Source organism: Lottia gigantea (assembly GCF_000327385.1).
Source record: "Lottia gigantea unplaced genomic scaffold LOTGIsca_3, whole genome shotgun sequence".
NCBI lineage: Eukaryota > Metazoa > Mollusca > Gastropoda > Lottiidae > Lottia > Lottia gigantea.
Window position 1 is genome coordinate 2,764,226 of NW_008708986.1, and position 103,106 is coordinate 2,867,331.

Sequence of the window (103,106 nt, forward strand, 5' to 3'; positions counted from 1 at the left end):
AACCAGGTGCAATAATTATATAGTAGTGGACTTCCCATACGAAAAGTACCATCAAGAGTTTCGAAAAGAGTAAGCATGGTCTGCTTCGCGACACCCGCCACTACTATAAAGGTCAAAATCATGTGGTGCAAAGAGATCAATTTATGTCTGACTTAACAAATCTGCCAAGATGCAAGCAGATTTGTCGTATTTGACAAGGAGTTCTCGGTATCATGTATCGTTATTCCTAACACAGGAATAATCCCCGACTTATTGTCCAAATAAACTGATGATAGTGTAAATTTATGGTATTGAGTTCCGTTACGTATATTCTGTAATGACCAGAATAATAATTAATTAGACACGTAATAAGTTCAATAACGGCCCTAAGTCTTTTATCTAAAATGTGTATCGAAACATTGTAACAATTTGAAAATTTCTTCGTCGGTAAATTCAAAGAGTAATATCAGTTAGGTATATGAATTCCTTTGATGTCGCGCTGTTGTCAAACAATACCCGTCTTTGAGACACCAATCACATTGTCACTGACTCATTGGTCAGATTTGTGTAGAGTTTTCATTTCATATTATATTGTGTAGTTGGTAAGTCGGGTTTTAAGGATGTTTTGGAATTCCGATTCTGTTACCGTTAAGTCAAACATTATATTATCTGATTTTTAGCGACATCAATATCTTCAGTTAGTTTCTACTCTGCGAATATATTATATGTCATTCCAATTTGAACTAACGACAAACCCACGTAGCTTAAGTTATCCGCGATATACCTGTTTTCTGAACCAAATTTCACATCTTTCAATATTGTCACATCAGATTGTTTTAAATAGTATAAATATGCAAATGACACATCACCTTTTTGTAGAATTATAGGTAAACATGGAAAACTTTTTGAAAAGTAGAAATGTTAATTCTGAGTTAATAAACAAAATGAAAGATGACGGGGTAAGTGTAAGACATTTTTTAAAACATCTTATACACTTACGTGGAATTGTGGACGTTTATTGCCGTCACCCCTGTCGGTCCGTCCACATCTATATTGATGAGATCTTAGTTAAGTTCGAATTTCACGATTTTTCGATGAAGGGTATTTGATTTCGGGGAAGGGAGGGTTTGAATCTCCCAAATATACAGGCCTAGGATTGAACAAATACTTTATTGAGAATTGGTATTAAGGGTCTGCATTCTGGTTTTCTTCTGTTCTGATCTAAAATTAGAAAAAAAAGGAACTTGTCCATTGGGCGAGTGGTATAGTTCCTGTTTATGTATTGATTGGTTTTTAGTTTGCTATGAACCAGATTGTCATTTAAGTTCTGATTTTTTGAGTATGCAACTATCTTGTAGTGGGCATGAACTATCTTGCTTGCTCGATAACGGGCCAACAAATGGGGGTTGTGCCTGCATATTTATGAATGTTGAGTCCTGTAGATCTTGCTGTATTCAATGTCTCATTCCAGTAGGCTTCTCTAGATTGTCGGAATTTTGTAGTTTTATCTTCCGGTAAATTAATTTCTATGCGTTCATTTGGGGTTTGGGTGAGGTCGTTTAATGAAATGGTCATCGAGGTTGAAAAGATTAGAAACGGGCTTGTCTTTCTTTAATTTTTATATCTGATCTGTGAGCATTAAAACGGATGCGTAAATTATTCTTAGTTTCGAATTTGGTTATTTTTCGATGAAGGATATTTGAGTTATTGTCCTTGACTTATTAAAAATGTTTCAATACATGTTTGTGAACACACTAGACTCTACTGTTTTTAATCTGCATGAAATGTTACATTTATCACCTATCAAATTAATAAGTTTCAGTTTATTTCTGGGTGACACACCAAACACATCACCTTTAAATACATGATGATCCACAGATCTCCTGGAAAGTATCAATTGTTTCTTTGATAGCAGCTTTTACATTTTGGATATTCGGGTCACCCGAACAATCGTTGACTCTGTGTCGTTTCCCGGAGTGACTTTGGTATGATGGAACGAACGTAAATTGTCGAAAGTACGACACTGCCAATATTTAAGATGATTTTAATCATATCTCTGTCCTGCGGCGGAGGTTGTTTCCTTTTAAGTTCAGTTAATGCGACAACCTAGCTCTTTTCACAAAGATTCAATTTCTGATGTTTGAGATGCATTAACTTCTTAAGACTTTTCTTATTGCATTTTTTTAACTTTCGTTCATTATGTTTTTGAGAAACACGTTTAAGTTCTTGAATAAGAAGCTGATTTGGAGTGTCACTTTCTAATAAAGTCATAAGGCGTATGACATAGTGCATGGCTATATTTGGACTTGGGCTCATTAATATTCATGAAAAGCAAGAGGATTTGCAGCGAAAATGGCTTATACATATTAATGAGGGAAGTAACCCAAGCGTCATACAAATATACTAAATTCTATCAAGACCGAATACCACCAGTACCGTACCACTCATATCATCGCCTAACCGATTCTCTCTCCCGCACCCTCATCGCCGCCAAATACCAGTCCACGATCCAATCCAGAAGCCCCACAATCCAAAACCAATACAACCTCTCGTCGTCGTTTGAGTCTGATTCGCCACCACAATGTAAACCAAGACGCCACGAAAACCAAAAAGATATAACCAAATGGTCAATGCCTAATATAATAAAGTCAACTCTCATAATTGGTTCTTCGAACGTGAGCAACATTCCCACTATTGATCCTGATATGTAAGCTGAACCCTTTCCCGGTGCGCGTGTTCATCACATAATCCATTTACTATCCAAAATATCACCATCTACAGTTCAGAAGAAGGTCTTATTTCACATTGGTTTGAACAACAGAGACGAATCTGGTGAATCAATCCATAGACGAATGATGGAATTGGTAAAATTAGCTAAAGTAAAATTTCCCACAGCAGCTATATTTGTTACTCAGATACCATTTTCCAAAGGTCTTTAACTTTCAGATCCCCAGTCAGCTACCAACCCAAGAAGATTCAACGACCTGTTATACCACAAGCCTTCATTCGACGCGAAAACTAGTCCCCGCTTCAATGGAATGATTGGTGTCTTTTCGGATCACATCCACTGGATGGCCCCCACTGCTAAAGCTATTTATTCACAATTGGTCTCCCATTTAAACTAAAAGCAGGGGGAAACATCGTAAAACTAGGCCAGACCGTCGTGAATCTGAGCTCGCTTAAACTTTTCTCCCCTTGAAGAAAGAACTTTTATCCCTACATCTAAACCTCTTTCACGTGTACCAATTTTGTCGTCGGTTAAGCACGTCAATAGGACTTTTAAACTAAATTATTTTTTTTCGAGAAAGATTAGGTCGAGGAAAGCGAAACCCGTTCGTAGAAAAGTCTGGCTGGAATCCACCAGACAATGCGATTGACCATAATATTTTGAGTAAGTGCGACAGTCTATACGAAGAAGTCTCTCGTTTACCACTGGTAAACGAAAAGAACAACCTTATCAATTTTGAGCGCTATATTTTGAACACCTTGAAAGAAGATCCGACCATTATTATTAGAAAGAGTGACAGGGGTAATTGCTGTGTCATTCAAAATCGCGAAGACTATATTTTTGAAAGAGATAATCAGTTAAATAATGCCAATCACTACCGCGAATTAGATCTACCAATTTTTATGGAAACTGCTACGAAAATTAACGATATTTTGAAAATTTTGGTACAGAAAGGTTTTTTTCGGAAACTCAATATGACTATCTTTGCGCAAAACCGGAAGTCCGTCAACGTCACATTTATACTTTACCGAAAATTCACAAAAATCCTGGATCCGAATGGCGTGTGGCAAATAGCATACCTAAGGGTAGGCCGATTATTTCTGACTGTTCTAGCGAATCTTACCAAGTTTCCGAATACATTGACCACTTTCTGCTACCATTGGCTTGTAAACATCCGTCTTACTTGAAAGATACTACTGACTTTATTGAAAAAAATAAAAAATTGGATATACCAGACAATGCGCTATTTATTTTATGTCTCTTTATGTCTCATTAATTCTCGTTTAATCTCCTACGAGGCATTATTATTCTGTCTTCAAAATATGTCTGACAATGTCGAGGTCAATTCAAGAGTAGAGGTCAAGGACGCGGGAAACCCCACTTGAGAGTTACTTCCCCTTGTGATTAACTAGACTTACACTATTTTCGTGTACAATGTTTGGTCTATAAATAAGTCTAGAAAAACACGTTGTATGGATACCGGGTATCCTTGTAATTTCTCCAGAAGTAATAATCTATGAATAATCTTCAGTAAAACATATTCTGTTTGAATTGAAATAGTTTTCATGTTGAAATCCATAGTCTCTACTTGTGACCTAGGCCAGTGCTTCTATAGGAGAGTGTCTTCTATAACACCTATAACAATAAATTAACTAAGTTCTCAAATAATTAACGCTGCCAATACTTATTCTTATTCTAAACATAAACATGGATGACTTATGTAATGCCCATTTTGTTACATAATTAATAGAAATAAAAGTTAGGCCTATCCTTTTTCACAGCTTAAAATACGAAATGAATCTTCAAAGCAGAAGATTATCATCTCCCTTTTGGAGTTACCACATGCTTCAGACCACAGCAGTATTCAGAAATTTAAGTATCCCCCTAACCGATACACGGTAACACAAACAACGTAACAAAAATTCCACCGGTTCTTTTTGAAAGGCTGAACTCAAAGTTATCTTTTATAAGGCTTAAAAGCACCGGATTTGAAAGCTAACGGGCAGTGGCGGGGCCAGGTTTAGGTCCGTTTGGTGGGGAGGGGGGGGGGGATATCACCTAGTTATGAGGCTGAAACCAAATACGGCTTGTTGCAATTGTTGCAAGCGTCCCCCAAAGAAAATTTTCCAAAAATTAAATTGATTTGGTTCATTCAGACACACATTTGGGGGCTCTAAATCATATTTTTGGATTTGGTAAAAATAAAGTGGGGGTTCAATTGGGGGTGCAAACCATTTTTCTATTGACTCTCAAGTAGGATTATTCCAAATGTTTCCAAGTCTTCTGAATTAGTGCATATAACTACATTAAATAGTGCTTAGTCAGTCTAGGAATATCTTGTTTAATGCGAAAGGACGATTTGGCTTCGGGGCGATCTACCTACTTCCGTTTCTCAAAAGGACAAATTACCTCCCTTTAATCTCATGAACATCCTTGCCGATCTTGGTTGGATGATATAAACCTTTCTTCGGTTGTTTAAAAGACTGCAAATCTAGGCTTGAACAGTGAGATAGCATTTGTAAGCTAGTTCTTATTGCTGGTATTATTATGTATGAATTTTTTTTCTCAAATGTACCATTTATCTTAGAATTTCTTCAGGTCCATTTTAATATGAGGTTCAGTATTTTCCTTTTTGTGTTCATAAATATATAAACATGAGCACAGTCACTTGAGTGCAATTTGTAATTGTGTTTTGACTCATTGTTATTAACAAAAATGTAGGCCATATATTCATCAAGGCAAAGTCACTCAAAGTCTTAAATTATCACTGTTCTGAAGCTTTAATTATTCTATATACAAATAAACTTGCCAGTACATTAGTAGTAGCCACATGATTGCAAACCTTGGCCTGGGCAGGTGCTTTGATGTGCAGAACTGTCTCACCTTGACTGAGCAGCCTATCAAAGTTCTTCGGCCTTTCGTTTCAATTGGTAATTAGAATACTAATAATATAGGAAACTTAATGAATAATATTTTCCTTTACAGTAATGAGTAAGAAAATGTTAACTTTACAGTTGCATGTTAAAGGGAGAGCACATATCGAGTTTTTCAGTCGTTCGCTCTGTATCGTTAAAAATTATAAACTGCAAACGTGTAGAAACTGTCACATCAAGTCAGCAGTGGGTTTATATTCTAATGAGGTGAAGAAAAAACTTATTTTCCACCCAACTTCAAGGCTATTGTGCCATAACAAGTTATTTCATAGCAGCCATTATTTAGCCGATAATAAGGACAGTTTACACAGTAAATCTGATTATAATGAAGACCCTGCATTAAATAAAGTGAAGGTAGATCCAAGTAGAACTAGCATTGATGGGTATGAAACAGTGTTTTCATTTGGATCTATAGTGTTATATCAGCTTTTTTCAAGATTAAAAATATATCAATCTGTGGGTACTATTGGACTATTGCTTGTTTCAGCGTATAGTAGTAATAATGAAAACCTGTTTGATGCAACTCTGTTAGGATTTACAGTTTCCAGTTCAGTGGTGTTATTAGCTTTATTTACAGCTAGTTTTTACATCAAAAAGATTGTTGGAATAATAGGTGTAAATAACATGGGTGATCAAATTAAACTAGCACATGTATCATATTGGGGAAGACGTGAAAATATGTTAATCCCAATAGACAATTTAGTTCTTCCTCTTCCATTTGATGGGAATAAATATGTGATACGTTTAAAAAACAGTCCAGATGTATTTTATCTAATTCCATCGAAAGCAAACTATTACAACTCTTATCTAATGGATAAAGTGTTTGGAAAACTGGATTGAAAATAAATGCAAGGTTTTCTGTGGATTACGGAAGGATTGATTTAAATGAAATGGGAGTCTTGCTTCATCCTCTCTGATCTGAAAATGGACATTGAAGGTACCCTGCTCTTAAAGTTGTATTAAAAAAAAAAGATAAATTTAGGCTGCACAGATTTCTGTTCGATTTCCATGGACTTTCTTGTTGAGCTTGAAACGAAATGAACAATAAAACAAAAGATTTTGCAATAAAAACAAAGATTTTTTTATTTTTATTTAAAATGGATTTTTAACCATCCACAGCAGAAGTTATGAATATCAGCACTTAGAAAACAGACCAATAAAAGACATACAGAATAATAATAATAACAAACAAGTTTGGTAGTACTATACCTTACTTGTTTTATGAAATCTTTTCTCGTAATCAAGATAGTTGTTTTGACAGAAGTAATCATGAAAGATACATGGTCATATAACACTTCCAATCTTTTCATAACATTCTGTCAAAAAAAACATTAATCAATCCAGTAGCCAGTAACACAACTAATATCATTCAGAATCTTATTGATGACTGGATTGATCAGGACAAATTCAAGGACAATTATAACTCACAGACAATTTTGGGGTACAAATAGTATGTTTCTCTCTCCACGTAGTAACAAAAATCCTGATCCTAAAACTTTGTGATCACTTCACAACAAATCTTATCCAATTTCATCTAACAAATATAGCTTAAACCTTTAAAAAATAATGGCTTACTGCCAATCAAATAACTAACAAAACAAGCTTTTCTATGCTTCCAAAATTATGACAATATTACTGATCCACAGTCAATAGTTTAAATTATTTTAAACAGAATTGACATTAACAGTAAACAAATATTTTTAATGCAGATCTGGGCTCAATTAATTTTTCTTTTTTATGTTTGCAAAGATCTCCAGATGAGCAAAAATATGATTTTCAAGTTTAAATTCTGGATTATACCAACTTTATCATAACAAAATATAATCAAATTATTCAGAAAATGTCTTTTTTTCCATTTTTTTTTTTAAATATTCGTTTCAAAATTTACCTTAATAATTTGTATCTTTCAATGGCTTAAAATAATTTCAACTGTAAAAACTAAAAATACTAATTGCGATAACTAAACAAAAGAAACTAAAGACTTTTTCTAAGAAATATTCAAACATTTGCCACTAAACGTAATTCAGACTATAGACAAGTGGAATTTTTATCCAAACCTCACTTAATCTTTAACATGTAAGTTCAATTCTCTTCAATTCATTCTAATCTGAACATTTTTTGCTTAAATTTACACCTCATATGATGCATTCATTACTGATTTTTCCAATGTTCTGACAGACCATTGATGACGGTCATATTCACGGCCAGACCTTTGTCTGGTCTCACAGGATTTACTATTTAGATGTCACTCGTACAGGTAAAAGGCTTAGCTGTAGTCGTGAGAAAAATGTCTTCTTCTTATCACTGACTATTACTAGATGCCTGTTATCTTCACACATTAAAGTGGTGTCATAATCAGTTCAAGGATGACAATTCCACAGGATTGACAGCAACAGTGGCTAACATTGTTGACATCTAACTGCATGGGCTGCCATCCTGATCGAAGTATTCGATATTTTTCTTAAATCAAAGGAGTCTATAATTTCAATGGTGTTCCGTACAACATTGAAATATGTCTCAACTAAGAATTGTTAATAATAGTACCTGGGGTCAATTACTTGGTAATTAAGAACCTTTATTACAATAACAGATCATGTCATTGAAATATGATGTTATAGTTGTAATTGATAACAGCTGATGACAATTACTATTACCCCAGGTACAGTAGAATGTCAGGGTGAATGTCATACTTAATATATAATAAATATAACAACAATTACTATACTACTCTTGTCAAAATTTTTCATAACAATTGAAACAATTATAAAATCCTTTAATACATGTGCAGAGTTATCTTGATTAGTGTCCTTTTGCATTTCACCAGAAAATGAAATCAATGTTTTAGTAAGCTGGTTCCATATAAGACTGATATTTATTTTGAACTTTGTCGTGAATTAAAGAACATAAAGACCTTAAGAAGTTATTTTTTGTTTCTGCCAATTGTGGTTGGAACTAAATTCAAAATACTATTTTTTTGTTAAACTTACATGAAAAATAATTTTATGGCAGATATAAAGATATTATAACCGAAAATAATTGGTTACATCCTGCAGATTGTTCAAATTGTTATCATAAATTTTGACTAAAGAATATATTATTCTAACAAATAGATATCAAAATTACAAACAAGGTTAAAATCACACAATTCTGACAAGACTTTTTTTCATTAAGATTAAAAACACATGTAACCATTGTTATTGTAGCTGTATAGCTTTACATAAATTCTCCAATTGATCAATATTTGAAAAGAAGTTAAGACATGCCAGAAAAAAGTAAAATTCTTGTGAAAACAGAGTGATTTTAAAAAAGTAATCATGATAATATCTAATAGAATAAAACTCAATAGTTGTCACATTTCAGGTCAGTAACAGGGCAGATAACTCTACTGTTTCTGCTCCTCTTCTTCAGGATTAGCTGCAAACTGTCCCCAGTTACTAGTGCCTGTCTGAGTTGATCCAGGAGCCCAGATAGCTTGAACTGGTCCAAATGGATTGAAACTTCCAGAAGATGTAATCTGAAATAAAAAATTGCAAATTCAAGAACAAAATCTTACATACTTCTTTCTGAATGATTCTTGATTCTTTTCCCTCATCAAAATAAGATACAATAAAGGACAAAGACAAGCAATAGCACAAATGAACAAAAGTCAAAGCAGCACTACAAAAAGGCCTTTCTATTTCATAATTGTCCTGGAAAAAGTAGTCAACAAAAAATAATATTTACTGGAACAGAAGGAGAGTTTGGATTGGTTCCATCATTGACAATACTGTCAGTTGGTATGGTTGGTGCAGCACTTGTACTTGGTGTGTTACCCCAAATACTAGCAAACGAATTCCATCCACTACTAGCAGAGTTACTTATGGTGTTCCAGAAACCACCAGGCTATATAAAAAAAATAAGTATTAAATGGTCGAATTACTACAATGAAATGAATTGACATTTGCCAGTCCATGACCTTTATAATACTATTTTTTATTTTTTTGGCAGAGTTCATGTCTAAGTTTCTCTCCCAGTGTTAATTAGATTTAAATCCAGCAAGACAATCACCAATTGAAAATGACAGTCCTAAATTTTGAAGAGTTGAAGTTAAAATACTAAGGATGACAGTAAAGATATATATATATATATATAGTCAAATGAAACAGATATTAGACCCAAGATCTGATCAAACTTACATTACTATTAGGTGGACTATCCGTGTTGGATGACCAAGCTGTAGCATCTAAAGGTGAATCCCATAAACTGTCACTTCTTACTGGTGGTGCATCAAATCCTGGCCAGCCAACTCCTAAAATATTAATAAGATCTACTAAGACTCACTGGCCAAGAAAAAGGGATTTTTGGAAAATAAATTTAAAGGGAGAAGGTATGCCATTTTGGGGGGTTGGTTTAAGTCTTGAATATATGTAAATAATTTTCGGAAATACTAGAAGCGTTAAAATATCGCGTAATTCCTTATAAAACACTTCAAAATAGGAATTTTACTCACTAGTTTTATATATGTCTTTTCAATATCACAGAGTATCTTAAAATGACAAGTCATTTTAACATTCAGTCACGGATAATTCTAGATACATCTGGATTTGAAAGCTCAAATTCGACGGTGAGCTGTGAACACTATAATTGATTAGTTTAGCTAGAAAATTCCCATTTATGAGACTAAAGTATGATTGGTCAAATAAAATAGCGCATCTGTTCCTTTAATATAAAATTGTTCAAATTTCAAAATTTTTTTACTGTTAGACTTCTATTTGACTTTTATTAAGACTGTGACATGAAATTCCAAATATCTAGTAAAGTGGCATACATTGCTTCATTAAGTGATGTCATGAGTAATGTTTGACTAGTTTTAAAAAATCCCCACAGAAAAAACAAACCTTGATGAAGCATCCTCATTTGATGTTCTTGTGTACGACGTCTCCTTTCCACTTGTAACTGTTGCATCATAGTCAGTTGTTGTGATTGTGGAAGGGACTCAATATTAGCTGAACTATAATTAGAGTAGATTCCACCAATACCTATAAACATCATAATCGGATTATTCATATAAGATGATTAGTCTAACTCTTGATTCCAAACCTTGGAGTACTACCACCCCAAATGGAAACAAGCAAAATCCTACTGGGGAAGGACTGTATTATGAAAACCTACGCGACAATTCTAAATGGATTGGTTAAACACAGCTTAAACTCGTACAAATTCTACATCTGGTCTTAACAATGACCACCTGCCTTTCAAGTATAAGTCATCACAGTAATCATAGTGGACAGTGGACATCCAATTCAAATGGATATTTAGACAGCTTAGACTCGTACAAATTCTACATCTGGTCTTAACAATGACCACCTGCCTTTCAAGTATAAGTCATCACAGTAATCATAGTGGACAGTGGACTATATTTAGACAGCTTAGACTCCTACAAATTCTACATCAGGTCTTAACAATGACCACCTGCCTTTCAAGTATAAGTCATCACAGTAATCATAGTGGACAGTGGACATCCAATTCAAATGGATATTTGAAACATACACCTACCATTAGGAGCAGTATAACCATATTCAGAAGTTGGTTGAGTTCCAACTGGAACATTATTTGCCATGAAGTTAGACTGGATATTCTCATCTATAGTATGTAAACCAAAACTATTCACTCCACTAAAAAAATACAATCATAAGTATCTAATGTAACAGATTTTTATCATGTACATTAAAAAAAAAATTGTGACTCTTTGCTGAGTTCAATTGAAAGGGTCAGAGGCTAGATAAGACAAAGCATAGCAGACAACACTTAGATAGTATTTGTAGATCCTGTTACCATTTGTACATACATTGATTCTGGTATTGGTATGGGACTACTGGTAGAATTAGTCCATGGATTATTACCCTTGTCTGTTGGTGAAAGTAGTGGTGGTTTGGACAATAAATCTGGAATATAAAGAAGATTAACTAAACTGAAATTGAATGTAATGTATAAAAAACAATTGTACAGTGGTGTAACCTATTTTCGTGGATATAAGGATTCAACACCGAATTTCATCAAAGTTAAAAAAAAATTTTTTTTTTTATGTCTTAGATGTTTCCTCAGATATTCTACAAAATAATTAAAATTAGTTTATTTCGATTTTCTTTATGAATCCTTCACTTTGACCCATATTTCATGAGCAACCAACTCGGCAATGGCAGCAGAATGCGTCACCTATTTTCATGTACAATGTTTGTTCTATAAATAAGTCTAGAAAAACATGTTGTATGGATACCGGGTGATATAATTAACTTCTCTTAGTATTTATCTTTAATATCAATTCATTATAACTAGTGACAGTTCCTTAAAAGAACCACAATTTAAAAAACAAATAGTGACTGACAAAATAAGATACGTAGCGTGATTTATTGCTAAAAGTCACTGAAACAACATACTTTGTCCACTTTGTGTTCCTTAAAATTTTCTGCTGACACGGAATCCGCTAGTTGATCACGTGATTTCATTCATTGGACTAATCCTTTCCGAAAATCCACAAATAATAGGTTTCCACGAAATTAGGTTACTTGACTGTATATGTATGACAAAATCACATACTTCCAGTACTTTCCAGAAGAATGTATAATGTTAGATAGAACAGAAATGTGTCTGTAAACTTATGTTTATACTTATGTAACAACAGCTAACTTACTTGGAAGACCATTTTCAGCAAAAGGGTTGAAAAAGCGTTTGTCATTGGAGCCACGTTTAGTTTTATTGTCATTACCATTACTGCTATTACTAACAATACTACTGTAAGAACTGGAACGACTGGAACTAGACAGACTATCAGGAGAAAAGCCATTAACAGTTCCATTACTGTTCATAGATTTGATGTGTTTAGAGGCAAAATCTTGAGTCTGAATAGATAAATCACTGAGATCGCCTGCAATAAACATTTCAAATTTTTCTAAATGTTTATGAGATATGAGTAGAATAGAAATCAGTCAAATCTATATTCTTGTCAAACATGATCGGCAATTTTTTCATTAATCATTTTAGTCTTTGATCAAATGTTCAAACTGAAAATAGAGTCTTCAAAAGTCTATGAATTGGCAAAATTTTAAGGCAGACAGTTAATCATTTTTAACAATCACAGCAATATAGTTTTAACACTGATACAATATAAGAATCCATCAATAATATTCTGTAATATTCAAACAAAATGTCAAGATTGTTCCAAATCTTCTGACATTGATTTGGCTCATATCAGGCATAATTAAAAGAATTTAGGATTAGAATTAGTCAAGAACTAACTATCACGCCAAAAAAAAAAAAAGATAATAAAAACAGTGCTGATAATATAGATGAAAGTGAAAATAATATAAGATGAGATTAAAGGGAGGTAATCATGCAAACACAGAATAAAGTTATCATGCAGACGAACAATCACCAAACCTAGTAACAGTATACTATATAGACTGATTCCAATGAAATCGAGATAGTTCTACAGTCTATATAATTCATGCAATATTTATTTTCATTTAAGCTAGATCAGGATTTTAGGCATTTCATCAATTGCCAGAACAGGGAATAAATATAATTATTGGCATTAACAAGAACATTTACCAAATAGTTTAAAGCACAAAATGCCATATTATTAGGAAATGATTTTGTTATCCATATCCCACAAATTATGTAAAATGAATGATATACATGTTTGAAAATATATCAAGAATGCTAACCAGGAGTGAGGTTTGATAAATCCCAATTCGGCGGTGGTGAATCTTTACCATGGTCCTCACTATCTGTTAAATCTGTATGAATATAAACAGCACCTAGCAAACAACACATCAACCAATCAAACAACATGCAGTATACAATAGATACAATATTAAATACTGTATATAAATTCTGAAAATCAAATACTTTTACTCTAAATTTGAACAGAAAACGTTATATTTCTATGCATTGTTTTCAAAAGGAAATTTAAGTTTGGAAATAGTACATGTAGTTAATCTATTTGTTGATATCATGATATATATTATGTTATTAAAGTATTTATGTAAATAGTCAACAAGATGACAAATAAATAAACATCAGCCAACAGTCTACATATACAGGGAAATTTCAAAATATTACCGTTGTTGATTTATGGCAAATTCAATATCTCTACTAAAGCAATAGGCCTAAAAATATGGCCCTTCCCATTCCTTGGAGTGGTGTACAGATGGATATCAGCACATTTTCGGCCAGACATAAAATTTTCTTTTCTTTGGAGTTGCCCTGATGCATTTTTGGAATTTTGATAATTTAACTAACCGAGTTGTACATAGAAAGGGAAAGCCTACCCCTCAACTGTATTTTGATACCATGTAGGGCACAGGGACATTGAAGAATATCCAGTAATATCTCGGTAGACTCTTTAATGGTTTAGCTTTGTATATATACCAAAAGTTATACCAAATTTGGTGAAAATTCTCAAAAACTAACGATCTAAAAATGAATCTGAGCAACTCCCATAAAAATGACATTTTATGTTTTATATGTTTGGGTATAAGCTATGAAATGTCCCTGTATATGTATAACTATTGTTGACTAACTATAATGTTATCTACACAAACAACAGTAGTATTCTAGTCTAACTAATAATAAGTGAGTGACATTCTACAGTTTTTAATATACTAACATTACACATAAACACAGAATATTCAATTCTTACTGCTGAAACATATTATCATTATGTTTCAATAGAATGTGTCCAGAATTGACATGGATTTCTAGCCAATTGTTTGGGGCCAAAGAAATAATTAAAGAATACAATAGTCAAGCCAAATAAAACTTGGTGTTGAAACGAAAAATAATTTTTTTATGAGGAACACACAACATTGATTAAGTATTTGTTAAAGTTAAAAGCTAAATACTGACCTTTCTTCTTAGAGGCTTTTGAGGATTTTTTTGATTTATTTTCTTCGGATTTCTCTTCTTTTTGTGGTTTACTTTCCATTGAGTAGGGTAATTCTAATGAACTGTTATAAAAAGTAATCATGTTATCAATATTTAAGACTGCCTTGTTGACTGCTAACAACATGAAATGCTGCAGATTTCAATAGTAAATAGAGGCATGCTCACTCTTTCCTTAACCTGATGCCACTCTGCAATTGTGCTTGTCATCTAGGAATTATATAACAGTGTACAAAGCTGATAAGTTAATGTGTATAAATTTTCTTTAAAAATTCAAAATTCCTGGAAACTGTGAAACAAACGTGTTTGAACATCAAATATAATTTGTAATGAGCAGAGATTTGTGATAGTAATTTTTCCAGAAGATGCAGAAGATATTGGCATGGCCATTTCATTTCTTTTTGACTGGCAAAGCGTGATTTATTCATGCTTCATAATTCGTAAAAGTTTCAATACTAACCTAGGTCGGAGGATGTTTCCTCCAAATGTCTCGTTTGGGTTAACTCTAATCTTACGATGAGCTTTTGATCTTGACGTGAGTAAGAATTCACCTTCACCACTGAAATCATCTAAGACATCAACAGAAGTTGCAACTTTGACTTTTAATCGTTTAGATTTTGACGATGTTATAACAGGTGGTTCTGGTGTAGAATCTCTAGCACTGTACGTCTATAAAATATAATAACTTGTTAAACAAATCTTCATATCTGAACAAAATCATTATTCTAGACTAAGATATAAGCCTTCATTAAAATCAAAGAATAGTAAGGCAACAAACAAGAAGTTTATAAAACAGATTAATATTAAAGTAGATTAATGAAGATGGGCAGTGCCATACAGTATACAATGAGGGAAGTTTTCTTCAACTGCCGTGGGATCATAAATATGATATCTGTATCCCACAGGGCCTCGATTTATTGTCATATTCACATGAATAGATGCTTTTTCTGTATCAGTGTCTCTGACCTGCATCACTGATTAGGGGTAAACAAGTTGAAAAATAACAAAGTATCATCTTGACAAACAATATTTCAGAGAGAATTGATCCTTGAATTTACCTTTTCATCATTATCACCATTAGAAGAATCTGTTGTGGTAGATGATATTTCATCTCTATCATCTGATATAACTGATGAGATATCTTTTAATCCTACAGTACGTAATATATCATTATTCTTACCACGTTTCTTCTTACTACGAGATTTCACTGTAAAAATATCACAAGTTTTACCTGTTAACATATGTATGTGAATACTCATAATTCTTTGCTATCATCTTATTTTTCATAAATAATCAATAACTGGAAACAAGCTCATTAAAATCATTTCAGCATCATTTTTTTTGCAAGTAAGTATTTTCTGTCTAGAGCACTACAACTGCCAATTTTAGTTCCTTATAATAAGACAAAAAACAAAGCAATGAAACAACTTTCTTACCATTTGATCGATTAGGTATAAATTCTTCTTTATCCATCATATCTGTAATATAATCTTCTATAGGGTCATTATAATAGTCACTTCGAATTTTCTTCTCATTATTGTCCTCTTGTTTCTTGTTATATTTTGATTTTCGTAGTTTGTTTTTATCTGTATTGTCATTACTATTATTATTATTACTTGATTTGTCTTTTTCATTGGTCTGTTGTTTTGCCCCACTCTGTGAGCTTGTAGATTTAACTTCTTTTTCTTTTGATGCTTGTCTATCAACTTTCCGACTTGATCGTCGGAAAATCTTTCTTGGAATGAGATTTTTGAGAATACTAAATATACTGGAGAAGAGAGGTTCACGTTGTGCTCTGCGATATTCAACATGGCCGTTTGGTTCTAATATTCTAGCAGGTAGAGGCTGTTTGATTTCAACTGTTTGAGGTTGTGGTATTGGTTTGGGATGTAAGGCTGATAATCCAGCAATACTGTTTAGGTCAAACACTTTTCCTTTATCAAATATCTGTGCAGCGCTGTTAATTTTAAGTTTACGTCTGAGTATATCGGCTACTATTACCCGGTCTGCCTCAAAGTATGCTGCTACTAAGATACAGAAGAAGAAAAAGCCCATAACACAGAGTACAGAATAGTATAAAACTGGTTCCCAATTAGGTCGTGGTAAAGCTGCTGAACATTTAGGTAGTAAATGTGGTGGAACTGTAGCTTGTAATGTATAATTTGCTGGTGGACCTAAACTTGTATAAACTGTTAAACTTCTTCTGATTCTAGACATAGTAAAATCTGGAGTAAAACTGAAAAAAAAAAAAAGATTCGTATTAGATAAATAGAATATTTTTATATTTACATATTATGACAGTAATAAAGTTTGAGCCATAATGATACTATAATGTGATAGTTTATAAAAAATGTCTGTAATGCTAATAGTAGTAGGATGGGTTTGGTGAGAATTGTTATCTATTCTGTTTTGAATGTTGTTTGCTTTTAAAATTTCTAAAAATCCAGAATATGCCATAATCACATATTTGAATTAAAGGAGGCATATTTCTCTACAATTTGGTTTTATGTTGCTAAAGATTGTTCATTAGTTTCCAACAGCATAGCTTATTACAAACATATTCAGATCACAGACTTTTTAAGCATTGGTTCTTCATGACAGCCTTCATCCCTTCACAAAGTGACGTCTAAAGGTAAATAATAATAGATTACTTACGCTATATCTATTTTTCTACTCATATTAGGTAACATTTCAAAACCATCACAGTCTAAAACTTTAAAACCAAATCCTTCACAAGGTGAATCATTAATACTAAATTTATGCACATAAAATGGTAGTTCACCAGTATTTTTTAATGTAAATGTTCTGCGAACTGTAAAATGGGGAACCAATTTACTGGACTTTTTCTCAGAAACTGAAATAAAAATATAGAAAGTCAGTTAAAATTTTATTTCTTTTAAAAATGCATATTCTTAGGGGAAGCAATAGAAACATACATAAAGTTGTCAGGCCTTAGTAGTGAACAAAGATAAAAATTAAGCACATACCAACCCTCTTTTATGACTTAAGTTTTCACCATCGTAGTATCTATATAGAATAACCCAACTTACTATCACAGTTTTTAAGATGCTTTTCTGTCATTTCAAATAATAAAGGTGTAACACTGCCAGGTCTTCTGGTGCTAAATCTTAAATCACCACGCCGACCTTGACCCTGTACAACCACAGCATCAATAATAGTTAAGTTATTCCTGGAAGAAAAAGGACAATGTATAATGAATGAACATAAAACAACCCTCCTTGATATCAAACATTAATATAGCTCAGACAGTTACATGAGTAAATATACGTTTACTATGAACTTTGTTTGCCTTGTCATATGACCCCTTATTATCATTCAGTTGATGCCTACCAGACACCTAAAATGTAGATGAGTTTTTACCCTGGCTTTTTAAACCTGAAATGAAATCTATAAAAATAACATTACCTGATAACTATTAAAGATGTTCTTAGAACATCATCTCGTGGTTGAAAACCTATTTTAACTTTTAATTTTTCTCCTGTTTTTAACAGTGCTGCTAGAGTATCAGGATGTGGTGTTGGACCTAATAAATTCTCTACTGTTTTTCTATGATTTATCATTGGATTATTATCAGCTTTCTGTAAAACCAACAAATGAGCTTTATTTAGAATTAGTATTTAACACTATCATGTTCTTTAAAAGCTTTTTTTTCAATTTCCCTTTTTTTCAAAAATATTACCATTGGTCTATTATTGATCCATGACAATCACAACCTTGGTTAGTAGTCAAATAGTCAAATCATGGAAATTAAATGGAAGACCAATTACAAAATACATGAACATGATGATACAAAGAATATGATAGCTTTAAGTGGATCTATTACAGGGTATTGTTGGAGTAGAAAGATGTTTGCCTGATATTTTTTAATTCATGTTAAATGTTATTATTTATGATACTTGTATGACAATGCTATACATTCAAATTCAAGTTTTAAACATCCTTATAGAAAACTCTTTAAAGAGCAAATGAGAAATGAGAGGAAACTGTATTTTACAGAAAATTCTGAGGAAGGGATAAAATAGCTTCAACATTATAAGTATGTTAATATTATCAAAGACAGACATATTAATCACAGTACAGGTGAAAGAAAGAAAGCTTACTTACATTAATATGTTCTAGATCACGTAGAGTAAATGTATCTATATCATCTGTTTCAATATAGTCGGAGATATCTGTTGATAACCTGTTAAATAGAAAAAATAATCTAAAATGGTCCTTGAACCACCACCTAAATATCTACTAACATAAGACAATTAAGGAATGACCTGAACATTTTTTCAGTTTATCGATGTATAAACAGAGAAAACCTGTATTTCTATATATAAACCACTATATCAAGGGCAGTCACCTATCTGTGTCAAATCATACCAAAAATCTAATTTGTGCAAGATATTGTTGATTTAAACAAACACACATTATTTAATAAAATTCTGATGTAAACTGTAACTTCTATCACTAACAAATTTTGATGCGTTTTACTAAGTCATGGGCAATAACTCAAATTACATTGATCGAAAAATTGTCAAATTTAATCTTGACTAAGATCTCATCATTATAAATGATCATACCAAATTTCATTTAAATTGGATGAAAACTGTACTCTCTATTGTGTTCACAAACAAATTTTGACACGTTTTTCATAAGTCATTTTATATTTACATAATGTATAAATATGTTCATTTATTTAAAGATATATAAATACAATTTAAAATATTTGTAACAATATTCCTGATTCAATTCATAAGTAAAATGAATGTTTTCCCACTTGAGATCTCAAGAGTTTATAAGTTTTATGGTTTTGATGTTCATTACTTCCTTAATAAAGAGGATGCTCGTTATAAAAGGGATATAGTTATTTATATATTACACTGTCAGCATATAAATATACAGCTCAATTCAGCTCTTTTATAGCGCTTTCCAGAATCTTACCTATTTGTTAATAGATCTAGTATTGTATGTGGACTGGGATATAAGGATAAAGGTAAAACTTGTAACAGTTATTACAGACTTACCTATTTGTTAATAGATCTAGTATTGTATGTGGACTGGGATATAAGGATAAAGGTAAAACATGAAACAGTTATTACAGACTTACCTATTTGTTAATAAATCTAGTATTGTATGTGGACTGGGATATAATGATAAAGGTAAAACTTGTATAACTACAGGGTAATCTCCAGTATTTTCCACTATAACATCAGATATCTACAAAATATTTTTAACACTTATGTTATGTGAAGCTTTAAATATTTGCCACATAAAGTAAAACAGGAAACAAATTCAATTATTTTGGTAAAAATTTGTGTTTTGGTGATGACTGCCTTGATAAAGGTTGAGATTTCTAAACTATAAAAAGACCTAACAACAGCACTGTCTGAGGTATAAAGATCTATGTGGACTATTCCATTGACCAATGAGAACGCTCCAAATCATATAATTGACATATGATATATATATGACATATATATGTGACTTAAACTTAAAAATTATATAAATCATACTTACTGATATATTGCCTATTTGTGTTAAAGGAAATTTTATATGTGTTTTTCGTACTAAAGATGGCCAATGTAAATAGGCTTGAGCTGAGAATAAAAAACCTCGAACTTCATTTGTATCTAATTCTATTGTTACATTGGCTCTGAAATATATTCAATTATAATATCTATGGCTAAATTTGGTTCTATTGGGGTGTTTTTTTCTTTTGAAACAAGACATCAAATACATAGCTCTGCATGGACTACATTACTTTTATAAGATGTAGATCATGCAGGGTAGGGTAGGGATTTTATTATCTTCCTTAAGCAGCTTCCTTCAGTAATTGGAAGATAAAGAACTGAAAAGAATTGTATGTATAACAATCAGGCTTTTATTACGTGTTTTCAAAAAATTCTTATAAAATGACAATAGAACTTACATATTAAATTCTGAATTCTCTATTTTTTCCCATTTTTGTTGTAACCATGTAAAGAGATATTGGTCTGTATTTGCAACTTCTTTTTCTAGAGTTAAACCAACTAGCCACTGGTTTCCTCCTAAAATGACATTTCAAAATTATGAAATATAATCATGTTCTATAACACCCAGTTAGTTGCTTCTCAAACAGATATGTTTTATTAAATGACATGTGATAAACTGAAACTTTATGATCAAAGGGAAAAAAATCGCAATACAGTATATAAATAATTATTAATTCAGACATTATTGACCATGAATTTTATAGTTTAATTATTGTTAAGTGTTTAACAGAAATTAAAGAAAATAGTTACCAGGAGTAAAAGTTGGTAAACCAACATAACAATCTTCTAAACATTCTCTTTTACTATCGAAATATATCTTTCCCACCTTCAATAACATCATATATATCTATTATTTATTAATCATATATATATTTTATAATATCTTTATAATACAACATTCAAATTAACTTGTTCCTTCTGTTTGAACAAAATTCAGAGAATCATTCCTTTCAATGATATTCTCTATAAATAAATTAAATGAAGCTTTGTGTCCTCATCTTCAGCTCAAGATGGACAATGACAAAATCCTTGTTTTCCATCTATCCAAGGTGCAAAGACAGTAATACATATAACTTAGATTTACAGTCCTAGTAGACACTTATCAAAGCTGAAAAAGGCTGCAAATCTAAGGGTATCTAATCTGACCTATGCTGGGATCGAGCTCTAAACTTGTGATTCAAAGAAGCACCTTAATGAATAAAGACAGAAATAATGACCTACCACATTAGGTTCTCCAGGTTTCAGTAATACTACATTATCATTTTGTGGTATAAAATAAAATCTAGTATCTGCTGGATTAAATGTAACTTGTGTAACTTCCATATAATTTTTAAAAGTGCTGTTTATTTGTAAAACTTTAAATGGTGTTTTACCCTGAAATACAAACATAATAAACATCATCCTATATTACTCTACATAGTTATTTAGGATTGTATCAATTCCTAAATTCTTTCATTATTGTATACCATTTTTAATATTTGGGGATAATAGTTAGTATTCTTAAAAAAGCCTTTAAGTTCAAATATGAACTTGAGAGAAGTATTGAATCTAAAAAAAGCACACATAATAAAGTGAATCAAAGAAAATTTTATGTTATAATTTATTCTTACAGGATAGACTCTATCAAATATAAATTTTTCTGGAATGGCATAGAGACTACCTTCTGCTGTACGTAATGTCATAGGTATAAATAAATCCTGAAAGAGAGTTATAAAAATAAATAAATAACAAATAAAATAGAGAATTCTGGTAGAATGCAGGAAATAATTTGCTGGATTAGTTTTTCCTGCAATTCACTGAATTATTCATTATAACTGGGAAGTAATAAATTTGAAAATAGAAACATGAAATCATATAATTCATTACTCATATGTCACTTGTGCTATACAACTTACAAGGTCATTATATATTACTATTGAAAACAATTTCCCAAGTGGAGATAACATTAAGTTTTGTCATAAAGGTTTGAACTTACTTGAAATTGGGTGACAATCATAACTTCTGCTGCATACGCCCCTTCCTCGTAAGGTGCTATAACATCAACACTAAATACTGCGTAATGATATGGTTTGATTATTAACTGAAATATACATATAACATGATACCTAATTTATTATTTTGGTTAACTCTACCATTTTAAAAAATGTACCCTTGAAGAGACAAGTGGTTACAGTATGCTCACCTTCCTGATACATTTTCACTATATCAAGGGCAGTCACCTATCTGTGTCAAATCATACCAAAAATATAATTTGTGCAAGATATTGTTGATTTAATCAAACACAAAATTTAGCAAAATTCTGACATAAACTGTAACCTCTATTGCATTCACAAGCCAACAAATTTTGATACATTTTTACTAAGTCAATATCATTGATCAAAAATCATCAAATTCAAACTTGACTAAGATTTCACAATTATAAATGACCACACCAAATTTCATTTAAATCGGATGAAAACTGTATTCTCTATTATGTTCACAAGAAATGTTGACAGACAGACGGGGCGACGAGAATATACCAACACAATTCAAATTTTCAGTTGAATAAAAATGACCCCCCCGCCCCCATTTTGAAAAAATAATAATAACTAAAACTTACAGGGTCAGTGTCTATATCAGATTGATTATGTAATCTGGTTAGCGTTGTACCATTACCTTTTTCTATACCTAATATTCTTACTATGGTTTGATTCATATTAGAGGTGTATTCACCTAGTATCACCTATAATAATCAATAATTAATCAAATATCTGCTTATAGTAATATACTTATGTTACTTCATGTCATGCATCACAAAGCATAAGCAAAACCAAAATTGTGGCATCACCATTAGTGTAGGTGAAGGCAAGATTTTATTGGTTTAAGTTTGCAGTGTTTGTTCAGTAGGTATTCTCTTTTGTCAAGATATTTATCCAAAGTTTACTGATACGTCACAATTATTTCCTCACAAGTGAAGCCATTATTCACAAATCTATGAAGAAGTTTCCTTTCTTTCACATATTATCAGAAACTGAAACTAGCCCAAAAACGGAACAATATTGAAGAAGTGATTGAGAATAAGACTTACATTGACAGGATTATCATTTCTAACCGTAAATGTCATACTACGACTTTCACCCACTCCCATAGTACCAAAATCTAACTGACCCTTAAATTTCTCTGGTCTATGGTGTATAACCTGGAATAAGCAAAATCAAAAATATCATTCTAAAGGTCAAACGTCATATATGATACAATCAACAAGAATTACAAAGTGGTAACCATGTCTAACTTCATGTACATTAATAATTGACTTGTCTGATTGGCTAGGTACTAACATTCTCACATTCAATTTAATAAGCATGACTACTCTATTCTCTTCAATCTATCAGTTTTTTTCACTGTTGGTGTTGATTTAGCTGTATTTGCCAGTCAAGTCAAATAAAAGCTTAAAACTGCTCAGCCCATGAATTCCTACAATTCAAGGAGCTTGTTTTATGGACGCATACTTTCATCATGGACAAAATTTTAAGCTGAAACAATTGATAAATTTCAAAGAAACAAGAAAGCCATTGATAATACAAAATCTACTTACTTTAAATAAGCCATTATAAACTATTATAGGTATAGAAAACGTAGATGTATTGGTATGAAGTGTTAACATTGTAGTAAAATGTAACTGTGTAGCATTAGGGTGATACATTAAATCAAATGCTTTTAAAGTCTGCTGTGGTAAAATTATCATAGGACGAACAAAGTTTAAAATCTGAAAAAAGAAATCTATATATCATTTCTGATCGTGGAAGTTCTAACTGAATTATTTGAAAAAACAAACAAATTGACAATGGTTTCTAATTGTGTAAAGTGATATAGAGAGCTAAAATCAAACTCTATCAGATGGTAAAGCAAATATATAGACAACTAACTTCCCTTCAGATATACAAAAAAAATGAAAGCAATGGAGTTTATGAATAGGTTATACTTACAGTGAAATATGGAGCTACATTAGAAGATAAGCTGACATTATATATAACAAGTGAAAAGTTAAAAGTATTGGTAAAAGCTAAAGGCCTAGTTATATTCCGTAGAGCTTTAGCACTAAAAAAATATGTCATGTTAATATTATAGACCATAGACCTGAAATTATAGAGAAATTAAATTCAGTAATGTTAATGATACATGAATAAAGACATGAAATGATCATATGATATACATACAATGCTAGGTAGGAACACTGTATAATAGATATTGTTATTTTGTCACTTTACATAACAATTGATCTTGATCTATTCCTACAATTCAATTTTAAATAAGACAAGATAACCTGACACTGAACAAATAATTACGTACAATCACTATCCCTTTTCCCACTAACCATCATAAAAACAATATTGCACATTTTACAAAAATACAAATATAGATACAGCAAATCTCTGGAAATTATTTAAGACAATTTTAATGTATGAGTGCACAAATGAAAACCTGACTTTTTCTCAGTTAATTTACAAAAACACTTTGATCATAAAGAAATATAATATAATCTTACCCATGTAAAACATTGGCTTGGTATGGCAAGATTAATTTCTCTTGATTATTTTTAGAACGTATTATTATTTTACCAGACCATTGTCTGGGGTGTAATGCTTTTACAGCTGAAAGACAAAACTATATCTATGAGAAAAGGAGAACCTATACATGCAATTGACATGACATCAATTGCTTGGTTACATAGAACATTATTGGTCATGGTTCTGAATCTCAGTCGGTGTGTGAAAGTCTAATGTCCTTTAAAAAGTCACAGTTACTCATTTATTTACCTCCAAATGGATCAAATATCACACAAGGCATCTATAACAAATTGGTAGTAATAGAGAATGATATTATCAGTAATGTCATATTGATATCATTACTTCATATTGTGGTCTTAAAAATCATTGTTAAGTAAGAGTTATCTCCCATATTTTCCTTCTCAGTAAAACAGAGTTGTCTGCTCTTAAGGTAGTTGTTTGTCATGTGACAGGATATGTACTTTTGTGAGTTGAAGGCATGATGTAAGAGCTTAGAGATTGAATAAAGCATGGCTGAAACTTAGATTCTAGTTTTGATTATAAGAACAATCCAAATCCATCTAGGATGGAAACCCCAACAAAACTGTAACATTACCTTTATATGTGATATGAGCTATTGTTGTTATTTTCTGATTATTAGCTGGTAATTTACTTGGTCTAAAATCTATACTTATTGCATCATTTGGTGGTGATACTGTTATGCTCTAAAATAAAATTATATAACACATAAACTTACAAGATATACTTTCAGTTTCATTAACTAATATCAATCAGAACTTTTTTGACTAGTCCATTATCAATCTCATAAGTGAAAACAAGTCCAGGTTATGTTTTAATATAATTTGTAACCTTATATTACAAGTCAGTACAGTACAGTATCGGTGTGACACTACAAAGATCAAATTTCATAGAGCTGATGTCTATTTTCCATTACAAGAATTTTTATCTTTGTAACTGCATTTCATATACAATGGATTTAAAACTAGAAGTAGTAGTATAAATGTTGCGCTCTAAATGCAATCAATTTAATCTTTCGAAAAAATCTGAACTATAATCAAAATAACAAATAAACTTACACTGATATGTATTGGTTTTGTACCAGTATTTATTAAACCTATTTTCATGGATTTCGGCTCATCAAACGTTCGTAAAATACCAAAATCTATCATTTCAACAGGAGAATATAAACCTGGTTCTGAAAATAAAAGATGGCGGTTAGGAATAAGCAAAACATTCCATCATGGATGATCAATTTCACATCGAAGATACCTTATCTCTTGGAATAAAAAAAAAAAAATCATTCTTGAAAGTGATGTATTGACATATTTACTGATTTTCAAGGTATCTCTAGAAATATCTATATCAAAGATTGCATAGTAAAAAAATTACATTGCCAACAAAAAATGATATTTGAGTGTATTTCTCAACAGAGCCATTTTAGTCATTTCCCTCGAAAAGTAAATTGAGAACCATTTGGAGATATTCCAGGATCAATAAATATAATAAAACAGAATACCTGCTGATACTTCTACTTCTACTGGTAATATTAATAATTTATTTTCACTTTCTTTACTGGTTTTAATACGTATAAAAGCTGTATGATTATTTTCTACTCTAGCGATAAAATTAGCTCTCATTACCGACTTGGTTTCAAAGGGCTGGATTTCCTACAAAATTCATAATAAAACATTAATTAATGATTTTAAATCCAATTAACATTCAATATCTTGCAGCAGAGCAAATTGCACATTGAACGTGTGGGAAAGCTGAGTTTGTAACTAGTAGGATTGTCGTCTGCTAGGCCAGGTAGTAATCTTAAGCTTATTAACTTACCCATGCAGATTTACCAGCTTCTTTTTCACCAGTGGGTAATTCTAAATGTAAATCACCCTCACTAGAAAACATTTCTAATACCTACAAAATAAGAATCTAATAGTTAGTTTTCTTAGCTCATATTGGAAAAGAAATGCAAATGACATTAAATGGTATGGAGTTAATTGATTACAATATCAACTGCCAGCCTAAAAAGATCATTTAGCAATCAGCAATTACATGTTAATGATAGTAATGTTCAGAGAAGGCTTTTTAAAACTAATTAAACTAAAGATATTGAGAAAATATAACTTACTTGTAATTTAGTACTATATGGATTATGCATTTCTATCATAGGTGAAAAACTACAATTTACTGGCACCCGCGCACCTAAATAAGGTCTCAAGCGATATGGGTTTGGAACCCCCACCCCAAAAACCTGAAAGAGACAACACAATATCAAGTTAGTAGTTCTCATTAATGGATCATTTTCTACTGTTTTTTTCTGCATGTTGAAGGCAGATTTGAAAGTAAACTTAATTAAAGCTGTAGAAAGATGACTGATTCTACAGTAGGAAATGATAAGACATGATACTTGGAGATTAGAGATTCATAGAAAACATGATTACATACCTGATAATTTAAATATCCTAAGGATGTACGAATATAAAGTGTATTTTCTACATTGCCCACCTGACGAGCTAAAAACACAACATCAAATGTTGTATTGCCACCAGGGGGCACTGCCTGAAAAAGAGAGAATTTAAAATTTAACAGAATAGTTCACAGTATACCTTGATTCATGAAAGACAAAATAGAAGAAAAAAAAACAATAATATTTTAGGATGGATGACAACTTAAATGCTCTTAAAGAATCTGTCTGTCTGTCTGCTCGTAGTCAAATCTCCTGTTATTGATCTTTCATTCAACCTCAAAATATAATAGAAGGCTTCAGTTCAAGTTTTGATGTATGTACACTTGTTTAACCATAACCATGCAGAAATAAATAAAACTTCTTGACTTACCTTATCTTGAAAAAATGAGCAATGAAAATGAACAGTACTGCCCGATATTGATATTAAATGTAAAGTATTTTTAGTATCTGAATTTACAACTGTAACTTTTTCCATACGGGGCATCCCCACTGGTCTGAAATACACAAAAATAATTCATATAAAAGAATGGTTTCATATCAAAGTTTACACAATTATTTAAAACAGTTCTAGTAAGCTTTCCTAAAGTTATATATTCTAGATCTAAAGGCTCATACTGCTATTCGACGCAGACAACAAAAGCTATCTTGGCACAAGAAATTTTTAGACTTAGTGATTGTTGTTTATCACTTTCTGTTATTCTTGTGAGCTTGTATGCTTGTCAATATATTTATCTGTCTTAAATGTAGAAAAAGTAAGGATAGACGATAGGACAAAATCACTGAAAATTTGGTGCGTCAAAATCTACATGAAAACAGTGTTGTCAATAATGATCAAAACTAGGTGTTTGAGGCTAGAAGTCAGCCAATCACACTTCAGAAATCTAGTTCCAATGGTATCCTGTATTTAGCTCTATGCTTGTTGATCACCTACATCAATTTCCTTAGAGGTGGTTGAGACATCAACCTAAATAAATTTCTACACACTGTCACATTCATAGCATCCACATCATTATTACAGAATATTAACAACTTGATAAGAATTTCACACAATAGAGTCATTTTATACAATACAATTTGCTCCAGAAAATAAAATTAGCTTTTTTCAGACAAAAATGTGAGCAGATTCAAAATTAAAAGCATTGAGTACAGTAAATGTAACAGCAACATAAGTACAAATCAAATAAATCCATATATAAGACAGGGTTTTAACATGTTTCAGTTGAAATTCACAGTCAACTATAATCTACTATTGGTTATGTCTATAAACTAATAAAACTCTAATAAAGGATTACAACTAGAAATAGACAATATTATCAACCATCACGAAGACTCTAATCAGTATATATAGTTCATTAACCTCAGGGTGTGAATCTCATTTCAACCTAGATTTTGGACATAAAAAGCCACTTGGCCTGTGCTTATTTTAAACAAATAAAATAAGCGATCATTATAACGGAGAAGTGATAGAAAATATATATTCATAGCATACGTCCACTACCAGCTGTCAGAAATGATAACAAAATCCTTGGTGGCTTAATAATGAATTTTCAAATAATATTAAAAACATCTATAAGTCAAGGCAAAAACATGAACCAGTTCATCAAATAATTATCAAATTCAAACAATGTCTCATCGATGTACACACAAGGACAACAACTCTGAAACTGTTCATCTGATTATTACCAATTCATCCGATAATACCAATTTTGAACTTCATCCCACCAATACATACATACATACCAAGTTTCATCAAGATCAGATAAAACCTGAAGTAACTATTGTGCCTACAAGCCATATTTGACACGTTTTTAATAAGTCAAGGGCAATAACTCTGAAACCATTCATCTGAGTATTACCAATTTCGACCTTGACTGAGATCCCATTAAATATATGCATGCATACCAAGTTTCATCAAGATCAGATACAAACTGTAGTCTTTATCATGCCTACAAGGCAAATTTGACACGTTTTACCAAGTCAAGGGCAATAACTCTCAAACCGTTCCTCCGATTATTACCAATTTCGAACTTGACTGAAATCTCATCAATATATAGATGCATACAAAGTTTAATTTAGATTGGATAAAAACTGAAGATTCTATCATGTCTACAAGGCAAATTTGACACGTTTTTAATAAGTCAAGGGCAATAACTCTGAAACCATTCAACTGATTATTACCAATTTCAAACCTGACTGAGATCCCATCAATATATACATGCATACCAAGTTTCATCAAGATCAGATAAAAACTGTAGTCTCTATCGTGCCTACAAGCCAAATTTGACACGTTTTTATTAAGCCAAGGTCAATAACTCAGTCACCGTTCATTTGAGTATTATCAATTTCGAACTTGACCGAGGTCTCATGAATATATAGATGCATACCAAGTTTCATCAAAAACTGTAGCCTCTTTCGCGCCTACAAGGCGGACCGCCTGACAGGGGCGACGGCAATATACGTCCACATTTTCATGTGGTCGTATAAAAAACAAATATTAAACCATCATTTCAAACTCGATGACTCACCATTCTGGTCCAGTCTAAACAGGGCTGTGTAAACGTTACTGGCCAGCCGGGTTGAGTCCAAACCAAGCACGGTTCAATTCAAGCGGGCCAATTTTTATGGCAGTGTAAACACAGCTATTGTCGTCGTCAAAAAATCACTTTATAGATGTTTTTGTAAGTTATTGGTTATCAATGCACATCTCAAATGATTTTGTTTGAAAACAGTCACACCCTAAACCAACATACTAAATGAAAGAATATATGATGCAGTAGACAGGTCTACTAAACAATTTCCAGACATTGTATCATATCAACACATACATGACTAATTATGTTATTTGTTGAGCAATGTTCCTGTTTCATTAATAATCAGTAATTGTGTTGCAATAAATGTTGTTCAAAGGAGATGGCTTCATGAAACAGAAAGTATTACAAAAATTTTAAAATATTGTTATTTTAACTCTATGTACTTACTGTTGGTTAAAATCCAGAAGGGGAGGATCCAACCTAATCGTAGAGAAAAAATTATCATCTTGTTGGCTGCAATAGAAAGAAAACATAATTAGTTTGTTAAAAGAATAATTGTAGCTCATTCACTTATATGAACAGTTTATTGTATCAGCTTTGGTTAGCATTCCTTTTTTTCAATAATTCAAACAAAGTCAAGGGCAGTAATTCAGCAAACCCAAGATAAAACTAACGGGAACACATTTATCCAAAAACTTCACCACCATGAAAAACTATAGTTTTTTATCATTTTTGCAAGCTTATATTGACAATGTCATGAAATAACTTGGCTAGCCCTTGAAATATAGAATACACATACATTGTTATACCTATCTATAATATCATCAACATAATATACTTCTTTAATCTATTAGTTAATCAAAATTTCAGATAAGTTTATAGAACCCTCTTTGCAGCAAAAAATGAATGGACAAAAACTCATCTTTTATTGCATTTGTATGTGTTACCCCTATAAGAACAACCTGTTTAGTAGAAAAAGCGGTTAACATTCCAATATTAGAAGATGAGGCATAGTAGCAAAGTAAGAGAGATCACTGAGAAATTTAATAACCTTAATATTCACTTATGCATCTATGCAAATATGGATTGATATATATTCAAATTAAATGCAAAGATCTATCATATTTCAAATGATTGTATTACAATAAGAGCTCTACACTGAAAAGAAAAACCCTGTGCTACAAACTATTCAAAGAGGAAAAGATCATTAGTGGTTTATTGCATCTTTTCATTGTAAGTATTTAATGGATGACTGCTCAACTAATTCAGAACATGCTAACATACAATTTTAACTCTGAATCTTAAATGTATGCTTGTGAACTAAGAACTTAAAATTTCCAAGAAATGTAAGAAATCTGATACCAAAATAAGCATTTGTAAAGTTTTTTTGGGGAAGGTTTGTTCACATGGTTTAACAACACTGATTTTACAGGGAAATCTTTGGGCCAAAAGTATACAATGGTGACCCATCGGTATATAAGCTTATTGCTACAAGTTTATATGACCTATGGTGTTTAATCAACATCTCTAAAATAGCATGTCAAGCAAATATAAACTTTGATCTCTGAGTCTATCTAAAATCAACGCAGCACTAGTTTGTTCACACTCTTAGTCTAAATGAGACAGACTTAATACATATTTCAACGGAAAGTTATCAACGAATTTTTACATCTTTTTTCAAAACAAATTAAGTGAAATGAAGTTTAACATCCTATGTTTCAGCAGCTTTTTGGATAAGGGCAAATATCACTAGGTAGTGTGCAATGAAGAAGTTTGCGTGTACAACAGTATTTCAATATATAGCCAGGTCTGCTTATAAATTATAATGACAGATGATGTACATTAGTTACAATTAAAATACAATGCAGCAGCCTTGAGGCAAGATGATAACGCTTTGATAAATATACTGATATGAAATTCAAGTGTCAGTTTCTGTTGATCATATGCACAGATACATGTTTATGTTAAATATTATTATAAAGTTAAGGTCAAAGGTTAAACTTATATAACATGTTATAAATTTGTAATAACATTTCTTATTACATAGCATTAGCAAATATAAACCAAGTTGGTTGCCTAGGATAAATAACATTTGGAATCAATGGTCTATATATATACCAATATAATCATATCCAAATAAACAGTTCCTGCTCCAACCATCTTCACTATGTCAAGCTATTGCACACTCTGTCTTATACCTTGCCTGCAATAGTCACCTCATATTAAGGAAGTTTGTAAATGCAGCCATGAAATACAGCCCATCATAGCCAGCATTGTGTCAAAACCACATCCTATTCGCCATACTTCCTTGAGGCCGTGGTAACACAAGAGAGAAAAATTACTTTTTCATAGCTAAATATTGTCCAATCAAAATTTGCCCAACTGAATTGTTAGCAAATTTCAGCCAATCAAAACAAATAACTCTTTATGACGCTTGTTGTGAACATAAACAAAACGAAAGCAGGGTGCCATTACATATTTTGCTAAATATGAACCATATAGAATTGAGTAAGATTTTCGTTAAAAAATTGAAGCCGAGAGAAAATCAAACCTTACTTTGAAATATTTAGTTGGAAAGAATGTATTCTTATATCTTCAAACAGGCGGCGGCAAAGCGGTGTTGTTTTGTTCACATGACCTCATTTCTGTTCTACCGATCTGATTGGTCAGATTTAAATGCTACAAATCTCATTTCCACACCCCGAAATGAAGTGTAGTGGGCTCAGTTTAATACGGGTTAATAAGACCATGTCAAAACCCGATGTATAGCCAGTAGCATATTATAGAACTTATTTAAAGGGAAATTCAACTTTTTTCGCAGGTCGTAAATTTTTTTAGCCCAAATTTGTAAAAACTATATCAAAATCAAGAGAAATGTGCCCTTTTACATATTTGAAAATGTTAACTAAAAGATAGCTTGCCAGGCAGCGTAATATACGCCCACTGGCAGCTGTGATTTTGAAAAAAAATATTTAGCAGCACAGTAAAAATTACCAGTATGAAATATTCAACCTTCAGTCATACACTTCTTTTTAACTCTTTAGGGCGATACTGAATAATATTGAGTATGAATTATTGCCCTTATTCTTGAAAACGTGTTCAATTTTTAGCGTGTGAAAACTTTAGAAGGCAAATATTCGGGACTGAATAATAAAACCAAGTTTTGTCAAAATCCAGCAAGAATCATGCCTTTTAGTGTTTAAGATCTTCATAATGACATTGACAAACAAAATCAAAATCACGAGTTGCACAATATAGCTAATACCTAATAGAGTGAAACGTCAAATCAGACACGATATTTCGGTGAAAAATTATCCGATCATCACGAAAATTGATAGGGATCATCTTCATAATGACATTGACACACAAAATCAAAATCAAAAGAATCTGTAAAGAATTGTAACCTGTAGAGTGAGCACGAACCAAATGTGAATGGACGGACGGTACGGTACAATACAGTACAATAAGATGGGCGTATAAAAAATCCAGCCGTTAATATTTGAAAGCCAAAAATATTTAAAAATATTATGCAAGGTTTTAAAGTTTGTTATGCTTTTAAAGAAGCTGTTAGAAAACTACTGTACGGATTTGATTTGAGTAAAAAAATGCCTAATTGTAGAGAAATAATTATGTCACCTATGTATTATTAAGGTTTCAACTAATAATATCAAGCCAGTATGAAGCCACCTCCTCAGATACACCCCTATCATAGCCCTTGATTATATGTGAACCCAATTGTTTTCATTCTTTCTGTAGTGTGTTGCATTTATTTGCGTACAATCCAATCAATCTGATTTTATTGTTTCCTTTCAGACTAACACCTCAATATTCCTAAATATTAAATGGACAGAAAGCAACCCATCATTTAGCAACAAATACAAGTAGATGATGTTTTAAAACATGGCAATTCAAAACACAAACAATCAATTATGAAACCTAACAGTCTTCTAATTGAAGATGTACCACACCTTTCAACTACTCTCAATAATCAATTAAATAAACTCCTTTTTCTCTTTAATAACAGTTACTATAGAAAATATTTTATGCTTTATTGCCTTTGGTATTGATCAGTGAGTAACTTGGTTGCCAACTTGTTGTTAGAGGTTAGAAACAGGTAGTCTAGTCAGTCTCAACCTGACAAGAATATAGTAGGTGTAGGTGTATACAAACAAACACAATCACTTTTTCTTACATTCATGTGTTCAGTGAGGCAAGTAGAGAAGAGCTCTATTTCTAAATGATTGTTATGATAATTATATGTAAAAAGCATAAAAGAAAAGATATAAGCATTAACGTTGATGATCTATTTTAAAGGAAAATCCTCTTTGATTTTTTTCTCTACCCTTTATCTTAAAATTCATTTAAACAATAATGGCAATGCTTTGAAATATAACTAGAAATAGAGGAAAATTAGTTGCAAATTTAAGTAATTAGGGCTAATGAAATCTTCAAAATAACATTATATCACGTGAAAATCATTTATAAACCATCTTGGTGATACATATTTTGGGATACAAACTAAATCACACTTGGTGAACTTGACTCATTTTAACATCAGAAAGATCCTTGGAATACCACTTTCTAGCACTGACTGTACCAGAGCAGAGATAGAGTCAAATTCTCAGAGGCTACATATCTCTTTTATTACTTTTAATACTTTTTCTCTAAAATAGTTATTTACATAACACTTTGATTCCAGTATATTGATAACATGAAAATTGAGACACAACATCATTTAGGCATCTTGTTCATTTAACTGGACAGGAAATTTTTATCATGAAATTAATTGAATTTACCATCAATTTCAGCCTCTTCTGGAGAAATTAGCTCTGGTTTCATCTATCTTCAAGACCTAATGTATCAAATTGATGAGATAGAAAATGCTGACTATTGTTTTCAGCATCATATATCCTGATACCTATTACTGGTGTTAATCAATACTGCCTTTATTAATTATTACAACAAAAAGGTTACACATCAGAAATCACTGTTAGACCACCATCCTGTATTGAATACAACTCATCTCATGCTGCTGACACCTGTTTCCGAAACAAAATCCTCATCTGGATAGCTAGCTTTGGAAATGAGGATACACTTTCTAATAAAGGACTTTAACAGTAACAGTCAATATTCAGACCCTCAACAAGAACTCATCTCAGGCTGCTGACTTGTTTCTGATACAAAATCTTCATCTATCAATATTCAACGTCAATCATCAACAATAAGTTGTTGGAAATTAGATTCCACTATCTAATATTGAATAAAGTAAGCATACTTATTCAACAGAGCAAGAGGTCAATGAGCCTATTCAAGAGTTCAAAAGTTTCAGAAGTTTGAGACAAATAAGCGAATTCACTGAACATAAAAATATATCAAACAGTACAAAGATCTTCAACTCTTTATCTAATTGACTAGAACTCATCTCATGCTGGATCTGATTCACAATATTCTTATCTGGATAGCTGGTTTCAGTGAATGAACTTTGCATTAAGAAACTTCATGCATTTGAGTAACATAAGCCTTACTCTGAAGTAAGCTTGTTTTTTTAACGACATATCAAACCCTCAAAATTATACTGAGAAGTTAACCTTATACAAGAGTTAAACCTTTTAAAAACTTGATAAAATTCAACACAGTTTGATTCAGGAAACATTTTCAGAGAAAAAGTTAAAAAAGGTAATTCTTAATATTTACCGGTTTCCTTCTAGCATTATTTCAGATCGAGTAGGTATAACAAATAGATAGAGATACAAATCATGAAACAAGAATACAAACTTTTTAGATGATTTCTCAACGGTTCTAACAGAAAATGAGAAAAATAGAATTTACATAAAAACAATCAACTTAACTCACCTAAAATCTTGATTTGAATGACCAGGTTTTATCTGAAATAGAAAATAAAATAATTTATATCAAGAAACAAAAGAGCTGCAACCTGTTAGTTTGAATTAGTTGTAAAAAATCTTGAATTATCTTAGATTATTTGAAAACTTAAGTTGAAAAATATCATCACTTTTGTCAATAATTTCTGGATACCATGGAACTGCATTTATCCCTGTTACCGGATTGTCAAAATGTATATATACCTAAATGACGTTAATTTGCTTGTTGTAATGATTTGTTGTGGTATGGGTGGTCAACTGTACCCAAATACCCCCTGTTTAATTCCTTCAAAAAATATCTCAAACTAGGAATTTCTTATCCTATTTCTATAGTATGTCTTTTCTATATGGCCAAGTCTCAAGAAAAGACAACTAAAACACGGATAATTCTGGACACACATAGATTTGAAGGCTCAGATTTCGACAGTGAGCTGTGAACACTATTAATGATTGGTTTAGCTAAAAAATTCGCAAACAACAGTGGCTCAACCTCAGCAGTATATATATCTTAAATACAATTTGAAATATCTTTGAGAATATGTCTCGTAGAATGTAAATACATATTATAATATAGTCAGTATCAAAATTAACTTTGAAATAATGGTATATTGAAAGTTATAATATCATTCATATACTGTTCAATAAGAGAATTCATTATCTATCAATAACTAAACTAGTAAATAGGCTTTAGTTAAAAATAACTTGTACAATAGTAATTGAAATGACATGTATTCAAGAAAGATCTTGGCAATAATTGTTATGAAATGTTTTTTTCAAAATGAAAATAAATATAAATACATGGTGAAAGGAATTATTATGTATTTATTAGATGCAACAGAATCAATTTGCTCTTAAAATCAATTAACACAATTAACACAGTGCTAATGTCCTCTAATCTAATTATGCTTTGTTCAATGTACAATGTTGAAAGTTAAAGGACATTGCACGTATCATTTTAGGTATTGTGTCGGTGGTTTTATGTAATTCAACATTTGCATTATGAATTAGATGTACTAAGTAAAAGAGGTATTTTGTCTTTGAACATTGTACAGATGTATCGTGTCGTATGTATTAAAGATAAGTACATATCATCTAATTCTGAAAACGATTGACCTCCTTACAGAACTACCAGAATTGCACAAAATCGTCTAATCCGTTCGCCTTCAATTATACCTCATTCTAGAAATTTCAGAGGTACTAGACATTTCACACTCTAATTTACATCTTTTTCATATGTATCGTTTTGACTTTCAAACACAGATAATTCTGGACACACATGGATTTGAAGGCTCAAATTTCAATGGTGTACTGTGAACACTATTACTAATTAGCTTAGCTAAAACAAATTCCTGTTTCTGAGACTAAGGTATGACTAAGGTATGGCAAAGCTGGCCCTTTAAGTTTCAATTCTTAATGTTCTAAATAGATTTATACTCATTATTTAACTATTAATACAATAAGGGATTGATTATGATCATTCAGATCGTTAAATAGTGATAACCAACAATAAATATTATCATCATTTAATCATCAAGAGAAATTCTCTAAAAGGTATACGTTAAATAATCATTCTGCTATCAGTATTGATAGGTCAAGATTTTGCACATGGACTGGATTAACAGTTATATTTATATACACTATTCAAGCTGAACCAAATATTATCACACTATTCTTTCCTAATTATCATCATTCTAGGCACATTCAGATTTATTTTAGGGAGTAAAAATCATTACTCAACTATGATAAAGGCCTAAGGGTGACTTGTTGATCAAGCCATAGATGGAAGAAATTTTTCTATGAAAGACAGACACCATCAAGGACTTAACACCAAGTTTAATGAAAATCGATTGAAAAATAAAGGAATTAAAGCATTTTCAATATTGGAGATCACAGGGATTAACTGTTTAACTTTTGAAATTTCTCCCTTGATCTTCATATTGTGATCATCCACAAAGACTGTCTTATGGAGCTATAGCAGTTTCATTTCTATGGTACTGGATCATAATGGTTTACACAGGGTTCAGAATCAGCTATTGTCCATAACTGCAGTCCTCATTTCATCATCATATTGTATCACAAGTATTACCAAACATCATGCATGATTCTAAGTACCAGTAGTCATGATAAACAAGATTTTAAACAACACCACCATGATAAAAATAGATGTTCTTCCTATGTAACAATGATTGATAATTTTTAAATAATGGAACTGATGAAAAATGAGATAATTTGATCTAAATCAATACTAAGTGTCAGATTGATATCATTTTGTTCTGTAAATAACAGTGGTTAAAAGAGATGAAATTAGAAGTTAAAACTAGTGAAGTAAGTAAAGTGACCGTTTTAACATGGAATAATTAAGACTTGGAGGGTAATGTAGAGGATATTGATTGAAATCTTTCTATATATTGATTTCAACAGTCAGTTCATCACCATAATATTACTCTCTCTATATCTTATATTATTTATATTCACTGATTCACTTATTTATTACCATACCATCTTTAACCATCTTAGCCTAACTACTACATGCTTAGAAATATCAACATATTAACCAACACTATCTTATCCCTATCATCAAAAACTAACAACTGAATTATCAACCTAGCTTAGCTTAGATATCCTGTAGGATAACAACTTGACATAGCTTATTTTTATAACTGATAACTGAATAATCCAATATTTCACCTTGCCTAGCTAAGCTTATTTTTACTGTAGAATTATTAACAACATAGTTTAGCTTGCCTTTATCACTGAATAATCCATTTATCTTAACCTAGCTTAAATTATTAGTCTTATAGATCACTTTTTAACATGACAGTTTAGTTCCTGCCTTTATCACCAATTTATCCAAATTTTACTTTATCTACCTTTGCTTATCTTTGTTGTAGAATTATTAACATCATGGCTTAGCTTACCTTTATTACTGAATAATCCATTTATCTTAACCTAGATAAGCTTATTTTTATTGTAGATTTATTAAGGCCCATAACACTGGAAAGAAATTCTTACTGCGCTGCTACTGCAATGGAAAATTGGCCATTGTCGCCACTATTCTCTAATATGGTGAGTAAGATTTCATTAAAATAGGTGATCTTATTTGATAAAAGAAAGTTATCAGAAATAATTACCAACGTCTACAAAGTATAAGTTTTAGTACCAAATGTATTCATTGGACAAAAAAGGATAATTATAGAAGTAACCTTACATAAAGCTCAATTCATTTTAATCATTTTAACAAGTCTTCATTTTTATGATTATTTAAAAGAAATTCTTTGATAAATGGGGTGAGGTAGAGATAATTGTAAATGTTATTTTGGTAACAGACGTAATTCTCAGGATACTATAACAATTAAAAAGTTCTGTAATTGGACAAAAAAATTTTTTATTTGAATAGGTAAGCTTACCCTAGATTCATTTAAAGGGACAGTTTCAACATCTTTTTGACCAATTGTACCCAAGTTGTATCTAAGTCTTAGTGTCAGAAACAGGAATGTTTACAGCTCTCAGTCGAAATTTGAGCCTTCAAATCCGTGTGTGTCCAGAATTATGTGTTTGAAAAATAAAATAATGACTCATCTTTTCTTGGGACTGTTACTTTCTATTTCTATATTACCGTATATCTTTTCTATATACAGTCTTGTTATTTCAACTTTCGAATGCCAATAATTCTGGACAATGTCATGCACGTGGAGGCTCAAATTAAGCTAAATAATACCTGTTTCTGAGACAAGGGTACGATTGGTCAAACTTATAACAAACCTGTCCCTTTAACTTATTTTCATCAGTAAGTTTATGCCATTTATGTACAATTGATGTTGAGTTTTTGAAACAGTGTTTACTCTGGCACAGAATTGCTGATTTAAATATAACTAAATTGATTTACTAATGAATGCAAAACTATCTTTGTTGACAAGAATTCTTTGAAAATATTTCACAACCTGCTGAAACAAGTAGGCCTACATCTAATTTTATTGCTTAAGAATATGCATATATGACCTTGCAATATTCAAGGAAAAGGAGTCCAGCTTTGTTAAGGAATGCCATAGTATTACATTATAAAAAAAAGGAGCAACCATTTTTAGAACCTCTCTAAAAGTATTGATCTATCCTGAATTATTTCAGTACCCTTTACAGCTGGGTTGACTTGAATATTGAGGAAAAGTTAGTTGAATATTGAGGAAAAGTTAGTTGAATATTGAGGAAAAGTTAGTTGAATATTGAGGAAAAGTTAGTTGAATATTGAGGAAAAGTTAGTTGAATATTGAGGAAAAGTTAGTTGAATATTGAGGAAAAGTAACTTGAATATTGAGGAAAAGTGACTTGAATATTGAGGAAAAGTTAGTTGAATATTGAGGAAAAGTGACTTGAATATTGAGGAAAAGTTACATGAATATTGAGGAAAAGTAACTTGAATATTGAGGAAAAGTGACTTTCACATGCTGACTGATTAACAATGACAACCACTTCAAATTCTAATGCTCTAACTGACTGTGCTTCAATCCTCTATAAAGAAAAGGATAGTATAACTTAGGTATTGTATTGCATTCAAAGTTACTCGAGTATTTTTAATTGTTGACTATATATATGCTGAATAAATTGAAACATAAAATGTCATACATTATACAGTAATCATTTTCTTACTAACTACTAATACATATCTAGCCAATAAACCTTATTCTACAAATGAAACAATTCAGTTTTCTTAAATAAATGGGATATAATAGTTTAAACCTTTGATAATTCAGCTGATCATAAAACTCAATTTCAGCCATCACTTTTTAGAATCAAAATCTGACTGCCCGTTCCTACAAAATTATCAGAATCTTACCATGACAGCTTAGTTAGTCATCACTTCTAGATGACATAATTAAAAGTCTTGTGAACAGAGTTATTATTTATAGCATGATGTGAATTGATCTTGACCAGTTGTTTAAAATGAAAGAGAATGAGTTGAAACTAAATTGGTGATTTGCAGGAGAACCTGACATCAGTTTTTAATTCTGAGAAGTGCTGTAGATATGGTTAATAGAAATGGACCTCTATCAGATGGTTATGAAAGTATTTAGACAATTATTTATCCCCTTAAGTTCCATACATCAGCTGATGAATGCATTCTAACTTAATCATAATAAAATTGGTATTTTCCTGATTAATAATACCTAATACAGAATGAAGACAGTGTTCAGATATACAGAGAGATATCATCTGAATTTTGATGTTATGACGTGTGTTTTTCTCTGAAGATAACTCCACAAATTGCCATTTATGAACTGATGAAACTTTTATGCATCTTCTGTACTGGTTCATTTAATATCAAATCAATCAAATGCTCAGTTTAATAAAAGATTTTCTTACTATGTGTGTAGAATTCAGAGATATTCCTTGTTAAACATTGATATGTATTGTATTTTAACATATTTTTAATTGGTTAGGACAAACTAAGTCAACATATGCTATTCAGCCAAAATTCCACAGAAATAGGATTTGAAAGAATCTTGTCTGATCATATTCAATAAGTAAACTGCAGAAAAAAAGCACATTGCCTCAGATGTGAATCTTATTCAACACATCTATCTGGGCAAAAGACATTATAAAATTCCAATTGATGATTCTAAGTCAACCAGGTTTTTCTCTATTTCTTTTAGGTCTATCAATAGAGTAATTGAATTAATACTTACTTCTAAAGGAATACCATTACTATAATCACCTACTATGTATGTTAAATGTTTATCTGTTTGTATGAATGCTGAAAAAAAGAAAGGAAATAAAAAAGAATATATCAAATTCAATTGCAATTCCAGAAACATTCAGGATTTGTGCAATACACTGTAAATTTAATAAACAATGGGCTAGAAATATAAATATATTGTTTTTTGAACAATAATGGGTTAAAAATAGCTAAATAATTAGGCAGCAATATCCACAATTTTTCTGGATGGATTTTTGGTACCCCCGTACCCAGAAACAATTTGAAAAGATTTTTTTACCTACTAACTTGAAAATAAAAAATACAAAATTGTTCAAATCATTGCAGACTATTACTATCCATAAGCTAATGCTCAGCTCAAACAAAATCCTTAAATTAAGACATCTACTGCTTCAAAATGTATACAAACAAAAGCAGTCGACTTAGTTCTTAGGCCTCCTGTTTTAAACCACACACACTTGTAAATCAGTTGAAGGGACCATGGTTTGCTCTTAATATGAAAATAGTTTCTTATACATGTATATGTACAAACTTCAATCAAAGAGAGATTTGAGAATTATAAAACATATTTTAGAGTCGGCTGACTGTTAGATAGAAATATAGCCATCATCATCGATCAATAATCAAATCAGACCAAAGATAAGTTTAACATTTCATTTGGAGGATAAGCTTAAATATATCAGTATTATTTTCCAAAAATAATAACTTTTAAGGCCATGGCTAAGAAGATTTTATTCTTTTCATAACAACATTTTCCTACAGCATGATTTTCATTTACATAGCAAACTTATATAGTGGAGTCTTTTTTTAGGAACAAAATACCATTTGTCCCACAGGCATGAGGTATGCTTAGTATTTGTGAGGACGTGTATTTTTTGATAATTTTTTATTTTTTTTAACAAATAAATTAACCTGAATGACACCAATAGCAGCTTTAATCAAATTTGTGTAGAAATTTGTGGTTGTATACTGACAGGAAGAGATAAATAAAATTGCCAAATATTAGAGGCATACAGTTCCGGGATAATATCATCATATCTTATTTTATTAAATATGTCATTTTTATCTCTGTGATCTTAGTATTAGTATGTTCTTTCATATAGACAGAAGTCTGACCTCAGCTCAGTTAATAGTCCGATTTTATCATATATCAGTTAATAATGCTGACATTTTTTAACCATTCTTTCAAGGGTTCAATACACAAGAAAAATCTGCATTCAATGATAAGCTTAAAAGGTTTTGTTTTTTTGAATTATTTTTTACCCTGGTCAAGTAACACAATCTATTGTTTCTTATTGTTCATTATATAGCTTTATATAAAATCTATTAATCTTCTACAATTGTTCAAGTTTACTTTATTGATCTTGTGTAAACATGAATAATATCATAAGAATTGAAAGTCTTAATTGTGAATTATTGATTTTATAGTAAGGTTCCTGTCCTTAGTGAGTAAATAGTTGACATTCTTATCTCTTTCAAGTCTTTTACATGACTATTTATTGTACATTCATTTTCTAGACATGGTGCTATATACTAATTGTAGACAAATAATTCAGATCACAATAATGATTTTTTTATTTCTCTCATTTCAAACCTGATTTTGTAAAATCAAAAGAACAAAATATTTGAAAAGTTTATATTCTAGGATGCACTATTTAAATCCAAAGGTCATACATATTTTTTGGACCACCAAATGACAATCATAATTTGGCTTCAAGCCATACCATGATACCCAGCAATAATATTATGGCTTATTGTCATATAGTAACTGGTTTGGCAAAAATTACAAACCAACACCATCAAATATAAGAAACATCTGAAATATATTTAAATCTATATTCAGTATTGAGATCTGATAGTCACAACATTTATTTATGTTATTCAAATTCCTTGACATGGGGGAGAAATTGGCTGAAACTTTTTTACATGAAGAATGGTTGATAAATTTATCATGATGTGAAACCTATTTGAATAAAAAGTAATAGCATCCGCTGCAAAACCAGGGCTAATTCCCAATTTTTTCAGGTCAAAGAAATTGTTTTATCTTAAAATTTGCAAGAAAGACTTATAGCAAATTAAGAATCCTTTTGTCTGGATCAGATGAAAAGGCTAGAATAATCAAGACTCGACCCAAATTCAATTGCCTTTTAGATTTCATTCATTGTTTAAAGCCTAAAGGACCAAAAATATGACCAATATTGCATTCTGTAGGGTAGGCCTTAAACCAAATTTCAAAATGGGCTTAATTTTATTTCAAGAACATTTTTATTGTCATTCAGAGATTATCAATATCGTTAATGTTTTGAAGCTGATATTCTAATTAAAATAAAAATAATTGATTAAATTTGATTTATCTATGGCCGTATGAGGTCAAAGACAATAATCAGTATGAAACTTGTCTAGTTACTAGTAGATATACAATAATAGACATTATTTTGATTAGACGATGTTATAAAAAATGACAAGCTATCTTTCTACTAATTCAGAAAAAGTTAGTTTATATTATTTCCTACTTAATTCATCACTTTCAAACAAAAGATAATGTTTATTGTTGGTAATAAAGCCCTGAACAACAATTCATTTACCAAATTACAATTTGACCTACACTAGCTACGAAACTGGGCCAACATAATAATCATACGATAGCATTAACAACAACCAACACTAATATTTCCTTTACCAATGAGGAAGTTATCCCCACTGACCCAGACCAAACATAAAAATGATGCAAATGAATAATTCAATTTGAAGCAGATATACTGCTATCAAAATCTGGAACTGTCAAGGAATTGGCATAGATTCCGAGATGTGACAGTAGAATTAGTCAAGCGATACATTTTTTTCTGATTTGTAAACATAGACAAGACCTGTTTTTCTCTGATAAATTTGGGATATTCCCCGTTCAGTGAGGGGAATTAAACAAATTTCCTACCTTGACTGTGACTGTCTACTCCATGAACATTTAATGTATTTGGGTGTAATGTTTGAAAAACTATAAGAACACGTAAAAAATCTATCACTTTGTCTTTCGTGTGAATCTCTGACACCCGCGCCATGCTTGCTTTCTCACTGCCTGTCAATATGACAATATAAAGTATACAGCTTTAGTCATTAATATAGCTGAATTAAAATTATAAAAAATTGATTCTCGACGATGGTACCTCTTATTTTAGTGCAAAATTACAAATACAATTCAAATATTAGCAGACGAGCCTAAAATAATAAATACGAAACTTTGTGGTAATTTAGTGTTTAGCTCTGTATGTTAATATGTGAATGGTAATGTAACAAATAATTTGATTGGTTGTTTCTCTAGGCAACATTATTTTACTCACTTCCTACTTTGGTATGTCGTGTATTATTTCCATTTGTAAATTTATCCAAATCATCATAAACTTGATGTAGTCAACTGAAATTGAATCGATAATAATTTTTCTTAGAACCTACTGTATTTCATTTGTATTATTGTAAAAAACCCATTTTTGGGGATTTTTTGGAAAATATGTTATCAATGAATGACAGGTGCTTCTGGAATCTTTGGATCTTTGACTCTGAGTTTGTGATGATACTAGGCCTATTCTATGACTATTGTCACTGCATTGAATAGGCTACTGTTACTCATTACTGTCACTGAGGTTGTTTGTTTTAATTTAGATCAATGCATCTAGTCTATTAAAAGTATTTACAGCTTATTAATTGGCATTATATTATAGTATATACTGATAAATTCTATTTGGCTTATCCTATTTTATCTTTTTGACTAGCCTTTTAGGCCTAGTTGTAGTAATAAATTCATGGCATAGTAAACAAATATTAATGGCAATTGGCATATTTGTTTATTGATTTCTTCAGCCTTTCTTATTCTTATTAACTGGCTTAAATTAATTGAGTTGAAGCAAAAAAGGGGATAGGATAATCACGGTATGCTTAATGGTATTGACCACTTTCATTATTATCAACTGTCTTTAAGAATATTTCATTGGTCACCTACTATCTGTCAGTGGTGTAACCTATATTCATGCATATAAGGAACAACAAATTTTGAACAAAAATTAAAAAAAGAAAATTTTTTTTTTATATGATTTAGATGTTTCTTCAGATATTCTATGAAATATTTAAAATTAGTTTGTTTTAATTTTCTCTATATATATATGAATCCCTCACCTTTCTTAATATTTATCTTTAATATCAATTCATTATAACTAATGACAATTCTTTCAAAGAACAAGAAATTGTGACTGTCAAAGTAAGATAAGTAAAACGTAAAAGTAATTTATTGCTAAAATTCATTAGAATTTTTCTGCTGACATGGAATCCACGTCTGGTTAACGCGACTTTGTTCTTTGGAATATATTCTAGCAGACGCCACTTGGAATTCCGATTACATAAGGGGATTATAAGGAAGTTTGGCCGATAAAAAATTGTGAAATTTGGTAATACTTGAAAACCGCCATTTTGTATACCGGTATGTAAAGAAATAGATAATGAATTTAGCATTGCTTTGAAACAATAGGAAAATTTCTACAGTTGACGTTGTAGAGATAACCCATGTTTATCAAAAAACACAAATGCAGAGGTCATACAAGGTTGCATATATATGTAAATTATTTATCATTTCAAGAGATACACGATATTAGGTTGGCACGAAATTAGGTTACTTGACTGTATAATGTATAAGCTTAAGCTTATTCTTTGTTATTCTTGATAGGTGTTTTTTTTTAGGTTGAAATAGAGATACTATCAACTTAACTTGTGATGTGGAGTGAATTATGGGCAAATCTATGGAGTTCAATATTTTTTACGTTATTTAGACCGATGTTAAAGTGGATTTTGAGACTGGTTACAGGCAAATGTGAACTGTTAAGAATAACATATGAAGAGAATGCTGGCTCACAAAGAACAAAACGAATTGGTAAGAGGAGTCAAATAATCCTTCTGTTGGAAATTGTTTTCCTTTCAAAATTTTAGAGTCCGGTATGACCCTAGTAATAGAATAAAATGACATCTGTTAAACAACGATTGAAGGAAATATATGCTAAATGCAGCTAATTCTTGCAAGTAATACAATTAATAATTATGCTATGTAACACAAGAATATTTAAGTGTAGTATCAATTTGAAATAAAATAAAACATCCATCTGTTAATTATCCCTGTTCTAAAAGTACACTGGTATTCAGAATCTTCTTAGATAAGCAAATCATGTACAATCTTTAATTTACAAAAAAAAGTTACACCATATATCTAAAATACCTACAACAGTACATCTGCATAATGTTTAGTAAGAATAATAAAGATTTAAAAATATTCCATGAGGCATTTTGATATCCCTTTATGATGAGAATAAGTTTAAAAGTAACTAAAGGGAAGTAACATGTGATATTATTTGTTTCAGAAAAATCCTTGAAATTGTCAAAGAATCCATTTCTGAAGTGTTTGGTGGTATCGTATGATGACATTGAAGTAGATGAAGCAACAAATGAAGTATTGAAAATTAAAGATATCATAATAGAAGTTCACTCACAGTAAGTTGTTTTTGTCTGTGTTGTTATAAGAAATATTATTGGTGATATCTATGTGAAATATCCACAAAAACTGGCATTGTAAATCAAAAAGAAATTACAAACCTATCAGGCTGTTATCATAGAAACCACACAACCTATCAAAATGTGCAATGTGAAACCCTTACTCCTATTTTATTCTTGAGTTCGTCTCATTGTGTACCAATTGACTAATCAAAAATTTACTTTAGAGTCATTAGTTTGCCCTTTTTGATATCTTTAGAAGAGTTACCAAATATGACTACATGGGAGTATGTTAATATATCTGGTTAGAAAATGATGTGACATAATGACTTGTCATTACCTTTGGACATGTTTAAGACAATGTGCATTCAGGCATGATAAGGAAACATACATAAAGAAATCTTTTATTTTAAATCTTAAAATTAAAACAAATGGTATTTATTTTAGGTTTTCAAGATGCTTTCAAAATTGTTTAAATCAAATTATAAGCTATAAAAGACTGCTTGATGAAGTTGAAAGTATAAGAACCACTCCATATGACAGTAAAAATCAAGAACATGAAGAAAAACTTCTCAAGGTTAGTAATAATTTAACTAGAACTTATAATCTAAAATTGATCTTTTGTTTGTTTATTTGTTCAGATAAATTCCTTTTTTCCCATCCTCAAGATTTATTTTATATTCCTACAATTGGGGAATTTCCATGATTTGATGTGAATTTGGCAAAGATCCAAAAAAGGACAAACTTTGTAAGACTATATGCAGTGTCTACAAATTGATCAGGATTGTGCAATTCAGCTAATTTCAATATTTGAAAAGTTAAAATGTTAATTTACATCTATTTTCTAGTTGTGGACAATTTTGATGCCAGACACTAAATTAAAAAGCAGAATAAGTAAACAATGGACTGATATTGGTTTTCAAGGTGAAGATCCAAGAACAGATTTCCGTGGAATGGGAATACTTGGTTTAAATCAGTTGTTGTAAGTCAGAAAAAAAAGATTTTTTTACGCCCACATGAAATGGGTAGCGTATATTGTCGTCAACCATGTCCGTCCGTCCACAATTGCTCGTAAACACTCTAGAGGGCACAATTCTTGACTGATTTTGATGAAACTTAGTATGATTGTTTGTAATCACCCAAGGAAGAACCTTATTGAAAATAAGACAAATCGAAATACAATTAGTGAGTTATTCCCCTTGTTCTTGAAATGCCCATAAACACTGTAGAAGGTTCAATTCTTGAAGGATTTTGATGAGTGTTTGCTATCACCCAAGGATGAACACTATTGGAAATCAGAAAAATTGAAAAATATTCAGTATGGGTTACTGCCCTTGTCTTGATGGATTTTGACAAAGTTTGGTGTGAGTGTTTGTTATCAATCGAAAATCACAAGAACTGAAAAATATTTAGTTTCAGCTATTGCCTTTGTTCTTGTAAACGCTTTCAATTTTTAGCTCGTAAACAATAAAAGGCACGATTCTTTCTGGATTTTGACAAAACTTGGTAATATTCAGTATCACCCCAAAAAGTGTGTGACTGAAGGTTGAATATTCCACACTGCTAATTGTTACTATACAATATTCAATATTTTTTGTGGTAAAAAAAATATAAGTAAAGTTATTATTATTTTGTAGATATTTTGGTGAAAAATATACAACAGAAGCTCGTCATGTTTTATCTCAATCACATCATCCTCAATATGGGTATGTTTTATATATTGATAATTATCTGACTGGTTTGGACACAGAGCATTGTCAGGCTTCTCAAAATCCATAATATTCTTGCATTGATCTTTTTGTTACAATTAGACACAATTAAGTTAATTGCACTTTTCCAGTTTTCATTAGATAATCTCCAAAATTATGTTTTATTAATTATGATAAAATGAAAGCTTCTAGATTTACTACCCACATGCATAGAGATATTTGTTGGTCATGAACCCCTAAAATACTATCATCTTAAACAATTGTCTGTTTTTTAGATATTCCTGTGCTATAGTTGGTATTAATCTTACTAGTATGATATATAATCAGTTAAAATCTAGAAAATTACGAACTCATTTTTACAATAAACCTAGTTCAGCCTGTATAGATGATTTCCATGAAATTTATTGTAAGTATAGATGAAGTGTCCAATTACTGGGGTTTGTGCATCAAATTTTGTTCATTTTATTTCATAAATAATATGATAAAATATGATATAGTACTGAGTTTATTTCTTTTTATATGCCTACATGAAATTGGGGGTGTATATTGGCATCACCCATGTCAGTTGGTCCATCCACAATTGCTTGTTACCACTTTAGAAGGCACAATTCTTGATTGATTTTGACAAAACTTGGTGAAATTGTTTATTTTCACCCATGGATGAAACCTATTAAAAAATTAAAAAACCATTTATATGAGTTATTAGCTCGTGAACACTGAAAGGCACGATTCTTGCTGGATGTTGACAAAACTTGAAAAAAGTGTTCAGTATCCCCCCAAAATATTTAAGACAGTGTTTGACTTTGAATCTTGAATATTTTATACTTGTGATTGTTAATGTACTGCCAAATAGCTTTATTCAAATGAACCAAAGCTGCCAGGGGACGTATATTAGCTTGCCTGGCAAGCTATCTTTTATTTTTGTATAAACCCAAAGACAAACCTATCATACGATTACTTCAATATGTTTCAGACTAAACGAGTATTAATTTTCTTTCAGGTTATTTATTTCAAGAGTTTAATAAATTTTGGTTTAATGAAAAACCTAAAGACATTATGGAGTTTAGTAGATTAAGAGACAAGTTTAATAGGAAAATTTTAAATCAATTAAAAAACCCACAGACTGTTTTACAAAATGTTACAAGTAATGGAGGCTAGTCAAAAACTAGTTGCTAGGAAACAAGAAGAAGCTGATTACAATTAAGACTATTTTAACTTTTAAATTTGTATAATATGTTCTCCAGTGATTTGTGATTTAAAGTACACACAGGGAGTCTGTAATATGAAATCAAGCTAATCCTTACCAATCATGGAATAATATTCTGCTAAATGATTACAACCTAACTTCACACTAACTGATACTACTTATGACATTCACTAAATATTATTAAGCAATAATTTGTGTCCTATACTTGATGTCCGACAGAGGTTAATTGCAGTCAGACATTTTGGCAGGACAGTCGGTCATGTCTGGTATATATGGGCAAATCATGATCCGTGGTCCGATTTATTTTGATTTATGTAGATAGACTGAAAGGGTAAAATAGTTAGATTAACATCAGTTGTTATTTTTGCTCAGTATTGAATGATATTGTTTTTGAATGCTAGTTTATTGTTTTGGATATATATTAAACAAAATATTTGTATATACTATGGTCTTGGAATCACACTCAACTTGTCACCCATAATCTGACAAAATTGTTGCTCTATGTTATTAAATATTAACAGTGGTGGCTCAGTGAGTTAGACGCTTGCTCGCTAACCTGAAGGTCCAGGGTTCAATCCCCGCATAGGTCGAGATAATACCTTCGGATTTTTCAACCCAGTTTCCCCCTGTCAGTGATGCAGGTACGAGGGGCTGTCATGGAAAAGCCTCTAGTCATTCGGATGGGACAAGGCTGTGCACGTTAAAGATCCCTCGACAGTTGGAAATCGAAAAAGAGCAGGCTAATGCCGCTGTCCTGGCAAAATTTCCCTCATCGCACCCTGCATGGCATTACCCGTCTTCATTAGCCCACATGGTGCAGAAAAGTAGGACGTAAAACTCCATTCATTTCATTTCATTTGTTCAATAAAACATTGATGTCCCAAATTCTGGGAAATTCTTCGTTAAACATTTTGCTAGAATTGTAAGCCTTTGACACTATTTGTCCAAAATTTTGCAGAATATTGTTGAAAATAAGTCCAGCGAGTCATGGAAGGTATTAACTTTCAGAAGAAACTGTCCCAAACATTAAGAGTTACATTTTGATAAGATTCGACAAATTATTTTCCAACGTCCCTAAATGTGGATCATTTTCATGTATGATATGTTGTATGGAAGTGTTATTATTGTTACTTATTAAACATATTTCAATGCTTTCAAAGCTATTCTTAGTCAAAATAAAACTCAGTAAATTATGATGCAAAAGATAATTCAATTTAGAAACTGCAATGGCCAAGGAAAAGTATAGTATCTAAACAAGCTTACATTTATCTTATAAAATTTCTTATGTACTTTGATCAACCCCTTACATGTTGTTATATAAACTTTATGCTTATGTAATGAAATGACACTGGTATCAAATCTTAATAATTCAACTCTTTACCTTAGATCCTCTACATATAACTGAATAAACTATACATCCAGCTGAAGCATTTATATAAAAAAATAAGTTGTTTTGTCTAAAGAGCAAGCATGGTAGTATTTTTCTGTGGAAAAGAATGACATTTGTAGCCCACTTTCGAGTTTAATAACCCGATTTTATATATTAGATCCCATTAGAATTGGTCACATTGGCCATAATACTAAAGTCATGGCATTTGGATTCTTCTGGTATCATTTATCATCTCACATTTCATCTTCCTTAGAGCTATCGTTATACAGGATCTAAGAACAATATTTCAGCTTTCTCAATTGAAAACCATCAGCAACCTGTCTATATACAATAATAGCCAAGATATCTTAATAACAGTGCCTAAAATGACAGAAGGCCTCCGCTTATGCCGTATATGGGGTTTACTTTTATCAATTCGATGGTTTAATGGAGTGAAAAATTTTAAATACTCATTGTTTTTAAAAATCTTTCCACCAATCAACATCCTTGAAACAATAAGCAAATTATCTACTGATGATAATGGCAAAATTGACTCCAGGAAGATATTATGTGATCATCTGACATCTAGTCACTATTTCATCTACTGGAAGTGTCGGAAGATCATTGACACCATAAATTGTTTCAAATCATGATAATCGCGACTGAATAGAATCTTCCTGTCTTGACAAGAGAGTCTACTATTTTGACATGGTATTGTCACGTGACAAATAGATCATGTGATTTTAGTTTAGTATGTAAGTAATCACAGTTTGTTTTTTCAAAACCTTCGTTTTTCTTTATGAAATTTTGGTTTAACAATATGATAGAGTGAGATGACATGAACGTGAATTAATGCTAGTGAATTTCTTCTTCTGGAATTGAGCAAAGTTTCTTGTTTAGTTTTGGTTAACATGTAGAAATGCAAAAAAAGGAACACTTATTAGGATACATTGTCATTGTTTTAGTTTATAATCGAATATTCAATCTAGATATTGATTGGCTAGTGATACAAACTACCTTTCTTTAGATTTTGTTGGATTGATGGAATATTTAGATATAGCCTAATAATTTACAGCTGGTGCTACTAATATATTAATTATTGATCAAGCTTTTCTTATGATTAAACAGAATAATATTTGTTATTACCATATCTATCATACATCTAATCCAGGGCCAGTGGAATGTGTTTCTTTGGTCTCTAGCTTTGAGCATTATTTGTATAAGCTAAATATGCAGGGGCCTCTAGTTTTATTAAAATCTTGCCTTGCACATAAAGCATTCAAGTTGACAAAATGAAACTATTCAAATGAACAAAGTGTCATTTAAATGCCAAACACTGTTTTACTTTCCTAAATTCTAAAAAACAAAAAATTGCAACATAAAATATAATTATGTTGGAAAAGTGTCTAGTTTTGACTAAATAATGTGTTTTTAAACCTTTGCCAATGGCTGGGTCCATGCATCACATGTAGAAACTCACCAAAACATTATTGACTTTATTGTCACTATTATTGTATGAAAAATGACAAAAGTAGTTACCCATTAGTTTCAATTTGAGGTAGTTCTACCATATTTAACCTAAAAGATATTTTCATCTTGTGTATTTGATGGAATACAATAACCTTCTTGATTTTATGGTGTTGAAACTAAAAGTACTTTGAATTTTACTTTTTTTTCTAGAGAACCAAAATGAAGTTATTAGAGATTTTAGTGGGTATATTATGTGTAGGATATGTTTCTAGTTTGGATAATGGACTAGGTTTGACACCACCTATGGGCTGGTTATCATGGGAACGTTTTCGTTGTAATATTGATTGTACAAATGATCCTGACAATTGTATAAGGTAGGTGTACTTTGGAATATTTGTCATCTAGACATTATTTGTTCAAATAAAGGTAGATTGACTTATGAGTAAATCAAATCATCTGCACCTGTAATATTTTTGTTAGATTGCAAACATTGAGAGAACCAAACACTGAGAGAACCAAACACTGAATTTCACCTCTGAATAGTGATACGGACAGTTTAAATTGAGCCATATCAGCTGATATAGAAACGCCATATCCCAATAATATTGGGTGCTATTTTATGTGTTTCAGTGAGAAATTGTACATGTCAATGGCCGACAGATTAGCAGAAGATGGTTATAGAGATGTAGGATATGAATATGTTAATATTGATGATTGTTGGTCATCAAAACAAAGAGATTCTAAAGGACGTCTTGTAGCTGATCCTGATAGATTCCCAAGTGGTATCAAGGCTTTAGCTGATTATGTATGTTTTTCTTTTTCCTATTAAGGGTTTACATTATATGATTTTAGTTGCATGATTCATGATATGGAAAATGGAGCAAAAAAAAGCTGTTCTTAAAAAAAAACATGTTGTTATATCTGCAAGTCTGTGGTTATAGAAGTCACATTATTCCTTTGAAAGGTAACCATTAAAATGTTAATAATTATCTACTAACTGTTTTATATACCCTCTATGGTGTTATTTATTGGTATTTTAAAGATCTGATTTCTTTTGATCTAGGTTCACAATAAAGGTTTAAAATTGGGTATTTATGGTGATTTTGGAACCTTTACTTGTGGTGGCTATCCTGGTAGTGAATTTTATATGGAATTAGATGCTCAGACATTTGCTGATTGGGGAATAGATTCCTTAAAATTAGATGGATGTTATGCCAGAATTTCTGATATGCCTTTTGGTGAGAATTATTGCCCTTAACTTAACACTTTAATTCCATGGAAGTTACTCAATCCTAGTGACATCATTAGCCTGACACTAGCTGTGAATGTTATAAATGTCCTTAATATTTTTGGAACAATTTGAAATAATTCTTTAAAAATCAAAAAATGATGGTTGTAATCAAGCTGTGTTAAATTGTAGAATGAAAATAACATGTTTATTACAGGCTACCCTGTGATGGAGTTATATTTAAATCAGACTGGTAGACCAATATTATATTCCTGTAGTTGGCCAGCCTATACAGCTCATGTAAGTAGTAAATACTGGAAACCTTAATATGATTATATGGGAACACTTTAAATGACATGTGATTTCTAAACCATACAGATTTGCCATTAGATCTCAGTGGTTCATGGAGTTCCAGAACAACTAGATTATTTTTTACAATCTGTAAGAGGCTGCAGAATAGCTAAACACATAACATGAAGAGTTTGTTTGTGCTGTATTACAATTACCATTCTTTACTTTATGTGTTTCAGCCTAATTATCCAGCTATTGCTAAAAGTTGTAATATTTGGAGAAATTATGGTGATATTCAGGACTCCTACTCAAGTTTAGCATCAATTATAGAATTCTATGGTAAAAATGAAGGTAATTTTAGTGAAGTTGCTGGACCTGGTAGATTTAATGATCCTGATATGGTAATGTAGAATATTTTAAATGTAAAAGTTTTAGAGGCACCTAATATATAAAGGGATTTTTTGTCTCCATTTTAATCCAACAAGTTTGTAACAGAGTCCTGTTCAAATTCCCTTATTTCCAACCATCAAAGCAAGTCTTGTAAGATCATTTTCTTGCTAACAATGGCAATGGGCTGTCACAACCTGAGAAAGCTATCAGAAAATAAAGAACTTGTAAGATACGTGATTCGTTGAAGTGTTGGCTTACCCTCTTAACTTTCTTCTTATTTTTTTCAGTTAATAATTGGTGATTTTTCATTAAGTTATTATCAACAAAGATTACAGATGGTAATGTGGGCTATCATGGCCTCACCATTATATATGTCTAATGATTTAAGACAAGTACCTGAACAATCTAAAGAAATTTTACAAAATAAAAATGTAATAGCTATAAATCAAGATCCACTTGGTATTCAGGGAAAAAGAGTGGATAAGGTAAGGGTCCAATATCATTTGATAAGGGATTTGTATATTTGATGAAATTTAAACTCTGATTTTTCCATGACTGAAAACCAATAGCTTTTGAAATTTTAAGCAAAGGTGAGCTAACATTGCTCTTTGAGAATTTTAAGTTTTAACTCATTATTCGGCCCGTTGTGGAGCAAATTAATAGTAAATAATCGTCATTTCATTATTTTTCAGGTGAATGATTATGAAATTTGGGTCAGGCCCTTAGCAAAATCAAATTATGCCTTTGCAGCAATTAATCTAAGTGGGTCATCACCTTCAAATGTGAGCCTTCCCTTAGCTAAGTATGGCTTAACTAGCACTGGAGGTTATTTAATCACTGAAGGTTTTACTGGTGATAAGGTAGTGGTATATAAGCCTCATCAGATGTTTACAACCAAAGTTAATCCAGATGATGTATCGTTTTATAAAGCTACAAAGTTGTAATTTAACCTTCTAGCAAAACTAACCAATAAAATGCTCAATGATTATTTTCTATTCCAATTCTAAACCCTTTTGTTTATCTCTGTATCTTGAATAATGCAAATGAAAAAGATTTTTAAGTATTTGAATGAATGTCATAAACTTTGTTTGGAGGTATATGTTTAACCAAAATATAAGTATCAAGTTTCACCAACTACATATACAGGTGGACACATATACATACATGCTTCTTTAGCATAGGGCATATTTGAACATGATCGATTATCTTTGATGTTTTTTCATTTTAGCTAGGATAGTCATGCAATCTTAATAAAAAACATTCCATAGTGTGTTTTTGGAATTTGTAGTATTGTTTAAATTGTTTGTTATATTTAGTTTGTTATCTTATCACAGTAACATTTTGTTTGAAAATAATATTTGTACAATAATATTGATAAACTTAAATGATAAACAGAATTATCTATCAAAATTATATGTAGATCAATATATGATTATATATATTTTTAGTTTTACTAAATTATCAAATGGTTTTATCAATTTAGTTCAAAAATTTCATCTCAGCAATTGAAGTTAAAAATGACTTCTATTTTATTGATGCAAACCTATGTTTGTGATTTAATAAATAAAAGCTTAGATTAAGATTTTTCATGTCTTGAAAGGGTTAAATACAAATAGTTCAAAACTCCAAAATTTAAATTACTATTAATGAGTTCAAAAACAGTTAAATATTGTCAATTCCAGAGCAGTGATTCTCTTCCAAGGGTATTATTATTTCCAAGGGGGTATCTGTGATAATTTCAGGGGAAAAAGCCCAATGGAAAAATTATTTATCACTATCATCATATATTTAGTTGAAATATTGGCTTCTCTCAATAGTATTCAAAGAAAAAACAATCATTCATGACACTGACTTAAACACTTCGTGTGACTTAATAAATGCCACTGAGCAAAGATTTTTAATAGTTTGTATGAACTTTCACATGTCTACAAATATGCCATCTTGATGTGCATTCTATTACTATCTGTTTGTACTATTTACTTTTCTCAGTTTGAAGTTGATGGACATAGTCCAGATACAAAGCTTCAAAATTTGTACTTCAATAAATCATTAGGGCAGTTTTATATAAATTAAACACTTTGAGCATTAATATATTTTAATATCAATCTCATATTTATAATAGTTTTAATATCAAGCCTGATATATACATAGATATACACAGCATTTGTCCTTATTATAACAAGCTTATAAAAAGCTTATATTAACTTGATATTATTTTCACATCTCAAATTTCATATTCAAACATTTCCAAGTTCAGGATTTCAATAATTTCCACATTTGACACAAGGTTTGATCATTTTTTTCTTATTGAACATCAATATATTTTGCACTCTTTACACTAGTGATACGTGTATTTTGACAGATTTCTAAACACCCATATATCTTAGTGTTTTACTACAAATATACACTGATTTGAATTTTCCATTTTGAAAGTTTGTATGATTCTCCAGATATTGATTTCATTTTAATAAAGGATATTTCTAATAGTTTACTAAAAATTTTCTCTCAGATTATGCTACACAGCAAATATACTTTCACCACAAAGCTCAATTAGTATGACATGCCAAATTTTTCTATTCACTTCAAACTAATATCAAGTTCTGAAGACAAATTTGAAAATAAGTTCTTATATATTCTTATTCTGAGAAATAGAAAAAAATTTAACCCAAAAGTTAATTTTGTATTACAAAGTTTTAATTAAAGCGGATCTAAATATTAAGATAGATATCACAGGTACGGTATGTATTCAGGTAAATAATAATAAGGTGTTTTTTTTTAATTATCGGTTGGCTGGTAGATGACAAGTTAAAGTCCACTTCCAGCAAAAGCCGATATCGCAGACTAATATCATCTACAAGACTTACAATATATATCTTATCACTGGCTGAAACAATGACATATTCTACAATTCGTTGCAAATGAAAGTTTTTCAAGCATACAGTATGAGCCAATTTCTCTAGAAAAAGTAAAATTTTAATTCCATTAATAATAAAATTGATAACATCCCAATTTTTGCCACTTATTTATAACTACAATCTAAATTTGTGCCAGTATTTATAATGTATTCTTAAATATTTAACACACAATTTCTTGAATAAAAATAAACCATCAAAAAAGGGAAGAAATATTCACAATGAAAAAGGTAGTTTTCAGTTTCGGATCATGTTTGTCAAAAAAATATAATTGGTTGCTGAGAGGTTTCTGAAACCAAAATAATAATCGTGTCCATATACTATTTGTTTCTAAATATAATTCCTGGAAATGATAATGATAAATAATACTAGTCAGCAGTCTTTTAAGTTAAACATACAGAACAAATGATATATTTTATAATCAATAATAAATATAAAATAATGGAATTAAAATGTGGTGCATCAAGTTTAAATAGTTAAAAACCAAAACAGATCTTAAAGAAGTTATTGGGCCATGGACTTGTCAAATATAAATGTTTTATTTTCAAAATCCAACTAAAAGTATAAGATTTATGCCATAATCAAACAGAATCTAGGCAATTTAAATCAGGTTTTAAATTCATACCATTAATAGCCAAGGAAATGACAAAATTGCAGCTGTACATCTTCGAAGAGTAGTATCATATAGGTTTTGATATAAGTATGAGATCATCGTACAAGTCTTAACTTATAGATAAGGTAAATTAAAATACAAGGTTTTAACATGAGTAATGTACAGCACTATATATCAAATAATCTTCATCAAGAAACCATTGTCTTGTATCAAACTTTACAAAACACACATTGCATAATTTTCTTGCCATTTGAAATTTAACGAAAGTGGGCAAGTTTTTACAGTTATATTCCTATACCAAAAGGCTTCTTTTAGAGGAAATGACCTTACACACAATATTAAATGCGAAAGTTATCTAATAATTTGATAAAAACTGTTAAATTCTCAATTTGAGATATTGACTTTGAATAATTTTATGAGTTATGTCTACAATGTTAGCACTAATGAAATGAAGTAATATTGGAGACAATACCCTCCTACTATTATATAGTAGATGACTATATCCTTCATACTTTATGTAGGTGATAACAAATTTCAAATTCTAATATTTTTTTCTAAACCTTTTTCCCTTAGCTTAATAATTCCACCACCTTTCATGCCATATTATTCAAATTAAATATTGGCAAATAAGTAAATTAAAATTAAATAGAAAACTCCTATTTTAAAAGCAATGATGCATTCATTATATACAGTACTGAAAGTTAGTAGCTTGACTGATTAGGATTCTATTTTCTCAAATAGCCCTTCATAATGTAAAATTTCTAAGGTAAATACAAGTACTTTTTTTCAATTTTTATCTCAAGACTATTTGAGAAGAAGGGCCAAGAAGCCAGTTTCTCAAAAAAATTTACTGAGATCAGATCCACATGTTAAGAATACAGTCATCTGATTGTTTATAAAACTAATATTAGTATCATCTTGAGTAAAGTTGTCCAAAATTTTTTTCAGATAGTCTTTTCAAACTTTTCAGCTATCTTCTAAAACTAAACACAATCCATTATGGTGCTGATCAATATTTTCTTTCATCTGTTTTGTACTTGAGTAGATAAAACACATAAGATAAATCCATTAGGTTTGTCCATAAATCACAATACCTAGCACATATTACTGGACTATCCGTCCAAAATAAACTACAAGGCAAATTGTAATAAATTCCTTGTCCACAAGCATTAAAAATATGGTTTTAGCAATAACTGTTATATATATAAAAACTCTGGACATTAAAAACATAACAGTCAGATTATTAGAATTGTCTATTAAAAACAACCATCACGCCAGTTATCTTCAGATTCTTGGTTATTGTAAGGACGTGGTGAGGGAATATTTGATCTGAAATTACGCAAAAACTTCAATTGAAATATATGAAATTTGATAAAAAAAAATGAAAATATTACCATTATTTGGGTATATCAAAAGGATATATTATAAACAGGTACCATGTCTGTCTCTAAAGAAAGCTCAGATCAACTAGCAATTCACATAGTCTTATTGAATCCATTCCAATCAAAGTTGACTGATTGAATTAAGTTGCTCCAAGATTCTGCAGTGACCTCGTTGACCATAAGCTCCTTGTAAAGGTAACCATCAATTCCATGCTATGGGAGGGGACAAAAATCACAATCTTAAGAGCAACAAAAATATGGATCCAATGGTTGTTCTATCTAGAATTCTAATATTATTTCTTGTTGATTTATGTTATTTCAATTTACATACCGTCTAGGCGAGGGTAATGAAGATCTTCCAGTAGAAGGCCGTGGGATTGAACGTCGACTCATTGGTTGTGGTAGACCACTTCTACCAGGGGAGGCACCACGCCGTACAGGAGTAGGTTGTTTTAAGCCAAATCCTGGTGATTGGGATCGTATAGTAGGTTGTTGTAAACGTTTGACAGGTCGTGTTTCTGGGGCTAGGTTGGCCTCATCACTACCTACAGATTGATGATCAAGACTAGAATCACTAGAGTACTGATGTAATCTATTAGCTTTAGATAAACCTCTTTTAGTATAAGTATCTGAAAAATATATCATATCATCATATTCATTTTTATAATTGGTGAAGTGAATCATTATGCTTGCAAAAGCTCAACCATTTTAAGCAATAAGAGGCATCATTTTTCTTTTTCTTTCAAAATAATAAGGGCTCCATTCTCAATCTACAAACAAAAGATTGATGGCATAGAAAAAAAATTGAAAATGTTGTCTTTCAGAATATTTTAGTAAACACAGCTGTAGATATCAAACACAGTTAACGAAAACAAAGTTTTGAGTGTATCACTCCTAAGTCTATGAAAATGTAAATTGTTGCATTAAGTTGGATATGTGAAATATCTTACTGTAGTTATATGGTTCTTGTTGTGTTTGAGGGCTGTCTGGTGGGCTACTTCCATCTGAATCTATACTATTTCTATATCTCTCTAATACACCACTATCTATAAATACATCAACACAGTTATTCCTGAAAACCATAGCCATGCCCATGACCTTTTTGAAAAGGTATTCATGACATCCAGCCAATATGACCCACATATTCTTTCCATTACCACATTTGTCAACAATTAGTAGGCATTTATTTGTATTTTAATTTATATATCAAATTACCTAATAAATTCTAATAAAGAATCATAGACCTATATGCTAAACTTGACAGAGCTTTATCTAAATAATTCTTAAAACCTAACCCTATTACTGTAAATACAGGTAAAACATTTCATGATTTGCCCTTATATACAAAATTGTGAAGCCATATTTCCATTTCATGTGTCATTACACCATAAAATATTTAGTCATTGTATATCGGATTACAGAGTCTACACTGTATTTTTCTTAAGAAAATATTCTCAGTCCTGAATTTACAAATCAAATAGCATGCATCTATGTGAAACAGACAAACCATCAAATCTGCCAGGACTAGATCTTGTTGAACCAACCGGTGAGCCACTATTATCAGTATCACTAGCTATAAAGCCAAAACCTTTTCTATTCATACCTAGGAATGGGTGAAAGAAGAGTGAAATATAGATGTAACACAAACACCAGAGAGTGGGTCTAAATCTACATAGGATTCATCAAATGTGTACAATACCAGATGACATTACAGTGGAATGATATTATTATCAGTGCGCAAAAGCAATACCAGCTTTTTCCGTTACATTTGATAAACAAATGGCCAGATGACATTTACAAAAGATAATACTATTATGGATATGGAGTAGCAGAAATTATATGACAATTAAATTGTCAACTTCTACTGAATCTGCTGCAATATTTAGTTTCAATGAATACAATTGGTTAAGAGTAAAATTCAACTTTCAATAAAAATGGTGTGAATATCACCCTGTACACAGATGATGAATTAAGATCTACAGGATTAGTCTTGTGACAAACAGACCATATTTCATTATTGACCAAACATTATATTACATTAAAGAGGTTTTTCTAAATTGTTAATTAGTATCAAGGACACTGGTAGCCTCAGTTTGGACGATTCCAGTTTTCAATCAGACCTCTGTGGTTCCTGCAATTTCACTAGAAATCAGTATTTGATGATGTCACCAATCCCAAATATGCTTGTATCAGTTTTAGTAGAATTACAGGAACCACAGAAGTCAAGATTGAAAAACTGGAATGGTGCAAATTGATGCTATCAGTGTCCCTGATACACAATTTTTTTTGTTTTTTTTTACAAAACCCCTTTAATATCAATGTATAAATGTTATTAATAAATTAGATTAAAAGAAGAAATTTCTGCTAAAATGTGATTAAAAGCACAGAAAAGAAACTTAAATTCTATAAAGTTTCACTCAGAATGATAAAGAGAAAAAGGGACTATTGAAATAAGAGATGTAATACTTGTTGATTCTAGAGTAAAGTGAAAGCAGTCTAATGGTGATGAAATCTGTGAACTCTTAAATAATCTGATTATATAATTAGATTACAATTAATTTTCTGATATTTTTCATCTCGTCATACTGCTCTACTTTGAGTTTCAATATATCTTAAATAATTATTATAATTATCACATCTTACATGACACATTTTGATTGGTTATCTATGAAGTCTTCAGAATGGGATTGCAGAAGAAAACTTGTTTGATTACAATTTAGAAGACAAAAATCAGAAAAAGAAAGAAATGAAATTGTAATCTAATTCTAATAAATATAGAATTATAATAAGCAGAAGTAGTCAGCCCTAATCCAAGGCTGAGATAAAGGAAGAGAAAAAATCATTCAGTTGATATTTACCTCTTCTAGGTGAAGGATGATGTGTTATACTTTGTCGCAAACCTATGAAAACAGAATATCCAATTAAAACATGTACATATTCAAAATTTACTTTTATTTTAAAATAATCTTGGATCGCATATCATGGCAAAAGCTATATATTTCAATGTTTTCCTGTTGACATCAGTTGGATCTCAAAGCATGATCGCTTGTTGAAAAATCGATGTCTTCTGATAAATGATTAATATATGTATGCATGACCAGTTCCTTCAAAATCCAATGAGCCACAAACTGAGAACTGACGAACAAACGAACAAATACAAACATTTTCAAAAACAAATATGCATGAAAAATACTCCTATAGTCACAAATATGTCTTACTTTCTTCTTGTAATTTTGCTACAGCTTCAATATCAGTGACTTCTGGTAACCTCTCATTATTACTATATTCATTTTCTTTCTCACCATTATTATAACGTAACTTCTCTCCTGATTTATTTTTACGTGGTCTAGTAAACGTACCAGTATCTACACGAGTACCACCTGTAAATATAAACAATTATTTTACTCTTGTTGTCATTGCACATTTATACATAGATAACAAGCATGCACATGTAAAGCTGCTATAACATTCATAAATAACAATGCTTATCCCTTGAATTTATCAATTAATTTGTCAAATTTTATTCACTGTGTTATTATATATAGCTTATATAGTATAGTTTGAATTGTATGTTTAAATCAAATCAGGTTTAGATAACATTATGTACTTTCAGAAGTATCAATTACTAAATTAGCTATAAATATCTAGAAATTAAAAGTAAAAAGATCAACACCTGACTATAACACAAACAAAATAATACAAAAATATAATATACAAAAATATACAAAATAAGATATAATATGAGAACAACAGCAGATCAATTTATATTCTTTTTCATTTGTTGCAAATATAGAGAACATGGTCCATGATCAATAAATGAGGAGAGATTTGCATTGCTTAAACACAACCATTGGTATGATGCATATTGTTGTTAGGGTAAATAAAGAGTTTTTGTCATCAAAATGCTTATATTCACAAATCAATGGTATGGTTGTTTAATAAGTATTTTCTGTGATCATGCAATTATAATGTCAAATTCAATGCACCCAGCTCTTTTTCAAGCTCAGACATCATAGTATTACAGGCTGACATGGACATGATAGTGTGCATATAAAAAATATTAATACTGAAATAGTAAATGTGAAATAAAATAAAAAATATAAAGTTTAATGGTTAACTAAAGAAAATTAAGCAAATAAACTGAATAGTGCCTCTTTAAGTAGTTGAATGTGATTCAGTTAAAATATTAAAACCACCACCATAAACTTAAAGATACAGCCAATACCTGATTATACCTTAATTACATTATACACTACCTACAACCTTAGACAGGTGTTCAGAAAGTTGAGTTTTATAATATGTGTGCTAATTAATATTGCAAAATTGGTTCTTGAAAAAAATACAATAAAATGTGCAAATGTATGATAAATCAAAAGCTAGAAATTATTAAAATAAATGAGAATATAAGTATGTAGTGACATTAAAAAATTTGTTGAGTGATTAAATATTAGCGGCTATACACCATTACCCACCTATACTAGCTAAAAGTGATTTCCGAGATGAGGGGTGCATACCGTATGGGCTACTATTTTCTGCTGAGCGACTAAGAGAGGAATTTGAAGAGGGGTGATGATTCCCAAGACTAGGTGTACTGCAACTTCGGTTCACTGAAAAGCAAGAGATGATAATGATAATAATGAATGACAACAATTAATGAATTGGAAGGGTTTAAAATGGCACTATGCCAAGGACTTAGATTAGGATCAGTAGATAACCATTTAGACCTATTTAGAAGGGGAGCTCAATTTCACCTTATTCAACCTACTACAGATTATCATGTCTACCAAGAATGATCACTGATTAAAATTCTTTACTAACTACTATCAAACTACTATGTAGTCAAAATGATCCAAATATGTTTGAAAATAGAAATGTATCAATTTATATACATATAATTGACCTCTCATTAGTGGATTGTCAATAATTTCCTCTATTACAGTGAACTACAATTATGCAACCACAGTTCTCGACTTCGGTGCCTGTAACCAGTTCCAGTCAAATTTAAGCAATTACTGCAATTCCAAATCAACCATACTGAGGACACTAACATCCTAAACACATGTTGGCAGCGAGAGCTAAGTTCATGTATAATTTAAAGATCTTTAATACAAAAGCATACAATCTCTAGCATATTGCTATGTTAAAAAGGGTGCCTCAATACCACAGTGCCACAATATTCAAGTTTATTTCTTTATTCATATTGCAACATAAACAAAATAGGATAGTAAAGTCCAAAAATATCAACCAATAACCACCTTTTGAAAAATATCCATAAATAAATTAAAAAAAAAGAAACACAGGATGAAAGAAAGACTGAACAAAGGGTGTAGAATGGATGACTAAAGGATGTGACATGAATGAATGACAATATTTTCCACATGACACTATGACATTTGACAGTTGGGTGAGGAAATGACATAGTGGTTAAGAAGAACACAGCCTACACCAAAATTAATATAAACAAAATTAAAATAAATTTCCATTTCTTCCTCAGACTGACCTTGGTTGACCCATTGTAAATCTACAAAATTATAACATAAAATTGTTTAATTATTATCTAATTACTTTTTTACTGAAGTAGAAGTAATCATTGACATTGACATACAAATACTTTTAATTTGTTTATAACAAATTCACTTAAACATTCAGGTCTAACTAATCAATTATCTGATTATAATATGATCTTTATGTTGTATTTTATATTTTTTCTATGCATGCTGTTGAAATTGTAATGTAGTAGTTATTATAGGTTGTAAGCTTATCAAAATTTGATTGTTTCAATAAAAGCCTTGAATACAACAAGTGAAAAATTCACTGTTAAAACATTTCCAATTCAAATGCATTGTCAGTCAACTTTTGTTTAGAGTTTTAGAAGATCTGGATGGTTAGCATGAATTATGATGCAATTAAGAAGAACTTCTTCAGATCATATGAAGAACCACAAGGAAAGACAGAATGCAAAACATCTAGATCTGTATTATAATAGGAGATCATTAGAAATTAGTTTCTGTGCTTCTATTCCCTCACATAGACTATTCTTTTGGATGTGTCAGACAAGTGATTTATAGTGCCAAATAGTTTGTTGCTGTCTAAATATTAGTACCAGTAACTGATTAATTTTGACAAGTATCTACCCCTTGTCAATAGTAAACAGCTGTTTTTATTAGTAGAAATACTTATTTCCAGTTTCTTTTACACACCCACACAAATCATGTTCACGTTCTCATTATATGAACTACTTCCCTAACCTCTATGTTAACATGCAGACTTGCCTAATTTGGCAATCAGAATAGTCAGGCATTCATGTCTGGATGACCTTTATCAAACTAGACATTGGATATTCAGAAAGTCTTGTTTCAACTTGAACTGAAAACATTCTAGTCACATCTAATCTTATTATTTAATTAGATTACACTTTGGTTTCTCAAAAACTAGAAAACGTCCGCTTTTTTGTACGGTAAAAGATGCAAAAGTGAATAAGGGACATGGTCATGTTATATTTCAAATTTCCTGCTGATAGAAGTTAATTTCTTCACAAGCTAAAAAATTAATAATCACATAACTCGATCATTTAATATAATTGTTTTAGTGAAATTCCCTTTTTTCAAAATAAAATTGAAACTAAGAAATGACAAAATTTGAAACCAACTTACTTCGAGCTACTTCATCCATTTTTGATAATAAGGATTTTCTACCAGATTCTAATTCAGGACTAGGATGATCAAATTCTTGGCGGACCCATTTATAGGGACTAACTTTAGTCTGCTGGGGGGTGGGCGCTTTTGGGGAGCTGTATAACCTGAAAATAAATGCAAAACTTTTATATTATGTGCATTGACATAGCCTATAATTTCTGTTTTGAGATATCAGTCTCTATGATAAACAATTCTTTTCTGAATCAGTGTATGAATTTGATTTTGGTTGGCCAGTTTGTTCTGTTATTTGGGAATATATACCAGCCCTGAAAGACCATGGTTCACTATTTTCAGAGCTTGCTTGAATATGTTATTCCAGCCTCTGATAGATATTTTGACAGTTGTTGGCGAAGAGTCCGAAACAATATATCACATCTTCGAAGATGCTTTTTTCTGACATAAGATTAAACAACCTTTATGATTACTGTAAATTTAGTGTTAGGCATTGCCATAACTTTTGCTTTGTTATTATCGTATGACTGTGACATTTGAACTTTTGGTTTTAAATGGCAGATTCGTTAAAAAAAACTTTAGTGGAACCGGAGATGCGACATATATGGTGTTGGGAGGTATGAGGTATTCGTCCAGGTCTAGATCAAAAACTAAACACTTCGTAATCAGGGCTAAGGTCTATCATATGACATAAGGTGTATGGATAATTTTTGATTATCCAGTCTTTAACTTATACATTATGGTGGACTTAAAAGTCAATGTAATATTTTAACAGTGAAAATATTTTGGTATTGTGATTATGGATAGACATGGTTAAGAAACTAACATTTGACATTAAGCTGTGAAACAAAAGACCACCTACAAAAATGGTAAATCATGGCCTTTAATAATCATCACTTAAGGTTAGAATAAGAAATTTTGAGGCTTGATTTTCTCATCTGATCTACATATATTGTCAATGTAATGAAATCAAGCATAATTTTTGTTGACATGTTTTATTTGTATTCAGAACATTAGTCTACTAGACCTACTTATATTGACAAACAACTACCTTCTGCTACAGTAACACCTTGTGAGAAGTATGGTTTGATAGTAATTACTTTTACCTATACCTGTATATAGTCAACATCTGTTTGCCTCGTTAAAACATTTACCTACTGATATATATAAACCTAATTCATGTAAAAACTTTAAACTTTATAGTGTTATTGAACTGACAAAATCTTTTTTTCATGCCCAATGAGTTGGCCTAAGAATTCTATTTGTCTGAAATACGCTTATTATCACTTTCCATTTTGAATTCATCCTTTCATTTACATAAAAGTTAATCTCTGCTAAAATATCAGGTTTCACACAACTATGAAATTTGAAATTTAAACATCATCTTAACTTCAAAATCACTAGAAAAGAAAACCATTAAAAATATTATTCATTTCAGGAGCTTCCAAATATTATCATTTTGTGGTATTTATCATGAAGTTAAGGCCAAATGCCAATATTTTCATTCCTATTAATAGATTATGAGAATAGATCTAATCCCATCATATATATGTCAGAGATGTGTTAATGAAGTGTCAATTAGCTACAAGGTTATCAGGTAATGTGATATAATTATATAATCATAGCCAAATAAACTTCACTTAGATAAACCTAATGCAGCTTTATTTTGCTACTACCTTCTGGCAAGGATGCACAAGTTAGACATTAAGGTTGATAAAATCATAACTAAGGCCAAATATATCAAGCCTTTAATCCTTAGTATCATTTCAGTACTGGTATGGTATAGGAAATAATACCAAGAAAGTTCAATTTTCCAATTCTCTATCCTTCCATACTTCTTGATTGAATTTGATTTCTTTATGATATTGATACACAAAATAGAGAGTGTCAATGAATAATAAGATATAAAATAATGTGTTGTGTCTCTCACTCTCAGGACATGTGATGCTAACTGGCTCAGAACAACAGAAGATGTTTAATGCCATCATAAATAGGATAACATACAGACAGCTTATAAGCTCAATGAAACGTATTGTAAACATGATAGGTATCAATCATCGGTTTCAGGTATCATTCGCAAATAGGTTCAATGTCAAAGCGCACAGGAACATGCAAACACTTAAAAATTATATCATGCATTGCAATCCATTATGCAGGTAAAACAATGTAGGCCTAATATGTCACACTCCAGGCAGGCTATGCACTATTCTTCAAATATCTTTCAAGTATGGTCAGCTGGTTATAATCAAACTAATCAGTAATCATGACATTTAGTCTATTTTGGGACTGACCAGCTAAACATTTACTACTAATATAACACATCTGATCAGTCGTTATATTGACAATTTTTAGCCATTTTTGTCTTGGTTCAGGTAGATATAGCACTAAAAAAATACGAAATCCATCTTACCAACTTTCTTCTTCCTCTCGAATAGATAATTCGTCAACGTTGACAATTTCAACATCATCTAAACCTTTCAGAGAGTCTTTTTGAAGCTTATTTTTGACATTGTCTGTGTTTTTACTGACCGGTTTGGCATCTTCCCCATTTGGAAGGTGCGAGTCAATTGTCTGAAGTTTTTGTTTGCTTCGAAGTAATTCATTCTGTTTTTCTAATTTTTTCACTAAATCCTGCAGTTTCTTCACTTCATCTTGTGGATCTATTAACGGGTTTGATTGTTCCATGTTGTTAAAAACCATTAGCTGCACGCTTGAAGAATATTATACTGATTTTAAGACATCCTTCGGTATATTTTTTAACACTTCGACGCCATATTTACAACAAAACACGCATGCGCAGTTCTTTTTCCTTGCCCAATATGACAAATTATGTTACTAAAAATAAATCATTCATTTCTTGCGTTAACCATTTTTAAAGTTGGGCCCCCCTTAGATAAAGTACCGGTATGTCAAATTGACCTTTCCAACATTTTGCCAAATCATGAATAGAAAGCGCTAAATGCATAGATCTACATAAGTGTACCGGTACTGAATTATTGATGGCTTATAATTAAGATATATTAGACAAAAACTACTAGAGTTTCAGTTATAAAAAATTGTATTTCAAATTTGTTAGAAATGAAATTCTAGGGTGCAAAAAATTTTTCTAGTAGGACACCTTACTAACTTACAGTCAACGTAAAGGTAACTTAACATGTTAGAAAAAATGCATCTTTGAAGGTTTGGAAAATACTCCTAATAGAGGGCCTTTTATTTTGAAAAGACTCAAGCTATTTACATGCAGTCAAAATATCTCAGAGCCATGACTACTTTCTAGTAGTGTACTGGAATAGGCATAGAGGCTAGATCAGACGTTGCATGGATTAGAGTTTTTTGGTAGCTGAAAAATTGGCCAGTATTCAAATGGACACATAGTTAGAATGAAATATCAAAATATGATTTTGATAGTTTTTTTTTTATCAACAAAATTGTTTTCAGGAATTTTTGAACATGCAAACCATAGATATCTTATAATAGACTATTATATGATATCTATGATGCAAACATTCCCCCTTTAATAAGATGTTAAAAGGAGACAACTCTTCTATTACTATTTCTACCCGCCCGGAAGTTATCTAATTGAGCACATTCTGCATCCTGTGAAATGTAAGTGAAAAATGATAATTATGAATTTCTCTTTGTTCCTTTGTTTTTGCTAAAGGATTTCAGTGGAATAATTGATTAGTCCATGTGACTAGGCCTATATCGAGATATTATTGAATGCATGTTGATTAACAACCCATGAAACAATGGTAAAACTCCCAGTTCAAATGCCGCAATGGCACCTGCAGCGGCACTAGTAGGCTACTCAATGTTAGTAGTACCGGTACTCATAAAGTACTAATATATAATAGTCCTATTCGAAGTATAATATTGTGGCTAGTGTCAAGGTATCACTGGCACTGGATCAGAGACTTAAGATTTACCACATGCTCATCATAATATTATAATAATAGGTTTCATTTCATTGTGTCCAAAAATAACTCGTACTCATAAGGAGATTATTATTGTTCTATTTATTTTTTTAGGATACCAGCTTTTAACTGTAATTTGAATATAAACAAAATTGGGTCATTTTACTTGCCATAACAGGTTAATAACAGGGTATACAATTGCCATGATGATAATAATCAAATAAGATTTTAATTCTTTTAAAAAAAAAAAATAAGAGAAAAATGAATATACAGTGGTGTAACCTATTTTCGTGGATATAAGATTCAACACCGAATTTCGTCAAAGTTAAAAAAATGAAAAATTTTTTTTATGTCTTAGATGTTTCTTCAGATATTCTACAAAATAATTAAAATTGGTTTGTTTCAATTTTCTTTATGAATCCTTCACTTTGACCCATATTTCATGAGCAACCAACTCGGCAACGGCGGCAGAATGCGTCACCTATTTTCGTGTACAATGTTTGATCTATAAATAAGTCGAGAAAAACACGTTGTATGGATACCGCGTGGTATAATTAACTTCTCTTAGTATTTATCTTTAATATCAATTCATTATAACTACTGACAATTCCTTCAAAGAACCCCGATTTTAAAAAAAAATAGTGACTGACAAAATAAAATACGCAGCGTGATTTATTGCTAAAAGTCACTGAAAAAACATAAGAATATGGTCCACTTTGTGTTCCATAGAAATTTTCTGCTGACACAGAATCTGCTAGTTGATCACGTGACTTCATTCGTTGGAATATATTCTAGCAGATGACTTGGAATTCCGATTACCGCTTGGGATTATAAGGAAATTCAGCCGATAAAAGAAGATAGTGATGTTTGGTAATAAGTGAAATCCGCCATTTGTCAAAGTATACATTATTACACTTTACCTTGCTTGAAACTACTGGATTCATTCTACTAGCTGATATTGTAGAGAAAACCCATGTTTATCAACACAATCTAATGCGGAGGTCGCGCAAGGTCGCTTATATAAATTTTAATCCTTTCCGGAAATCCACGAATAATAGGTTTCCACGAAATTAGGTTACTTTACTGTATATCCTCGTGTGAGACTAAGCAGATTCTTCCAGCAAGTAGTCTACAATGTGCCATTATAGTTAATTATGCTTTAATGCCAACACCCCTATTATATTTTCTAGCTTTATTTTCAGCTGGCAGTGTAAAGTTACCAATACCCTCTGCTATATCATTGTCCAGTGTAGTATGACATCAACTGGTAAACAAATTTTGCATGACTGTATACAAAACTGCTTTATTTCCTTCTACATATAATCAATCTTTCCATGCTGATTGTTCGATAGCTATTATATTCTATTCCGGTTCAAAGATTTAGGTAGAAGTAGGCATAATTTCTAAATATATTGTGATACCGGTACTTCTATGCTTTTGTTTGGTGAATGTTGTAATCACTAACCAGTACAAAAAAATAAATAAAGTTTTGGCAATATCATACTAGTCTCACCTCATCCCTTCTATTAATTAGATTGATTGCATATTGTTTCATTTTTTTTTTTAACACAACCCTATCATGACATGTATCATTAAAAGCTGCAGTCATATAAGCTTCTCAGTTTCTCATTCTACCAAATTGATATCACCTAATTCAACCTGTAAATTTTTCCCTTTGGAATAAACAGTTGACTTGAAGTTTGCCTGCAATATAATTAAGTATAGAGAAATATTATCTTAGCAATGAAGTCATGATATTTGTAATATCTCAATACAAGATCAATAAAAAATAGCTGGGAAAAAAAAACCTTTGAATTTTACTATTCCTATTATTCTGCTTAGATAAAGATACTTTGGTTAGCATCTGTATACAACTATTCCTTTTGATTAATTAACAATTATATAGGACCTTTCCAGTTTAGTAACTTAGTGTTGTGATGCTGTAGTATAATTTAATATGAGTGATTTGTTGTATATACACTAATACATTAAAGTCTAGTTACCTGCATCTAGATATATGACAGACTGAGCTCAAATTCAGCGATCTATTGCAATTATTAATACATTATACGAAAATGTTGATCATATTCGGTACTATACTGATACTGTAAGTGATATGGACTGCTAAATTTGAGCTAAGTCAACAGCCAACAGGGGAAATTTCTTACAAAGGGAAATATTCTTGTGTTATAGGGTCATAGTATTTTCAATTTGTTATCAAGTATTTGGAGAGGTCATAAAACAAGTACTAATATTAACAAGAAAGAATTTCTAAACTCCTTCCCAACAAAAAGAATACTTTTGTTCACTTTTGGAAATCTAAAGATTTAAGAAAAAGAATTGTCTATTTTTGAAATCGTTGAAAAATTATACTGGATATTTATATTATAAGCTAATTAGATTATGATTTTGATCATCATGTTTTGTATTGTCTATTCTAGATAATACCTGCAATATGGTAATCGTTGAATGTACAGCATGTTCCCATCCTATTAATTTAGAGAAACACAAAAAAATCAGAACTCATCCTGAATTTGAAGTCATCATTTGTAAGGTAATTGTGCAGTTATACCATTAGTTTAAAAGACTTTAAAAGGCACTTAAGTCTTCAATTTGCACCATTCAGTCCCAACACTTGTGGTTGCTTTAATTATATATGTTAACAGATTTCCACACTTGGTATAAGCTTATAGTCACATCATAGTCAAGGTTTATTGAAATTACAGGAATCACAAATAACATTTAAAACTCAGAGAAAGCTCTTTGAGCTGAAAGGGCCATCTTTGAAAGCTTGGTCATGAAAACTTATTTTGAAATAAAAAAGCAAAAAAATATTATCATCTAACTCCAATTAATTGACATTTGTTGTAGTTTCTAGGAACTTTACTTTAGTCATTTTAATCTTATCTTGTTTGTTGTAGAAATGTTGGGACTTTTTAAAGAGTGGTGAGATCTCCCAAGATGAAGATGGTTATGATGAACAATGTCGATGGTGTGGTGATGGTGGGGAACTCTTAGGATGTGATTACTGTACTAAAAGTATTTGTCAGAACTGTATTAAAAGAAACTTCAGTAAAGATATTTTGGCATCTATAATGGGTATGTCTGTATATTAAAGATACTTTTCAGAGATGAGAAATTCAGGGTGATGAAACAAGGACATGTTGAAATGTGGATGAAATAATGCTTGTTTTGTATGGCTTGTTATAAGCAATGCCTTTCAGTGTACAATCTGTGAAATTTTGTCAGGAAAGTGAGATTTGTATTCTGTGGGTGAATTTTGAGTGAAATTAAATGCTTATAAGGCAATAATTTTTCATTGTTGTTTAACATACTGAGCTGCAAGTGACAATGTAATTTCATTGTGTTAGTTGGGATGACAACTTGCCTGTCACCAATGTCCGTCCACAATTGCTCGTAAACTTTGTAGTCTTGACTGATTTTCACGAAACTTGGTATGATTGTAATCACCCAAGGAAGAACCTCATTGATAATGAAAAAAAGAATCGAAATATATTTAGAATGAGTTATTGCTCTTGTGCTTGAAATGCTCATAAACACTCTAGAAGGTGCAATTCCTGAAGGATTTTGGTGAAACTTGGTGTAAGTGTTTGCTATCACCCAAGGATGAACCGTATCGATAATAAAAAAAATCACAAAATAATTAGTATGAGTTATTGCCCTTGTTCTTGAAAACGTGTTCAAGTTTTAGTCTAAACACTCTAGAAGGCCCAATTATTAACAGATTTTGACGAAACTTGGTAATATTATACAGTATGACCCCAAAAAGTTCAAAAGAAGTGTAAGAATGAAGGTTGAATATTTCATACTGGTGATTGTTACTGTACTGCCAAATATTTATATTTTAAATCAATGATGCCAGTGGGCGTATTTTTACTAATGTTACATATTTTATTTCAGATGAAAATGCTAAATGGGAATGCTATGGTTGTAATAAGACACCTCTAGTTAATTTAGTTACAGAAGCTAAAGAGTTAAAAGAATACATGAAAGAAAAGCATGCAGAAGAAGACAAGAAAGGTACTTTGAAGGACATATTGGGTGCAGTTCACTGAACAGACGCTTTTCATTATATTTTTACTGATTAAGGATAGCTTATTTTCTCAAGCCATGCCTCATAGCTTTCGATTTTTGGTTTGTTTTCTGAATACGTATACATCTGAAATATGGCCTTGAATCTGTAATTGTAAGTCTTTCCTTTTTTGAGGATGGCATCCATTTTGGGTTTTGAAATGAGTTATTTGATATGAGATAGATGATTATATTGACTTTAAGAAACTGTCAGTTTTGGAATTTTCTTTTCCAGGGAGTACTTCCGAGTCAGATGACAAATTAAACAGAAAGAAGAAAAGCAATAACAGTGATGATGAAATTAAATCTGACAAAAAGAATAAAGCTAGTGCTAATAAGTCTGAAGATGAATCTGAAGATGACAGTAGAAAAAAGTCCAAAAGTGCCAAGAAAGATTCTAAGAAGAGGGAAGAGGGTTCAGAAAATGAAAAAGTATCAAAAAAGCTCAAAAAGAGAGAGAAGAAAACAACTGCAGATAGCGATTCTGATGACGTTTCCTTATCTAAGAGAAAGTCAGAAAAGAAAAAGAAACCAGTTAATAGCGAAGAAGACAACAAAACCCCTAAAAGAAAAACAGCTTCAGCAAGAAATAAGATTAAATCAAAAAAAGTAGTTGATATAGTTGATAGTGATAGTGACTCAGAAGATGACATGAAAATTAATAAGAAAGATTCTGAAAGTGAAGAAGAAGAAAAATTTTCTAAGAAAACACCCTCAAGAAAAAAGGGTAAATCAAACAAAGCTGTTGATGATGATAGTGACTCAGAAAGTGACAAAAAGAAATATGCTGAAAGTGAAGAAGAAGAAGAAAAATCTTCTAAGAAAAAATCCTCATCAAGAAAAAAGGGTCAATCAAAAAAAGCTTCTGATAGCGATAGTGACTCAGAAAGTGACAAAAAGAAAGAGAAGGCAGCTGATAGTGATGAAGAAGAAAAATCTTCTAAAAAGAAAAATGCTTCATCACCAAAGAAGAGTAAATCAAACAAAGCAGCTGAAAGTGATAATGACTCAGAAGATAAGAAAAAGAAGAAGGCAGCTGATAGTGATGAAGGTGAAAAATCTTCTAAAAAGAAAATGGCTTCATCATCAAAGAAGAGTAGATCAAACACAGCGGCTGATAGTGATAGTGACTCAGAAAGTGACACAAAGAAAAAGGAGGCATCTGATAGTGATGAAGATGAAAAATTTTCTAAAAAGAAAATGGCTTCATCACCAAAAAAGACTAGATCAAACAAAGCAGCTGATAGTGATGATGATGAAGAAATAAAATCTTCAAAAAAGAAAAGGCAGTCCAGAAAAGCTGATTTTGACAGTGACTCAGAAGATCAGGAAAGGAAAAAAAAGAAGCCAGCTGCTTCTGATAGTGAAGGTGAAGATGATACAAAGATAACAAAATCCACAGGGAAAAAGGGTAAGAACTTTCAAGGCTTGGTTTTTAGTGTTTTTTTATGCCCACATAGAAATGTGGACGCTATTGCTGTCACTGTCCGTCGGTCTGTCAACATTTCTTGTGAACACAATAGAGACTACAGTTTTTATCTGATTTTAATGAAACTTGATGTGATAATGTTTATTATTGAGATCTTGGTCAAGTTCAAATTTGACAAGTTTTCAATGAACGGTTTTTGAGTTATTGCCCTTGACTTAAAAAAAGGGGTCAAAATTTGTATGTGAACACAATAGAGATTACAGTTTTCAACTGATTTTAAGGAAATTTGGTGTGATCATTTATATTGTTGAGATCCTGGTCAAGTTTGAATTTGACTATCTTTCGTTGAGTTATTGCCCTTGACTTAGGAAATGAACATAATAGAGACTACAGCTTTCATGTGATTTTTATGAAATGTGGTGTGATGATTTATATTGATGGATGAAATGAATAGCCAGAAAATTCGTACCTTAGTCACTAAAGACTGTTTTATCAATTCTGACAGCTGCCAGTGGGCTTATTTTACTTTGCCTCACAAGCTATCTTTCTCTGTTTATTTGAATATGTCAAAATTGACTGTTTTGGCCAAGTTCTAAACTTGAACTGAACTGCGATAGCCTTTTCCTAAAAAAGGACCCGCATAATGTGAAGTCAATACAACATCATACTTATACCTTGACTGAAACAGCCACAATCCAAGCAAATCGCTTTTACAAATTTCTATGATACAAGAAAGGTGAGTTATCAAGGTATAGTAAGAAGTTCGTAATAGCTTGTGAAAATGAAATACCCCTTGACCTTGATGTGAAAGTATAATAGGGGCTAATAATCTAAAAAAAAAAATAAAAGTAAATGTGTAATGTGTTAGATACAAATATATTTTGTTTTGTTCTCTATAACTTTATTCATACTTTGATTTGATGTTTGATAAAGTTTTTTTGACAAACCATTGCAAAGCTGTGTTTATAATTTTATAAGTTTATAATTGTAATCAGATAGACAGACAGTTGATAGATTATATGAATTTTTACAGGGAAGAATATCTACACTGATTCTGAAGAGGAATTGCCAACTTCCAAACATCAGAGCAAGGGAGCTGGGAAGAAATCTGAAAGAAAAGGTGGAAAAAATTCTGAATCTGTATCAGAAGAGGATTATGAGGAATTTATGAAAAAGGAAAAGCTAAATAATGCTAAAAAAGATAAAAGAAAATCTGGTACGCTATTTTGTTTTTTTAAGAGATGTTTTACTATCTGGTACGCTATTTTGTTTTTTAAAGAGATGTTTTACTATCTGGTACGCTATTTTGTTTTTTTAAGAGATGTTTTACTATCTGGTACGCTATTTTGTTTTTGTAAGAGATGTTTTACTATCTGGTACGCTATTTTGTTTTTGTAAGAGATGTTTTGCTATCTGGTACGCTATTTTGTTATTTTAAGAGATGTTTTACTATCTGGTACGCTATTTTGTTTTTGTAAGAGATGTTTTGCTATCTGGTACGCTATTTTGTTATTTTAAGAGATGTTTTACTATCTGGTACGCTATTTTGTTATTTTAAGAGATGTTTTGCTATCTGGTACGCTATTTTGTTTTTTTAAGAGATGTTTTGCTATCTGGTACGCTATTTTGTTATTTTAAGAGATGTTTTACTATCTGGTACGCTTTTTTGTTATTTTAAGAGATGTTTTACTATCTGGTACGCTATTTTGTTATTTTAAGAGATGTTTTACTATCTGGTACACTATTTTGTTTTTTTAAGAGATGTTTTACTATGTAACTAAACTGTTTTAGTCTTTGATGTTGTAACATCTCCATAAACCAATAAACATTAAACTTTACCAAGTCCATCGATTTTATAGGAAAGACGCCTTGGAAATGCAATATAGTCACATATGGGGCTCGCTTTTAAGTGGGCTTGATGAAACACAGATAACTGTCCCCAAACAAAAAATCGTATGCATTGATTAGAAAACCCCTTTTCAAACTGTTATATTGTGGAAGCCAACATGCCCTTATTATTTCGGCATATATCATGATTAGATTTCATAAACTATTAAATTCTATTGAGAGTCTTATATACTTATCTATTTGGTTTCAGCTACACCCAGTTCAAAGAAACCAGCAAAGAAAGTTGCAGGTCTGTAAGGAATTTCTTTGTAAATCAATGAAAAATATAAGAAATACAATTTCACTTAACTTTCCAGATAGACTCCTCAATCACTTTTGTTTGAAACCAATTTAACAGGCAAGAATGCCAAGTTTTGACTCTGTTGGCTTAAATGGGAATGAATGATTTATGGCAAACACGGAACAAAACATGCAGATTTGCTGATGGAGTTGTTTTAAACATCTGCCATCCATTTAAATTGAGAGTATGTTGAATTGATTTCTTATTTCAGTTAGATTACCAGTAATATCACCAAGGGGAAGAAAACGTAAGTTATAATTTACGTATTATCATACCATTAAATTAGCCTTGTGAGGCAGATGTCTTAATTACAAGTTTTCCCCTGGAGGGTTGGTGGGGTTGATGTTGAGAGCGATGATTAATGACACTGTCCTCCTTATTGCACACTGCATTGCATTGTCCTACCTTTGCTGAACCATATGCAGAAAAAGGATATTCTCTATGGCTGAGAACTAGAGGCATAGATTATACACCAACATACAGTCCTGCATTGATTATACATGTATTTTATTGTAGGAACAGCTTCATCATCTAGAAAGCCAGAACCAAAATCTCCTGCTCGTAGACCAGGAAGAAAACCAGGTAAGAATATTTACTGCTTATTTTATTAGATGTTCAAATATTTTGCAAATATAACATAAATGTGATTTTATACAGAAAAATACTATGACCAATTACAAAGATTCAAGATTGTACAGTTTCAAATAATTTCTGTGAGAGGAAGGCAGCTGATAAAGGATTTTGAAAATCATATTGTTCATGTGAGCTGATTGATGATTGTGGTCATCAAATTCTTCATTTTAATTTTATAGCAGAAAAACCAAAGCTTAAACTCAAACAGCCTGCCAGACGATCTGTTGGAAGTGAGTATAACTTTATGAATTATTTGGTGTAGAAAAGTAGGCCAGAAAGTTTCCTTCCCTATCAGATTATGTGATTATCAATAGTATTTCCTTTCCCATGAAATTTGTTTTTTAAAAATTCATGAAAGTTTGATAAGAAAAGAATTAATACAGATTTATCCTGATTGTGAATTAACCAACTCTTAAATGTGATTTACAATATTATTCTGGTTCTTTTACCGTTTGAAGTGGTATTTGAACAAATATTAGTTCTGATTAGTATCGCCATTTGTGGCCGGTGTGGATAGTGAGACAGAGCATGCTAACCTTTCCAGAATATGCGACTGTGTTTGCCAAAGCAACATCCCTTTTGTCCATATTGCTAATATTTTGTATAGTTGGTATAATAATTTATATCATGTTATTTCTATTGTCAGGTATTACTAAGAAAGATCTAGCATCATGTACAGCATGTGGTTCAGATATCAATATTAGAACAGATGAACCATTTCAACATCCAGATTTAGATGTAGTTATCTGTCAGGTAGGATCTATAGTTTTCTAGCTGAGGCTAGTCTTCAGAGGCTACAGTAACTACTGATGAAATATGATATGTTTAGTGGCAAGATCCTGGAAGAGTTGTCTCCAATTTACAATATTCATTATATGGTGTGCTTGCTTTTGCTAAACTTGGCTTCTGAAAAATATATTTGTGCACATTAAATAAGTTGAAAAAAGATGCCTTTTGAAAATTTCAAGCTTGATAGACATTACAATTTTTCATGTCTATATCTTTCTATGCTCTTTAGGTGTCTCAAATTTGTCCACACATAATGAATTTATTGTTCAATATTGACAGGGGTGTTGTGAATTTTTAAATTCCGGTGAAATTACTAAAGATGAAGATGGGTTAGATGAACAATGTAGTTGGTGTGGTGAAGGTGGAGACTTGATAGGATGTGATTTCTGTGACAGAGTATTTTGCCATGGTTGTATTGAAAGAAATTTTGGTAAAAAGAGTCTCAAATCTATCTTGAATGCAGGTAAGGAATATTCATCAGCAAATACTAAAGTTTAAATAAGACTTACAAATATTTTTGCTCTGTTGTCTTATAAATTGATCAAAAATGAATACGAGGGATTTAAAGGGACAGATGAATTATGAAATTTGTAAAATGGATTGTGAAAAGAGCCATAGGATTTAAGATCTTGCACACAAGTGCAAAAATCCTCAAACAACTTAATTTGATGGTTTAAATGTTTAAGGAAAATGCCATCTTGATTAAGCTAGGTAAAATTCCACATTGTCTACTGCCACGTCCTGTTGTCAAAATTCCTAAACCAAGACCTATCAGGTGTTGCTAATATTGTCATTGAAGTGAGAAATTATCGTCTTAGAATTGTTCAATATTTTGTAGATGAGGATATGAAATGGAAATGTTACGTTTGTGACACCACACCAATACAATCTCTAGTTCAGAAGAGTAAAGAGTTATTTGAAAGATTACAAGAAATTGATGAAGAATGTTCTACGGTTAAAGGAAAGGGAAAAGGAAAATCAACAATTCAGCCTAATTTTAAAGTCGATATCGATTCAAATGGTATTATTGATAAAATTGGAAAAATGATAGTGGCGACTTCTACACTCCAAACTGTTTTAGAAACACTGCGTAGTGATCAGAAATCTGATTGTAATGATGAAAATTCTACTAAACTTGACAAAGCTAGTGAAACCAGTTGCCGTGATTCAGTGGCAAAGGCTTTAGACACTTATTTTAAGTCCGTGCAATTCATATCTTCTGCCAAGTTTGAGAAAAAACCTGTCTCCCCCCAAAAATCTGAAGAAGCCATGGAAACAGATGATGTTCCCCTGACCACAAATTCTACAGAGGAATGTAAATCCACAAGTAAAAATGTTTTGTCTGATATCAGTGACTTCAGTGACAGTGATAAGGAAGTTAATACTGGTAAAAAAGAAATTGCAGACTTTATAAATGATGACAGTGCTTGGAATTCTGTATTTGGACCATCAGGAGACTCAGACAAGGGCTCAAAAAAGGACACTATGGATAAATCAGATACATCTAAAAAAGTAGAAACACCTAAAAAAGTAGAAACACCTAAGAAAGATGGAACACCTAAGAAAGATGGAACACCTAAGAAAGATAAAACACCTAAGAAAGATGGAACACCAAAGAAGGACCCGTCATCACCAGTTAAATCTAACAAATCAGCAGATAAAGAATTCACAAAGGAGGTAGAGGAATTAGAAGATTCAGAAAACAAAGTTGAAGATGAACAAGATAAATCTGAACAAGTTGAAAATCAGGAAGTTTCTGAAATCATTACAGAAGTAGAAAAGGAAACAGAAGCTGAAAATGGTACTGGAAAAGATAATAGTACAGAAACTGGAAAAGTTGAAGAAAATGGCAATGGAGATATTGAAGAAAAACCAACGGTAGAGACAAATGGGCATGGTTTAAAACGTAAATTGGCTGATGTTTCTATTGACTCAGATAATGAAACTAGTGTTAAAGAATCTAAAATATTAGACGAAGATTCAGCTGATGACCTGCCTGCTTTTGATTCTTGAACATCAATTATTTTTAGTTAATTGAACCACGCATTTTTTAAATAAAAAGAAAATTATAAGAGTATATATTCAAAAGTAAACTAACCTGGTCACCTAGTGAACTTATCTATACAACATAAACCCTGTGTAATCCAATAAATCCATAAAAAAAATAATTATTGAAAAATTCTTAACCTTTTTAAGCATTTTTCAATGGATGCTTATGGATTTATGGATTATGTTGTTTTTTTAGGACACCATGTAAGTAACTGATAAATAGATAAATTCTTATTGGCCAAGAATTTCACTTTTATGTTCATTCTAATAGGTAGCATTCCTTTAAGAGAATATTTCAATTAAGATACAAAAATAGGCTCATCTCATTCCTGTGACCATATCAGACTATTATGGGACAGTAGTTTGTTAGTGTTATCTTAAAACTGTACACTTCTGTTAGTTTGAAAAGAGAATTTAGCCAAATGAATATTAATTTGTGTGTATGTACTTAATAATTTTCAAGTTTATATGAGATATTGTATATGTGAACATAATGACTGTTTATAATAATTCCTTCCTACAGATTCACTGTCTGTATAAATATCATTGTTGCTACAGGAATATTGTCCAAATATATTTGCTTCACTGGTTGATTGGGCTCAATTTCAGCTATCTGTATCACTTTCAGGATGTTATGTCCATTATCACCGGGATATGTATCGGGTCTTGGTTTTGTATTTGTAAAATAACCTATTATTAAATTTCCATTTTAAAAAGTGATACAGGTAGTTGAAATTGGCAAAGAATTGAATAGTTGAACTAGGCAAAATGAATATTTAGAAATCTAGATATCTTAAAAGGGAATACCAAAAATAATGCTTAATTTTTGTTGCTGATAGGGCTTATCACTAATAGGGACTGGATGATAGAGGCTAGGATGTGTCATGAACCTACAGACAAGATGCAAATAAGCCCTAAAATATTTAGCTAAATGAACTTTATTTTCTTCACTGTTTATGAATTAGATATGATGATTTTATGTTATAAAATAATATGTGCAATGATACTACATTTTTAGTTGAATTTTGGCATTTTAGGTTAAGTGAATAAATAGCTACAAAGATAGTTCATTTTAACCATAACAAAATTATGATTCTTAAATTTTAATTGTATATATTTTATCAGAGGATTTGTAGTAGATTTGCATGTGTATTAGGAACTTACAGCTTCTCTTGGTACTATTCTGTTTTTCTTTCTGACATTTAATGTTAATGAAACTTTAGAAAAACTTGATCAGATAATGTCTTGAAGGAAATTTTTTCCAAAACTTGTTATGTGTATTGGGGAAACTGATAGCATCATTATTCACCATGTTAGATGAATAAAAAATAATCGATTTTCCTGATGACAATGATAGTTTGATATTTTTTAGAAATTGTACATTAAGTATTTGTAGATTCACTGCATTCCAACTATTCAATGAAATTCATAGATGTAAAGAAATTATTAAGGTATTGTTACAACATTTTAAAAACTTTGTAAAAGGTTATATATAAATTTAATAAAAGATCACCCCCTTCAAAAAATTTATTTTTTTAGCAGATAAATGCAACCATGTATGCATCTGTAGCATCTCTACAATTTTCTTTAATTTTCTAAAGAACTGAAACTCATTACAAGTCATTCGGAAATCGAATAGTAGTAGTTTACAGACATGGCATAACTTGTGGCATCAATCTGACAATATTGGTTATTGATTTGGATTGCCTTGAAATTAATCAAATTACATTAGATCAGAATTTGATCGGTTTTCTTGAATATTCTTTTGCCATTTTCTTGACTATTAATGGCACTGGTATTATGTTGAACTTGCAGCAAACTGTCCTTACTGTTATAATTTGGTGCCATAAGGTAATGGTCCAGTTCAATAATTTACACTAGGTGACCAATTGAAAAATAATTATGAATTTTAATTATATGCAAAATTATGCAAATGAGATGACATCATGCATAAATTATGCTAATGAGGTCCAAAACGAGGTCAACCACGTGACCACATAAATAAGCAGACTTGGCGGCCATATTATAACATCAGACAGTGGATGAGAAGAAATTTCAAATAACCTTTTGTCATGATTGATTAAAACTCGGCTGTCTGAAATCTAATTCTTCGTCAAAAGTGGTGAGTGAACATCATCGAATTTCTAGAATGGCCTGTAGATTTTAACATGTGTAAACAGGGGCTTTCCGATAGAATCTATGCCTGTATTTCAATAAATTTTCGCGGAATAGAGGCTGAATAAAGCAGCGGTGAAAAAAAGCCAACATGTGAATGGAAGTATGGTGCATTTTGTCTGTAAATTATATCGTTGTATAGCAATCCTGAAGTAGAGTGTTTTAGATAATATCATTTCATGTTGGTGCAGACATGGGTTTTACTTGACGCTGCTAAAACAAACTGCAGAAAAAATCGCAGATCGTTCGCCGACATTTGTGACTGTCAGGTGTGCGCATGCGTTACAACCGGAAGTTTAATTCGTTGTGGTTGAAAATCGAAAGTAGTTTATGGACATTATCATTTGAAATTCTCTCTTCCAGATATCTAATTATATAGATGTGTAATTATAACAATTCTCATCTATAAATTATATTGCCGATGACGTGATGGCTGTAAGTATCTGTATAAGTCTATATAACTACTTAAAGGGAGAGATGCGCCATTTTTTGACCAATCATACCTACATTTCAGAGACCTTAATTTTTTAGTTAAGCCAATCAGTAATATTGTTCAAATGGCACATCTATCCCTTGAAGAGTCTTGGATTGACTTTGGCAAAGCTTTGGTTGATGAAAATGGTAATTGAAATTCAAAGCTCAATGTAGTCAGCGTGAGAGAGTAGGGACAAAAGACAAAGGGACATATTTGCCATTCATTTGGCCAATTGTACCTTAGCTTAGCTAATCAATAATAGTGACACTTGACACTTTTCCACATAATATTATAGAGAAGACCAAAGGAAGTGAAATTTCTAGTTTTTTTTTGTAAACAATATTTTATTCACATATACATATGAACAGTATTGGAGAACAGGCTTACGCCTATATAACCCCTTTCCACTTTCTAGTTTTAAGGGATTGTGTGAATTTCTTGCAATTCTGATAATTTTGATTGTTGATTTGAATTTTGACAGTCATTTTCATATGAATTGAAATATTAAAATACTATTAAGAGATTCACCAAAAATTGGGAGATTCAATGACCCTTTAGTATGAAATTGAATTCATTTTGACATCTTGTGGATTGATTTAATCATTGTTTACAGTGATAACTTAATTTATATGATATTTGTTTGATGAAACATATGACATTTCCAGATTGCTCTTAGGCACAAATTGTAAAGTCAGTAAATATGAAAGATATTGATTATGTCATTCTATATTACTATTTTTCAGAGCCTAAAAGATTCATCATCTAAATCGTAAGTATAGTATATTTAGATTTACAAATTTCTATATCGCTCAACAATTGATACATTGAGCACTATTTTAACAGTGGAAATATTTTATATTGTATTTTAAATTTCTGCAGAATGTAGAGAGGTGTCTTTGACATGTAGACTATCCATCGTATTAAGAAATCTTGTATAAATAGCCTTTAATTACTATTTTGATTACAGAAAGAAAGCATTGTGGAAGGTATCAATGACGTCTAAAAGTAAAAAGAAATCATCTAAAGATGAAGACAGTGAGAGTGAGTGTCAAGAAGAAGAGGAGAAGAAAGTAAAGCCAGTTCGAGAACAAAACAAGCGCAAAAGTATGGTTATATCTTTTTTTTTAAATTATTGTCAAGTGGGAGAAAGGTCATTATATGATTTGAATTGTAGTAATCCTAAATCCGTCATTTTTTTTTCATCTGAAATATTTGGAAGTAATTTTTTATGGCATGAAAAAGGATTTAAATCATACTATAATACTTAAATTATACTATAAAATAAAATATTTCATTGTTAAAATAGTGCTCAGTACCTCAATTGTAGAGCCATATAAAAATATTAAGTTCTGTTTTAATATTTCTATTTAAAATATATATCACAATACTATCTATACTGTGATATATTGATAATAAATATCATGATAGCCTTTTGTCCCAAAAATGTGCAGTCAAAAGACATAATTGTTATTCACCTTGCATAGCTTATTCATATAATAATGATTGACAGTATGCCATTCTTGCTAGGCCATAGATGGGATGTGTTATAAAAATAGTTTATATCAAATATCATTGTTTAAAGATTTTGACCAAATTCCTTACTGATTTGATATTAATCCTTGTAAGACATTTAGAAGTATCACAGCACATTTATTTCGTTATTGATTTGATATTATTTGTTATATTGCTACATTTACAGGTATTGTATCAGACCCACTAGCTATTGTGAATTGTACAGCTTGTAATCGACAGATCAATCCTGCTAGAGATTCAGTTCTACGTAAACATCCTGATTTATCTGTATTGATATGTAAGGTAAGACAGATTCTTTTTATACTTACTCCTACTTTGTGATTGTCCCAATATCTGAACAATTGTTTATAAAGATAAAGATTATTGAACTTAGTATAGTACTCTAATTAACACACATATCTACAGTATTAGTCAATAACTATACACATGCAATTCTTATAAGGTAAAGATTCTTGCTAATTTTATGTTTTTCTCAAAATAGTTGACACATGGAACAAAAAAAGCGGTATTGCATCACAGTTTGCGATATAATATTTGTCAGTAGAGATGTTTTTTGCAATACATACAATTTTCTAATAATGAATAAAATTTACCTTATTACAAGATTTGGTGACTAAAACAATGAGAACCTGTTAATTTGCCATACTTTAATTAAATTTCTCGAGGACTGAGTGCGTAGCAGATGGCATTTCGAGAGGTACGACATTGACATGGCCTAATTGGTAGATATATAGTGATTAAAAACTCGTGCTTAGCCATTTATCGATTGAAAAACAGCACATCTATTGTGATTTAAAATGAGATTTAGAATATTTTCGATTTGTTTTGACTTCTCTCAATCATACCCGTACGACCTTGAAAATTCAGACTCAATGTCACATTAATAAATATGACAAGTATTGATAACTTCAAAAATAACATTGAAGATATCCGGGGTATAAAAAAAGCCATTATTGGAGAAGTATTACAAAAATTGAACACGTGAGCCTGAGTGAGATGGATTTTCTCAAGGATCAAAAAGAACTGTGAACGCAAATTGCATGGTGATTAAAATACATTTGTGGTTAAAGAAAGGCTTCTTTTGTATCTATAATTTGTATTAGTATTGAAATTACAAGTCAAGAATCAAAGATGTTAATGATACTATCCATAACTTTTATTAAACATTCTTCCTACATACTACATTGCAAGACTTCTACTTCATTAAAAAAAAAATAAGTGCTTTTCATTTTCAACTATCACAGAAGAAATTGCTCCATGGAATTTTAAACTGCTTTGCAATTTAGACCCATTTACAATCCAAGTCTTTTGTGACACGCACATATTATATTACTTTAACTTAACAGTTTTCTTAATCAATGTCAATTTATTTGTAGAAATGTTGGAGTTTTTATCACAGTGGTGAGATCTCTAAAGATGAAGATGGTTCCGATGAACAATGTAGATGGTGTGGTGAAGGGGGAAAATTGATTGGTTGTGATTTCTGTCATAATGTGTTCTGTAAAGCTTGTATATTACGTAATTTTGGTCGATCTGAACTATCAGTTATATTGGATGAGAGTGATGGTAAGAACTTGGTCTGTAAAGGAAACAATTTTCTATAAATATATATAGGATTCAATAATCTAGAAGCTTGCTTTTTGTACTAGATCTTTGCCAAGGTTCGAATTGTACCAATAACACTGTCAGTGATGAGTGATGCTTGTTAGAGGGATTCTTTTCTCGTCATTACCTAGCACTGCTGTGTTAGTTGAAATCTGATGCCTTGATATTAAGGACTGTTATGAATTACGACAATTGATATCTTTTGTAGAGGATGCTAAGTGGAGATGCTATGTTTGTGATGAAGAAAAATTAAAACCACTGGTAGCAGAGTGTGAAGAACTATTTAAAAAGGTAGCAGAGGAGAAGGAGAGATCTAAACAAGTCAAGAAAACTAACGGGGTAGACAAGAAGTCTAGTCATGGTAAAGAATTTGACTTTACTGTCACTAAATCTAATGTAGTTGAGATTGTAAATAGACTCTCTGTTATCACTAACTGTTTTCAACGTGTAATAGATGCTGTTAAAACCGAACTTCAACCTGATGATGATTGCGATGATGATTCCACATCATCTTCTGTTCTTGATAGTGAAACTTGTGCCAGAAATGCTCATACTTTGGAAAAGGGCATACATTCCTATTTAAGATCATTACACGAACTTTCAGGGACTGGCACTGATAAAAAATCTCATCCAAAAGACCGTGTCTCTTCTTTAAAGAAAATTAAACAAGAAAGTGATTGTTCTGACTCAACAGAAAAGGAGGACACTGTCAAATCTAAACACAAATCTGACAAGTTGATCAAAAAAAATTTAGAAAGTTCTGCAAATTTAGATGATGACAAAAAAGCTCACAAGAAGCATAAATCCAAAGACTATGATTCTGAAAGCGATGTGGAGAGATTAAGAAAGAAGAAGCATAAACATTCAAAATTAGTAAAGACGGGTAAAATATCTAAATCACATCAAAATCATGATGAGAGTGAAGATGAGAAATCCAAGAAAAAGAAAAGTAAACATGGTAAACTGCACAAAAATTCCCATAGAAAATCTTCTAGCTCTGATAGCGAAGAGGACAAGTCAAGTAAAAAGCAAGAAAGTAATAAGGAGAAAAACAAATCTGAAAAGAAGAAAGGTCACAAGTCCAAGAAGAACCAGGACACTGATAGTTCTGGTGAAGATGATAAGAAACCTATTAAACAGCTAAATGGTGATGATAAATCAAAGAAAGCTCACAACGAAAATTGTCAGGATTCTAAATCTAGTCAGGACCAGAGAGATTCTAAATCTGAGGAAGATACAGCCAAAGATATTGTAGACTGTGAATTAGATAGTAACAGTGAGACCCTGTTAAAACCAGAACAAACAAAGCTGGATGTACAACAAACAAAGCTGGATGTGGACATTGTATGTGACACTAATCAAGTTAAAGAATACACAGAGACTGAACACCAAAGAAAGGAAGAAGATCTATCTGATGAAAAGGTGACCAAAGATCTTGCAGAATCTGAAGCTGACAGTAATAGTGAGTCTCTGTTGAAGCCTAGCAAATTAAAACACAATACAGGTGATAAATGTGACATTGATTGTAATCAGAATGATAAAGAGTCTGGGAACAAGAGAAAGAAAGGAGATTTATCTTCAGATCAAAGTGATTGTGATAATAAGAAATGTAGACTGAATGATTCAGCGTTAACTGACTCTACCAGTGAATATGTACAAAATGATGAAACTTTACCTATGAAGTCCTCAGAATTATCTATCAACTGTGATGAGACTTCAAAAGTTGATGATGATGAATTAAAAAAGGAAACTTTGAATTCAGAAGACAAAAAAGAGTCTGCTGAAAGTTCTGATGACAAAAGTGAAAATCAGGCTGCAAAAATGGCCCTCATCCAAGAATTGGCTGCAGAACTCTGTAAGGACAATGCTTCATCGTCTTCTGATGTTGAAAACAATGATTTTGATGATATGGAGTTTTCAGTGGCCAAGAATACTTCTAGTGAAGCTGATGATATGGGCTCAGTTGATGATCCAAAAAATAAGAAGTCATTTCACAAGTCACAGCGCAAGGACAAAGAAAATCAAGTTACTTCCAGCTCAGAAACTGAGGAAAATGCAAATGTGAAATCAGAAAAGAAAAAGAAAAATCTTAAAGAAGAAGATAATAAATCAGATGAAGATGACACTAAAATAAAGAAAAAGATGGAAAAGTCCAAAGTTGAAAACTATTCGGATATGACTGCAAGTGAATCAGAAAATGAAATTAATCAGGATAAGAAATCTAAGAGGAAACTGAAGTTTGAAGAGAAATCAAAGCCCAGAACTCAAAAGAATGCTGATGATTCTTGTGATGATACACCTATTTCTACTGATAAAAATAAAACTGATGATTCTAATCGTAGTGAAGTTGAATGTAAATCCAAAGAGAAGAAAAAACATATAGTTGATGCTTCGGGTGATTTTAAGTCTAAATCTAAAAAAGAAATTAAGACTGATAATTCCAATGACAGTGATGATGAACCAAACTCCAAAAATAAACCGAAAGCTGATGATTCAAGTAATAGTGATGAGAAACCTAAATCTAAACAGAAAAATGAATTGAAAGCTGATGATTCCAGTGATGATGAACCTAAATTTAAAAAGAATGAATTGAAAGCCGATGATTGCAATGATAGTGATGATGAACCTAAATCTAAAAAGAAGAATGAATTGAAAGCCGATGATTCCAGTGATGATGAACCTAAATCTAAAAAGAAGAATGAATTGAAAGCTGATGATTGCAATGATAGTGATGATGAACCTAAATCCAATAAGAAGCACAAATCTGGAAAGAAGCAAAGGGATAAAGCTGATGATTCCAATGATGATAAGCCTAAATCTAAAAAGAAAGAGAAACCTACGAAAGATTCCAGCAGTAGTAGTGAAGATGAGAAAGATAAACCAAGCTCATCTAAAGTCAAACCAAAGGTGAAAGAAATTAAGAAATCTAAATCTGATGTGAAGAAGACAAAAGAAAAGAAGACAGAGAAATATAATGGCTATTATAATGATGATGATGTTTCCAGTTCTGATTTAATCATGAGTTCCTCGGGTGATGATTTTCAACCATCAACTTCACGTCTTCGATCTAAGAAGGCCAATAAAGGTACAAAAAGTCATTTGAAACATTCAGTTGCTACTTCAAATACTGAAAATTTGTTTGAAAAAATGCTTCGAATTGCCTTTATTTTTTCAATATTTGCTTCCTTTTAAAAAAATATATGTATAATAACAGCTTTTCAGTATTTTATTGTACCCTTGTACACTGTTTCTGCGCTTTTTGTCCATTTTTGGGAGGCATAGGTAAACATAGCTATAGATTCCAAATTGATGTAAAATATTTGTAAAATAAATGGAAAGACTGTACAAGGGTTATTGTAGCAGCTTTTGGAAATATTTTTTATTATGACAATTTTAAGGTTGATGATTTTCCTTATCCCAGACACAATACAGAAATAGTGGAATGTGCAAAAAATTAAAAAAATCATCATGCTAATAATATTGATCAATGAATGAATAATGACATATTATTTGATAAATGTTATTCAATATTTACAGCTTCAGTCCATTTTCTAATGAAAATACAATTATCCCCTATCTCCGCTGGAAGATCATCATCCTTATTGGGTCCATAGAAATTCAAGATTTTTTTTCCTAGAAATAAATTTGCCTGAAAATGACACAAATTCATATTTCCAGATAATAATTGTTTCATTAGTTGGAATTTTAGGCTATTTTGAAAATCATGTTTTTGTTTTTGTACAAGAATGAATGAAAAGGATTTATCCTTCATAAATTGTCTGTATGTTGAATTCCCTAATATGATGTTGAAAGTGATTCTGTAAACATAGTCAGACAGTAAACCCTATTAATAAGTCAACTGTTATTGACTATATATAGATATTTATTTAATATTTATCCATTATAGTTAAAATGATTTCTATTGATTGTTTCAGTAGTGAAAAAGGGTAAAAAGAAAGTTGACAACTCAAATTCTGACAAAGAATCTGATTCTGATTTTGATTACAAGAAATCCAAGAAAGAGTTAAAGAAAAGTCTTAAGGAAGAGAAAGATTCTAAACAGAAAGCTAAAGATAGAAGAAAAGCTAAAGAAATGGAAGAATCAGATAGTGATACACTAGGTATGTTTTATTCCTCCTTCACATTAGGTTGGTTTATTTTATTTTGTGACACTGATTGCATAGATTTTTATTTACGATATTTGAACCCAGTTGATAATAAGTTACTTTTGTTCAGATATTTTGTAAAAAATGTGACCAACATTAGTGTAACTTTGGAAGAAAAAAAATTCTTTTGAAATTGGACTTATTTTAAAAGTGTTCAATTGTTTGTCAATTGTGCAAATTTATTTAATTAATTGATTAAGAGTTATCAGTTATTATACAACTATAACTGTAAATAACCTGCTTTTGAGGTTTCTTTTTAGTTTTTGGATCTAAACCAAGCTAAAATTGATTTTTTCTAGATAAAGAAATAAGTAAATTAGAGAAAGCTTTAGAAGTAAAGACATCAAAGATGAAAGACAGTGGTGATGATGATAATGATGGTGATGAAGACTCTAACACTGATAAGAAAAAACAAAATGGTAAATCTGAAAAAACAAAAGAAAAGACAAAGAATAAGAAATCAAAAGGTAATTTTCATTGTCTTGTTAAATGGTGAAACTTACAAGCATTCAGATAAGATCATAAGGTTTTGGCCAATAAAGGTGAAAAGTTTGTTTTTGTATCTCTTACTTACATACAGTAGACTGGTCCGTATTTGTTCACTTCTTATACTTTCCAAATATTGACATAATCCTGTTATTTTGCAAACAATAGATACATTTTATGTTCATGGTCACAGAATTCTTAAAATGCTACTAAATTTTTTTGTGTCAATACCTCCCTTTAATGTGGATTAGAAAACTGTCTTTAATATGTGGCAGTTCAATAGCTCAGTTGCGAGATGATAAGGGAATGTTAGAATCCTTCTTAATCTAAGAAAATTTCCAATACTCACAGAAGTCCTTCAGTGTCATCTTTCAACTCCTTTCATTAAATATTTGTACGGTATATTGTACATGTATAATGCACATCCCTGCTTACCCTCCAATATATCTGAAAATCTCTGTCACTGTAAATAATGGGCACTCCATTCTGCCTAGCTCATTCATACCTTAGTAAATACTAAGTTTATGTCAATATATTAGGAACTAATGGTGATGGTAGTAGTTCAGATGAGGAAGATGATGGTAAGAAGAATAAAGATTTAGTAGATGAAGACAGTAGTAGTAGTAGTGATGATACTATGACTAAAACATTACCAGTAAGTTATCCTGACTTATCACATAATTTATAAGCTTTCATTGAAAGATCTCAGGAGGTTTAATGTTCTGTTCCTTTAAATAGCAAGTTAGACTGGCATCACTGTCATGACACTTCTATTGTTAGCTGAAATTAAGATCTATATATTTTAAAGCAACTGTTTTAACAACTTTATCCGTTTTAAAACTGTTCATTTGAAAACTTGAACCAAACAAAGATCTGAACAATAAAAGATCTCAGCCACAAATTGACAAAAATAAATCTTTTTCATGCACAGTCATAATAGCAGGACATACTTATCTCAAGTTTTATTCTGAAAGAAAATTTTAAGTAATTATTTATTATAGATGCCTAAATTAAATGGTAAAGATGAAAATGAAGAAGCTAAGAAAGATTTGATAGCTGAGTTAAAAAGTGAAGATGAAAGTTCGTCTGTAGATGACGATTCAGGTTAGATAGATCATTTGTTCTGTATATTATGATTCCTGGACTGTCTTACTATGTGATCCAATACTGATCGCTAATCATTAGCTGTGTTGTCATTACATCAACTTTACTTTAGGAATCTATTCTGTAAGTGATGAGCAAATCTTATTCTGTAAATGAACTTTTCTAGACCGGTATAACAGTATACTTGTAAAATGTTGCACAAAAGGTTTAATGAAAATCTAATGTTGTGAATAATGAACTGGCACATGTGTTATTTACAGCCAGTATTTTATATGTCATTGTGACGGAATTGGTTATCTCTTGAGTTTTTATCTTAATAGATAATGATGTGCCAAAGAAGAAGGATAAGAGCAAAAAGGCCAAAGTAAAGGAAGAAAAAGAAGAAGAAAATTCAGATTCTGACTTTGAACCAACTAAGAAGAAAAGATTCCGTTCTAATTTATTGGATGCCAAAGTCTCTAGCTCTGATAGTGATAAACCTAAGAAAAAGATGTAAGTTATGGTTTTAGATAGAAGATAATTGATCAAGGGTGTCTATTAACCTTAATATCTCTGATTACATACTCATTCTGGGTATCAACACAATACCTTCATATTTCTTTCAGTTTACTCTGTCAGTGATGCAGATTAGAGGAGCTATATATGGAAAGTTCATCTAATTGTTCTGATTTGACAATAAACATAGCCTAGGTGCTACAAACTGTACACATTAAAGATTCCTCAACAGTTGGAAATATAAAAGGATAAGCTTTTGCTTCGATCTTTGAAAGATTTCCCTCATTGCACACTGCATGGCTTTGCTCATCCTCATTAGTTCTCATATTTCATTAGGATTTTTTATCTTAAGTTGATTATTTGTGAATTGTAGAAAGAAGAGGAAAGATAATGAAGATTCAGATTATAAAGATGATGTAGAAGAAGATTCAGATGAATCTGATATTGGAAGAAAGAAGAAGAAGAAATCAAAAGATACCACAAGTTCAAATTCAGAATCTGGTTCAGATGATGATAAAAAGAAGAAGAAAAGAAAACGAATAAAGAGACCTAAAAATTCTTCTGATGAAGAAGAAGATGATGTAAGTTTTTGCTGTCATCTTATTGTTGAATTTTATGTCTGAAGCTTTTAAAATGTAAAATTATATGAAATTAAGATCAATGATAATCTAAGTATGAAATAGATTTTCCATAATGTTTGTAAATGTATCACTTGTGTCTTTATTCCTGATTTTTGGTCTGATCTGTGGTTTCTTCAATTCCAGAAAATCTTCATCAGTTTATTGTCTTTCACAAATTAGTTGTTCAATAGTAACTAAATATAAAAAATATAATAGTAAACCTCTCTTCATCAAATTTGACACAGTAGTGTTTTAGATATGATATTTTTGAACTGTTTATTTTTACAGGATGAAAAAGATTCACCAACTAAAGGTGGTCGTAAGAAGATACGTAAAGTTATGTCTGATAAAAAGGTGGCTGATGAAACTAAAGCTGCAGCTAAAGCAGAAGAAGATAGAAGACAGAGAGTTTCAGATTTACAGAAAAAAGTAGGTTCTACATGTATTTGATGGATTAATAAATCCATGGTTGATATTTTTATACCTGTTTTAGTTCAATATAGCAACCATTACCCATTTCACCCTCAAGCTGAGGACATCTTAATTGAGCCTCAAAATACAGTTCAAGATCGTAGTTGCTTGCTGTAATTAATGCAAGCTTAAGTGAAATTGTCTAAGAAAGAAAAAGAACAACCATTTTTTACAAGGATAACAATTTAGCTTTTGAAGAGAATCCCTTACGAGAGTCCCCTTATCCTTGGCCAAATATCTTGCTATTGATTTTTCACAAACTATCCAATTACATCTGGGTTGACTGACATAACAAGGTAAGATGACTTATTCAAGGTCACCTGAATTCATACACTGACAGAGATTTGAACCCACAATGGCCATTTTTTTGTAGTAACCAGCAAGATTAGGACAGAATTGGTCAACACTAAAAAACTAATATTTCCACAGAAGGAGAAGTGTTGTATGGTAATTATTGTTATATACAACAACTATTGTTCTATTTATTTCAGTTTAACATAGTAACAGTAGAAGACTCTTCCTCTCCTACTAAATGTCCAATGACAACTAAATTAGTATTAGAATCTAATAAAGAAGATGAACCATTAGTAGCTGTCAATAAACATCTCATTAAAAAATTAAAACCACATCAAGTTGAAGGTAACTCATTTTCACTTTTTGATCTATTGCTGTCAATTGCAAAAGAATCTTCATAGTTGTGTGAAATTTAATGTTCACTTAAAATAATGGAAATATTTTGATATTAAGATATTTTTTAAGCTGATGGCAGCTGAATGCAAAATTTCATTTTTACTAGTAATTACACACCAAATAGAATAATATTCATATTATGAAATTTGGTTGCTTTATATGAAACCCAGTACAGTAATATATGATTTTTTCTTAAATCATTTTTCAGCGATACAGTTTATGTGGAGTTGTTGTATTGAGAGTTTAAAAAGATTAAAGAAAGATGAAGGTTCTGGGTGTATTTTAGCTCATTGTATGGGTCTTGGTAAAACTCTCTCTGTAAGTTCAATTTAGAATTGTAACAATTGTTACAATTGTTACAATATTGTAAGAACAATATATCATTCTTAAAGATATTGAGGTCTGTAGCACAATTTGTTAACCTGTCAAAATCTTTACTTGAAGTCATTTGCTAGGTTATGTTAAACAATGGTGGTTGTGGGTTCCAATCTTGGTTGAATTGTGAAAGCCTGGAGATTTTGAAGTGAACCCAACCTTTTATCTAATATTTTTTAATTTATCTGAGTTTTAAAAGGATACTACCTCTTAGAATGGACATTTTTTGTCATCCTAAGAGGTAGTATACCTCTTGTTATCCTGGTAAAAAAACTGTTGATTTTCCTTTGTTATTATATTGTAATTTATTTAGGTGGTATCATTTGTTATTATATTGTAATTTATCTAGGTGGTATCATTTGTTCATACTGTATTGGCAGCTTCAGAATATACTAAAATGACAACATGTTTGATAGTTTCACCATTAAATACTGTTTTAAACTGGAGAAATGAATGTAGTATGTGGTTAAAGGAGAAAGATCAACTCACGGTAGGTTTTGTATTCATTTTAAGTACCATAATATAAATAAAGAATGAAGAATTTCTTAGATTATTTTATAGAAAATAGCTTTGTCAAGTTAGGATTCAATCAGTTTTTTATGTGGGAATCTTACAGCTTCTATTCGAATTTGACATCCATGTTTATTTTAATTTAAGAACAACTTAACTTGTTTTCAAAAATCTTTTGGGTTGAGGCTTCAATTTACAAATATATCATACAACCTAGAGAGCCAATGTTTTATTTTTGTGCAATTGGAAATGGTATCCCCCTCACCCCTCCACCTTAATGTTTATGTAATTTAATTAATCTGTTTCCAGGTGTATGAACTCTCTAGTGTTAAAGATAACCATAGTAGAGCTAGATATTTAAGGGAATGGATACGAGAAGGTGGTATCATGATTATAGGATATGAAATGTATCGTAATCTCACAAACACTGGCCGAGTCAGAAATAAAAAACTGAAAAAAACTTTTGAAGAAACACTAGTTGATCCAGGTAAGATTTAAAAATAAATAACATTTTTGGTTAAGAGTGACAGCTTAGGGCCTTGGGCTTGGTGCAAGAACATCTTCAGTTAAATTGTGATGATAAAATTTAAATCTAAACTGTTTATTGAAAATGTTTAAATGGTAACATTTCTTACATTGAAATCTTGTTGAATATTTGATTAGTCTTTTAATAACATCCAGTCAACTTCATAAATTGCTTTTTCTTTTTCTTTTTCTGTTTGTATGTTGAAAATAATTATGCAAATTACTAAGTTAAAAAAAAGATATATTTTTGCAGGTCCAGATTTAGTGGTATGTGATGAAGGTCATATATTAAAGAATGAACAATCAGCTATATCACAGGCTATGAATAAAATTAAAACAAAACGGCGAATAATTCTTACTGGTACACCATTACAAAATAACCTTAATGAATGTAAGTTGATTGTTACTTAATTAACTAATTGTTTTTAGTCAGTTGAGCAATGACACATGGATGCAAATATTCTAGTTTCTTTATAGATTCTATTTTAATCTTTGAATATTAAATAATGGTTTGTATCTTATAAATGAAATTTTCGAATTTAAAATTCAGAAAAATAAGCAAAGTAAAACAAGAAATTTTTGATATTTTTTGTAAATTTGTATATAATTATAATTTCAGATCATTGTATGGTTAGTTTTGTTAAACCAAGATTACTAGGTACTAGAAAAGAGTTTTTAAATAGATTTGTCAATCCTATAACTAATGGCCAGTGTTCTGACTCTACTGCTCATGATGTTAAAGTTATGAAAAGAAGAGCCCATGTTTTACATGAAATGTTGGCAGGTTGTGTTCAGGTATGTATTTAAGCTAAGACTCTTCAGACTTTTCAATGCAAAGTGCATCTACCAAAATATCCAATGTTATCAAATAAACTCTATAACTTATACAAATTTGGCTGAAAATGGCTATATAATATGCTCTGATATGTAAAATTATATTAATTAAAAAATGCTAGGAAGCTTTAAAAGTATTATTTAAAAAAATATGTTTGTTTTGACTTCAAGTCAAATAAAGTTCTATTTTGACAGTATATTTGGGTGTTGTGTATATATTATGAATGTAGGAATCTTATCTTTGTAATATATATTACCTAAAGATGTCTGATATCAGATCTATGTGGGATGGTGACTTTATGCTACCAGACACTGTTTAAATGAAGTTGAAGGGTATAGATTGGAAAAAAAACAACTTCACATTAATTTTGTCTTGTTTTTGCAGAGAAAAGATTATTCAGCATTAACGAAATATTTACCACCAAAGTTAGAATATGTGATATCAGTAAGATTAGCCCCTGTACAGATGACATTGTATGAGAAATATCTTGAAACTGTGGGTCAAACTGGTACAGTTTCAGCCAAGGGAGGAAGATTATTTCAAGATTACCAAGCTCTTTCAAAGATCTGGACTCATCCATGGGTCTTAAAATTATCAGAAATCAAACAGGAAGCAAAGGTATAGATACAGTCTTTTATACTAAGTTATGATGAAGCTAAAATACTTTAGTATTCTATGCTATGTTACTACATAGTTTTCCTGTCAAATATTTCCGTTGTTAGGGTGGCTTGCAAAAACTTGTAGTCATCCAGATCGAAGTTGAAACTGAGAACCTGTCTGCTTCAGACTGAACATGATCCCATCTCATATGAAAATAGAAAGAAGTAGAATGCCCTCCTAGCTCATGGTGTTGACTGCCACTAGCTCAATTAGATGCTAAAACTCATTTGAATCATAATATACCTGAATTCTCTATCATGTAATATTGCAGGTTAAATATGATGACTATGAAGATGAGGATGAAGAATTATCTAATGATTCATTTATTGATGATAGTACATCAGAGAGTTCATCATCAGTTGATGATAACAGTGATGATGATATTAGTTTGAAAGACAGTGATAGTGATAACAGTGGAAAACGTACTAAAAATACTCGAGCTAAAACTAAAGAAAAAAAGAAGAAAAATAAAAATGAGTAAGTTTATCTAAATCAGGGGAAGAATTGTGGGACTGGGAAGGAAATGGGAAGCAATGTGATCTACGACTGAAATATGATGCATATGTAAACTAACATTTGTCCCAAAGGTCACATTGAACCAACTCGATATGTGTAGTATGATTTTATATCCATTATGATTAACCGTTGAATACAATTTTTTTGTAAATATGTTTCAAAATGACTGATTTAGTTTGGAGAGGAATAGAACTCTTTCAGGAATTATGAATTCACTTAGGTTGAGAAGCACTGGGATTAGGTGTATCATTCTATTACCTATGTTGTATATGATATTGTTATTGTTATAGACCTAGCACGTCAAGTGGTAAACAAGAAGATAAGAAAGAAGTAGTAAATACGTGGAAAACTAGATCTAGAGGTGGTGCTGTACCAGGTGAGACTGGTTTTTATTATTTACTTATTGTATATCTTTGGTTGACATGGAAAGGTATTTTTTTTTATCAAATGATACGAAGCCTTGATGCTTCTGGTGGGAAAGAAAAAACTAATAATCCATGAATGATGAATTGTTTACATTATTTATTGATATATATTTAAATAGATAATGAATTGTTAACAGTATATTATAGATAATGCAGTGTTAACAGTATATTTAAATAGATAATGAATTGTTAACGCTAAATTATAGATTATGCATTGTTAACAGTACAGTCAAGTAACCTAATTTCGTGGAAACCTATTATTCGTGGATTTCCGGAAATGATTAATAATTTACATGTGCGACCTCGCGTGACCTCCGCATTTGCTTGTTTTGATAAACATGGATTATCTCTACAATATCAGCTAGTAGAATGAATTCAGTAGTTTCAAGCAAGGTAAAACGTATTAATGTATACTTTGACAAATACAAAATGGCGGATTTCAGTTATTACCAAACGTCACCATTTTTTATCGGCCAAATTTCCTTATAATCCCAAGCGGTAATCGGAATTTCAAGTGTCGTCTGCTATAATGTAGTCCAACGAATGAAGTCACATGATCAACTAGCAGATTGAGTGTGAGCAGAAAATTTCTTTTGAACACAAAGTTGGCCATATTCTTATGTTGTTTCAGTGACTTTTAGCAATAAATCTTATTTTGTCAGTCACTATTTTATTTTAAAATCGTGGTTCCTTGAAGGACTTGTCACCAGTTATAATGAATTGATATTAAAGATAAATACTAAGAGAAGTTAATTATATCACCCGGTATCCATACAACGTGTTTTTCTAGACTTATTTATAGAACAAACATTGTACATGAAAATAGGTGACGCATTCTGCCGCCGTTGCCGAGTTGGTTGCTCATGAAATATGGATCAAAGTGAAGGATTCATAAAGAAAATCAAAACAAACCAATTTTAATTATTTTGTAGAATATCTGAGGAAACATCTAAGACATAAAAAAATTTTTTTCGTTTTTTTAACTTTGACGAAATTCGGTGTTGAATCCTTATATTCACGAAAATAGCTTACACCCCTGTATATTTAAATAGATAATGAATTGTTAATAGTATATTATAGATGATGAATTGTTAACAGTATATTATAGATAATGCATTGTTAACAGTATTATTAAATAGATAATGAATTGTTAATAGTATTTTATAGATGATGAATTGTTAATAGTATATTATAGATGATGAATTGTTAATAGTATATTATAGATCATGAAATGTTAACAGTATATTATAGATAATGCAGTGTTAACAGTATATAATAGATGATGAATTGTTAACAGTATATTATAGATGATGAATTGTTAACAGTATATTATAGAAGGATGAATTGTTAACAGTATATTATAGATGATGAATTGTTAACAGTATATTATAAAATGATGAATTGTTAACAGTATATTATAGATGATGAATTGTTAACAGTATATTATAGATGATGAATTGTTAACAGTATATTATAAAATGATGAATTGTTAACAGTATATTATAGATGATGAATTGTTAACAGTATATTATAAAATGATGAATTGTTAACAGTATATTATAGATGATAAATTGTTAACAGTATATTATAAATAATGCACTTGTTGATGATGAATTGTTAACAGTATATTATAGATGATGAATTGTTAACAGTATATTATAGAATGATGAATTGTTAACAGTATATTATAGATGATGAATTGTTAACAGTATATTATAAAATGATGAATTGTTAACAGTATATTATAGATGATGAATTGTTAACAGTATATTATAGATAATGCACTTGTTGATGATGAATTGTTAACAGTATATTATAGATGATGAATTGTTGATATTTTTTTTTTATAGATGATGACTTGTTAACAGGAATAGATATGGACACCAACAATCCTATTAGTAGTGAATGGTGGGCTGAATATCTTAAAGAAGAAGACAAACATAGACTAGAACTTAGTGGAAAGTTGTCACTGTTATTTAAGATATTGTCAATGTGTGAAGAAATTGGAGATAAAGTGTAAGTCCTCTTTTATAGTAATTGTTAAACTAAGAGAGGCATAATCCAATTGACCAAAACCTTGCTTTTTAGAACTGTTTTGAACCATTCCTTAAGTTCCAAATTTTGTTTAAAGTGCCCTTTTTAACAGAATATCTCCACTGGTAATGTAAACAAATGAAGCAATTTGTATGACAGATAAAAGTGACTGTAATCACTAAAAGAAAGAGCAGGAATAAACCAGACTGCCAGATTCTGTGACAACTGAAAGCTCTATAATGATTTTTCTTCTGTTTTCAGGTTAGTATTTAGTCAATCTCTACTATCATTAGATATTATAGAAGATTTTCTAGATACTATAGATAAAAAATGGCAAGAAGAGTCTAATGAAAAATCTGAAGAAGAAAAGGTAATTATAACTTACAGTGTTGTCATTGATCTTTCTATTTCAAGACTTAAAAATCGATGAAAAATGAATTATTGCCAATGCTCTAACAAGATTTGTATGTGTACAATCCCATCTCCATTAGCTCAATCAGGAACAGCAGAGTAAGATGTAAGACCTCTTTTATAATGAAAAATCAAGTGATAATAATTTGAGTTATAATATATATGTGTGATTTATATTTATAGCTAAATACGTTTGGTAAAAGTTGGACTAAAGGTGCTGATTATTTCCGAATGGATGGTTCTACAAGTGTTGCTCTACGTCAGTCCTGGGCTGAACATTTTAATGATCCAGAAAATTACAGGTACTGTACTTTTGAAATCAGAATCCCCAATTTTTATTTTTGCTCAATACATGGCTTTACTTGTAGAAGAACATTCAACTCAATTTCGTTCAATTTATTTACTTTAAAATTCTGTATAAATATATTTGTATATTTCAGAGCTCGACTATTTATTATATCAACTAAAGCTGGAGGGTTAGGTATTAATTTAGTTGGTGCTAATAGAGCTATTATATTTGATGCCTCCTGGAATCCATCTCATGATATACAATCTATATTCCGAGCTTATAGATTTGGTCAAGTTAAACCAGTTTATATTTATAGATTTCTAGCACAGGTAATTCTAGAAACTTCTTCTAATAATTTAGTTAGATGTCTAATTAATACCTTAGATCATGAATTCAAACCAGTATCCTCTGTTGATGCAGGTTTTTGTCAATTTCACAGGAAAAGAAACCATTGTCCAGTGTGCTTCAAAATGCACTAGATTTTGTAGACAATTGAAAGTGTGAAATATGTAGGCTTACATGTCATTTTCCAGTAAAATTCCCCTTATTGCACACTCAGACAGAACCTATCTTTATTTGCCCAATCAGAAACAGAAAAGCAGGATTTAATTTCATTTATTATCAATAATTGTCTTAATATTATCAGTATTAGTTGAATTAGTCAACTGGTTATAGTAGTTATTTATTAATTTATAATATTTCTGGTTGATTATAGGGTACAATGGAAGAAAAGATCTATGAAAGACAAGTAACAAAACAATCTCTATCTCAACGTGTAGTAGATGAACATCAGATAGAAAGACATTTTACAGCTAATGATTTACAGGAATTATATGCCTTTCGACCTGATAGATTAGATGATCCTAACAGAGTAGAGAAGACACCTATTTTACCTAAGGTTAGTTAGTGTACCAGTTATTTACTAAACTTTTTCACAAAAATATCCTTTTGTGCACTGTTGTTCCATTGTTGTCAGACATATTAAGTCCATGCTTAGCTAGGTTGAAAAATAACATTCGGACAACATTGCTCAAGTTGTTTAAGAGACATTTCTCTGTGGAATTGTGTAGAATTATAAATCTGACTGCCCTCAGCATGCAAGTTTCTTAATAATTAAACCACTAAAGAGTAAGTTACATTATAGATAGGTATGAATATTCAAGTACTTTCTACAATTTTTCTAGGATACATTATTAGCTGAATTATTAAAGAGTGAAAAAGATTGGATTGTAACCTATCATGAACATGATTCACTATTAGAAAATAAACTAGGTGATGCTTTATCTGAAGAGGAGAGAAAGTCAGCATGGGAAGAATATGAAACTGACAAAAACAGACAACCAGTAGTTAATAGAGGTTAGTGTTAATTGTGATAGTGTTGTCAAGTCATGTGGTAGTAGCTTCCCTGGCAGCGGAATCGAAGGACTGACTCTGACAATTGTTTCTATGTTAAACCTGGCCAATACTTAGTTTCTGGACAAAAATATGACAATGAAAGTCTTGAGCTAGTCAAACTAAAAGTAGACCACTGCATTTTATCAACACCTGCATGACTGTCAATGTGCATAAAACGTCTATTTTTTTAAGAATTATTCTTCCACTTGTAAATCACTCATCATTTCACAAAATCTG

The 103,106-nt window shown here is 31.0% G+C and overlaps 6 protein-coding genes across 6 annotated transcripts; 4 read left to right on the forward strand and 2 right to left on the reverse strand.

Annotated features, from left to right (window-relative positions):
• Window positions 1-9,022: 9,022 nt before the first annotated feature.
• Window positions 9,023-44,295, reverse strand: LOTGIDRAFT_228573 (hypothetical protein; the record flags this gene model as incomplete). The annotated part of the gene is made up of 39 exons (XM_009057184.1): window positions 9,023-9,154; window positions 9,364-9,522; window positions 9,816-9,928; window positions 10,518-10,658; window positions 11,176-11,294; window positions 11,468-11,564; window positions 12,311-12,544; window positions 13,344-13,436; window positions 14,527-14,627; window positions 15,023-15,231; window positions 15,621-15,769; window positions 15,999-16,798; window positions 17,218-17,416; window positions 17,613-17,752; window positions 17,989-18,161; window positions 18,688-18,766; window positions 19,679-19,788; window positions 20,089-20,224; window positions 20,501-20,618; window positions 20,853-20,928; window positions 21,324-21,476; window positions 21,713-21,799; window positions 22,078-22,182; window positions 22,702-22,824; window positions 23,170-23,280; window positions 23,677-23,847; window positions 24,068-24,218; window positions 24,628-24,733; window positions 25,245-25,353; window positions 25,726-25,844; window positions 26,166-26,316; window positions 26,483-26,563; window positions 26,778-26,900; window positions 27,095-27,208; window positions 27,487-27,610; window positions 30,095-30,160; window positions 35,501-35,532; window positions 41,211-41,278; window positions 44,172-44,295. 39 exons carry the CDS (start codon window positions 44,293-44,295, stop codon window positions 9,023-9,025), a joined length of 5,496 nt encoding a protein of 1,831 aa, XP_009055432.1.
• A 1,699-nt stretch (window positions 44,296-45,994) lies between these two features.
• On the forward strand, window positions 45,995-50,116 carry LOTGIDRAFT_209335 (hypothetical protein; the record flags this gene model as incomplete). The annotated part of the gene is made up of 7 exons (XM_009057185.1): window positions 45,995-46,151; window positions 46,633-46,762; window positions 47,210-47,339; window positions 47,611-47,744; window positions 48,400-48,472; window positions 48,751-48,877; window positions 49,472-50,116. 7 exons carry the CDS (start codon window positions 45,995-45,997, stop codon window positions 49,627-49,629), a joined length of 909 nt encoding a protein of 302 aa, XP_009055433.1. The 3' UTR covers window positions 49,630-50,116.
• A 2,611-nt stretch (window positions 50,117-52,727) lies between these two features.
• On the forward strand, window positions 52,728-56,057 carry LOTGIDRAFT_209340 (hypothetical protein). Its single transcript, XM_009057186.1, has 7 exons — window positions 52,728-52,891; window positions 53,148-53,322; window positions 53,581-53,755; window positions 53,963-54,045; window positions 54,276-54,437; window positions 54,714-54,911; window positions 55,119-56,057. Exons 1-7 carry the CDS (start codon window positions 52,737-52,739, stop codon window positions 55,368-55,370), a joined length of 1,200 nt encoding a protein of 399 aa, XP_009055434.1. The 5' UTR covers window positions 52,728-52,736; the 3' UTR covers window positions 55,371-56,057.
• Window positions 56,058-58,930: 2,873 nt separating this feature from the next.
• LOTGIDRAFT_228576 (hypothetical protein) lies at window positions 58,931-68,665 on the reverse strand (the record flags this gene model as incomplete). The annotated part of the gene is made up of 9 exons (XM_009057187.1): window positions 58,931-59,280; window positions 59,665-59,962; window positions 60,284-60,379; window positions 62,192-62,233; window positions 62,552-62,713; window positions 63,806-63,940; window positions 64,834-64,854; window positions 65,987-66,132; window positions 68,391-68,665. The coding sequence occupies 9 exons, from the start codon at window positions 68,663-68,665 to the stop codon at window positions 59,208-59,210; spliced, it is 1,248 nt and encodes a 415-aa protein (XP_009055435.1). The 3' UTR covers window positions 58,931-59,207.
• A 2,483-nt stretch (window positions 68,666-71,148) lies between these two features.
• On the forward strand, window positions 71,149-81,038 carry LOTGIDRAFT_228577 (hypothetical protein; the record flags this gene model as incomplete). The annotated part of the gene is made up of 13 exons (XM_009057188.1): window positions 71,149-71,161; window positions 72,336-72,448; window positions 72,816-72,993; window positions 73,816-73,935; window positions 74,222-75,397; window positions 76,449-76,631; window positions 77,514-77,552; window positions 77,815-77,850; window positions 78,120-78,185; window positions 78,416-78,466; window positions 78,883-78,989; window positions 79,305-79,488; window positions 79,864-81,038. 13 exons carry the CDS (start codon window positions 71,149-71,151, stop codon window positions 81,036-81,038), a joined length of 3,441 nt encoding a protein of 1,146 aa, XP_009055436.1.
• Window positions 81,039-93,991: 12,953 nt separating this feature from the next.
• Window positions 93,992-102,835, forward strand: LOTGIDRAFT_105088 (hypothetical protein; the record flags this gene model as incomplete). The annotated part of the gene is made up of 15 exons (XM_009057189.1): window positions 93,992-94,175; window positions 94,718-94,843; window positions 95,103-95,212; window positions 95,619-95,768; window positions 96,089-96,266; window positions 96,558-96,695; window positions 96,924-97,099; window positions 97,524-97,757; window positions 98,071-98,276; window positions 100,640-100,756; window positions 101,036-101,144; window positions 101,369-101,487; window positions 101,626-101,803; window positions 102,190-102,372; window positions 102,659-102,835. 15 exons carry the CDS (start codon window positions 93,992-93,994, stop codon window positions 102,833-102,835), a joined length of 2,385 nt encoding a protein of 794 aa, XP_009055437.1.
• Between the last annotated feature and the right edge of the window lie 271 nt (window positions 102,836-103,106).

Coding starts and splice junctions, on each gene's coding strand:
- LOTGIDRAFT_209340 (XM_009057186.1), top strand. CDS start 52,737: ATGAAGTTATTAGAGATTTTAGTGGGTATATTATGTGTAGGATATGTT. Junction 52,892..53,147: donor GATCCTGACAATTGTATAAG/GTAGGTGTACTT, acceptor TATGTGTTTCAG/TGAGAAATTGTACATGTCAA. Junction 54,912..55,118: donor AGGGAAAAAGAGTGGATAAG/GTAAGGGTCCAA, acceptor ATTATTTTTCAG/GTGAATGATTATGAAATTTG.